The sequence below is a fragment of the Aphelocoma coerulescens genome, unplaced genomic scaffold (genome assembly GCF_041296385.1).
Source record: "Aphelocoma coerulescens isolate FSJ_1873_10779 unplaced genomic scaffold, UR_Acoe_1.0 HiC_scaffold_175, whole genome shotgun sequence".
Taxonomy (NCBI): domain Eukaryota; kingdom Metazoa; phylum Chordata; class Aves; order Passeriformes; family Corvidae; genus Aphelocoma; species Aphelocoma coerulescens.
In genome coordinates, this window is record NW_027183523.1 from 96,116 (window position 1) to 218,011 (window position 121,896).

Below are 121,896 nucleotides of genomic sequence, written 5' to 3' on the forward strand. Positions count from 1 at the left end.
ACTGGTCCCAGTGCCCTGGACTGAACTGGTCCCAGTGCTTGGGGGTAACTGGTCCCGGAGCCCTGGGCTGAACTGGTCCCAGTGCCTGGAGCTGGTGGGTTCCAGTGCCCAGTGCTGAACTGGTCCCAGTGCTCCAGGCCTGACTGGTCCCATTATCTGGAGGCAACTGGTCCCAGTGCCTGGGGGTGACTGGTCCCAGCACCCAGGGCTGAACTGGTCCCAGTGCTTGGGGGTAACTGGTCCCAGTGCTGAATTGGTCCCATTATCTGGAGGCGACTGGTCCCAGTGGCTGGGGGTAACTGGTCCCAGTGCCCGGGGGTGACTGGTCCCAGTACCCAGGGCTGAACTGGTCCCAGTACCCAGGGCTGAACTGGTCCCAGTGCCTGGGGGTAACTGGTCCCAGTGCCCAGCGCTGACTGGTCCCAGTGCCTGGGGGTGACTGGTCCCAGTGCCCAGCCCTCCCCGTCTGTCCCCTCAGTGCCACCTGCCTGTGCCAGCCCCCCGGGGCCTCGCGGGGCTTTTTGGGGTGAGGCACCGCGGGTTTCGGGGCTCCATGGCCCCGCCAGGGCCGGGCCCTTCCCAGTCCCTTCCCAGTCCCTTCCCAGTCCCTTCCCAGTTCCCTCCCAGCGGCTTCTGGACCTTTCCAGGAGCGGCTGTGCCAGAGCGGGGCGGGCCTTGCCCGTGGCCGTGCCCGGCGGAGCCCTCGGGACCGGGCAAAATAATCCCGGGAGCGGCTCCTGCGGGCCCTTGGGCACCGGGGCTGTGCCCTGCCCGCCCCCCGCCAGCCCCGGAGCCCCCCACGGCACTGCCGGGCACGGGCAGGGGCTGCCCCGACCCCCGCCCCCCGCACTGGCACCCCTGGAGGAGCCCTCACCCCCCGCCTCGGTGACCCAGCGGCCACCACGAGCGGCTGCTGGCCACCAGCGAGGGGCTGCTGGCCACCAGCGAGGGGCTGCTGGCCACGGGGCCGGCCTGTGCCTCGTTCGGGGGGGGGGGGGGCTGGGGAGATCCGGACCCTCCTGTGCCCACCCCCCCGCCCCCTCCTCCTTCCTGGCAACCCCCGGCCGTCGCCCACCCCCGTCGCCCCCTCGCCACCGCCGGCGCCACCGGGGCGGTGCCAGCGGGGCGAGTGGCACCCAGCCTGGCACGAGGGGCCCCTTAAGTGCTGCGGCGCCAGGAGGGGGGGGGCCGGGGGGCTTCTCCTCGTCCTCGTAAGCGCTTCGGGGCTCCGCGGAAGCTGTCGCGGAGCCGGCGACAAGTGCTAAACATCCCGAGCGTCCCCGGCCGCCCGGCGCCGGCCCTTAAGTGCTACGCGGGTGCGGGGCCGCTCCCCCGCCCGGAGCCCCCCGGGCCGGGGCCGCGTCCCCCTCCGGCACCCTGGGGATAAGTGCTGGGGCCGGGGGCCGCGGGGGCTTCTCCCCCTCCTGGAGCCGCCGTTCCCAGCCCGGGTGGGGGCAGCGGCCGCTCCGGCGCCGGGGTCGGGCCCCTCTTGCATCACTCGGGGCCGAGAGGGAACCGCAGGAGCCGCGGCGGAGCCTCGGGAACGCGGGGAGGGGGGGTGGGGGGGGGGGTTCGTTCTCACGTGAAACAAATAATAATAAAAAAAAAACAAAACAAAACAAAACAAAAACAAAACCCCTCCGAGGGCAGCGGGAGGCGAATGTGCGGCGTAAGCGGAATTTCAGCCCCAGCCGGAGCCTCCCAACAATTCTGGTGTCGCCTCCGGGTGACCCCCGGGCCGCCGGACCGCCCTCACCCCCCGGCGGAGCGCCGGGGCCCCGGGGCCGGTGCCAGGGCTGGATCCAAAGCCCGGGCGGAGGCTCCGTCCCCTCCAGCCGTCCTTGTCTGGGGGTCCCGGGGGGGGGGGGGGGGGGTCTCCGGGCTGGAGCGGCCCCTCCGGAGCCGGCCCCGGGTGCGAGGGGAGGGAGCGGGGGCGAGCGCCGGCCGGGAGGGTGATTAATAAATAAATAAATTAAAGAAGGGAGGCGATTTCCTCCCGGGCCGGAACCGCCCCGGGCGCGCCCGTGCCGGGGGTGCCGCTGGCGGAGCTCGCTGCGGCCGCGGGGACGGGGTCACCCCCCTCGGGTGTCACCAGCGGTGTCCCCAGCGCTGCTCCAGGAGCACGGGGAGACGCGGGGTGCGCTCGCTCTTCCTCCTCCTCCTCCTCCTCCTCCTCCTCCTCCTCCTCCTCCTCCTCGTCCTGCTCTCCCCGCTGAGCTGGGCCGGGGGAGCCCCACCCGGGGCCGTGTCCCCCGCGGTGTCCCCGCGTCGCCACCGTGGTGCGGGGGTCCCGGCCGCCCCCCCCCCCCCCCTTCCCTTCTCCGTCCGGTCGCTTTTATTGCACAATGCGTGTGGGATCGCGGGGTTCGCTGCTCCGTGGGATTCTCCTTCTCTCTCCTCTCCGCCATCCAAACCAATTCCAACGCTTGGCCTTTGTCACTTTTCGCTTCCCGCCCCGCCCCGAACCAACAAAACAAAAATTAAAAAAAAAAAAAAAAAACAAAAATACCAAAAAAAAGCCAAAAAAAAAACCCCAAAAAAACAAAACAGAAAAAAGCCAAAAAAAACCCAAAAAAAACCAGAAAAAAAGCCAAAAAAAAGCAAAAAAAAAGCCAAAAACAGCGGGGAAAAAAAAAAAAAACAAAAACGAGGAGTTCGTGGCGGCGGCGGCGGCGGCGCGGGGGGCGGCGGGGGAGGGGTGGGGTGGGCGGGGGTCGTTCTGAGGGGCACCCCCGGCGCTGGTGAAGGGGGGGGGGGGGGGAAAGGAGGGCGTCTCTAGGAGCATCCGCACCGGTCGACCACCATGCCGGGGATCTTGCCGTAGATGATCTGCTGCTTGTCGTTGAAGTAGAGCATGTTGATGGGGGACATCTTGGTGGGCGTGCAGCAGGGCCCGGCCGAGCCGCGCGGGTTCGCCTGCTGCACCAGGTGCGTGTGCGGGTACTTCTGCATGAACATGTACTCGCACTGGCCCGAGCAGTAGTTGGCCTTGTAGCGCTTGGGGGCGATGATCCAGTCCCAGCCGAACGCCTCGAAGTCCACGGTCAGGGGGTAGCGGCAGCAGCGCGACTCCGTCGAGTGCTCGTCGCAGTCCAGCCCCAGGTTCCGCCGCGAGCGCTTGTTGTTCTCCAGGACGCGCAGCTCCATGAAGGGGTGCTGGAAAGGGGGGGACACGGTGGGGGGGTGGGGGGACAGCGGTGAGGAGAGGTGGGGACACACGGCCCGGCCGGCTTGGGGTCTGGGCGGGGGGCTGGTGGTGCTGCGGAGGGGACGCTGGCACCGCGGAGGGGACAATGGCACCGTGGAGGTGACAATGGCACCGTGGAGGGGACGCTGGCACCGCGGAGGGGACAATGGCACCGTGGAGGGGACGCTGGCACCGTGGAGGTGACAATGGCACCGCGGAGGGGACGCTGGCACCGCGGAGGGGACAATGGCACCGTGGAGGTGACAATGGCACCGCGGAGGGGACGCTGGCACCGCGGAGGGGACGCTGGCACCGCAGAGGGGACAATGGCACCGTGGAGGTGACAATGGCACCGCGGAGGGGACGCTGGCACCGCGGAGGGGACGCTGGCACCGCGGAGGGGACAATGGCACCGCGAAGGGGACGCTGGCACCGTGGAGGTGACAATGGCACCGCGGAGGTGACAATGGCACCGCGGAGGGGACGCTGGCACCGCGGAGGTGCCGGGAGCGCTGTTGAGGTGGCGTTGGTGCCGCGGAACTGCCACCAGCCCCACGGAACTGCCACCAGCCCCACGGAGGTGTCGCCAGCCCCACGGAGGTGTCGCCAGCCCCACGGAGGTGCCTCAAGCCTCACAGAACTGCTGCCAGCCCCACGGAGGTGTCACCAACCCCACGGAGGTGCCACCAGCCCCACGGAGGTGTTGCCAGCCCCACGGAGGTGTCACCAGCCTCACAGAACTGCTGCCAGCCCCACGGAACTACCACCAAGCCCCACGGAGGTGCCACCAGACTACTGAGGTGTCACCAGCCCCACAGAGGTGTCGGTGGCACCATGGAGGTGTCACCATCCCCACAGAACTGCCACCAACCCCACAGAACTGCCGTCAGCCCCACGGAGGTGCTGCCAGCCCCATGGAACTGCCATCAGACTATTGAGGTGCCACCAGCCCCACAGAACTGCCACCAACCCCAACAGAACTGCCACCAGCCCCATGGAGGTGCTGCCAGCCCCACGGAGGTGTCCGTGGCACCATGGAGGTGGCATTGGCCCTATTGAGGTGTCACCAGCCCCACAGAACTGCCACCAGCCCCACAGAGGTGCCACCAAGCCCCATGGAACTGCCATCAGACTATTGAGGTGTCACCAGCCCCACGGAGGTGTCACCAGCCCCAGGAAGTGTCACCAGCCCCACAGAGCTGCCACCACCCCTCTTAAGGTGTCACCAGCCCCGTGGAGCTGCCATCAGTCCTGTCCAGGTGTCACCAGCCCCACGGAGGTGTCACTGTCCCCACGACCTGTGACTGTCCCCACAGAGCTGTCACCCACCCCACAACAGTGTCACCATCCCCATGGAGATGGGACTGTTGCCATAAAGCTCTGAAAAGCCCCGTGGAGTGGTCACTGTCCCCCAGCCCTGTGACCACCCCCGAACTCTCACCAGCCCCATGGAGCTCCCAGTGTCCCCCAGACCTGTGACCACCCCCAAACTCTCCCCAGCCCCACGGAGCTGCCCCTGTCCCCTAAATCTGTGACCACCCCCAAACTCTCACCAGCCCCACAGAGCTGCCCCTGTCCCCTAAATCTGTGACAACCCCCGAACTCTCACCAGCCCCACGGAGCTGCCCCTGACCCCAGCCCTGTCACCCCCTAAGCTGCCACCAGCCCCATGGAGCTGCTCCTGTCCCCTAAATCTGTGACCACCCCCGAACTCTCACCAGCCCCACAGAGCTGCCCCTGTCCCCTAAATCCATGACCACCCCCAAACTCTCACCAGCCCCACGGAGCTCCCAGTGTCCTCCAGCCCTGTCACCCCCAAACTCTCCCCAGCCCCGTCACCCCCAAACTCTCCCCAGCCCCACGGAACTGCCCCTGTCCCCTAAATCTGTGACCACCCCCAAACTCTCCCCAGCCCCACGGAGCTGCCCCTGTCCCCAAGACCTGCCACCAGCCCCATGGAGCTGCCAGTGTCCCCCAGCCCTGTCACCCCCTAAGCTGCCACCAGCCCATCACAACGGCCCCACCGCCCACCCCACCGCCCCCCTGGGGCCACCCCCACTCCCCAGGGGAGGTGACACCCACCAGCCCCTCAGCGCCGGGCCCCAGCGAGGTGACAGCCAGGTCGTTGCCGTTGGGGTCGAAGGCGTTGATCTCGATGCCCCAATTGTTGTGCGGCTGCTTGAACCAGTTCTGCAGGACGTGCTTGAAGTCGATGCTCTGCCAGTGCCCCGCTCGCGAGTTGAGCTCGATCTTGAGCGAGCGGATGCGGATGTGGCGGCTGCCCTCGTCCGTGACGGGCTTGAGGCGCAGGATCTGCAGGTACACGGTGGAGGTGTGCTGCACCGGCCGCAGGTACACCCAGAGCTGCGCCTTCACCACCTTGGTGAACATGATCTTGGGGCTGAAGTTGAAGAAGCAGCAGTGCGGGTTGCCCTCGATCTGCACCACCGGGTCCGCTGCGGGATGGAGGAGGAGGAGGAGTCAGGGGGGTGATGGTGGGACCCCCCGAACCGCGCGCTGAGACCCCTGAGAGCCGTGATGGGAGCTGAGCCCCTCTTTGGGATCCCCCCAGCCCCGAGCCGGGAGCTGAGCCCCTCTTTGGGATCCCCCCAGCCCCGAGCCGGGAGCTGAGCCTCTCTTTGGGATCCCCCCAGCCTCACGCTGAGACCCCCGAGAGTCGTGCCGGGAGCCGAGCCCCTCTTTGGGATCCCCCCAGCCCTGAGCCGGGAGCTGAGCCCCTCTTTGGGATCCCCCCAGCCCCGTGCCGGGATCCCCGAGCCCCGTGCCGAGAACCGAACCCCTCTCTGGGATCCCCCCAGCCTCACGCCGAGACCCCCGAGCCCCGCGTGCCGAGAGCCGAACCCCTGTCTGGGATCCCCTCAGCCTCACGCTGAGACCCCCGAGAGTCGTGCCGGGAGCCGAGCCCCTGTTTGGGATCCCCCCAGCCTCGTGCTGGGACCTCCCCTCACCACACTCTGGGACCCCCGAGCCCCGTGCCAGGAGCCGAATCCCTCTTTGAGATCCCCCCAGCCCCGTGCTGGGACCCCCGAGCCCCCTGCCGAGAGCCGAACCCCTCTTTGAGGTCCCCCCAGCCCCGTGCCGGGACCCCCCCCCGCCCCCCACCACACTCTGGGCCCCCCGAGCCGGAAGCCGAGCCCCTCTCTGGGATCCCCCCAGCCTCACACCGAGACCCCCGAGCCCCACGTAGGGACCCTCACGCCGCACTCCGGGACCCCCAAGCCCCACCCAAGGACACGAGACCCTCTCTGGGACCCCCCATCCCCAATCCAAGACCCTCTCGCTCCTCTCCAAGACGCCCCCATCCCCACGCCGGGAGCTCCGGGCCGCACGCCGAGACCCCCAAGCCTCACTCTGAGACCCCTCGACCCACGCAGGGGACCCCTGAGCCGCCTTCTGAGACCCCTCGACCCTCTCCAGGACCCCCCTGGGACCCCCGAGCCCCACTCCGGGACCCCCGAGCCGCGCGGGGTCGGGGCAGCCCCTCCTCGGTCGTTAGGAGGTGAAGGTCGGGTCAGAGGCCGCCCCGGGGGTCGCCCGCGAGGAGGTCCCCGGTTGCCCCCTGACCCGCGGCCCCGGGGGCTCGGGATCGCCCCGGAGCGAGCCCCCCGCGGGGGGGTCCCGGGCTGTGTGGGGCGGGGGGCTCCGGGCCCGCAGCACCTGCTCGGGGCCGCCCCTTCCCGGGGACGCGCCGGGTCCCGGTCCCACCGCCCCCCATCTCCCACCCACCCCCCCCCCTCCTTTGGGGGCAGCCCCACAACCTCGCGGTGAGGGAGGGGGCGATCCCCCAGCCCCCCCCCCAACCCGAGCCATACCCTGCGAGGCGACCAAACCGGCGACACCCGGCTGCCACCCCCGAGCATCCCCCCGACTCCGGGGGTCCCCCCGCCGCTCTCCCCCGGCCCCGCGCGGCCCTCCCGGCCCGGCCCCACATCTGTGTCGAATTGAGCTGGGAATTTGCCCCCCCCCCCCCGGCGCCGCCCCCGCCCCCTGCCCGCACCGGTCAGGTTTAATAGCGCCCAGCTGCAGCGCGGGGCCATTTGCTGCGCCGCGGCCTCGCCGGCCCCGCGGGGGTCACGACACCGGGCGCAGCCCCCGGAATGTCGCCTCCCCCCCCAGTGCGTCCCCGCCGCTCGGGAATGGGGCTGGAAGCCGCGGAACCCCCTCCCCAAACCCCCCCCCGGGCTCTCAAAGCCACCGGTGACCCCCCCGCCCCCCGCCCCAGCACCTCGGCGGGGCCTTTGTGGTGACAGCGCCGCACGGGGGGGTCCGGGGGGGGGGGCTCTGGGTGGGAGATGAGGCGGGGGCGAGTCCTGGCGAGCGGCCACCAAACCCCCTCCTTGGGGACACCGCTGTCCCCCTGCCAGCCCGGCGTGGCACCCCCGGGGGACACCGGGGCCGCGCTGGACATCCCGGGGGACACCGGGCCCGGTGACGAGAGCGGGGGGGTGGGGTGGGGTGGGGTGGGGTGGGTGGGGGGGGGGGCCGTGCCCCGCTGGCCGCGGTGCCAGGATGCTCGTCCCGTCGCTGTGGCAACGGGGGATAAAGGTTACCGGGACACCGGTCACAGCTGGGCCTGTGCCGGGCGGGGGGCGGCCCCCGGACCCCCCCCCTCCCCCCCCCAGCTCTTTGTTCCCGCATTCGGGGCCCCCCGAGCGCGGCCCCCCCAGCCCCGAGGGTCGCGCTGTCCCCACGTCCCCGTGTCCCCGTGTCCCGCTGACCTTGAGCGGCCCCCCCCGGGCCCCCTCCAGCCGCTCGCCGCGGCCCCCCCGGAGCCCCCCCCGGGCCTCATTAAGCTCCCCACCCCCCCCCGCGGGTCGCGGGGGTCACGGGTAGCCCCTCAATGGGTTTAGGACCCAATTAACCTTCCCGGGTTCCTCCCGCAGTTAAACCCCCCCCCCCCCGGGGATGGGGCGCGGGTTGGGGTGGGGTGGGGTGGGGGGGGGGTCCGGGGGTGGTGGCCGGGGATTAGCGGGGGCGGGGGGCGGCCGGGGGGAACCCGAGAGCTTTATGGCTCTGCTGCGCCCATAAAGCCCTTTCCCCTCCTTCTGTTCAGGAACCATAAAAACCCCACAATTGCCCCCGGGGGGGGGGGGGCGAGCGCGCACGGGGGGGGGAAAAAATCAAAATAATAACGGAGCCGAGCCCCCCGCCCCCCGAGCCCCTCCCGGGGGCGCATCCGGCCGGGGGTCCGGGCCCGCGGGACCCCCGGAGCGAGGGGATGGGCTCTGCCCTTTATTTTGGGGGGCCCCCGAGCCGCGAAGGGGCGGGGAGTGGGGGGGGGGGGGGGGGCCCGAGGCGCGGGGAGGAAAACCCCAGCGTGTCGTCAATTTTATGGGTAATAAAATTTCAAAGCCGCCCGAGCGCATTTAATGCCTGGGAAGGAAATTCGGGGGGTGGACGGGGGGTGGGGGGGGGGCAGCGCCTCACACCTCCCTCCCTTCCGCTCGCCCTTCGCCCCCGGCCCCTCGCCCCCCATTCCGCCCCCCTCGCCCCCTCCGGGGGTCGCCCCGGGGGTCCCGCGCCGGGAGCAGGTGGAGAAATCCCGGGGGAAACTGAGGCAGGGGAGGGGGCGGGGGCGGGGGGCGGAGCCGCGGCCAAGGGCCGGTGTCCCCTCCCCGCTGTCCCCCGGGCTGCGCCGGCCTGTCCCCACCCAGCACGGCCCGCTGTCACCCCGCTGTCACCCTGCTGTCACCCTGCTGTCACCCCGCTGTCACTCTGCTGTCACCCTCTTGTCGCCGTCACCCTGCTGTCACCCTGCTGTCACCCCGCTGTCACCCTGTTTGTCACCCTGTTTGTCACCCCGCTGTCACCCCGCTGTCACCCCGTTTGTCACCCTGTTTGTCACCCTGTTTGTCACCCCGCTGTCACCCCGCTGTCACCCTGCTGTCACCCTGGTTGTCACCCCGCTGTCACCCTGTTTGTCACCCCGCTGTCACCCTGCTGTCACCCCGTTTGTCACCCTGTTTGTCACCCCGCTGTCACCCCGCTGTCACCCTGCTGTCACCCTGCTGTCACCCCGCTGTCACCCTGCTGTCACCCCGCTGTCACCCCGCTGTCACCCCGCTGTCACCCTGTTTGTCACCCCGCTGTCACCCTGTTGTCACCCTGTTTGTCACCCCCGCTGTCGCTTTGCCACGTGCCCTGGGGACCGCGAGGTCACCGTGCCACCCGCCCTGTGCCCCCAGCCCGCTCCCAGTGCCCAGTGCCAGCTCCCAGTGCCGCTGCTGACCGGTGCCAGCGCCTGGTGACCGTCCCCAGTCCCCGCGTCCCCAGCCACCAGCCCCAGCGCCCAGTGCCAGCTCCCAGCATGTGGTGACCGGTCACGGTCCCTGCTGCCAACTTCCAGTCCCCAGTGCCAATCCCAGTCCCCAGTCCCAGTGCCGTGTCTCAGCCCCAGTCCCCAGTCCCAGTGCCGTGTCTCAGCCCCAGTGCCAGTCCCAGTCCCAGTGCCAATCCCAGTCCCAGTCCCAGTGCCGTGTCTCAGTCCCAGTCCCCAGTCCCAGTGCCGTGTCTCAGCCCCAGTGACAATCCCAGTCCCCAGTGCCAATCCCTGTCCCAGTCCCCAGTGCCGTGTCTCAGCCCCAATCCCAGTCCCCAGTGCCAATCCCAGTCCCCAGTCCCAGTGCCAATCCCAGTCCCAGTCCCAGTCCCCAGTGCCATGTCTCAGCCCCAGCGCCAATCCCAGTCCCCAGTCCCAGTGCCAATCCCAGTCCCAGTCCCCAGTGCCGTGTCTCAGCCCCAGTGCCAATCCCAGTCCCCAGTCCCAGTCCCCAGTGCCGTGTCTCAGTCCCAGTTCCCAGTCCCAGTGCCGTGTCTCAGCCCCAGTGCCAATCCCAGTCCCCAGTCCCAGTCCCCAGTGCCGTGTCTCAGTCCCAGTTCCCAGTCCCAGTGCCGTGTCTCAGCCCCAGTGCCAATCCCAGTCCCCAGTGCCACGTCTCAGCCCCAGTGCCAATCCCAGTCCCCAGTCCCCAGTGCCGTGTCTCAGTCCCAGTTCCCAGTCCCAGTGCCGCGTCTCAGCCCCAGTGCCAATCCCAGTCCCAGTCCCAGTCCCCAGTGCCGTGTCTCAGCCCCCGTGCCAATCCCAGTCCCCAGTCCCAGTGCCAATCCCAGTCCCAGTGCCGCATCTCAGCCCCAGTGCCAGTCCCAGTCCCCAGTGCCGTGTCTCAGCCCCAGCGCCAATCCCAGTCCCCAGTCCCAGTGCCAATCCCAGTCTCCAGCGCCACATTCCAGTCCCAGGTCCCAGCACTCAGCACCAGCTCCCAGTGCCAGGTCCTGGCTCCCAGTCCCCACTGTCAGGACCCAGTCCCCAGTCCCAGCTCCCAGTCCCAGCTCCCAGTACCAGGTCTCAGCCCCAGCTTCCAGTCTTCAGTCACAGCCCCCAGTCCCAGCACCCAGTACCCAGTGCCACGTTCCAGTACCAGCTCCCAGTCCCCAGTGTCAGCACCCGGTCCCCAGCTCCTGGTCCCCAGTCCCAGTGCCAGCTCCCAGTAACAACTCTCAGCACTCAGGACCAGCTCCCACACCCGAGCTCCCAGTCCCCAGTGCCAGCTCCCAGTCCCAGCTCCCAGCAGTCAGTCCCAGCTCCTAGCAGTCAGTCCCAGCTCCCAGTATCAACTCCCAGTCCCCAGCACCAGCAGCTCCCAGTCCCTGCTCCCAGTGCCAGATCCCAGCTCCCAGTCCCCAGTGTCACCACCCGGTTCCCAGTGCCCAGTGCCAGCTCCCAGTCCCCGCACTGGGCCCCTCTCCCAGTACCGTCTCCTGGTCCCCAGCACCAGCAGCTCCCAGTGCCAGATCCCAGCTCCCAGTCCCAGCTCCCAGTCCCAGCTCCCATTGCCAGGTCCCAGCTCCCAGTGCCAGCTCCCAGCTCCCAGTCCCCAGTCACCACCCGGTCCCCAGCGCCCAGCGCCAGCTCCCAGTCCCCGCACCGGGCCCCTCTCCCAGTACCATCTCCTGGTCCCCAGCACCAGCAGCTCCCAGCGCCAGCTCCCAGCTCCCAGTCCCTGCTCCCAGTGCCAGATCCCAGCTCCCAGTCCCAGCTCCCAGTGCCAGCTCCCAGCTCCCAGTCCCCAGTGTCACCACCCGGTCCCCAGCGCCCAGTGCCAGCTCCCAGTCCCCGCACTGGGCCCCTCTCCCAGTACCATCTCCTGGTCCCCAGCACCAGCAGCTTCCAGTGCCAGGTCCCAGCTCCCAGTCCCTGCTCCCAGTGCCAGATCCCAGCTCCCAGTCCCTCCTCCCAGTGCCAGGTCCCAGCTCCCAGTCCCCAGTGTCACCACCCGGTCCCCAGCGCCCAGTGCCAGCTCCCAGTCCCCGCACCGGGCCCCTCTCCCAGTCCCCGGCGGGCAGTCCCAGTCCCCTCTCCCAGTTCCCGGTGCGCTGTCCTGTCCCCTTGTCCCCTTGTCCCCCCGACCCCGCGGGACCCACACGGACCGGGGGGTGACCCACACGGACCGGGCCGAGATCGGGGACCCCCGAGGGGGCCTCGGGGAGCGGCGGGGGGCGGCGGCGGCGGGGGGGGCTCGGCGGAGGATGGGGCGCGCCCGGAGGGACGGTGGCGACGGGCGGGGAGGGGAGCGGGGGGGACCGGGAGGGGACCCGAGGGGGGAGTCCGGGCCGGGGGTTGGGGGGGTTGTGGGGGGGGGGGGAGTCCTCCGGCGAAGTTTGCAGCGGAACAAAGGGCGGCACTGACTTTCCTGGGCCATGCTGATGACGGTCTCGGTGGTGGCGTGGTACTCGTCCTCCTCCAGGTACTCGTCGTGCTGCAGCGAGTCCCCCTGGAAGTCGTGGAGGTCCAGGAGCTGCTGGAGCGGGGGGGCCTTGGGCAGCAGCTGCTTCACCACCTCCCGGGTGATGTTGGGCGCTTCCTTCAGCCGCAGCTTGCTCAGGATCTGCGACTTGATGCTCTCCAGCCGCAGCTCTTTGCTCTGCCGCCGCCACAGGCACACGGGGCAGGCGGGCTCGGAGGCGGGGGGCTGCTCTACCGACCCCCCCCCAGCCACCGCGGCCACCAGCGAGCCCAGCAGCCACCACAGCGGGGCCATGCCGGGGGGGGACAGCAAAAAATACATCGGGAGAAGGAGGAAGGGGGAGGAAAAAAAAGAAAGAAGAGGGAGGGCAAAAAAAAAAAAAAAAAAAGAAAAGAAAGGAGAAAAAAAAACAAAAACAGAAAAAGAAAAAGAAAAAAAAAAGGAAAAGAAAAAAAAAAGGAAAAGAAAAAAAAAAGGTAAGGAAAAAAAAGGAAAGGAGAAAAAAAAGGAAAAGAAAAAAAAAAAAGAAGGAAAAAAAAAAAAAAAAAGGAAAAGCAAACCCTTCCCCACCGGGCCGCCCCCCCGCCCCGCTTCCACCGCAGCGCGCAAGGGGGGGAAGGCGGTAACGGCGGCGGGGGCGGGGAAGCGGGGACCCCGGGGGGGGCCGAAGGGGGGGGGGGGATGAAAAAAAAGCGGCGGTAGCGGCGGCCCCGGGGTTTTATACCCCAAGAGAAGTGTGTCGTCAGCGGCCTTGATTGGCTGCGGGCGCACAAAAGAGGTTCTGGCAGGGGCTTGGCACCAGCCGCCGCCGGCCCCCCGAGCCCCGGGAACGGCCCCGCCGCCGCCCGGTGCGCTCGGGCACCCCCCGCCCGCCTCCGCCTCGGGGGAGGGGGGCTCGGGGGGGCGGCGCGGCCCCGGCCCCGGCTCCCGGCAAGTGCGGCGGGACGGACGCGCGTCCCGGCAAGTGCGCCCGCCCCCCGGGCTGCGCGTCCCGGACCCCCCCACCCCCCCCCGGCAGCCCCGGAGACCCCCCCCTCACCACCACCACCACCACCACCCACCCACCCACCCACCTCCCCCCGGCCCGGCCCCGCTCGGTGCCGGCCCCGGCAGAACCGGGCACGGGCAGGTTCCGCCGGAGGGAGGCTCCAGGAGGGAGCGGGAGCGGCGGATCCCGGCCCAGGGATGCCCAGGAGGGAGTTTTGGGGGGGGGGGAAGAGGGGGAGGGGGGTGGGGCTCAGGGACCCCCGGGTTGGGGGGCGGGGGGAATGAAACTCGGGGCCGGCGTGTGAATCTTCCCGGTCCGGGAGCATCCTGGGCACCGGGAAGAGCTGCAGGAGCACCGGGAGGGTCCAGGAGGGACAAGGACCGGCCCGGAGATGCCCGGCCAGGACTTGGGGGGCTCGGGGAGCGCTGGGGGGGGGGCTCCAGGGGGGGGGCTGGGGGGGTGAAGGTGCCCGCTCTGCGAGCACCCTGGCACCGGGAAGCGCTGCAGGAGCACCGGGAGGCTCCAGGAGGAATCAGGACCGGCGGATCCCGGCCCAGAGAAGCCCAGCCTGGAGTTGGGGGGCTCGGGGACCCCCGGGGGGGGGGCGGCTGAAACTCCGGGATGAGGTGGGGGGGGGGGGGGGGTGAAGCTGCCCAATTTGGGAGCATCCTGGCACTGGGAAGTGCTGCAGGAGCATCGTTCCAGGAGGGACAAGGACATCCCAGCACGGCTGACGGAAGCCCGGCCACGACTTGGGGGGACACGGGGACCCCCGGGGGGTCACGGGGGGGGGGGGGAAAGGGGGGTCCTGCACCCAACGCGGGGCGGGGGGGGGAGCACAGGGGGCAGGCTGCCCCCTCCGCACCGGCACCGGGCAGCGGATCCAGGAGGAGCCAGGGCAGTAACGAGGGGACCCCTGCCCTGAGCTCAACGTGGGGACCCCCCCGGCTGACCGGAGACCCCCCCCCCCACCCCTTTTTCCCGGTGCCCGCCCCATCAGAACCATGGAGAGGGGAAGCCCCACCGGGGAGGCACCGGCGGGCGGGGGGGGGCCTGGCCAGGGAGGGGGCACGGCCCTGGTGGGGGGGGGGGGGTCCCGGTGGGTTTGGGGAGGGGGGGGGGGCGGCCCCGTTGCCCCCCCCGGTCCCGGGGTGGGGGGGATGGGGGGGGGGGGGGCGGTGCCGGTAACGCAGCGCCGGGGGCAGCGCTCCCCCGCGCGGCGAGGGGGCGGAACTGCAGCGGGGGCGCTTCGGGGACACGGCGACACGCGACACGCGACACGCGACCCCCCCGGGACCCCCCCCGGGACCCCCCCGGGACCCCCCCGGGACCGCCACGGAGCTCCCCCCGCCGCCCCGGTGTCACCGGTGTCACAATCCCGGGGAGCGGCGCGCACGGCGGGGAGGGGGAGAGAGGGGGGGAGGGGTCCCGCTTTGTCCCCTCCCCGCCGGTGTCGCGACGCCCCCCGGTGTCCCCGCACTCCGGTGCGACCCCGCGCACGCGGCGCCGCGGCAGCGAGGGGGTTAAGGCGGCGGTGACGCGGCCCCGGCCCCGCCCCACGGGCTGCCCGCAGGAGCTGTCAGCGGCCCCGGTAACGGCGGCGCGGGCGGGGGGCGGCCCCACGGCCCACGAGGGTCCCCGGGGTGTCCCCAGCGGCGGCTCGGAGTGGGGGGGGACCCTCTCTGGGGAAGGGAAGGGGGGGGTCCCCGCGCGGGGGTGGCGGGGGGGGGGGGGAGGTTTGGGGCCGTTACGGGACCGACACGGGGGGGACCGCATCGCCCCGCGCCTTCCGGGGGGGACAGCGGGGCCCCCCCCGCCCCGAGCGCGTCGTGGGCCCCGGGACAGAGCCACCCCCCCCCCCGCCACGCGTGGGTGTCACTGGGGACAGCCCCGTGTCCCCGCGGGACAGAGCCACCCCCTCCCCGCCACGCGTGGGTGTCACTGGGGACAGCCCCGTGTCCGGGCGGGACAGAGCCACCCCCCCCCCCCCCCGCCACGCGTGGGTGTCACTGGGGACAGCCCCGTGTCACCGCGGGACAGAGCCACCCCCCCTCTCCCCGCCACGCGTGGGTGTCACTGGGGACAGCCCCGTGTCCCCGCGGGACAGAGCCACCCCCCCTCTCCCCGCCACGCGTGGGTGTCACTGGGGACAGCCCCGTGTCCCCGCGGGACAGAGCCACCCTCTCCCCGCCACGCGTGGGTGTCACTGGGGACAGCCCCGTGTCCCCGCGGGACAGAGCCACCCCCTCCCCGCCACGCGTGGGTGTCACTGGGGACAGCCCCGTGTCCCCGCGGGACAGAGCCACCCCCCCCCCTCCCCGCCACGCGTGGGTGTCACTGGGGACAGCCCCGTGTCACCGCGGGACAGAGCCACCCCCTCCCCACGCGTGGGTGTCACTGGGGACAGCCCCGTGTCACCGCGGGACAGAGCCACCCCCCCCTCCCCACGCGCGTGGGTGTCACTGGGGACAGCCCCGTGTCCCCGCGGGACAGAGCCACCCCCTCCCCGCCACGCGTGGGTGTCACTGGGGACAGCCCCGTGTCCCCGCGGGACAGAGCCACCCCTCCCCCGGCCACGCGTGGGTGTCACTGGGGGACAGCCCCGTGTCACCGCGGGACAGAGCCACCCCCTCCCCACGCGTGGGTGTCACTGGGGACAGCCCCGTGTCACCGCGGGACAGAGCCACCCCCCCTCCCCACGCGCGTGGGTGTCACTGGGGGCAGCCCCGTGTCACCGCGGGACAGAGCCACCCCTCCCCCGGCCACGCGTGGGTGTCACTGGGGGCAGCCCCGTGTCCCCGCGTCCCCACAGCGCCCTGGCCCCCGGGGCCGTGTGGCCGCGGCTTTGCGTGCCCGTGCCCCCTCGTGCCCACAGCCACGTCCCCCACGTCCCCCGTGTCCCCACCTGCCCGCGTCCCCACACCCCCGTGTGCCATCCTGTCCCCACGTCGCCCTGTTCCCGTGTCGCCCCCGTCTCCAGATCCGCGTCCCCGTGGCCCTGTGGCACCCTGTCCCCACATCCCAATGTCCCCAAATCCTCATATCCCCACATCCCAATGTCCCCAAATCCTCGCATCCCCCATGTCCCAATGTCCCCAAATCCCTGCATCCCAATGTCCCCAAATCCTCATATACCCACATCCCCATGTCCCCGTCCCCACATCCCAATGTCCCCACATCCCCACGTCCCAATGTCCCCAAATCCTCACATCCCCACGTCCCAATGTCCCCAAATCCTCACATCCCCACATCCCCACATCCCAATGTCCCCAAATCCTCACATCCCCACGTCCCAATGTCCCCAAATCCCCACATCCCCACATCCCAATGTCCCCACATCCCCACATCCCCACATCCCAATGTCCCCAAATCCTCACATCCCCACGTCCCAATGTCCCCAAATCCCCACATCCCAATGTCCCCAAATCCTCACATCCCCACATCCCAATGTCCCCACATCCCCACATCCCCACATCCCAATGTCCCCAAATCCCCACATCCCCACATCCCAACGTCCCCACATCCCCACATCCCCCGTCCACGTTCGGGATCATTCCCGAGCCTTTCGGAGCGCGTCCCTGACCCCCGCCCCTGCCCCTCGCAGGTATCTCCGGTATCTCCGGTGTCTATCTCCGGTGTCTCCGGTATCTCCGGTGTCTATCTCCGGTATCTCCGGTATCTCCGCTGTCTCCGCTGTCCCGGCCATGGCGGGGCTGCTGCAGGCGCTGGTGGCGGTGTCCGAGAAGGCGGCGGAGGTGGCGCGGCGGTGCCGGGCGGAGGAGCCGCTCTTCCGGCTCCTGGTGGCCGAGAAAACGGGACCCGAGCGGAACCGGCGCTTCCTGCAGGACTTCAAGACGCTGGCGGATGTGCTGATCCAGGAGGTCATCAAGCACGACCTGGGGACACAGGTGGGGACAGCGCCCGGGGGGTGTCCCAGGGCTCCGGCACCCTCCGAGCTCCCCTCCCCGAGCCCCTCCCGGTGTCCCCCCAGTTCCCCGAGCTCCGGGAGCACATCCACGGGGAGGAGTCCAACGAGTTCAGGGACGTGGAGGGTGAGTGGGGACGGTGTGGGCCACGGGTGGAGACAGCGGGGTGGGGACACGTGTGGGGGATGTGGGGCCGAGGCTGAGGAGGGGGGCCCCGTGCCCCATGTCCCGATGTCGTCCTGTCCCCACATCCCCGTGTCCCCACATCCCGATGCCACCGTGCCCCATGGTCACCCTGTCCCCACATCCCCGTGTCCCTGTGTCCCCGTGTCCCCACATCCCGATGCCACCGTGACCCATGGTCACCCTGTCCCCACATCCCGGTGTCCCCGTGTCCCGATGCCACCGTGCCCCGTGGTCACCCTGTCCCCACATCTCCGTGTCCCCGTGTCCCGATGCCACCGTGCCCCATGTCCCGATGTCACCCTGTCCCCACATCCCCGTGTCCCCACATCCCGATGCCACCGTGCCCCATGGTCACCCTGTCCCCACATCCCCGTGTCCCCACATCCCGATGCCACCGTGCCCCATGGTCACCCTGTCCCCACATCCCCGTGTCCCTGTGTCCCCGTGTCCCCACATCCCGATGCCACCGTGACCCATGGTCACCCTGTCCCCACATCCCGGTGTCCCCGTGTCCCGATGCCACCGTGCCCTGTGGTCACCCTGTCCCCACATCTCCGTGTCCCCGTGTCCCGATGCCACCGTGCCCCATGTCCCGATGTCACCCTGTCCCCACATCCCCGTGTCCCCACATCCCGATGCCACCGTGACCCATGGTCACCCTGTCCCCACATCCCGGTGTCCCCGTGTCCCGATGCCACCGTGCCCCATGGTCACCCTGTCCCCACATCCCCGTGTCCACACATCCCGATGCCACCGTGCCCCATGGTCACCCTGTCCCCACATCCCCGTGTCCACACATCCCGATGCCACCGTGCCCCATGGTCACCCTGTCCCCACATCCCTGTGTCCCCACATCACGATGCCACCGTGCCCCATATCCCAATGTCACCCTGTCCCCACATCCCCGTGTCCCCACATCCCGATGCCACCGTGCCCCATGTCCCCACATTCCCATGGCTGAGTTGGGGGTCCCTGTGCCATGTCCCATCTGATTTGGGGTCCTGGCAGGTGGCACGGTGACGGTGCGGGTCTGTGCCACGTCTGTGACTGATTTGGGGTCCTGGCAGGTGGCACGGTGACGGTGCGGGTCTGTGCCACCCCTGTGACTGATTTGGGGTCCTGGCAGGTGGCACGGTGACGGTGCGGGTCTGTGCCACGTCTGTGACTGATTTGGGGTCCTGGCAGGTGGCACGGTGACGGTGCGGGTCTGTGCCACCCCTGTGACTGACCCGGGGTCCTGGCAGGTGGCACGGTGACGGTGCGGGTCTGTGCCACCCCTGTGACTGATTTGGGGTCCTGGCAGGTGGCACGGTGACGGTGCGGGTCTGTGCCACCCCCTGTGACTGATTTGGGGTTCTGGCAGGTGGCACGGTGACGGTGCGGGTCTGTGCCACCCCTGTGACTGATTTGGGGTCCTGGCAGGTGGCACGGTGACGGTGCGGGTCTGTGCCACCCCTGTGACTGATTTGGGGTCCTGGCAGGTGGCACGGTGACGGTGCGGGTCGGTGCCACCCCTGTGACTGATTTGGGGTCCTGGCAGGTGGCACGGTGACGGTGCGGGTCTGTGCCACGCCTGTGACTGATTTGGGGTCCTGGCAGGTGGCACGGTGACGGTGCGGGTCTGTGCCACCCCTGTGACTGATTTGGGGTCCTGGCAGGTGGCACGGTGACGGTGCGGGTCTGTGCCACCCCTGTGACTGATTTGGGGTCCTGGCAGGTGGCACGGTGACGGTGCGGGTCTGTGCCACCCCTGTGACTGATTTGGGGTCCTGGCAGGTGGCACGGTGACGGTGCGGGTCTGTGCCATGCCTGTGACTGATTTGGGGTCCTGGCAGGTGGCACGGTGACGGTGCGGGTCTGTGCCATGTCTGTGACTGATTTGGGGTCCTGGCAGGTGGCACGGTGACGGTGCGGGTCTGTGCCATGCCTGTGACTGATTTGGGGTCCTGGCAGGTGGCACGGTGACGGTGCGGGTCTGTGCCACGTCTGTGACTGATTTGGGGTCCTGGCAGGTGGCACGGTGACGGTGCGGGTCTGTGCCACCCCTGTGACTGATTTGGGGTCCTGGCAGGTGGCACGGTGACGGTGCGGGTCTGTGCCACCCCTGTGACTGATTTGGGGTCCTAGCAGGTGGCACGGTGACGGTGCGGGTCTGTGCCATGTCTGTGACTGATTTGGGGTCCTGGCAGGTGGCACGGTGACGGTGCGGGTCTGTGCCACGCCTGTGACTGATTTGGGGTCCTGGCAGGTGGCACGGTGACGGTGCGGGTCTGTGCCACCCCTGTGACTGATTTGGGGTCCTGGCAGGTGGCACGGTGACGGTGCGGGTCTGTGCCACGTCTGTGACTGATTTGGGGTCCTGGCAGGTGGCACGGTGACGGTGCGGGTCTGTGCCATGTCTGTGACTGATTTGGGGTCCTGGCAGGTGGCACGGTGACGGTGCGGGTCTGTGCCACCCCGGAGGACACGGCGGCCCTGCTGCTGTCGGTGCTGGGCCCCGAGCAGACGCGGGCGGCCGAGCTGCTGGCAGAGGCCGTGCACCGGGAGGTGACACTCGGGGACACGGAGCTGGCTGGCATCGACCCCGGAGTGGCCCCGGGGGACCTGGGAATCTGGATAGACCCCATTGGTGAGAGGCTGTGGGGTGGGGACAGGGATGGGATGGGATGGGGTGGGGACAGGGATGGGGACTGGAACAGGAACAGGGATGGGGACGGGAACAGGGATGGGGATGGGAACAGGAACAGGAACAGGGATGGGGTGGGATGGGAACAGGAACAGGGATGGGAACAGGAACAGGGATGGGGACAGGAACAGGGATGGGGATGGGGACAGGAACAGGAACAGGGATGGGAACAGGAACAGGGATGGGGACAGGAACAGGGATGGGGATGGGGACAGGAACAGGAACGGGGATGGGGACAGGAACAGGAACAGGGATGGGAACAGGAACAGGGATGGGGACAGGAACAGGGATGGGGTGGGATGGGGACAGGAACAGGGATGGGGATGGGGACAGGAACAGGGATGGGGATGGGAACAGGAACAGGGATGGGGTGGGATGGGAACAGGAACAGGAACAGGAACAGGGATGGGAACAGGAACAGGGATGGGGTGGGATGGGAACAGGAACAGGAACAGGAACACGGATGGGGTTGGGAACAGGAACAGGGATGGGGACAGGAACAGGAATGGGGGTGGGAACAGGAACAGGGATGGGGTGGGATGGGAACAGGGACAGGAACAGGAACAGGGATGGGGATGAGGACAGGGATGGGATGGGATGGGATGGGAACGGGAACAGGGATGGGGTGGGATGAGGACAGGGATGGGATGGGATGGGGTGGGATGGGATGGGATGGGATGGGATGGGATGGGATGGGATGGGATGGGATGGGATGGGATGAGGACAGGGATGGGATGGGATGGGAACGGGAACAGGGATGGGGTGGGATGAGGACAGGAACAGGAACAGGGATGGGATGGGAACAGGAACAGGAGCAGGGATGGGGTGGGACGAGGACAGAGATGGGAACAGGAACAGGGATGGGGACAGGAACAGGAACAGGGATGGGGTGGGATGGGAACAGGAACAGGGATGGGGACAGGAACAGGAACAGGGATGGGGTGGGACGAGGACAGAGATGGGAACAGGAACAGGGATGGGAAGAGGAACAGGAACAGGGATGGGGTGGGATGAGGACAGAGATGGGAACAACAACAGGGATGGGGACGGGGATAGGGACAGGGATGGGATGGGATGGGATGGGATGGGATGGGATGGTGACAGGACAGGACAGGGATGGGACAGGGATGGGATGGTGACAGGACAGGGACTGTGGGGTGGGATGGGGACAGGGCCAAGGACAGGGCCCCGCAGAGCCCCTGGCAAACCCCGCAGACTCCACCAACGAGTTCATCGGGGGGCGCGAGGACGTGGCCGCCATCGATGGCATCGCCCCCGGGGGGCTGCGCTCGGCCCTGGTGCTCGTGGGGGCCTTCGACCGCCACAGCGGGGTCCCCGTCCTGGGGGTCATCAACGAGCCCTTCTTCCAGCGGGACCCCCAGACACACAGGTACCCCCAGACCCCGCACCCCGGGGTTCCTGGCACCCCTGACCGCACACCCGGGGGTCCCTGTCACCCTGTACCCTTCACCCCTGGGTCCCTGTCACCCCCATACCCCTCACCCTGGGTGTCCCAGCACCCCCATACCCCCCACCCCGGGTGTCCCAGTGCCCCCTGACCTGACACCCCAGTGTCCCTGTCACCCCCATACCCCTCACCCTGGGTGTCCCAGCACCCCCATACCCCCCACCCCGGGGTCCCTGTCACCCCCCATACCCCCCACCCTGGGTGTCCCTGTCACCCCCATACCCCCCACCCCAGTGTCCCTGTCACCCCCATATCCCCCACCCCGGTATCCCAACACCCCCATACCCCCCACCCCAGTATCCCAGCACCCCCATAACCCACCCCCCAGGGTCCCAGCCCCCCCATACCCCCCACCCTGGAGTCCCTGTCACCCCCATACCCCCACCCCAGTATCCCAGCACCCCCATACCCCACCCCCCAGGGTCCCAGTCACCCCATACCCCACCCCCCGGTATCCCAGCCCCCCCATACCCCTCACCCCCAGTGTCCCAACCCCCCATACCCCCACCCTGGGTGTCCCAGCACCCCCATAACCCACCCCCAGTATCCCAGCACCCCCATACCCCCCACCCCAGGGTCCCTGTCACCCCCATACCCCCACCCCGGTATCCCAGCACCCCCATACCCCACCCCCCAGGGTCCCAGTCACCCCCATACCCCACCCCCCGGTATCCCAGCCCCCCCATACCCCTCACCCCCAGTGTCCCAACCCCCCATACCCCCACCCTGGGTGTCCCAGCACCCCCATACCCACCCCCCGGTGTCCCAGCACCCCCCTACCCCCCACCCTGGTATCCCAACACCCCCATACCCCCACCCCCAGTATCCCAGCACCCCCATAACCCACCCCCAGTATCCCAGCACCCCCATACCCCCACCCCCAGGGTCCCAGCACCCCCATACCCCCCACCCCAGGGTCCCTGTCACCCCCATATCCCCCACCCCGGTATCCCAGCACCCCCATAACCCACCCCCCAGGGTCCCAGCCCCCCCATACCCCCCACCCTGGAGTCCCTGTCACCCCCATACCCCTCACCCCGGGTATCCCAGCACCCCCATACCCCCCACCCTGGTATCCCAACACCTCCATACCCCCCACCCCCAGTATCCCAACACCCCCATACCCCCACCCCCCGCGGTCCCCCCACCCCCCCCAACCCCCACCTCCGGCACCCCCCGACCCCTGCCGTCCCCCCCGCAGGTGGCAAGGCCGCTTCCACTGGGGGGTTGCCCACGGGGACACCCGGCTGTGCTCGCTGTCCCCGCCCGCCGCCCACGCGTGTCCCCCCCGCGTGGTGCTGAGCCGGGCCGAGGGGGCGGCGGTGCGGGGGGCTCTGGGCTCCTTGGGCGGGGGTCCCCCGCATTTCGCCGCCGGAGCCGGCTACAAACTGCTCTGCGTGGCTCTGGGGCTGGCGGACGCCTTCGTGCTGTCGCAAGCCACCACCTTCGCCTGGGACTCGTGTGCCCCCCACGCCATCCTGCGGGCCCTGGGCGGGGGGGTGGTGGCCTTGGCGGCGGCGCTGCGGGCGGGGGGCACCGGGGACCCCCCCCGAGCTCGTCTATCACCGGCCGCACCCGGGAGAGGCGGGGGGCGAGCGCTGGGCGAACCGGGACGGGCTCGTGGCCTTCGTGCACCGCCAGCACCTGCGGGCAGTGCTGGACGCGCTGGGCGACCTGCCCGGCTTGTGACACCGGGGATGGGGCGGGGGGCAAACTGGGGAGGGGCTGGGAGCCCGGGGTGGGGGGGTTTGGGGGGCTGGGAGCCCGGGGTGGGGGAGTTTGGGGGGCTGGGAGCCCGGGGTGGGGGGGTTTGGGGGGCTGGGAGCTCGGGGTGGGGGGGTTTGGGGGGCTTGGAGCCCGGGGTGGGGGAGTTTGGGGGCCTGGGAGCTCGGGGTGGGGGGGAGTTGGGGGGCTGGGAGGCCGGGGTGGGGGAGTTTGGGGGGCTGGGAGCCCGGGGTGTGGGGGGTTTGGGGGGCTGGGAGCCCGGGGTGGGGGAGTTTGGGGGGCTGGGAGCCCGGGGTGGGGGAGTTTGGGGGACTGGGAGCTCGGGGTGGGGGGGTTTGGGGGGCTGGGAGCCCGGGGTGGGGGAGTTTGGGGGGCTGGGAGCCCGGGGTGGGGGGGAGTTGGGGGTCCGGGACCCCGGGGTGCGGGTTCAGGGGGATGTGGGACCCCCGGGGTGCGGGGTCAGGGGGGTCTGGGACCCCCGGGGTGCGGGGTCAGGGGGGTCTGGGACCCCCGGGTGTGGGATCGGTAGCGACAGTGACCCCGGGGTGCAAGGTCAGGGGGGTCTGGGACCCCCGGGGTGCGGGGTCAGGGGGGGTCCGGGACCCCCGGGGTGTGGGGTCGGGGGGGTCTGGGACCCCCGGGGTGCGGGGTCGGGGGGGTCCGGGACCCCCGGGTGTGGGGTCAGGGGGGTCTGGGACCCCGGCTGTGGAGTCAGGGGGCTCTGGGACCCCCGGCTGTGGGGTCGGTGGCGACAGGGACGCCGGGGCGGGGGTCCCCCGGAGCTGGGATGCCCGGGACCCCCTGCGGCCGTCCCGGGGCGCGGAACGCGGAGGGGGCTCCGAGCCGCGGGTCCCCTCGGTGTCCCCAAATGTCCCCCCCAATAAATCGTCCCCCGCACCCGTTTGTGTTTGGCCGGGCCGGGAGGGCGGTGCCGGTCCCGGGGCGGTCCCGGGGCGGTCCCGGTGTCCTCTTGACTCGCCCTCATCACATGATCCGGAGCCCGCGGGGAGCGGTACCGGGAACGGGGAGGGGTACCGGGAACGGGGAGGGGTACCGGGAGCGGGGAGCGGTACCGGGAACGGGGAGGGGTACCGGGAACGGGGAGGGGTACCGGGAGTGGGGAGGAGTACCGGGAGTGGGGAGGGGTACCGGGAACGGGGAGGGGTACCGGGAACGGGGAGGGGTACCGGCAGTGGGGAGCGGTACCGGGAGCGGGGCGGGGAGCGGTACCGGGAGCGGGAAGGGGTACCGGGAGCGGGGCGGGGAGCGGTACCGGCAGCGGTACCGGCAGCGGGGAGGGGTACCGACAGTGGGGAGGGGTACCGGGAGCGGGGCGGGGAGCGGTACCGGGAGCGGGGAGCGGTACCGGGAGCGGCACGGGGACGTCAGGCCCGGGTGGAGCGGTACCGGGAGCGGTACCGGGAGCGGGGAGCGGTACCGGGAGCGGGGAGGGGTACCAGGAGCGGTACCGGGAGCGGGGAGGGGTACCGGGAGCGGTACCGGGAGCGGGGAGCGGTACCGGGAGCGGGGAGGGGTACCAGGAGCGGTACCGGGAGCGGGGAGCGGTACCGGGAGCGGTACCGGGAGCGGCACGGGGACGTCAGGCCCGGGTGGAGCGGTACCGGGAGCGGTACCGGCAGCGGCACGGGGACGTCAGGCCCGGGTGGAGCGGTACCGGGAGCGGGGAGGGGTACCGGGAGCGGTACCGGGAGCGGGGAGCGGTACCGGGAGCGGGGAGGGGTACCAGGAGCGGTACCGGGAGCGGTACCGGCAGCGGTACCGGCAGCGGCACGGGGACGTCAGGCCCGCGTGGAGCGGTACCGGTAGCGGGGCGGGGCCCGGGCCGGCGGTTCGTGGGCGGCGGGGAGCGGTACCGGGCCCGGTGCCGGTGCTGAGCGGCGCTCCCGCAGGACGGACGGGCCATGGCGCTCGAGGGGGGCATGAAATGCGTGAAGTTCTTGGTTTTCTTCTTCAACTTCATCTTCTGGGTGAGTCCGGCCCCCGGGCGGGGGTCCCGGGAGCGGCGGAACCGGGCGGATCCACGCGGCCGCCCCCTCCCCACCTCCCGCAGCCCCGGGTTTGGGTACGGGGGGAGGGGGGGGGGGGTCCCCGGTGCTGGGGGAGTTTGGGTGGGGGAGGGGGGGGGTGGGTGGGTGTCACTTTGGGTGAAGCCACATCCTGCCTTCAGCGTGGGAGGGGGGGGATGGGGGACCCCAAGCCGAGGGGGGGGACCGGGGGGACCGGGGGGGACCGGGGGGACCGGGGGGGACCCCGGTGAGCGGCGGGAGGCGGCTTTGGGGAAGTCGGGGTGAGGAAAGAACCGCGAGAGCCAACGGCCGGAGCGGGGCGGGGGGGACACAGGGGGGCATGGGGGGGCACGGGGGGTGGGGAGGGGGACATGGGGGGGTATAGGGGGGACACGGGGGGTGGGGAGGGGGACACGGGAGATGGGGAGGGGGACAGGGGGAATGGGGGGACACGGGGGGCATGGGGGGACACGGGGAATGGGGGGACACGGGGGGGGATAGGGGGGACACGGGGCGTGGGGAGGGGGACACGGGGGGAATGGGGAGGGGGACACGGGGGGGGATAGGGGGGACACGGGGAGAATGGGGGGGGGACACGGGGGGGATGGGGGGGACACAGGGGGCATGGGGGGCACACGGGAGATGGGGAGGGGGACACGGGGGGGAGATGGGGGGACACGGGGGGCATGGGGGGGACAGACGGGGGGCATGGGGGGGACACGGGGGGAATGGGGGGGACAGACGGGGGGCATGGGGGGGACACGGGGGGGATGGGGAGGGGGACACACGGGGGATGGGGGGACACACACGGGGGGGATGGGGGGACACACGGGGGATGGGGAGGGGGACACACACGGGGGGCATGGGGGGCACACGGGGGGCATGGGGAGGGGGACAGACGGGGGTCATGGGGGGACAGACGGGGGTCATGGGGAGGGGGACACACACCGAAATCCCCCCCCCCACGCCTTGCTGAGTGACCCCTCGAGGGCCGGGGGACGCGGGGGGGGGGGGTGGGGGTGGGTGCCACGGTGCCACGGTGCCAGCCCCCCCCCCACCCCGCGCCCCCTCCCCCGCGCGCTGTTTGTGCGGCCCGGCCCCCGCCCCGCCCCCCGCGGGGGTCTCCCCGCCTTGGGGAGGGGTCCGGAGATGAGGGACACACCTTGGGGAGGGGGCTGCCGGTGGGATCAACCTCACACCCCCCCCCCCACCCCTCTCCCGGGGTCCGCCGGGACCCCCGAGCGGGGTTGGTGCCAGCCCCCCCCCCCCCGCCGTGGCCGGAAGGCCGGACTTCCTGGACTTCCCGGCGCTGCCGCTGTGGCCACTGACCCCTCCCCGTGGCCCGCTGTGGCCACTGACCCCTCCCCCTGGCCCCCCCCCCCCCGTGTCCCCCCTCCCCCGGAATGGGGGGGGGGGGGGGGGATATCCCCTCTGTGCCCCCCAAACCCCCCCCCCCCCCCCCCCCCCCAGTTTGTCCCCCACATTGGAGCGGAACGCGGCGCTGCGGGGTGGGGGGGGGTCCTATGGGGGGCTTCGGGGGGGGTTCAGGGGGGTCCTACGGGGGGATTCAGGGGGGTCCTATGGGGGATTCATGGGGGTCTTACGGGGGGATTCAGGGGTCCTAGGGGGGAATCCTACGGGGGGATTCAGGGGGGTTCAGGGGGTCCCACGGGGGATTTCAGGGGGGATCCTACGGCGGGATTCGGGGGGGGGGGGGTCCTTCAGGGGAGGATCCTACGGAGGGATTCGGGGGGGTCCTACAGGGGGGGATCCTACGGAGGGATTCGGGGGGGTCCTACAGGGGGGGATCCTACGGAGGGATTCGGGGCGGTCCTACGGGGGGGGATCCTACGGAGGGATTCGGGGGGGTCCTACAGGGGGGGGATCCTACAGGGGGATTCGGGGGGGGTCCTACGGGGGGGGATCCTACGGAGGGATTCGGGGGGGTCCTACAGGGGGGGGTCCCGGCTGTCCCCGACGCTCTGTGCTCCCCCCCCATGCTCCAGGTGTGCGGCGTGGCCCTGATCGCCATCGGTGTCTACGCGCTGGGGGCCGTGGGCAAGGTGCCGGTGGCCCTGGTGGCCGGCTCGGGCGGGAGCCCCGCGGCCATCGTGGTGCTGGGGGTCATCATCTTCTTCATCTCCTTCTTCGGCTGCTGCGGCGCCTGGAAGGAGAGCTACTGCATGGTCACCACGGTGAGGGGGGGGCAGCACCCCGGGACCCCCCCCTCGGGACCCCCCACCCCCACCCCGGGAGGCCCCCGGGACCCCCCGGCCCGGCCCTTCACTGGGACACCACAACCGGTGCCCCCCCATTGTGACCCTGACCCCCACCCTGACCCCTGCCCCACCCCCCCCTGGAATGCCCAGCCCGACCCCCCCATAATCCCCGCTGTGACCCCCCCACGATCGTCCTGGACCCCCGCCATGACCCCCACACCCCACCCATCCTAAATCCCCCCAAAACCCCACTGTGACCCCCCCCAAAACCCCCCGAAAACCCCACTGTGACCCCCCCACGATCCTCCCGGGACCCCACCCACCCTGACCTCCCTAAAAACCCCCCCAAAACCCCTCTGTGACTGCCCCCAAAACCCCCCGAAAACCCCACTGTGACCCCCCCACGATCCTCCCAGGCCCCCACCCACCCTGACCTCCCTAAAAACCCCCCGAAAACCCCACTGTGACCCCCCCACGATCCTCCCGGGACCCCATCCACCCTGACCACCCCCAAAAAAAACCCCAAAACCCCCCTGTGACCCCCAAAACCCCCCCCAGAACCCCACTGTGACCCCCCCACGATCCTCCCGGGCCCCTTTTTACCCTGACCCCCCCCAAGCCCCCCAGAACCTCCCCAGAACCCCCCTGTGACCCCCCAAAACCCCCCTGTGACCCCCAAAACCCCCCCCAGAACCCCGTGACCTCCCCCACAATCCTCCCGAACCCCCACCCACCCTGACCCCCCCAAAACCCCCCCCAGAACCCCACTGTGATCCCCCCAAAACCCCACTGTGACCCCCCCCAAAACCCCCCTATGACCCCCCCACCATCCTCCCGGGCCCCCATCCACCCTGACCCCCCTGTGACCCCCCAAAACCCCCCTGTGACCCCCCAAACCCCCCCTGTGACCCCCCCAAAATCCCCCTATGACCCCCCCCACCTCAACCTCTCCTCTGACCCCCCACCCAACCCTGACCCTCTACCGTAACCCCCCAGCCCCCCAACTCCCCCAGCCCCCCTTGGCCCCCCAACCCCCCCTCTGTGCCCCCTCCCCAGACCCCCCCAGACCCCCTTAGACCCCCCCAAACCCCCTGACCCCCCCCCCCCCCCCCCCCCCCAGTTCGCCGTCCTGCTCAGCCTCATCTGCCTGGTGGAGATCGCCGCCGCCATCGCCGGCTACGTCTTCAAGGACAAGGTGGGGGTCCCTGACCACCCCCCCCTGACCCCGGGGGTCCCGTCACCCCCTCCAGGGGGGTCCCACCACCCCCTGTGACCCCCCCCCGACCCACTTTTCCCCCCCCCCTCAAGGTGCACGGGCTGGTGGAGAAGGGGATGTCGGAGCTCATGAGAGGCTACGACAAGGACCCGGTGCTGGCCACCGCCATGGACGGCTTCCAGCGCGAGGTGAGCTTTGGGGTCACCCCCCTCTAATTTGGGGAGGGGGCTTGTGCTGCTCCTGGACCCCCCTCCCCGCAATTCCTGACCCTTTTTCCGGGCAGTTTTCCTGCTGTGGGGTCAATAACTACACGGACTGGGCGAGCCTGGAGCCCTTCAAGACCAACGACACCGTGCCCAGGTCCTGCTGCCGCACGGACACCCCCACCTGCAACGTCCGGCCCACTCCGGCCACCGTGTTCGTGAAGGTGAGACCCCCCCCCCCCACCCACTCCTGAAGCCCCTTTTGGGGGGGTCCCTGAGCCCCCTGAGGGCCCCCCCGCTCCCCTGTGCCTCCCCCCTGCCCAGGGCTGCCTGCCCAGCGTGGAGGCGTGGGTGAAGAACAGCATCGTGCTGCTGGCTGCCGTGGCGCTGGGCATCGCCTTCTTCGAGGTGAGAGACCCCCCAAAATGGGGGGTGGGATACTCTGAATGGGGGGTGAGACCCTCCCCAAAATGGGGGTGAGAGCCTCTGAATGGGGGGTGAGACCCTCCCCAAAATGGGGGCTGAGAGTCTCCCCAAAATGGGGGTGAGATCCTCTGAATGTGGGGTGAGAGCCTCTGAATGTGGGCTGAGACCCCCCCCAAAATGGGGGGTGAGAGCCTCTGAATGTGGGCTGAGACCCTCCCCAAAATGGGGGTGAGATCCTCTGAATGTGGGCTGAGACCCTCTGAATGTGGGGCTGAGAGTCCCCCAAAATGGGGGCTGAGACCCTCTGAATGTGGGCTGAGACCCCCCCCAAAATGGGGGTGAGACCCCCCCAAGTGGGGGGTGAGAGCTCCTGAATGTGGGGTGAGACCCTCCCCAAAATGGGGGCTGAGACTCCCCCCAAAATGGGGGTGGGAGCCTCTGAATGGGGGGTGAGACTCCGCCCAAATGGGGGTGAGATCCTCTGAATGTGGGGCTGAGACCCCCCCAAAATGGGGGCTGAGACCCTCTGAATGTGGGGCTGAGACCCCCCCAAAATGGGGGCTGAGACCCTCTGAATGTGGGGTGAGACCCCCCCCAAAATGGGGGCTGAGACCCCCCCAAAATGGGGGTGAGATCCTCTGAATGTGGGGCTGAGACCCCCCCCAAATGGGGGCTGAGACCCCCCTGAGTATGGGATGAACCCTCTCCAGTGTGGGGCTGAGACCCCCCCGGAAATGGGGGCTGAGACCCCCCTGAGTATGGGGATGACCCCTCCTCAGTGTGGGGCTGAGACCCCCTCAAATGGGGGCTGAGACCCCCCTGAGTATGGGAATGACCCCCCCAAAGGTAGGGCTGAGACCCCCCCCAAATGGGGGCTGAGACCCCCCTGAGTATGGGAATGACCCCTCCTCAGTGTGGGGCTGAGACCCCCCCCCCAAATGGGGGCTGAGACCCCCCCCCAAATGGGGGCTGAGAACCCCCTGAGTATGGGGATGACCCCTCCTCAGTGTGGGGCTGAGACCCCCCCCAAATGGGGGCTGAGACCCCCCTGAGTATGGGGATGACCCCTCCTCAGTGTGGGGCTGAGACCCCCCCCCCAAATGGGGGCTGAGACCCCCCTGAATATGGGAATGACCCCTCCTCAGTGTAGGGCTGAGACCCCCCCCAAATGGGGGCTGAGACCCCCCCCGGAAATGGGGGCTGAGACCCCCCTGAGTATGGGAATGAACCCCCCCAAAGGTAGGGCTGAGACCCCCCCCAAATGGGGGCTGAGACCCCCCTGAGTATGGGGATGACCCCTCCTCAGTGTGGGGCTGAGACCCCCCCCAAATGGGGGCTGAGACCCCCCCCGGAAATGGGGGCTGAGACCCCCCTGAGTATGGGAATGACCCCTCCTCAGTGTGGGGCTGAGACCCCCCCCAAATGGGGGCTGAGACCCCCCTATGGGAATGACCCCTCCTCAGTGTGGGGCTGAGACCCTCCCAATGTGGGGCTGACTGACCCCCCCCCCCAAGTGTCACCCACCCCCCCAAAATGTCCCTGACCCCCCCCCCCCCCCCCCTTTCTCCCCCCAGGTCCTGGGCATCGTCTTCGCCTGCTGCCTCATGCGGGGGATCCGCAGCGGCTACGAGGTCATGTAGCCCCCCCCCCAAATTCCTGCCCCCCCCCTTGGGGGTCCTGGGGGGGGCCTCGGGGGGTGTCCTGGCAGGGCCCACGTGCCAACCCCCCCCCCCCCCCCCCTTTCCGGGGGTCCTGGGGGGGCCCCCCGGGTTTGGAATAAAGAGGAAAAGCTTCTGGAGAGCCGAGTGTGATGGGTGGGGGTCCCTGGGGGTCTCTGGGGTGGGGGAGGCCCTGGTGGGGTTGGGGGGACCCTGAGGGGTGGATTTGGTGGGGGGGGGGGGGGAGTTCTTTGGGGTGGGGGGCGTTAACTTGTGGATGAAGGGGTCTTTTATGGGGTGGGGGTTGGGGGGATCCCTCCTGGGTTTGGGGGGTGGGGATGGTGGGGGGGGTCCCTCTTGGAGTTGAGGAGGTTTTAGGGGGTCCGGGGGGGGTCCCTGATGGAGTTGAGGGGGTTTTAGGGGGTCCGGGGGGGGTCCCTGATGGAGTTGAGGGGGTTTTAGGGGGTCTGAGGGGGCCTCACTTGGAGTTGAGGGGGTTTTAGGGGGTCCGGGGGGGGTCCCTGATGGAGTTGAGGGGGTTTTAGGGGGTCCGGGGGGTCCCTCTTGGAGTTGAGGGGGTTTTAGGGGGTCCGGGGGGGTCCCTGATGGAGTTGAGGGGGTTTTAGGGGGTCTGAGGGGGCCTCACTTGGAGTTGAGGGGGTTTTAGGGGGTCCATGCTGGGGTTTTGGGGTCTCTGTGTGTCCCCTCAACGTCCCCAAATCTTCACGTGCCACCACAACTTCCCCGAGCTGGGCAGTGAGGGGTGAGTTTGGGGGGGCTTTATTTGGGTCTGGGGGCTCTCAGTGGGTGCTTTGATCAGGGCCAGGTCCATGGGGCTCCAGGTGCCACCTCAGTGTCCCCAAATCCACACGTGGCACCTCAGTGTCCCCAAATCCCTGTTCCACCCATGACCCCGAGCAAGAACAAGGCCGGACGAGTTCGGGGTGTTCATCCCCCATCCTGGGGGGCTTTATTTGGGTCTGGGGGCTCTCAATGGGTGCTGTGGGCCGGCTTGGGCAGGATGAGGGCCAGGGCCAGGTCCATGGGGCTCCAGGTGCCACCTCAATGTCCCCAAATCCACACGTGGCACCTCAGTGTCCCCAAATCCCTGTTCCACCCATGACCCCGAGCAAGAACAAGGCCGGACAGGTTTGGGGTGTTCATCCCCATCCTGGGGGGCTTTATGTGGGTCTGGGGGCTCTCAATGGGTGCTGTGGACAGGGTGAAAGCCACAGCCAGGTCCATGGGGCTCCAGGTGCCACCTCAATGTCCCCAAATCCACACGTGGCACCTCAATGTCCCCAAATCCCTGTTCCACCCATGACCCCGAGCAAGAACAAGGCCAGGCGAGTTCAGGCTGTTTCTCCCCCAGCCTGGGGGGCTTTATTTGGGTCTGGGGGCTCTCAGTGGGTGCTTTGATCAGGGCCAGGTCCATGGGGCTCCAGGTGCCACCTCAGTATCCCCAAATCCACACGTGGCACCTCAATGTCCCCAAATCCCTGTTCCACCCATGACCCCGAGCAAGAACAAGGCCGGACAAGTTTGGGGTGTTCATCCCCACCCTGGGGGGCTTTATTTGGGTCTGGGGGCTCTCAGTGGATGCTTTGATCAGGGCCAGGTCCATGGGGCTCCAGGTGCCACCTCAATGTCCCCAAATCCACACGTGGCACCTCAGTGTCCCCAAATCCCTGTTCCACCCATGACCCCGAGCAAGAACAAGGCCGGACGAGTTCGGGGTGTTCATCCCCATCCTGGGGGGCTTTATTTGGGTCTGGGGGCTCTCAGTGGACGCTGTGGGCCGGCTTGGGCAGGATGAGGGCCAGGGCCAGGTCCATGGGGCTCCAGGTGCCACCTCAATGTCCCCAAATCCACACGTGGCACCTCAGTGTCCCCAAATCCCTCTTCCACCCATGACCCCGAGCAAGAACAAGGCCGGACAGGTTTGGGGTGTTCATCCCCATCCTGGGGGGCTTTATTTGGGTCTGGGGGCTCTCAATGGGTGCTGTGGACAGGGTGAAAGCCACAGCCAGGTCCATGGGGCTCCAGGTGCCACCTCAATGTCCCCAAATCCCTGTTCCACCCATGACCCCGAGCAAGAACAAGGCCGGACAAGTTTGGGGTGTTCATCCCCCATCCTGGGGGGCTTTATTTGGGTCTGGGGGCTCTCAGTGGGTGCTTTGATCAGGGCCAGGTCCATGGGGCTCCAGGTGCCACCTCAGTATCCCCAAATCCACACGTGGCACCTCAATGTCCCCAAATCCCTGTTCCACCCATGACCCCGAGCAAGAACAAGGCCGGACGAGTTCGGGGTGTTCATCCCCACCTTGGGGGGCTTTATTTGGGTCTGGGGGCTCTCAGTGGACGCTGTGGGCCGGCTTGGGCAGGATGAGGGCCAGGGCCAGGTCCATGGGGCTCCAGGTGCCACCTCAATGTCCCCAAATCCCTGTTCCACCCATGACCCCGAGCAAGAACAAGGCCGGACAAGTTTGGGGTGTTCATCCCCCACCCTGGGGGGCTTTATTTGGGTCTGGGGGCTCCCAGCGGATGCCTTGGGCTGGGCCAGGTCCATGGGGCTCCAGGTGCCACCTCAATGTCCCCAAATCCACACGTGGCACCTCAATGTCCCCAAATCCCTGTTCCACCCATGACCCCGAGCAAGAACAAGGCCGGACGAGTTCGGGCTGTTTCTCCCCCACCTTGGGGGGCTTTATTTGGGTCTGGGGGCTCTCAGTGGACGCTGTGGGCCGGCTTGGGCAGGATGAGGGCCAGGGCCAGGTCCACGAGGGCCGAGGGCAGGTAGGAGGCCGGCAGCCAGAGCAGCTTGGCGTCCCAGCCGGCGCTGTAGCGGCTGCGCGGGTGCTGCGCCCGCAGCGCGTGCTCGATGCAGTCGGTGACCTTGGCCAGGTCCTGGTCGCACAGCAGCGACAGCAGCAGGCGCTGCACCCGCAGGTCTGGGCAGGGGAAAGCGCCCGGAGAGGGAAACTGAGGCAGCGGCGGGAGGATGGGGAGTGGGGGAGGTGGGAAAGAGTCAGGAAAAGGGAAACTGAGGCAGGGGTGGGAGGATGGGGATTGGGGGAGGTGGGAAAAGGGAAACTGAGGCAGCGGCAGGAGGATGGGGAGTGGGGGAGGTGGGAAAAGGGAAACTGAGGCAGGGGTGGGAGGATGGGGATTGGGGGAGGTGGGAAAGGGAAACTGAGGCAGGGCTGGGGTTTGGGGTCTGGGGGAGTTGGGAAAGGGTCAGGAAAAGGGAAACTGAAGCAGTGGTGGGAGGATGGGGTTTGGGGTTTGGGGGAGGTGGGAAAGGGAAACTGAGGCAGGGGTGGGAGGATTGGGAGAGGTGGGAGGTGGGAAAAGGGTCAGGAAAGGGGAAACTGAGGCAGGGCCGGGGTTTGGGGTCTGGGGGAGTTGGGAAAGGGTCAGGAAAAGGGAAACTGAGGCAGGGGTGGGATGCTGGGGTTTGGGGGAGTTGGGAGGTGGGAAAAGGGTCAGGAAAGGAGAAACTGAGGCAGGGCTGGGATGCTGGAATTTGGGGGATGCAGTAAAAGGGGAAACTGAGGCAGGGTGGGACGCTGGAATTTGGGGTCTGGGGGATGCAGGAAAGGGGGAAACTGAGGCAGGGGTGGGATGCTGGAATTTGGGGTCTGGGGGATGCAGGAAAGGGGGAAACTGAGGCAGGGGTGGGATGCCGGAATTTGGGGTCTGGGGGATGCAGGAAAGGGGGAAACTGAGGCAGGGTGGGACGCTGGAATTTGGGGTCCGGGGGGGAGCCCCAGGGGTTCGGGGCCGTGCCCCACAGCCCCCGCCCCACTCACACTGGGGGAGGAAGTGCTCCCCGTAGCTGCTGCGGGTCTCGGGCTCCAGGCGCTCCCAGCAGCGCCGCAGCGACACCTCCAGCGCGGCCAGGTCGGTCACGTTGGTCTTGAAAAAACCCGGCTCCACCATGCTCACCTTGACCCCAAAGTGCCGCATGTCCCGCCTGAGAGGGGTCAGGGGGTGGTCAGAGGGGTCAGGGGGTGGTCAGGGGGTGGCCAGGGGGGTCAGGGGGTGGCCAGAGGGCTCAGGGGGTGGCCAGAGGGCTCAGGGCCACTCAGGTCCGTCACGTTGGTCTTGAAAAAACCCGGCTCCACCATGCTCACCTTGACCCCAAAGTGCCGCATGTCCCGCCTGAGAGGGGTCAGGGGGTGGTCAGGGGGTCAGGGGGTGGTCAGGGGGGTCAGGGGGTGGTCAGGGGGGTCAGGGGGTGGCCAGAGGGGTCAGGGCCACCCAGGTCCGTCACGTTGGTCTTGAAGAACCCCGGTTCCACCATGCTCACCTTGACCCCAAAGTGCCGCATGTCCCGCCTGAGAGGGGTCAGGGGGTGGTCAGGGGGTGGTCAGAGGGGTCAGGGAATGGCCAGAGGGGTCAGGGGGTGGCCAGAGGGGTCAGGGAATGGCCAGGGGGGTCAGGGAATGGCCAGAGGGCTCAGGGGGTGGCCAGAGGGGTCAGGGGGTGGTCAGGGGGTGGTCAGGGGGTGGTCAGGGGGTGGCCAGAGGGCTCAGGACCACCCAGGTCCGTCACGTTGGTCTTGAAAAAACCCGGCTCCACCATGTTCACCTTGACCCCAAAGTGCCGCATGTCCCGCCTGAGAGGGGTCAGGGGGTGGTCAGGGGGTGGTCAGAGGGTCAGGGGGTGGTCAGGGGGGTCAGGGGGTGGCCAGAGGGTCAGGGAGTGGCCAGAGGGCTCAGGACCACCCAGGTCCGTCACGTTGGTCTTGAAGAACCCAGGCTCCACCATGCTGACCTTGACCCCAAAGTGCCGCATGTCCCGCCTGAGAGGGGTCAGGGGGTGGTCAGGGGGTGGTCAGAGGGGTCAGGGGGTGGCCAGAGGGGTCAGGGGGTGGCCAGAGGGGTCAGGGCCACCCAGGTCCGTCACGTTGGTCTTGAAGAACCCCGGTTCCACCATGCTGACCTTGACCCCAAAGTGCCGCATGTCCCGCCTGAGAGGGGTCAGGGGGTGGTCAGGGGGTGGTCAGAGGGTGGCCAGGGGGTGGTCAGAGGGTCAGGGGGTGGCCAGGGGGTGGTCAGAGGGTCAGGGGGTGGCCAGAGGGCTCAGGGGGTGGCCAGAGGGGTCAGGACCACCCAGGTTGGTCATGCCAATCTTGAAGAACCCTGGTTCCACCATGCTCACCTTGACCCCAAAGTGCCGCATGTCCCGCCTGAGAGGGGTCAGGGGGGTCAGGGGGTGGCCAGAGGGTCAGGGGGTGGCCAGGGGGTGGTCAGGGGGGTCAGGGGGTGGTCAGGGGGGTCAGGGGGTGGCCAGAGGGGTCAGGACCACCCAGGTCCGTCACGTTGGTCTTGAAGAACCCCAGCTCCACCATGCTCACCTTGACCCCAAAGTGCCGCATGTCCCGCCTGAGAGGGGTCAGGGGGGTCAGGGGGTGGCCAGAGGGTCAGGGGGTGGCCAGGGGGTGGTCAGGGGGGTCAGGGGGTGGTCAGGGGCTCAGGGGGTGGCCAGAGGGCTCAGGACCACCCAGGTCCGTCACGTTGGTCTTGAAGAACCCTGGCTCCACCATGCTGACCTTGACCCCAAAGTGCCGCCTGAGAGTGGGTCAGGGGGTGGCAGGAGGGGTCAGGAGGTAGCCAGAGGGGTTAGGAGGTAGCCAGAAGTGTCAGTAGGTAGCCAGAAGTGTCAGGAGGTAGCCAGAAGGGTCAGGAGGTAGCCAGAGGGGTCAGGAGGTAGCCAGAAGTGTCAGTAGGTAGCCAGAAGTGTCAGGAGGTAGCCAGAAGGGTCAGGAGGTAGCCAGAGGGGTCAGGAGGTAGCCAGAAGGGTCAGGAGGTAGCCAGAGGGGTCAGGAGGTAGCCAGAAGGGTCAGGAGGTAGCCAGAGGGGTCAGGAGGTAACCAGAAGTGTCAGGAGGTAGCCAGAAGGGTCAGGAGGTAGCCAGAGGGGTCAGGAGGTAGCCAGAAGGGTCAGGAGGTAGCCAGAGGGGTCAGGAGGTAACCAGAAGTGTCAGGAGGTAGCCAGAAGGGTCAGGAGGTAGCCAGAGGGGTCAGGAGGTAACCAGAAGTGTCAGGAGGTAGCCAGAAGGGTCAGGAGGTAGCCAGAAGGGTCAGGAGGTAGCCAGAGGGGTCAGGAGGTAGCCAGAGGTGTCAGGAGGTAGCCAGAAGTGTCAGGAGGTAGCCAGAGGGGTCAGGAGGTAACCAGAAGGGTCAGGAGGTAGCCAGAAGTGTCAGGAGGTAGCCAGAGGGGTCAGGAGGTAGCCAGAGGTGTCAGGAGGTAGCCAGAGGGGTCAGGAGGTAGCCAGAGGGGTCAGGAGGTAACCAGAAGGGTCAGGAGGTAGCCAGAGGGGTCAGGAGGTAACCAGAAGGGTCAGGAGGTAGCCAGAAGGGTCAGGAGGTAGCCAGAAGTGTCAGGAGGTAGCCAGAGGGGTCACGGCATGGCCAGACAGGTCCGGCTGTGTCCTGGGGGTCAGGGTGTGGCCGGAGGGCTCCTGGCACGTCCAGGGTGCAGCACCCACCTGAGGCTGTCCGAGAAGGCCTCGACGCAGAACTTGGACACGCAGTAGCCGCCGCCGTTGGCCGAGACGCGCCCCAGGACACTGGACATGTTGACCACTCGGCCCCGCGCCCGTTTCAGCAGCGGCAGCAGCTGCAGGGTGACCTCGATGGCCCCGAAGGCGTTGACGGCCATGATGCGGCGGAAGTCCTCGATGTCCATCCACTCCGTGGGGCCGATGGGGCTGGCCACGCCCGCGTTGTTCACTAGCCCAAACAGCCCTGGGGGGCACACGGAGGGCGGGACCCCCAAAATGGCACCCCCAGAGCCCCCTGAGACCCCCAGACTGTCCCCATTGTCCCCTGGGGGGCACACAGAGGGTGGGACCCCCGCAATGGCACCCCCAGAGCCCCCTGGGACCCCCAGACTGTCCCCATTGTCCCCTGGTGGGCACACAGAGGGTGGGACCCCTGCAATGGCACCCTCAGTGTCCCCTGGGACCCCCCAGATTATCCCCATGTGCCCTGGGGGGACACAGAGGGTGGGACCCCCACAATGGCACCCCCAGAGTCCCTGGGACCCCCCAGACTGTCCCCATTGTCCCATGGGACCCCTGCAATGGCACCCCAAGTGTCCCCTGGGACCCCCAGACTGTCCCCATTGTCCCCTGGTGGGCACACGGAGGGTGGGACCCCCGCAATGGCACCCCAAGTGTCCCCTGGGACCCCCAGACTGTCCCCATTGTCCCCTGGTGGGGACACAGAGGGTGGGACCCCCACAATGGCACCCCCATTGTCCCCTGGGACCCCCCCCTCCATGTCCCCCCTTGCCCCACAGCCCCTCTTTGGGGCACCCCATGCCCCCCCCTGCCCCACAGCCCCTCTTTGGGGCACCCCATGCCCCCCCCCCGCCCCACAGCCCCTCTTTGGGGCACCCCATGTCCCCCCCCCTGCCCCACAGCCCCTCTTTGGGGCACCCCATGCCCCCCCCCTGCCCCACAGCCCCTCTTTGGGGCACCCCATGCCCCCCCCTGCCCCACAGCCCCTCTTTGGGGCACCCCATGCCCCCCCCCTGCCCCACAGCCCCTCTTTGGGGCACCCCATGCCCCCCCCCCGCCCCACAGCCCCTCTTTGGGGCACCCCATGTCCCCCCCCCTGCCCCACAGCCCCTCTTTGGGGCACCCCATGTCCCCCCCCCTGCCCCACAGCCCCTCTTTGGGGCACCCCATGTCCCCCCTGCCCCACAACCCCCACAATGGCACCCCATGTCCCCCCCCCCGCCCCACAACCCCTCTTTGGGGCACCCCATGTCCCCCCCCGCCCCACAGCCCCTCTTTGGGGCACCCCATGCCCCCCCCCTGCCCCACAGCCCCTCTTTGGGGCACCCCATGCCCCCCCCCTGCCCCACAACCCCTCTTTGGGGCACCCCATGTCCCCCCCCGCCCCACAACCCCTCTTTGGGGCACCCCATGTCCCCCCCCCCGCCCCACAACCCCTCTTTGGGGCACCCCATGTCCCCCCCTGCCCCACAGCCCCTCTTTGGGCCACCCCATATCCCCCTTGCCCCCCATCCCCTCCTTTTCCCCCCACGTGTCCCTCGTGCCCGCCCTCCCCCACATCCCCTCTCTTGGTCCTTTTCCCCCCGTGTCCCCCCGTGCCCCCCGTGCCCCCCATCCCCTCCCCAAGCCCCCAGACCCCCTTTTTTCCCCCCCTTGCCCCTCACCTTTCTCCCCCACCTCCTGCCGCACCCACTCGGCGGCCCGGCGGATGCTGTCGGAGCGGGTGACATCGAGCAGGGTGGTCCTCAGGTGCCCCCCGCCGCTGTCCCCCCGCAGGCTCTCGGCTCCCTGCGGGGTCAGGCAGGCGGCCAGCACTCGGTAGCCACGCCGGGCCAGCCGCCGGGCCAGCAGGTTGCCAAAGCCGCTGTCGCAGCCCGTGATGAACACGTGCTTGTCGGTCACCGTGGGCAGCGTCCGGCGGTCCCGCACCAGCCAGCCCAGAGCCCAGGCCAGTGCCACCAGTGCCACGTAGAGCCACATGGCCTGCGGGGGGGGGGGGGACAGGGGGAACAACGCCGGGGTCACCCCTGTGCCCCCCGAGGGAGGGACCCCCACCCTGTGTGACTGCCCCAGTGCCAGGGACGGGGACCTGCGGGGGGACAGGGGACGCGTGGGACCCCCGCCAGGGTCACCCCTGCGCCCCCCGAGGGAGGGACCCCCACCCTGTGTGACTGCCCCAGTGCCACCAGTGCCACCCCACATGGCCTGCGGGGGGGGGACAGCGGGGACCACCGCCGGGGTCACCCCTGTGCCCCCCGAGGGAGGGACCCCCACCCTGGAAGGAGGGACCCCCACCCTGTGTGACTGCCCCAGTGCCACCAGTGCCACCCCACATGGCCTGCGGGGGGGACAGCGGGGACCCCCGCCGGGGTCACCCCTGTGCCCCCCGAGGAGCCCGGAGGGAGGGACCCCCACCCTGGAAGGAGAGACCCCCACCCTGCCCAGACCCCCACCCTGTGTGACTCCCCCAGTGCCACCAGTGCCAGGGACGGGGACCTGCGGGGGGACAGGGGACGCGTGGGACCCCCACCAGGGTCACCCCTGTGCCCCCCGAGGGAGGGACCCCCACCCTGTGTGACTGCCCCAGTGCCACCAGTGCCACCCCACATGGCCTGCGGGGGGGGGGACAGCGGGGACCCCCGCCAGGGTCACCCCTGTGCCCCCCGAGGGAGGGACCCCCACCCTGTGTGACTCCCCCAGTGCCAGGGACGGGGACCTGCGGGCGGACAGGGGACGCGTGGGACCCCCGCCAGGGTCACCCCTGTGCCCCCCGAGGGAGGGACCCCCACCCTGCACAGACCCCCACCCTGTGTGACTGCCCCAGTGCCACCAGTGCCAGGGATGGGGACCTGCGGGGGGGACAGGGGACGCGTGGGACCCCCGCCAGGGTCACCCCTGTGCCCCCCGAGGGAGGGACCCCCACCCTGTGTGACTGCCCCAGTGCCACCAGTGCCACCCCACATGGCCTGCGGGGGGACAGCGGGGACCCCCGCCAGGGTCACCCCTGTGCCCCCCGAGGGAGGGACCCCCACCCTGGAGGGAAGAACCCCCACCCTGTGTGACTGCCCCAGTGCCACCAGTGCCACGTAGAGCCACATGGCCTGCGGGGGGGGCACAGCGGGGACCACTGCCGGGGTCACCCCTGTGCCCCCCGAGGGAGGGACCCCCCACCCTGTGTGACTCCCCCAGTGCCAGGGACGGGGACCTGCGGGCGGACAGGGGACGCGTGGGACCCTGCCAGGGTCACCCCTGTGCCCCCCGAGGGAGGGACCCCCACCCTGCACAGACCCCCACCCTGTGTGACTGCCCCAGTGCCACCAGTGCCACCCCACATGGCCTGCGGGGGGGGGACAGCGGGGACCACCGCCGGGGTCACCCCTGTGCCCCCCGAGGGAGGGACCCCCACCCTGGAAGGAGGGACCCCCACCCTGTGTGACTGCCCCAGTGCCACCAGTGCCACCCCACATGGCCTGCGGGGGGGACAGCGGGGACCCCCGCCGGGGTCACCCCTGTGCCCCCCGAGGAGCCCGGAGGGAGGGACCCCCACCCTGGAGGGAGAGACCCCCACCCTGCCCAGACCCCCACCCTGTGTGACTCCCCCAGTGCCACCAGTGCCAGGGACGGGGACCTGCGGGGGGACAGGGGACGCGTGGGACCCCGCCAGGGTCACCCCTGTGCCCCCCGAGGGAGGGACCCCCACCCTGTGTGCCTCCCCCAGTGCCACCAGTGCCACCCCACATGGCCTGCGGGGGGGGGACAGCGGGGACCACCGCCGGGGTCACCCCTGTGCCCCCCGAGGGAGGGACCCCCACCCTGGTGGGAAGAACCCCCCACCCTGTGTGACTCCCCCAGTGCCACCAGTGCCAGGGACGGGGACCTGCGGGGGGACAGGGGACGCGTGGGACCCCCCGCCAGGGTCACCCCTGTGCCCCCCGAGGGAGAGCCCCCCACCCTGCCCAGACCCCCACCCTGTGTGACTCCCCCAGTGCCACCAGTGCCACCCCACACGGCTTGGGGGGGGGGACAGGGGACGCGTGGAACCCCCCCCCCCCCCAAGGTCACCCTGCACCCCGAAGAGGGACCCCCACCCTGCCCACAGCACGGGGGTCTCACCTCTCACCCCCCAGCGCCCCCCACACGGTTGGGGAGGGGGGGTCTGTGGGAGGCAGGAGACACTTGGGACCCCCCACCAGGACCCCTCCCCCGTACCCCGAGTGGGGTTTGGAGAGACCCCCACCCTGCCCGGACCCCGACCCTGACCCTACAGAGTCCTCACGTCCCCAGTGCCACCAGGTACGGCCACACCGGGGGGGGGGGGCGGGGGGACACCTACAGGGGACAAGGGACACGCGTGACCCCCCCAGGAGCCCGGAGGGACCCCCAGCCCACGGGGGTCTCACCCCGTTTCCCCCCCACCCCCAGGTGTGGGGTGGACAGAGCGGTCACTCAGCACTGACCCCGGCCGGGCTCCGCCTCCTCTGTCCCACCCGGGGGGGGTTCGGGGGGGTGCGGGGGGGGGGTCCCTGCCCTGCCCCGGGACCCCAAAACCTCTCCTGAGAGTTGGGGGCGGGGGGAGGGGGGGTGGGAACCGCGAGCCCCCCGAGGGACCCCAGACCCACCTTGGCCGGCCTGGCCGGGGCCGGGTGGCCGAGCCCGGATTAACGGGGCCGTGCGGGGGGGGGGGGGCCGTGCGTCACCGGCCGGGCACCGGGGGGGGGCTCCGGGGGGGTCCCCTCCGGACCCCTCCCACCCTCCCGGGCCAGCGGCGACCCCCGGGACCCCCGGGCCTGGCCCCGCCGTGTGCGGGACCCCCCAACCCACCTGATCCCCCCCCCCCTCCCCACCACCTGCCTCGCATGGGGAGGGGACCCGAAGGGACCGTGCCCCCCCCCCCCACCTCCAGGGACCCCGTGCCCCCCTCCGGGACCCCTATCTGGGGGGGTTTGGGTGATAGGACCCCCACCCATTGCAGGTTTGGGGGGTTGGACACCCCCAAAGGGGGGGCAGGGACCCCCCTTCCCACCCTCGGATTTGGGGGGACACGAGGGGTCTGTCCTGTGCCCCCCCCCCCCCCCACTCCGGGACCCCCATCTGGGGGGTTTGGGGGTCTCCGGGACCCCCATCTGGGGTGGGGTTTGGGTGATAGGACCCCCACCCATTGCAGGTTTTGGGGGGTTGGACCCCCCCCAAAAGGGTGGCGGGGACCCCCTTCCCCACCCTCGGATTTGGGGGGACACGAGGGGTCTGTCCTGAGCCCCCCCACTCCGGGACCCCCATCTGGGGGGTTTGGGGGTCTCTGGGACCCCCACCTGGGGGGTTTGGGGTGATAGGACCCCCCCCATTGCAGGTTTGTGGGGTTGGACTCCCCCAAAAGGGTGGCGGGGACCCCCTTCCCCACCCTCGGATTTGGGGGGACACGAGGGGTCTGTCCTGTGCCCCCACCCCCCCACTCCGGGACCCCCATCTGGGGGGGTTTTTGGGGTGATAGGACCCCCACCCATTGCAGGTTTGGGGGGTTGGACACCCCCAAAAGGGGGGGCAGGGACCCCCTTCCCCACCCTCGGATTTGGGGGGACACGAGGGGTCTGTCCTGAGCCCCCCCCCCTCCGGGACCCCCATCTGGGGGGTTTGGGGGTCTCCGGAGCCCCCCCCGTTGTTGGTTTGGGGGTTTCACACCGCGGGGGTGTGAGGGACCCCCCCCAAAATGAGGGGAGGGACCCCCAAAAGGGTGGCAGGGACCCCCCTCCCCACCCTCAGATTTGGGGGGGGCACACCGGGGTCTGTCCTGTGTCCCCAGAACCAATTTGGGGAGGGGGGGGGGTCGGGGTCGCGACCCCCTCCAGCAGCCCCGTTTTTGGGGGGATTTGGGGGTGACCCCGGGGGTCTGCCCCATGTCCCCAGAGCTCCCCCCACAACAGGAGACCCCCAGAGCAGGTGGGGGGGGGGTCCCCAAATCCCTCGGGGGGGGGGGGCAGAGGGGGGGTCCTTGGGCAGAGGGGGGGTCCCCAAGTCCCTCGGGGGGGCAGAGGGGGGGTCCCTGGGCAGAGGGGGGACCCCAAGTCCCTCTGGGGGGGTCTCTGGGCAGATGGGGGGTCCCCATGTACCTCGGGGGGCAGAGGGGGGTCCCCAAGTCCCCCTGGGGGACAGAGGGGGGGTCCCCAAATCCCTCGGGGGGGCAGAGGAGGGGTCCCCAAGTCCCTCGGCGGGGGGCAGGAGGGGGTCCCCAAATCCCTCGGGGGGGCAGAGGGGGGGTCCCCAAATCCCTCGGGGGGGCAGAGTGGGGGTCCCTGGGCAGAGGGGGGTCCCCAAGTCCCTCGGGGGGCAGAGGGGGGGTCCCTGGGCAGAGGGGGGGTCCCCAAGTCCCTCGGGGGGCAGAGGGGGGGGTCCCTGGGCAGAGGGGGGTCCCCAAGTCCCTCGGGGGGCAGAGGGGGGGTCCCCACGTACCTCGGGGGGGGCAGAGGGGGGGTCCCTGGGCAGAGTGGGGGTCCCCAAGTCCCTCGGGGGGGGCAGAGTGGGGGTCCCCAAGTCCCTCGGGGGGGGGCAGGAGGGGGTCCCCAAGTCCCTCGGGGGGGGGCAGGAGGGGGGCCCCAAGTCCCTCGGGGGGGCAGAGGGGGGGTCCCTGGGCAGAGGGGGGTCCCCAAGTCCCTCAGGAGTGCAGAGTGGGGGTCTCCAAGTCCCTCGGGGGGGGGCAGGAGGGGGGCCCCAAGTCCCTCGGAGGGGGGCAGAGGGGGGTCCCTGGGCAGAGGGGGGGTCCCCAAGTCCCTCGGGGGGGCAGAGGGGGGGGGTCCCTGGGCAGAGGGGGGACCCCAAGTCCCTCTGGGGGGGTCTCTGGGCAGAGTGGGGGCCCCAAGTCCCTCGGGGGGGCAGAGGGGGGGTCTCTGGGCAGAGTGGGGGTCCCCAAGTCCCTCGGGGGGGCAGAGGGGGGGTCCCTGGGCAGAGGGGGGTCCCCAAGTCCCTCAGGAGTGCAGAGTGGGGGTCCCCAAGTCCCTCGGGGGGGCAGGGGGGGTCCCCAAGTCCCTCGGGGGGGCAGAGGGGGGTCCCTGGGCAGAGGGGGGACCCCAAGTCCCTCTGGGGGGGTCTCTGGGCAGAGTGGGGGTCCCCAAGTCCCTCGGGGGGGCAGAGGGGGGGTCCCCACGTACCTCGGGGGGGGCAGAGGGGCTGCGGGCGCTGCTCCGGCCGCGGGCTCGGGGCCGTGTGAGCCTCGGGGGTGGCGGGGGGGGGGGCGTGGGAATAGGGGAGGGGTCCGTAGGATTTGGGGCAAGGCGGGGGGGGGGGCCACAGCCGCTCCTCCCCGTGCCCGGCACTGCCAAAGCTCCCGGGGGGAGTTCAGGCCCCTCCCCTCCCCCCAGTGCTCCGAGGGGGGGAGGGGGGGTTCGGGCATCTTTTGGGGGGGGGCTGGGATACCCCTGGCCTTGTGGGGGACCCTCACCCTGAAGGAGACCCCCCCCCCCCCCAGGACTGAGAGATGGGGGGGCATTGCCTGGAATTGGGGGGCTGAGACACCCCCCCCCCCCATCCCCCAGGGAATTGGAGCCCCCCCAGTGCTGGGAGAGGGGGGGGGAACCACCCCAAAACTGGGGGGGGGGGAGGGGGTGAGGTCCCCTCGGGACCCCCTTCCAGGGCTGGGATGGGGGGGGCTGATCCCAACCGCCCCCCCCAGGGGATTAAAGCCCTCCCAGCCATGGGAAATGGGGGGCACCACCCCAAAAAGGGGCCCTGAGCCCCTCACCCCAAAAAGGGGCCCTGAAACCCCCCCAAGGGGATTAAAGCCCTCCCAGCCCGGGGATCTGGGGGGGCACAGCCCAAAAAGGTGCCCTGAGCCCCCCCCCCCCCCAGGGGATTAAAGCCCTCCCAGCCATGGGAAATGGGGGGGCATCACCCCAAAAAAGTGCCCTGAGACCCCCCCCACAAGGAATTAAAGCCCTCCCAGCCATGGGAGATGGGGGGGCACCACCCCAAAAAGGTGCCCTGAGACCCCCCCAAGGAATTAAAGCCCTCCCAGCCCGGGGATCTGGGGGGGCATCACCCCAAAAAGGGGCCCTGAGCCCCCCCCAAGGGAATTAAAGCCCTCCCAGCCATGGGAGATGGGGGGGCATCACCCCAAAAAGGGGCCCTGAGCCCCCCCAAGGAATCAAAGCCCTCCCACCCCGGGGATCTGGGGGGGCATCACCCCAAAAAGGGGCCCTGAGACCCCCTCCAAGGAATTAAAGCCCTCCCAGCCATGGGAAATGGGGGGGCACCACCCCAAAAAGGGGCCCTGAGCCCCCCCCAAGGGAATTAAAGCCCTCCCACCCCGGGGATCTGGGGGGGCACCACCCCAAAAAGGGGCCCTGAGACCCCCCCAAGGGAATTAAAGCCCTCCCAGCCATGGGAAATGGGGGGGCATCACCCCAAAAGGGGCCCTGAACCCCCCCCAAGGGAATTAAAGCCCTCCCACCCCGGGGATCTGGGGGGGCCGAGCCCCAAAAAGGGGCCCTGAGCCCCCCCCCCCAAGGAATTAAAGCCCTCCTACCCCGGGGATCTGGGGGGCACCACCCCAAAAAGGTGCCCTGAGCCCCCCCCAAGAAATTAAAGCCCTCCCAGCCCGGGGATCTGGGGGGGCACCACCCCAAAAAGGTGCCCTGAGACCCCCCCAAGGGAATTAAAGCCCTCCCAGCCCGGGAATCTGGGGGGGCCGAGCCCCCCCCGGGGGAATTAGGGCCCAGAACGGGGCCCTTTGTCCCGAATAAAGGAGCCTCAGAGCCTCGTTAAGCACTAAAGAGGATGAGGGGGCTTAGGGGGGGGCTCGGGGGGGGGCTGTGCCAGGGTCCTGCGGCCTGGCCTGACCCCCCCACACCCCCCCGGGTGCCCCCCCCCCCCTGCTTTATTCCATTGATCCCAGTGCCTGGGAGGAGGGGGGAGGGACACGGTGGGGAGACCCTCCCCCCCCTCCCCTCAATCTCCATGACGTGCTGGGAGCAGCGGGCGGTGCTGGGGGGGGGGTCTCGGGGGGGTTCCCAGGGGTCCCGGGAGGGGTCTGGGGGGGTCCATCAGGAGCAGGAGGGCTGCAGCTGCCCCTTGTAGACGTACTCGAGGGCGGTGGCGATGGTCCTCATGTCCAGCTCGATGCTGCGGGCCCAGTTCTCCACGTCCCCGATTTCCTGCGGGATTTGGGGAGGGGGCTCTCGCAGGGGGGGGTTTGGGGATGGGGGGGGAAAGGGGGTCTGTCCCAGCCTGCCACGTTTCTCGCAGGGATTTACCGGGGGTGGGGTCTCACCTGAGGGAGGGGGGGTGCCACCAATCCCATCCCATCCCATCCCACCCCATCCCATCCCATCCCACCCCATCCCATCCCATCCCATCCCATCCCATCCCATCCCACCCCATCCCATCCCATCCCACCCCATCCCATCCCATCCCACCCCATCCCATCCCATCCCATCCCATCCCCATCCCCATCCCATCCCATCCCACCCCATCCCATCCCATCCCCATCCCATCCCATCCATCCCACCCCATCCCATCCCCATCCCATCCCATCCCACCCCATCCCATCCCACCCCATCCCATCCCCATCCCACCCCATCCATCCCATCCCATCCCATCCCATCCCCATCCCATCCCATCCCATCCCACCCCATCCCATCCCCATCCCATCCCATCCCACCCCATCCCATCCCATCCCATCCCCATCCCACCCCATCCATCCCATCCCATCCCATCCCATCCCCATCCCATCCCATCCCATCCCACCCCATCCCATCCCCATCCCATCCCATCCCATCCCATCCCATCCCCATCCCATCCCACCCCATCCCATCCCATCCCATCCCACCCCACCCACCCGAGACCCTCTGGGTATTCCCTGGGACCCCCTGGGTGTTGCCCGAGACCCCCTCGATGTTCCCCAAGATGCCCTGGATGCTCCCCGAGACCCCTGGATATTGCCTGGGACCCTCTGGGTGCTCCCCAAGACCCCCTGGATGTTCCCTGGGACCCCCTGGGTGCTGCCCAGCACAAACCCAAGGGTATGGGGGCTTCATCCCCCTCCCTTCCATGAGTCTGGGGGCTTCATCTCCTCCCCCTCCATGAGTCTGGGGGCTTCATCTCCTCTCTCCATGAGTCTGGGGGCTTCATCTCCTCTCTCCATGAGTCTGGGGGCTTCATTCCCCCCTCTCAATGAGTCTGGGGGCTTCATTCCCCCCTCTCCATGAGTCTGGGGGCTTCATGTCCTCTCCAAGAGTCTGGGGGCTTCATCTCCTCTCTCCATGAGTTTGGGGGCTTCATTCCCCCCACCCTCAATGAGTCTGGGGGCTTCATCCCCTCCACCTTCCATGAGTCTGGGGGCTTCACATTCCCCCCCTCCATGAGTCTGGGGGCTTCATCTCCTCTCTCCATGAGTTTGGGGGCTTCATTCCCCCCACCCTCAATGAGTCTGGGGGCTTCATCCCCTCCACCTTCCATGAGTCTGGGGGCTTCACATTCCCCCCCTCCATGAGTCTGGGGGCTTCATCTCCTCTCCGTGAGTCTGGGGTCTGCATTCCCCTCACCTCCTGTGAGTCTGGGGGCTTCATTCCCCCCTCTCCATGAGTCTGGGGACTTCATCTCCTCTCCATGAGTCTGGGGTCCACATTACCCCCTTCCATGAGTCTGGGGGCTTCATTCCCCCTGCCCTCAATGAGTCTGGGGGCTTCATCCCCTCTCTCCATGAGTCTGGAGGCTTCATCTCCTCTCCAAGAGTCTGGGGTCCACATTCCCCCCTCTCCATGAGTCTGGGGGCTTCATTCCCCCCTTCCATGAGTCTGGGGGCTTCATTCCCCCTGCCCTCAATGAGTCTGGGGGCTTCATCCCCTCTCTCCATGAGTCTGGAGGCTTCATCTCCTCTCCAAGAGTCTGGGGTCCACATTCCCCCCTCTCCATGAGTCTGGGGGCTTCATTCCCCCCTTCCATGAGTCTGGGGGCTTCATCCCCCCTCTCCATGAGTCTGGGGGCTTCATCTCCTCTCCATGCGTCTGAGGTCCACATTCCCCCCTTCCATGAGTCTGGGGGCTTCATCTCCTTTCTCCATGAGTCTGGGGTCCACGTTACCCCCTTCCATGAGTCTGGGGGCTTCATGTCCCCTGCCCTCAATGAGTCTGGGGGCTTCATCTCCTCTCTCCATGAGTCTGGGGGCTTCATTTACTCCTCTTCCCTGAATCTGGGAGCTTCATCCCCCCTTCCATGAGTCTGGGGGCTTCATCCCCCCTTCCATGAGTCTGGGGTCCACATTCCCCCCTCTCCATGAGTCTGGGGGCTTCATTTACCCCCCTTCCATGAGTCTGGGGTCCACATTCCCCCCTCTCCATGAGTCTGGGGGCTTCATCCCCCCTTCCATGAGTCTGGGGTCCACATTCCCCCCTCTCCATGAGTCTGGGGGCTTCATCCCCCCTTCCTCCATGAGTCTGGGGGCTTCATCCCCCCTCCCAGCGCCCCCAGCACCCCAACTGCCCCTCACCCCCCTTCTCCTCCCCACAACCCCGGCCTGGGCTGGGGGGCAATTCCCGAGCACCCCCCTCCCCAACAGCAAGTTCAGGAAGGGTGAGACCCCCTCCCCAAATCCTCGGGGTGTGTTTTGGGGGTGAGGGGGTGGCGAGGGACCCCCACCTTGAGGGCCTGGTTGAAGTTCTCCACCATGGCGATCCAGTGGCCGGTCTGGCGAGCGAACTGGGCCGCCTGCACCTGCAGGGTCTTCACCTCCTGGTCCAGCTTGCGCTGGTTCACGTAGGCCTGGGCCACCCTGAGGGGGGAGTGGGCAAGTGTGGGTGGGGGGGGTGGGGAGGGGTCCACCGACACCCCCCGAGTGAGGGGAGAGCCCAGCAAAAGGGGGGGAAGGAGGTGGGGAGGGGGTTTGGAGGGGGAAGGGTCTTCAGGAATGGGGGGATTTGGGGGGGGGGGTGGGGGAGGAATCAGGAAGGGGAGGGGGATGTGGGGGGCTGGGGGGGGTTGAGGAAGGGGGGGATTTGTGGGGCTGGGGGGGATTTGTGGGGTTGGGGGGTTCAGGAAGGGGAGGGGAGGATTTGTGGGGCTGGGGGGGTTCAGGAAATGGGGGGGATTTGTGGGGTTGGGGGGGTTCAGGAAGGGGGGGATTTGGGGGGCTGGGGGGGATTTGTGGGGTTGGGGGGTTCAGGAAGGGGAGGGGAGGATTTGTGGGGCTGGGGGGGTTCAGGAAGGGGGGGATTTGTGGGGTTGGGGGGTTCAGGAAGGGGGGAGGGGGATTTGTGGGGCTGGGGCGGTTTAGGAAGGGGGAGATTTGTGGGGCTGAGGGGGTTCTATGGGCTTGGGGGGGATTTGTGGGGTTGGGGGGTTCAGGAAGGGGAGGGGAGGATTTGTGGGGCTGGGGGGAGTTCGGGAAATGGGGGGGATTTGGGGGGCTGGGGGGGTTCAGGAAGGGGGGGATTTGTGGGGCTGGGGGGGTTCAGGAAGGGGGGGATTTGTGGGGTTGGGGGGTTCAGGAAGGGGGGAGGGGGATTTGTGGGGCTGGGGCGGTTTAGAAAGGGGGAGATTTATGGGGCTGGGGGGGTTCTATGGGGTTGGGGGGAGATTTGTGGGGCTGGGGGGGTTCAGGAAGGGGAGGGGAGGATTTGTGGGGCTGGGGGGGAATCAGGAAATGGGGGGGGATTTGTGGGGTTGGGGGGTTCAGAAAGGGGGGAGGGGGATTTGTGGGGCTGGGGGGGTTCAGGAAATGGGGGGGAATTTGGGGGGCTGGGGGGGTTCAGGAAGGGGGGGATTTGTGGGGTTGGGGGGAGTTCAGGAAATGGGGGGGGATTTGTGGGGCTGGGGGGGTTCAGGAAGGGGGGGATTTGGGGGTGTTCAGGAATTGGGGGGGATTTGGGGGGCTGGGGGGGGATTTGTGGGGTTGGGGCGTTCAGGAAGGGGGGAGGGGGATTTGTGGGGCTGGGGCGGTTTAGGAAGGGGGAGATTTGTGGGGCTGAGGGGGTTCTATGGGGTTGGGGGGGATTTGTGGGGTTGGGGGGTTCAGGAAGGGGAGGGGAGGATTTGTGGGGCTGGGGGGAGTTCGGGAAATGGGGGGGATTTGGGGGGCTGGGGGGGTTCAGGAAGGGGGGGATTTGTGGGGTTGGGGGGTTCAGAAAGGGGGGAGGGGGATTTGTGGGGCTGGGGCGGTTTAGGAAGGGGGAGATTTGTGGGGCTGAGGGGGTTCTATGGGGTTGGGGGGAGATTTGTGGGGTTGGGGGGGTTCAGGAAGGGGAGGGGAGGATTTGTGGGGCTGGGGGGAGTTCGGGAGTTCGGGAAATGGGGGGGATTTGGGGGGCTGGGGGGGTTCAGGAAGGGGGGGATTTGTGGGGTTGGGGGGTTCAGAAAGGGGGGAGGGGGATTTGTGGGGCTGGGGCGGTTTAGGAAGGGGGAGATTTGTGGGGTTGGGGGGGTTCAGGAAGGGGAGGGGAGGATTTGTGGGGCTGGGGGGGAATCAGGAAATGGGGGGGGATTTGTGGGGTTGGGGGGAGTTCAGGAAATGGGGGGGGTTTGTGGGGCTGGGGGGGTCAAGAAGGTGGGGGGGGATTTGTGGGGCTGGGGGTCCTCAGGAAGGGGAGGGGATTTGTGGGGCTGGGGGGGTTCTATGGGGTTGGGGGGGGATGGGGGTGTCTGAGGGGGTTGGGGGTCCCCTGGGAAGGGGGGGGTCTGTGGCAATGGGGGGGTTCTGTGGGGCCGGGGGTCTTACGGGGGGGGGGGCAAGCTGGGAGGTTCTGCAAGGTTTGGGGGTCCCCGGGAGAGGTTTTGGGGTCCCCAGACGGTCTTTGGGGGCCCTGGGGGGCGGTTGAGGGTTCCCAGAGGGATTTTGGGGGGTGGGAGCTCCCAGGCGGGGTTTGGGGTCTCCAGGAGGGGTTTGGGGGTTTTGGGGGGGGGGGGGTGTCCCAGAAGGAATTTGGGGTCGCTGGGGGTGGGGTCCGGAGGTGGCGGGCTCACCCCACGTTGAGGTGATCGACCAGAGCCTCGGTGAGGCGGGTGGCGGCCGCGATGGCGTCCCTGCGCCGCCGCTCTGGGGGGGGACGCACCGGGACAGGGCCGTGAGGGGCGGCGAGACCCCCGCCCGCCCCGCCGCTGCCCGTGACGTCAGCAGGGCCTCGCTTGACGTCAGCAAGGCCCCTCCTGACGTCACCGTGACATCACAGTCCGTCCGTCCGTCCATCCATCCCCCCCATCCCCCTCAGGGCCCCTCAGGGCCCCTCAGGCTTCCCGCCCTTTTCCCCACTCCTTGACGGACAGCCCCGCCAGCCAATAGGATGCAGCGCCGCGGGAAGCGGCAGCTGCGGCAGCCAATGGGATTCAGCGCTGCGGGAAGCGGCAGCTCCGGCAGCCAATGGGAGGCGGCGGGCGGGGCTTTGTCGCCATGGGGACGGGGGGGAGGGCGGGGCTCACCCTGCAGCTCGCGCCGCTCGCTCTGGCGGGCCTGGTGCTCCTTCAGCAGCCGGGACAGCATGGCGGCCGCCGCGTCACGTGACCGCCGCGCCGCGCCACACGTGACCCACCGACACGTGACCAAGGCCCCCCCCGCGTCACCGGGCACGTGACCGAGCCCGGGGAGGAGCCACGTGACTGAGGGGGGGCCTATAGGGGGGTGGGGGGGTGGGGGGGGGCTATAGGGGATGAGGGGGGCTACAGGGGCCTGTAGGGGTCTATAGAGGATGGGAGGGGCTACAGGGGCCTGTAGGGGTCTATAGGGGATGGGGGGGGCTACAGGGGCCTGTAGGGGTCTATAGGGGATGGGGGGGGCTACAGGGGATGGGGGGGGGCTATAGGGGATGAAGGGGGGCTACAGGGGCCTGTAGGGGTCTATAGGGGACTGTAGGGGTCTATAGGGGATGGGGGGGGCTACAGGGGCCTGTAGGGGTCTATAGGGGATGAGGGGGGGTCTATAGGGGATGAGGGGGGGCTACAGGGGCCTGTAGGGGTCTATAGGGGATGAGGGGGGGCTACAGGGGATGGGGGGGGGCTATAGGGGATGAAGGGGGGCTACAGGGGCCTGTAGGGGTCTATAGGGGATGGGGGGGCTATAGGGGCCTGTAGGGGTCTATAGGGGATGAGGGGGGGTCTATAGGGGCCTGTAGGGGTCTATAGGGGATGGGGGGGCTATAGGGGAGTCTATAGGGGCCTGTAGGGGTCTATAGGGGATGGGGGTCTATAGGGGTGGGGAGTCTATAGGGGGCTGTAGGGGTCTATAGGGGACTGTAGGGGTCTATAGGGGCCCGTAGGGATCTATAGGGGATGAGGAGGGGTCTATAGGGGATGAGGGGGGGGTCTGTAGGGGTCTATAGGGGATGGGGGTCTATAGGGGACCGTAGGGGTCTGTAGGGAACTGTAGGTTTCTATAGGGGATGGGGGTCTATAGGGGACTGTAGGTTTCTATAGGGGATGGGGGGTCTATAGGGGACTGTAGGTTTCTATAGGGGATGGGGGGTCTATAGGGGACTGTAGGTTTCTATAGGGGACTGTAGGTGTCTATAGGGGATGGGGGTCTATAGGGGACTGTAGGGGTCTATAGGGGATGGGGGTCTATAGGGGTGGGGAGTCTATAGGGGGCTGTAGGGGTCTATAGGGGACTGTAGGGGTCTAACGGGGCCCGTAGGGATCTATAGGGGATGAGGAGGGGTCTATAGGGGATGAGGGGGGGTCTGTAGGGGTCTATAGGGGATGGGGGTCTATAGGGGACTGTAGGGGTCTGTAGGGAACTGTAGGTTTCTATAGGGGATGGGGGTCTATAGGGGACTGTAGGTTTCTATAGGGGACTGTAGGTGTCTATAGGGGAGAGCGGATCTATAGGTGACAGAGGCGCTATAGGGGAACGGGATGCGGGAGGGGCTGTAGGAACCTGGGGGCTCCATAGGGGATTGGGGCTCCATAGGGGATTGGGGATCCTTAGGGGATTGGGGCTCCTTAGGGGATTGGGGACTCCATAGGGAATTGGGGGCTCTATAGGGAATTGGGGGCTCCATAGGGGATTGGGGCTCTATAGGGGATTGGGGCTCCATAGGGAATTGGGGCTCCATAGGGAATTGGGGGCTCCATAGGGAATTGGGGCTCTATAGGGGATTGGGGCTCCATAGGGGATTGGGGCTCCATAGGGGATTGGGGGCTCCATAGGGAATTGGGGGCTCCGTAGGGGATTGGGGCTCTATAGGGGATTGGGGGCTCCATAGGGGATTGGGGGCTCCATAGGGGATTGGGGCTCTATAGGGGATTGGGGCTCCATAGGGGATTGGGGCTCTATAGGGGATTGGGGGCTCTATAGGGGATTGGGGCTCCATAGGGAATTGGGGGCTCCATAGGGGATTGGGGGCTCCATAGGGAATTGGGGGGTCCATAGGGGATTGGGGCTCCATAGGGAATTGGGGGCTCCATAGGGAATTGGGGGCTCCATAGGGGATTGGGGCTCCTTAGGGAATTGGGGCTCTGTAGGGAATTGGGGGCTCTATAGGGGATTGGGGGCTCCATAGGGAATTGGGGGCTCCATAGGGGATTGGGGGCTCCATAGGGAATTGGGGGCTCCGTAGGGGATTGGGGGCTCCATAGGGGATTGGGGCTCTATAGGGGATTGGGGCTCCATAGGGGATTGGGGCTCTATAGGGGATTGGGGGCTCCATAGGGGATTGGGGCTCCTTAGGGAATTGGGGCTCTATAGGGAATTGGGGGCTCCATAGGGGATTGGGGGCTCCATAGGGAATTGGGGCTCCATAGGGGATTGGGGCTCCATAGGGGATTGGGGGCTCCATAGGGGATTGGGGGCTCCATAGGGAATTGGGGCTCCATAGGGGATTGGGGCTCCTTAGGGAATTGGGGCTCTGTAGGGGATTGGGGGCTCCATAGGGGATTGGGGCTCCATAGGGAATTGGGGGCTCCATAGGGGATTGGGGCTCCTTAGGGAATTGGGGCTCTGTAGGGGATTGGGGGCTCCATAGGGAATTGGGGGCTCTATAGGGGATTGGGGGCTCCATAGGGAATTGGGGGCTCCATAGGGGATTGGGGGCTCCGTAGGGGATTGGGGCTCTGTAGGGGATTGGGGGCTCCATAGGGAATTGGGGCTCCATAGGGGATTGGGGGCTCCATAGGGAATTGGGGCTCCATAGGGAATTGGGGGCTCCATAGGGGATTGGGGGCTCCATAGGGAATTGGGGGCTCCATAGGGGATTGGGGGCTCCATAGGGAATTGGGGCTCCTTAGGGAATTGGGGGCTCCATAGGGAATTGGGGGCTCCATAGGGGATTGGGGGCTCCATAGGGAATTGGGGGCTCCATAGGGGATTGGGGGCTCCATAGGGAATTGGGGGCTCCATAGGGGATTGGGGGCTCCATAGGGAATTGGGGGCTCCATAGGGGATTGGGGCTCCATAGGGGATTGGGGCTCTATAGGGGATTGGGGCTCCTTAGGGAATTGGGGGCTCCATAGGGGATTGGGGGCTCCATAGGGGATTGGGGGCTCCATAGGGGATTGGGGGCTCTATAGGGGATTGGGGGGTCAGGAATGGGGGCAGGGAGCAAAAGTCCCCCTGGGAGAGAAACCGGGATCGGGAACGGGAATGGGAACAGGAGCGGGAACGGGAACAGGGATGGAAGCGGGAACGGGGACGAGATCGGGAGCAGGAACGGGAATGGGAACGGGAGCAGGAACGGGAGTGGGAACAGGATCGGGGCGGGAACACGGGAACAGGATCGGGAGCGGGAACGGGAGCGGGAGTGGGAACGGGAACGGGATCAGGAACAGGAGTGGGAACGGGAACAGGAATGGGAACAGGAGCGGGAGCGGGAGCGGGAGCGGGAGCGGGAATGGGAACGGGATCGGGAACAGGATCGGGAACGGGAATGGGAACGGGAACGGGATCGGGATCGGGAACAGGATCGGGAACGGGATCGGGAACGGGAACGGGAACAGGATCGGGAACGGGAATGGGAACAGGAGCGGGAGTGGGAGCGGGAGCGGGAACGGGAACGGGATCGGGATCGGGAACAGGATCGGGAACGGGATCGGGAACGGGAACGGGAATGGGAACAGGAGCGGGAACGGGATCGGGAACACGGGAGCAGGAACGGGATCGGGAATGGGAACGGGAGCGGGAGTGGGATCAGGAGCGGGAACATGGGATCGGGAACGGGAGTGGGAATGGGAACGGGAACAGGAATGGGAGCGGGAACGGGAGTGGGAATGGGAACGGGAACACGGGAGCGGGAACAAGAGCGGGAGCGGGAATGGGAACGGGAACACGGGATCGGGAACGGGAGTGGGAACGGGCACGGGAGTGGGAGCGGGAACACGGGAACGGGAGTGGGAGCGGGAACGGGAGTGGGAGCGGGAATGGGATCGGGAGCGGGAATGGGAACGGGAACAGGAATGGGAGCGGGAACGGGAGTGGGAACGGGAGCGGGAACGAGAATGGGAACGGGAGTGGGATCGGGAACACGGGATCGGGAACAGGAGCGGGAGCAGGAACACAGGATCGGGAGCGGGAGTGGGAATGGGATCAGGAGCGGGAATGGGATCAGGAGCAGGAATGGGATCGGGAGCGGGAATGGGAACGGGAACAGGAGTGGGAACGGGATCGGGAGCGGGAACGGGAACACGGCCCTGGTCCGGGGCAGCTCAGGAAGGGAATCCCAGCGGGATCGGGGCGAGCTGGGGCAGCCGGGATCTCGGGGATTTCATGGATTTCATGGATTTCATGGATTTCATGGATTTCGGGGATTTGATTTCTTGGCAGTTCGCGGCTTTCGTTTGTTGGACTCTCGGGGGAGTTTCCCTCCCTCTTTCCATGGATTCCGTCCCTCCCTCTTTCCAAGGATTCCAGGGAGAGATCTCCCCTCCCTCTTTCCATGGATTCCGTCCTTCCCTCCCAGTTTCCCTCCCTCTTTCCACGGATTCCATCCCTCCCTCGGAGTTTCCCTCCCTCTTTCCAAGGATTCCAGGGAGAGATTTCCCCTCCCTCTTTCCCTGTGTTCCGTCCTTCCCTTGGATTCCAGGAAGAATTTCCCTCCCTCTTCCCTTGGATTCCAGGGAGAGTTTCCCTCCCTTTTTCCATGGATTCCATCCTTGGAGATTCCCTCCCTCTTTCCATGGATTCCATCCTTCCCTCGGAGTTTCCCTCCCTCTTTCCCTGGATTCCAGGGAGAGATTTCCCCTCCTTCTTTCCCTGTGTTCCGTCCTTCCCTTGGATTCCAGGAAGAATTTCCCTCCCTCTTTCCCTGGATTCCAGGGAGAGTTTCCCTCCCTTTTTCCCTGGATTCCGTCCTTCCCTCGGAGTTTCCCTCCCTCTTTCCCTGGATTCCGTCCTTCCCTCGGAGTTTCCCTCCCTCTTTCCCTGGATTCCATCCTTCCCTCCCTCTTTCCCCGGATTCCCTCCCTCTCCCGGATCCCGAGGAGATTTCCCCTCCCTCTTTCCCTCGGAATTCAGGGAAGCGTTTCCCTCTTTTCCTTCCCTGGATCCCTCCCTGCCCTTCCCCCTCGCCGGGAATCGCTTCCCGCTCTTCCCACGGAGTTCCCGATCCCAGAAAATCCCGGGATGAGGCTCTTCCCGCTTCCCCTCTCCGTCCTGGGGGAGGGGGCTCAGCCCCCGGGACCCCCCCCCCCCCAATCCTTCGATGGGATCAGGGAATTTTCTCCTCCTGATTCCCGGGGGCCACGGGAACCTTTGGGATGCTCATCCCAGAAATAAACCCCAAAACAGAGCCCGAAAATGAATCCCCCAAAAATAAACCCCGGAATAAACCCCAAAAAATAAACCCCCCAAAAAACCGCCCCAAAATAAATCCCCCGAAAAACCCGAAATAAACCCCAAAATAAATCCCCGAAGAAACCCCCCCAAAAAAAAAACCCAAAAATAAATCCCCCCAAAAAACCCGAAATAAACCCCGAAATAAGCCCCGAAGTAAACCCCCACAAACCCCCCAAATAAACCCCCCAAATAAACCCCCCCCGTCCCTGGGCACCCCGCTGATGGGGACCCCCGTCCCTGGGGACCCCCCCTTGATGGGGACCCCCCCCTTCCTAGGGCCCCCCCCTTGATGGGGATCCCCCCTTGAGACCCCCCCCTTGATGGGGACCCCCCTTTTCCTAGGGACCCCCCCGTTCCTGGGGACCCCCTTGATGGGGACCCCCCCTTGAGACCCCCCCCCCTTGTGGGGACCCCCCCTTGATGGGGCCCCCCCCTTGATGGGGCCCCCCGTCCCTGGGGACCCCCTTGATGGGGCCCCCCCCTTGATGGGGACCCCCCCTTCCTAGGGACCCCCCCCTTGATGGGGACCCCCCCTTGAGACCCTCCCCCTTGATGGGGGCCCCCCCCCTTCTTAGGGACCCCCCCCTTGATGGGCCCCCCCCCTTCCTAGGGCCCCCCCCCTTGATGGGGACCCCCCCTTGAGACCCCCCCCTTGATGGGGACCCCCTTCCTAGGGACCCCCCCTCCCTGGGGACCCCCCCCTTGATGGGGACCCCCCCTTGAGACCCCCCCCTTGATGGGGACCCCCTTGATGGGGCCCCCCCCCTCCCTGGGGACCCCCCCTGGATGGGGGCCCCCCCTTGATGGAGCCCCCCCCCTTTTCTAGGGACCCCCCCCGTCCCTGGGGACCGCCTTGATGGGGACCCCCTCTTGAGACCTCCCCCCCTTGATGGGGACCCCCCTTCCTAGGGACCCCCCCCTTGATGGGGACCCCCCCCTTTCTAAGGACCCCCCCCTTGATGGGGCCCCCCCTTGATGGGGCCCCCCCCCTTGACACCCCCCCTTGATGGGGACCCCCTTCCTAGGGCCCCCCCCTTGATGGGGACCCCCTTCCTAGGGACCCCCCCCTCCCTGGGGACCCCCCCTTGATGGGGACCCCCCCTTGAGACCCCCCCCCTTGATGGGGCCCCCCCCTTTCCTAGGGACCCCCCCCGTCCCTGGGGACCGCCTTGATGGGGACCCCCTCTTGAGACCCCCCCCCCTTGATGGGCCCCCCCCCTTCCTAGGGACCCCCCCCCTTGATGAGGACCCCCCTTTCTAAGGACCCCCCCTTGATGGGGCCTCCCCCTTGATGGGGCCCCCCCTTGATGGGGACCCCCCTTCCTAGGGACCCCCCCCTTGATGGGGACCCCCTCTTGAGACCGCCCCTTGATGGGGGCCCCCCCCCTTCTTAGGGACCCCCCCCCTTGATGGGCCCCCCCCTTCCTAGGGACCCCCCCTTGATGGGGACCCCCCTTCCTAGGGACCCCCCCCTTGATGGGGACCCCCCCTTTCTAGGGACCCCCCCTTGATGGGGACCCCCGTCCCTGGGGACCCCCTTGATGGGGACCCCCTCTTGAGACCCCCCCCCCTTGATGGGCCCCCCCCCTTCCTAGGGACCCCCCCCCTTGATGGGGCCCCCCCCTTGAGACCCCCCCTTGATGGGGACCCCCTTTCTAGGGACCCCCCCTTGATGGGGATCCCCCCTTGAGACCCCCCCTTGATGGGGACCCCCTTCCTAAGGACCCCCCCCTTGATGGGGACCCCTCCTTGATGGGGCCCCCCTTTCCTAGGGACCCCCCCGTCCCTGGGGACCGCCTTGATGGGGACCCCCTCTTGAGACCCCCCCCCTTGATGGGGACCCCCTTCCTAGGGACCCCCCCCTTGATGGGGACCCCCCTTCCTAGGGACCCCCCCCCTTGATGGGGCCCCCCCCTTTCTAAGACCCCCCCTTGATGGGGCCTCCCCCTTGAGACCCCCCCTTGATGGGGACCCCCCTTCCTAGGGACCCCCCCTTGATGGGGACCCCCCCTCCCTGGGGACCCCCCCTTGATGGGCCCCCCCCCTTCCTAGGGACCCCCCCCTCCCTGGGGACCCCCCTCGATGGGGGCGGGGTGTGGTGGGGGGGGGGGTGCAGGAGGTCGAGGACCCCCCCTCCCCCCGCCCCCCCCGGGCCGGGCTGGGTTCCCACAGAGCGGGAATTTGGGCGGGAATTCGGGCGGGAAAATGAGGGGAAAAAACGTGGAAAGGGCGAGAATTTGGGGGGGGGGGGGGGGGGGGAGGGGGGGGTTTGGACCTTCCTGATCCCGTTCTGGGACCGACCCCCCCCCCCCCCCCCCAAAAAAATAAAATCCCCGGGGGGGGAGGGGAGGGGAGGGGAGGGGGGGGAGGAGCCGGAGCTCGTTCACACGGCCCTGGCCGCTCCCAAAAAATCCCCCGGGGCCTTTGGAGCCGGGATAAAAATAGCCCGGGCAGCTGGAAAATGTGACAAAGCCCCTTTTCCCCCCCAAAAATACCTCCCGGGAAGGGGGGAGGGAAGGTTGGGGGAGGGGAGGGGGGGGGTCTCGGGGGTCGCGACACCGCTGACCCCTCCCCGTGTGTTCCCCCCCCCCCCCAGGATCCCCCAAGGGCGTCGCCCCTTTTGGATTTGGGGTTGATTTGGGGTTCCCCCCCCATATTTTGGGGTTCGGGGGGGGTCCCCAAGAAGGGTCCCCCCTAGAGGACCCCCCAAAACCACCCAGGACCCCTCGGAGGGGTCGCTCAGCACGAACTGGGGACCCCAAAACACCCTCAGGACACCCCAAAAATCCCCCGAAGCTGCCCAGGGGCGGCAGCTGGGTGATGATGCTCGGCTGGGTGCGATGTGGGGTGCGATGTCGGCGATAGGGGGTTCAATATTGGCGATATTGGTTCAATATTGGCGATAGGGGGTTCAATATTGGCGATATTGGGTGCGGTATCGGCGATATTTGGTGCAGTATCGGCGATAGGGGGTTCAATATCGGCGATATTGGTTCAATATTGGCGATATTGGTTCAATATTGGCGATATTGGGTGTGGTATCGGCGATAGGGGGTTCAATATTGGTGATATTGGTTCAATATTGGCGATATTGGGTGCGCTATCGGCGATAGGGGGTTCAATATCGGCGATATTGGTTCAATATTGGCGATAGGGGGTTCAATATTGGTGATATTGGTTCAATATTGGCGATATTGGTTCAATATTGGCGATAGGGGGTTCAATATTGGCGATATTGGGTGCGGTATCGGCGATATTGGGTGCGGTATCGGCGATAGGGGGTTCAATATTGGCGATATTGGTTCAATATTGGCGATATTGGTTCAATATTGGCGATAGGGGGTTCAATATTGGCGATATTGGGTGCGGTATCGGCGATATTGGGTGCGCTATCGGCGATAGGGGGTTCAATATCGGCGATATTGGTTCAATATTGGCGATATTGGTTCAATATTGGCAATATTGGTTCAATATCAGCGATATGGGGTGCGGTGTCGGCGATAGGGGGTTCGTTCCCTCCGATATGGGGTGCAGTCCCTGGGATTTGGGGTTCAGTGCCTGCGATGTGGGGTTCGGCCTGTCCTATATCGGGGCTCCGTCCCCTCCGATATTGGGGTTCAATCTCCTCGATATCGGGGTCACTCCCTGGGATTTGGGGTCAGTCCCCCCGAAATTTGGGTTCAATCTCCCCGGTTCTGGGTCATTCCCTGGGATTTGGGGTCACTCCCTGGGATTTGGGGTCACTCCCTGCGCTATGGGGTCACTCTCTCCGCTATGGGGTCACTCCCTGGGATTTGGGGTCACTCTCTCCTCTATGGGGTCACTCCCCGGTCCCGGGGTCACTCCCTGGGATTTGGGGTCACTCCCTGCGCTATGGGGTCACTCCCCGCCCTCCCGGGGTCACTCCCTGGGATTTGGGGTCACTCTCTCCTCTATGGGGTCACTCCCCGGTCCCGGGGTCACTCCCTGGGATTTGGGGTCACTCCCTGCGCTATGGGGTCACTCCCTGCGCTATGGGGTCACTCCCCGCCCTCCCGGGGTCACTCCCTGGGATTTGGGGTCACTCCCTCCGCTATGGGGTCACTCCCTGGGATTTGGGGTCACTCCCTCCTCTATGGGGTCACTCCCTCCGCTATGGGGTCACTCCCTGGGATTTGGGGTCACTCCCTGCGCTATGGGGTCACTCCCCGCCTTCCCGGGGTCACTCCCTGGGATTTGGGGTCACCCTCTCCGCTATGGGGTCACTCTCTCCGCTATGGGGTCACTCCCTGGGATTTGGGGTCACTCTCTCCTCTATGGGGTCACTCCCCGGTCCCGGGGTCACTCCCTGGGATTTGGGGTCACTCCCTGCGCTATGGGGTCACTCCCTGCGCTATGGGGTCACTCCCTGGGATTTGGGGTCACTCTCTCCTCTATGGGGTCACTCCCCGGTCCCGGGGTCACTCCCTGGGATTTGGGGTCACTCCCCAGTCCCGGGGTCACTCCCTGGGATTTGGGGTCACTCCCTGGGATTTGGGGTCACTCTGTCCGCTATGGGGTCACTCCCCGCCCTCCCGGGGTCACTCCCTGGGATTTGGGGTCACTCCCTGGGATTTGGGGTCGCTCCCTCCGCTATGGGGTCACTCCCCGCCCTCCCGGGGTCACTCCCTGGGATTTGGGGTCGCTCCCTCCGCTATGGGGTCACTCCCCGCCCTCCCGGGCCCGCCCCCGCCCAGCCCCACCCCGGGGTGGGGTCTCCGGGGGTTTCCCCGGTTCTGCGGGCGGGGCCGGGGCCGGGCCCCCCCCCCCGGGAGCTCCGGGGCTCCTCCCGCGGGCGGCGGCGGCGCCGGGAGCGCGGGGATGGCGGGGTCCGGGTGCCGCTGCCGGTGGCTACCGCGGCTGGCCCTGTGGCTACCGCGGCTGGCCCTGTGGCTACCGTGGCTCGCCCTGTGGCTACCGGCGGCCGCCGCCTTCAACCTGGACGGGAGCAGCCCCGTGCTGAAGGACGGGGAGCGGGGCAGCCTCTTCGGGGCGGCCGTGGCGCTGCACCGGCAGCTCAGCCCCGAACCCGCCGGGTGGTGAGTGCGGGGTCCCGGGGGGTCGCGGGGGACCCCCGGGAATGGGGGGGGAGAGGGGAGCGGAGCTGGGAGCGCCGGGGCTGGGGGGATCCTATTGCCGGGATTTGGGGGGGATCGGGATCGCCGGGAATGGGGGATCCTATTGCCGGGATTTGGGGGAGATCCTATTGCCGGGATTTGGGGGAGATCCTATTGCCGGGATTTGGGGGGGATCGGGACCACCGGGGCTGGGGGGATCCTATTGCCGGGATTTGGGGGAGATCCTATTGCCGGGATTTGGGGGGGATCGGGACCGCCGGGAATGGGGGATCCTATTGCCGGGATTTGGGGGGGGATCGGGACCGCCGGGAATGGGGGAGATCCTATTGCCGGGATTTGGGGGGGATCGGGATCGCCGGGAATGGGGGGATCCTATTGCCGGGATTTGGGGGGGGATCGGGACCGCCGGGAATGGGGGGATCCTATTGTCGGGATTTGGGGGGGATCGGGACCCCTGAGGTTGAGGGGATCCTATTACCGGGATTTGGGGGGGATCGGGACCCCCGGGAATGGGGGGAATCCTATTACCGGGATTTGGGGGATCGGGACCCCCAGGGTTGGGGGATCCTTTTGCCGTGATTTGGGGGGGATCAGGACCCCCGGGGTTGGGGGGATCCTATTACCGGGATTTAGGGGGATCGGGACCCCCGGGGCTGGGGGCACGCGACCCCCGGGAATGGATCTGGGGTCGCCGGGAGCCGCGGGGATGGGGAGAGCAGGAGCGCCGGGAATTTGGGCTTGGGGAGAGACCGGGATGCTCCCCCGGGATTTGGGGGGTTCGGGATCGCCGGGAGCCGCGGGGAGGGGGGCGACCGGGACCCCCAGAACCGACCGCAGCGCGCTGCAGACCTAGGGGACGGTGACAGAAGGGACAGCGACGGGAGGGCCAGTGCCAGGACGGACAGGGCCAGTGCCAGCACGGACAGGGCCAGTGCCAGGCCGCCTGCGCGGCCCGGGATTATTCAGCATTAGCGGGGGAGGGGGGTTTTGGGGGGGGGCTCGGGGGGCGAGCGCTGCCCTGGGCGCAGCCTCGGGGTGCTCGGCTGGAGGGACCCCCCCCCGGCCGGGCCCCCCCCGGGCCGTGCCCGCCGCCTCCCCTGCGCCCGCCGGTCCCTGCGGCGAACGCCCACCCGCGACTGCTGGCCACGGCCCCGTGTCCTCTGTCCCCGTGTCCCCCAGTCCCCCGTGTCCCTCTGTCCCCGTGTCGCCCGTGTCCCTCTGTCCCCGTGTCGCCCGTGTCCCCCTTTCCCCGTGTCCCCCTGTCCCCCCTGTCCCCCGTGTCCCCCGTGTCCCCCGTGTCCCCCGTGCCCCCCTGTCCCCGTGTCCCCCAGTCCCCCGTGTCCCTCTGTCCCCGTGTCCCCCAGTCCCCCGTGTCCCTCTGTCCCCCAGTCCCCCGTGTCCCCCTGTGTCCCCCCGTGTCCCCCTGTCCCCCTGTCCCCGTGTCCCCGTGTCCCCGTGTCCCCCTGTCCCCGTGCCCCCGTCCCCCTGTCCCCCGTGTCCCCCGTGTCCCCGTGCCCCCCTGTCCCCCGTGTCCCCTGTGCCCCTCTGTCCCCGTGTCCCCCTGTCCCCCTGTCCCCCTGTCCCCCGTGTCCCCTGTGCCCCTCTGTCCCCGTGTCCCCGTGTCCCCGTGTCCCCCAGTCCCCGTGTCCCCGTGCCCCCTGTCCCCGTGTCCCCGTGTCCCCCTATCCCCGTGTCCCCCCTGTCCCCATGTCCCCCCCGACATCCCCCGGGGCTCTCGGGCCACTGCCGGGGGTCTCAGCCATGGGGACCCCCGGGGCGGGCAGGTCAGAGCGCGCTGTCACCCGCGTGTCCCCACCCCTCGCCGCCGCCCCGGTGCCCTCCGGCCCCCCCCCCCGCCAGCCCGGTGTCGCCGCTGTCGCCGCTCTGTCGCAGCGCTCCCGCCCGCGCCGCGTTCTTGGCACCGAGGGCGGCTTTGGCCGCCGGTGCCCGGTGCAGGTGTTGGCGCTGGGCTCGGCTCCACCGACGCGGCCCCGGTGTCCCCTGCCTGTCCCCTGCCTGTCCCCTGCCTGTCCCCGGCGAGGCTCGGGCCGGCCTTGTCCCCCTGTCCCCTCGCAGGGTGCCCTGGCCCGGCTCCGTGGGGCACCCGCTGCCTCCGTGTCCTCCCTCCTTTTTTGGACATGTTGCTGCGGGGTTATTTTGAGTGAATTCCAGTTTATTTTTACCGGCTCTGCCTCCCTGCCACCCCCCGGGGCTCCGCCGTGTCCCCTGGCCACCGTCACCCCGGGCAGAGGGGCCGGGGGTGGCCGCGAGCTCCCCGTGGCCACCGAAGAGCCGCGGGTGGCACCGCGCCGGTCCCACGGGGGGAACTCCCCGCGTCCCTTCCTGAGGCTCTGGGTGGGGGCCAGGGGGTGTTTGAGGGGGGGGGTCCCGGCTGTGTCACCTCCCTGTCCCCACGCGTGTCGCGAGCTGCGGCTGAGACCGGCAGCGGCGCCGGGGCAGCAGCTGCTCGCCCGGGCTGGCACCGCGCTGGGCACAGCTGCGCGGGGGTGGCACAGCTGCGCGGGGGTCCCGGGGTGAGACGGGGGTGTTGGGGGCGTTCTGTGAAGCCGCCCCCCCCCCCCCTCCCCCAGACCCTGACGGGGGTCCCTGCCCTGTGCCAGGCTGCTCGTGGGAGCCCCCCAAGCGCTGGCACTGCCCGGCCAAGGCGCCAACCGCACCGGGGGTCTCTTCGCCTGCCCGCTGACCGCCGAGCTCTCCGACTGCTGGCGGGTGCCCATCGATGAGGGAGGTGAGCTGTGACCCGGGGACGGGGACGGGGGGGGGGTCCCGGCGCGGTTTCCCGGCGGGGCTGACCCGTCCCCGTGCCCACCAGTGGACCCAGAACGGGAGAGCAAAGAGAACCAGTGGCTGGGGGTCAGCGTGAAGAGCCAAGGGCCCGGCGGCAAGATCGTGGTGAGCGCGTGGTGGGGGGGGTGGGACCGGCGGCCTCGAGGAGGGGGCTCCCGGCTCGCTGTGACCCCCTCGGGTGCCCCCCCAGACCTGCGCCCACCGGTACGAGGTGCGGCACCGCGTGCGGCAGCCGCTGGAGACGCGCGACGTGATCGGGCGCTGCTTCGTGCTGAGCCAGGACCTGCGCGTCCGCGACGAGCTGGACGGCGGCGAGTGGAAGTTCTGCGAGGGGCGACCGCAGGGCCACGAACGCTTCGGCACCTGCCAGCAGGGCCTGGCGGCCGCCTTCAGCCCCAACCGCCGCTACGTCCTGCTCGGGGCGCCCGGCACCTACAACTGGAAGGGTGAGGGGCGCTGGGACCCCTGCCACGGTGGGGGTTTGGGGGTGTGAGGAGGGTGGCACCTAGAGCTGGAAGGGTGAGGGGCGCTGGGACCCCTGCCACGGTGGGGGTTTGGGGGTGTGAGGAGGGTGGCACCTAGAGCTGGAAGGGTGAGGGGCGCTGGGACCCCTGCCACGGTGGGGGTTTGGGGGTGTGAGGGGTGAAGCAACTACAGGTGGAAGGGTGAGGGGCGCTGAGACCCCTCCCAGTGAGGGTTTGGGGGTGTGAGGGGTGAAGCACCCATAATTGGGAGGGTGAGGGGCGCTGGGACCCCTGCCAGTGCGGGTTTGGGGGTGTGAGGGGGGTGGCACCTACAGCTGGAAGGGTGAGGGGCGCTGAGACCCCTCCCACGGTGGGGGTTTGGGGGTGTGAGGGGTGAAGCAACTACAGGTGGAAGGGTGAGGGGCGCTGGGACCCCTCCCACGGTGGGGGTTTGGGGGTGTGAGGGGTGAAGCAACTACAGGTGGAAGGGTGAGGGGCGCTGAGACCCCTCCCAGTGCGGGTTTGGGGGTGTGAGGGGTGAAGCACCCATAATTGGGAGGGTGAGGGGCGCTGAGACCCCTCCCAGTGAGGGTTTGGGGGTGTGAGGGGTGAAGCACCCATAATTGGGAAGGGTGAGGGGCTGCTGAGACCCCTCCCACGGTGGGGGTTTGGGGGTGTGAGGGGTGAAGCACCCATAATTGGGAAGGGTGAGGGGCGCTGGGACCCCTCCCAGTGCGGGTTTGGGGGTGTGAGGGGTGAAGCACCCATAATTGGGAGGGTGAGGGGCGCTGGGACCCCTCCCAGTGAGGGTTTGGGGGTCTGGGTGGGTGTTGCTGCTCCGAGACCCCCAGCACCTACAGCTGGAAGGGTGAGGGGCGCTGGGACCCCTCCCAGTGCGGGTTTGGGGGTGTGAGGGGGTGGCACCTAGAGCTGGAAGGGTGAGGGGCGCTGGGACCCCTCCCACGGTGGGGGTTTGGGGGTGTGAGGGGGGTGGCACCCATAATTGGGAAGGGTGAGGGGCGCTGGGACCCCTCCCAGTGCGGGTTTGGGGGTGTGAGGGGTGAAGCACCCATAATTGGGAAGGGTGAGGGGCGCTGGGACCCCTCCCAGTGAGGGTTTGGGGGTGTGAGGGGTGAAGTACCCATAATTGGGAAGGATGAGGGGCGCTGGGACCCCTCCCAGTGAGGGTTTGGGGGTGTGAGGGGTGAAGCAACTACAGGTGGAAGGGTGAGGGGCGCTGAGACCCCTCCCAGTGAGGGTTTGGGGGTGTGAGGGGGTGGCACCTACAGCTGGAAGGGTGAGGGGCGCTGGGACCCCTCCCAGTGAGGGTTTGGGGGTGTGAGGGGGGTGGTACCCACAGCTGGAAGGGTGAGGGGCGCTGGGACCCCTCCCAGTGCGGGTTTGGGGGTCTGGGTGGGTGTTGCTGCTCCGAGACCCTCAGCACCTAGAGCTGGGAGGGTGAGGGGCGCTGGGACCCCTCCCAGTGCGGGTTTGGGGGTGTGAGGGGGGTGGCACCTAGAGCTGGAAGGGTGAGGGGCGCTGGGACCCCTGCCAGTGCGGGTTTGGGGGTGTGAGGGGTGAAGCACCCATAATTGGGAGGGTGAGGGGCTGCTGAGACCCCTCCCACGATGGGGTAAAGAGGGTGCTCAGGGCTGCCCCGGGGAGGGGGCGTGTGGGGCGCACCTGCCCGGGTTTGGGGGGGGGGGCCAGGTGTGTGCAGATGTGGAGGTGCTCAAGCAGAGCTCCCTGGAGCACGAGGGGTCCCCTCAGTGTCCCTGGGGGTCCCCATGTCCCCCTCACCCTGGGGAAGGGGTCCCGGCTCAAGCAGAGCTCCCTGGAGCTCTCGGTGTCCCCACGCCCCCTCCCCCCTTCACCTGGGGAGGGGTCCCTGCCCATGGATCTGCTCAGTCCGAGCTCCCCGGAGCTCGAGGGTCTCTGGAGGGTCCCCACGGTGTCCCCGCTGTCCCCCCCGGGCCCCGCAGGGACCCTGCGCGTGGAGCAGCTCAACCAGAGCTCCCTGGACCTGCTGCGCCTCGACGCCGGCCCCTTCGAAGCGGGGGGGGAGAAGGACCAGGACCCCTCGCTCATCCCCGTGCCCGCCAACAGCTACTTCGGTACGGGGGGGGGGGGGGGGGGGCCCGGCCCGGGGGACCCCCCCTACCCCCCCACGGCAGCCGCGGCCCCTCCCCGAGCCCCCGAGCCCTCCCCCCCCCCCTGACGCCCCCTCCCCCTGTCTCTGTCGCGGTGGCAGGGCTGCTCTTTGTGACAAACATTGAGAGCGCGACCCCCGACCAGAGGGTCTTCCGGACCCCCCAGCCCGGCGAGAGGGTCCCCGGCGCGGCCGCGGACGTGGCGCACAATTCCTACCTGGGTTCGTGCGTGCCACGCGCGTGCCACGCGTGTGCCGCACCTGCGTGCCGCACCTGCGTGCCACCTGTGTGCCACCTGTGTGACCCTCCTCCCCGTGCCGTGTCCCCCGCGGGCGTGGCGGGGACCCCACGGGGGTCCTGCGGGCACACGCGTGTGGCGCGCCGTGTCCTGGCACGCGTGTCCTCTCGGCGGGGGTGTCCCCCACGGCCCTCTCTCACCTGTGGACACGGGGGTCACCTGTACGGACACGCTCACCTGTGTCACCTGTACACTCGTGTGTCCCTCCCCCGGACGCACGTCCCCAGCCCAGGGTGGCACATTGGTGTCGCCAAACACGCCCCTGGCTCTCCACTCGTGTCCCCTCCCGGACACAGGTCGCCCCCCTGCCTCCCGTGTCCCCAGACACGCCCCTGTCCCCACGCGTGTCAGCCCCGCGCACACGCAGCCCCGCACGCGTGTGGCCGCAACGCCCCCCGCCCCTCTTGTGGCTGTGAGCCCCCGGCCCCTGTCCCCGGCCCTGTGTCACCGGCCCCTGTCCCCCCCGTCCTTGTCCCCCTCATCCCTGTGCCCCCATCCCTGTCCCCCTTCCCTGTCCCCCATCCCTGTCCCCCCTTCCCAGTCCCCCCATCCCTGTCCCCCACTCCTGTCCGCCCCTTCCCTGTCCCCCATCCCTGTCCCCCATCCCTGTCCCCCATCCCTGTCTCCCCCTTCCCTGTCCCCCATCCCGGTCCCCCCATCCCTGTCCCCCTTCCCTGTCCCCCATCCCTGTCCCCCATCCCTGTCCCCCCCGTCCCTGTCCACCCCTTCCCTGTCCCCCCAACTCCTGTCCCCCATCCCTGTCTCCCCCTTCCCTGTCCCCCACTCCTGTCCCCCCATCCCTGTCCCCCCATCCCTGTCCCCTCATCCCGGTCCCCCCATCCCTGTCCCCCATCCCTGTCCCCCATCCCTGTCCCCCTTCCCTGTCCCCCGTCCCTGCACCCCTTCCATGTCCCCCCTTCCCTGTCCCCACCACTCCTGTCCCCCCCATCCCAGTCCCCCCATCCCGGTCCCCCCCATCCCTGTCCCCTCATCCCGGTCCCCCCATCCCTGTCCCCCATCCCTGTCCCCCCATCCCTGTCCCCCCTTCCCTGTCCCCCACTCCTGTCCCCCCATCCCTGTCCCCCCTTCTCTGTCCCCCCCATCCCAGTCCCCCCATCCCAGTCCCCCCATTCCTGTCCCCCCATCCCTGTCCCCCCTTCCCTGTCCCCCACTCCTGTCCCCCCCATCCCAGTCCCCCATCCCTGTCCCCCATCCCTGTCCCCATCCCTGTCCCCCCACTCCTGTCCCTCATCCCTGTCCCCTCATCCCTGTCCCCCATCCCTGTCCCCCCCACTCCAGTCCCCCCATCCCTGTCCCCCATCCCTGTCCCGTGTCCCGTCGCTGTGCCAGGGCTGTGTTGGGGACACCGCCAAGCTTGGGGGGGGGGGCTCACAGAGCTTTTGGAGGGGCTCACAGAGCTTTGGGGGGGGTCACAAAGCTTGGAGGGGGCTCACAAAGCTTGGGGGGGCTCACAGAGCTTTGGGGGAGGGGGGATCCCAAAGCCTGGCGTGTCCCCACACCCCCCGTGTCCCCGCTTGTCCCCCCCGGTGATGTGTTTGCATGGGGGGTGGGGGGGGGAGGTGTGCATGGATTGAGGGGGGGGGCTGGAGCCTGGCTGGGGGGGCTTGGGGGGGGCTCGGGGGGCTGCTCACGACAACCACTGCACGTGGGGAGGGGGCTCTGCTCTGGATTTTGCTGCTTTGGCCCCCAAATTCTGCCCTTTTCCCTCCCAATTCTGCCCTTCCGGCAATGCTGGGGGGAGGGGAGGGGGGCTGCACCTCGCCCCCCATTCCCGCAAGGCGAATTCCTCCCATTCCTTCATTCCCGCAAGAATTCCCTCATTCCCCCTCCATTCCCACGGGGACAATTCCCCCCCTTCCCTGGCAGAGAATTCCCCCATTCCCACTCTTCCCACCAGAAGAATTCCCCCATTCCCCCTCCTCAATATCCGCGGGGATATTCCCTCATTTCCTCCCGTCTCACCCAGTTTTCCTCCGTTCCCAGAGAGAATTCCCCCATTTCCCCCCAGTTCCCACCCAGACAGAGGGGCCTGGGGGGTGACCCCAACCCTGCGGTGTCCCCGTGTCCCCGCAGGTCCAGGACTGGGGGTGACCCCAACCCCGTGGTGACCCCAACCCCTCGGTGTCCCCGTGTCCCCGCACGGTTCTGGGTCCCCTCCGGGCCTGGGGGTGACCCCAACCTCGCGGTGTCCCCGCAGGTCCCGGACTGGGGGTGACCCCGACCCCGCGGTGTCCCCGTAGGGTCCTGGGTCCCCTCCGGGCCTGGGGGTGACCCCAACCCCGCGGTGTCCCCGCAGGGTTCCCGGTGGACTCCAGGGATGGGGGTGACCCCATCCTCGCGGTGTCCCCGTGTCCCCGCAGGTCCCGGACTGGGGGTGACCCCAACCCCGTGGTGTCCCCGTAGGGTCCTGGGTCCCCTCCGGGCCTGGGGGTGACCCCAACCCCGTGGTGTCCCCAACCCCGCGGTGTCCCCGCAGGGTTCTCGGTGGACTCTGGGATGGGGGGGTGACCCCAACCCCTCGGTGTCCCCGCAGGGTTCTGGGTCCCCTCCGGGCCTGGGGGTGACCCCAACCCCGCGGTGTCCCCGTGTCCCCGTAGGGTCCTGGGTCCCCTCCGGGCCTGGGGTGACCCCAACCCCGCGGTGTCCCCGCAGGTCCCGGACTGGGGGTGACCCCGACCCCGCGATGTCCCCGCAGGTTCTGGGTCCCCTCCGGGCCTGGGGGATGACCCCAACCCCTCGGTGTCCCCGCAGGGTCCTGGGTGCACTCCAGGACTGGGGGGGTGACCCCAACCCCTCGGTGTCCCCGTAGGGTCCTGGGTCCCCTCCGGGCCTGGGGGTGACCCCGACCCCGTGGTGTCCCCAACCCCTCGGTGTCCCCGCAGGTTCTGGGTCCCCTCCGGGCCTGGGGGGTGACCCCGACCCCTCGGTGTCCCCGCAGGGTCCTGGGTGCACTCTGAGATGGGGGTGACCCCAACCCCGCGGTGTCCCCGTGTCCCCGTAGGGTCCTGGGTCCCCTCCGGACCTGGGGGTGACCCCGACCCCTCGGTGACCCCAACCCCTCGGTGTCCCCGCAGGTTCTGGGTCCCCTCCGGGACTGGGGGATGACCCCAACCCCTCGGTGTCCCCGTAGGGTCCTGGGTCCCCTCCAGGACTGGGGGTGACCCCAACCCCGTGGTGACCCCAACCCCGCGGTGTCCCCGTGTCCCCGCAGGTCCCGGACTGGGGGTGACCCCAACCCCGCGGTGTCCCCGTGTCCCCGTAGGGTCCTGGGTCCCCTCCGGACCTGGGGGTGACCCCGACCCCTCGGTGACCCCAACCCCTCGGTGTCCCCGCAGGTTCTGGGTCCCCTCCGGGCCTGGGGGTGACCCCGACCCCTCGGTGTCCCCGCAGGGTTCTGGGTCCCCTCCGGGCCTGGGGGTGACCCCGACCCCTCGGTGTCCCCGCAGGGTTCTCGGTGGACTCCGGCGCGGGGCTGACGAGGCCACAGCAGCTGAGCTTTGTCACCGGCGCCCCCCGCGCCAACCACACGGGCGCCGTGGTCATCCTGCGTCGCGACAGCGCCAATCGCCTGGTGGCCGAGGCCGTGCTGGCCGGCCACCAACTGACCTCGGCCTTCGGCCACGCTGTGGCCGTCCTGGACCTCAACAGCGACGGGTGGGTTTTGGGGGGGGGGGGAAGGGGGGGTGTGGGACACGTTGGTGTCACCTTTGTCACCGTGGGACGCGTCCGCGGTCACTGTCACCGTGTCTGTGTCCCCCGCGGGGCTGCGGACCCCCCGAAATCACGGCGAGACCCCCGAGAGTAGAGCACTGCCCCCCCCCTTCCCTCCCCCCCGGCACGCCCAGTTCTCGAGGGTTCTCCAGTCCCTGAGTCCCCCCCCCCCCAATCGCAGGGACCCCCCCCTCCCCAAAATGCCGGGGAGACCCCACGGGCAGAGCCCACCCTGGGATCCCCCCAATCCCCGAGGACCCCGCCCAAACCGGAGACTCCCCCCAAAATCCCGGGGAGACCCCACGGGCAGAGCCCACTCTGGGATCCCCCCAATCCCCGAGGACCCCGCCCAACCCCTGGGACACCCCGAAATCCCGGGGAGACCCCACGGGCAGAGCCCACCCTGGGACCCCCCCCAATCCCCGAGGACCCCGCCCAAACCTGAGACTCCCCCCAAAATCCCGGGGAGACCCCACGGGCAGAGCCCACCCTTGGAATCCTCCATCCCCACAACCCCTGGGACCCCCCAAAATCCCGATGAGACCCCCCTGGGCCCCACCCACCCCAGAACCCCCCATCCCCGAGGATCCCTCCCCAACCCCTGGGACCCCCCAAAATCCCGATGAGATCCCACGGGCAGAGCCCACCCCAGAACCCCCCATCCCCGAGGATCCCCCCAAAATCCCGATGAGACCCCCCTGGGCCCCACCCACCCCAGAACCCCCCATCCCCGAGGATCCCTCCCCAACCCCTGGGACCCCCAAAAATCCCGATGAGACCCCCCTGGGCCCATCCCACCCCTGGGACCCCCCCTCCCTCAGGATCCCCCCAACCCCTGGGACCCCCCAAAATCCCGATGAGACCCCACGGGCAGAGCCCACCCTTGGAATCCCCCACTGCCAGGACCCCCCCCAACCCCTGGGACCCCCAAAATCCCGATGAGACCCCCACGGGCAGAGCCCACCCCAGAACCCCCCATCCCCGAGGATCCCCCCAAAATCCCGATGAGATCCCACGGGCAGAGCCCACCCTTGGAATCCCCCACTGCCAGGACCCCCCCCAACCCCTGGGACCCCCCAAAATCCCGATGAGACCCCCCTGGGCCACCCACCCCAGAACCCCCCATCCCCGAGGATCCCTCCCCAACCCCTGGGACCCCCAAAATCCCGATGAGACCCCCCTGGGCCCATCCCACCCCTGGGACCCCCCCTCCCCCAGGATCCCCCCAACCCCTGGGACCCCCCAAAATCCCGATGAGATCCCACGGGCAGAGCCCACCCCAGAACCCCCCATCCCCAAGGATCCCCCCAACCCCTGGGACCCCCCAAAATCCCGATGAGACCCCCCTGGGCCACACCCACCCCAGAACCCCCCATCCCCGAGGATCCCTCCCCAACCCCTGGGACCCCCCAAAATCCCGATGAGACCCCCCTGGGCCCATCCCACCCCTGGGACCCCCCATCCCCGAGGATCCCCCCAACCCCTGGGACCCCCCAAAATCCCGATGAGACCCCCACGGGCAGAGCCCACCCCAGAACCCCCCATCCCCGAGGATCCCCCCAAAATCCCGATGAGACCCCCCCATGGCCCCATCTCACCCCAGAACCCCCCATCCCCGAGGATCCCCCCCAACCCCTGGGACCCCCCAAAATCCCGATGAGACCCCCCTGGGCCCATCCCACCCCTGGGACCCCCCTCCCTCAGGATCCCCCCAACCCCTGGGACCCCCCAAAATCCCGATGAGACCCCCACGGGCAGAGCCCACCCCAGAACCCCCCATCCCCGAGGATCCCCCCAAAATCCCGATGAGACCCCCCTGGGCCCCACCCACCCCAGAACCCCCCATCCCCGAGGATCCCTCCCCAACCCCTGGGACCCCCCAAAATCCCGATGAGATCCCACGGGCAGAGCCCACCCCAGAACCCCCCATCCCCGAGGATCCCCCCAAAATCCCGATGAGATCCCACGGGCAGAGCCCACCCTTGGAATCCCCCACTGCCAGGACCCCCCCCAACCCCTGGGACCCCCAAAATCCCGATGAGACCCCCCTGGCCCCATCCCACCCCAGAACCCCCCATCCCCGAGCATCCCTCCCCAACCCCTGGGACCCCCCAAATCCCGATGAGACCCCCTGGGCCCATCCCACCCCTGGGACCCCCCCTCCCCCAGGATCCCCCCAACCCCTGGGACCCCCCAAAATCCCGATGAGATCCCACGGGCAGAGCCCACCCCAGAACCCCCCATCCCCGAGGATCCCCCAAAATCCCGATGAGACCCCCCTGGGCCCCACCCACCCCAGAACCCCCCATCCCCGAGGACCCCCCCCAACCCCTGGGACCCCCAAAATCCCGATGAGACCCCCCCTGGCCCCATCCCACCCCTGGGACCCCCGAGGTGGGTGTGGGGGTGTGTGTGTGGGGGGGGGTGACAGATCCGTGTTCCCCCCCCGCCCCCCAAAGCTGGATGGACCTGGCCGTGGGGGCCCCCCACTTTTTCGAGCGGCAGGAGGAGATCGGGGGGGCCGTGTACGTCTACATCAACCCGGGGGGGCTGTGGGGCAGCGCGACCCCCCTGCGCCTCAACGGCACCCGCGGCTCCATGTTCGGGGCGGCCCTGAGCTCCGCCGGGGACCTCAACCGCGATGGGTTCGAGGGTGAGGGGCTTTGGGGGGGGTTTAGGGGGGATTTGGGGTCTGGGGATGGACGCCAGCCACGATGGGTTGGAGGGTGAGGGGATTTGGGGGGGATTTTGGGGGGATTTGGGGTCTGGGGATGGACGCCAGCCACGATGGGTTGGAGGGTGAGGGGATTTGGGGGGTGTTTGGGGGGGGTTTAGGGGGGATTTGGGGTCTGGGGATGGACCCCAGCCACGATGGGTAGGAGGGTGAGGGGATTTGGGGGGGATTTGGAGGGTTTGGGGGGGATTTAAGGGGGATTTGGGGTCCTTGAGGGTTGGGGATGGACCTCAAGTGCGATGGGTTGAAGGGTGAGGGGCTTTGGTGGGGGTTTAGGGGGGATTTGGGGTCTGGGGATGGACCCCAGCCACGATGGGTTGGAGGGTGAGGGGATTTTGGGGGGGATTTAGGGGGGATTTGGGGTCTGGGGATGGACCTCAGCCATGATGGGTTGGAGGGTGAGGGGCTTTGGGGGGGATTTAGGGGGGATTTGGGGTCTGGGGATGGACCTCAGCCATGATGGGTTGGAGGGTGAGGAGATTTGGGGGTGTTTGGGGGGGATTTGGGGGGGATTTGGGGTCCTTGAGGGTTGGGGATGGACGCCAGCCACGATGGGTTGGAGGGTGAGGGGATTTGGGGGTGTTTGGGGGGGTTTTAGGGGGGATTTGGGGTCTGGGGATGGACCCCAGCCACGATGGGTTGGAGGGTGAGGGGATTTGGGGGGGATTTAGGGGGGATTTGGGGTCTGGGATGGACCTCAGCCACAATGGGTTGGAGGGTGAGGGGATTTGGGGGGCTTTGGGGGGGATTTAAGGGGGATTTGGGGTCTGGGGATGGACCTCAAGTGTGATGGGTTGGAGGGTGAGGGGCTTTGGGGGGGGTTTAGGGGGGATTTGGGGTCTGGGGATGGACCCCAGCCACGATGGGTTGGAGGGTGAGGGGATTTGGGGGGGGTTTAGGGGGGATTTGGGGTCTGGGGATGGACCTCAGCCACGATGGGTTTAAGGGTGAGGGGCTTTGGGGGGCTTTGGGGGGGATTTAGGGGGGATTTGGGGTCTGGGATGGACCTCAGCCACGATGGGTTGGAGGGTGAGGGGATTTGGGGGGGTTTAGGGGGGATTTGGGGTCTGGGGATGGACCTCAGCCACGATGGGTTGGAGGGTGAGGGGATTTGGGGGTGTTTGGGGGGGATTTAGGGGGGATTTGGGGTCTGGGGATGGACCTCAAGTGCGATGGGTTGGAGGGTGAGGGGCTTTGGGGGCTTTGGGGGGGATTTAGGGGGGATTTGGGGTCTGGGGATGGACCCCAGCCACGATGGGTTGGAGGGTGAGGGGATTTGGGGGGGATTTAGGGGGGATTTGGGGTCTGGGATGGACGCCAGCCACGATGGGTTGGAAGGTGAGGGGATTTGGGGGGGATTTAGGGGGGATTTGGGGTCTGGGGATGGACCTCAGCCATGATGGGTTGGAGGGTGAGGAGATTTGGGGGGGGTTTAGGGGGGATTTGGGGTCTGGGGATGGACCTCAAGTGTCATGGGTTGGAGGGTGAGGGGATTTGGGGGGGGTTTAGGGGGGATTTGGGGTCTGGGGATGGACCTCAGCCACGATGGGTTTAAGGGTGAGGGGCTTTGGGGGGCTTTGGGGGGGATTTAGGGGGGATTTGGGGTCTGGGGATGGACCTCAGCCATGATGGGTTGGAGGGTGAGGGGATTTGGGGGGGATTTAGGGGGGATTTGGGGTCTGAGGATGGACCTCAGCCATGATGGGTTGGAGGGTGAGGGGATTTGGGGGTGTTTGGGGGGGATTTGGGGGGGATTTGGGGTCCTTGAGGGTTGGGGATGGACCCCAGCCACGATGGGTTGGAGGGTGAGGGGCTTTGGGGGGGATTTAGGGGGGATTTGGGGTCTGGGGATGGACCTCAAGTGTGATGGGTTGGAGGGTGAGGGGCTTTGGGGGGGATTTAGGGGGGATTTGGAGGGGGGATTTGGGGTCTGGGGATGGACCTCAGCCACGATGGGTTGGAGGGTGAGGGGATTTGGGGGTGTTTGGGGGGGATTTGGGGGGGATTTGGGGTCCTTGAGGGCTGGGGATGGACCTCAAGTGCGATGGGTTGAAGGGTGAGGGGCTTTGGTGGGGGTTTAGGGGGGATTTGGGGTCTGGGGATGGACCCCAGCCACGATGGGTTGGAGGGTGAGGGGATTTGGGGGGGTGTTTGGGGGGGATTTGGGGGGATTTGGGGTCCTTGAGGGTTGGGGATGGACCTCAAGTGCGATGGGTTGAAGGGTGAGGGGCTTTGGGGGGGGGTTAAGGGGGGATTTGGGGTCTGGGGATGGACCTCAGCCACGATGGGTTGGAGGGTGAGGGGATTTGGGGTGTTTGGGGGGGATTTGGGGTCTGGGGATGGACCTCAAGTGTGATGGGTTGGAGGGTGAGGGGATTTGGGGGGGATTTAGGGGGGATTTGGGGTCTGGGGATGGACCCCAGCCACGATGGGTTGGAGGGTGAGGGGATTTGGGGGTGTTTGGGGGGATTTAAGGGGGATTTGGGGTCCTTGAGGGTTGGGGATGGACCTCAAGTGCGATGGGTTGGAGGGTGAGGGGCTTTGGTGGGGGTTTAGGGGGGATTTGGGGTCTGGGGATGGACCTCAGCCACGATGGGTTGGAGGGTGAGGGGATTTGGGGGAATTTGGAGGGTTTGGGGGGGATTTAAGGGGGATTTGGGGTCTCTGAGGGCTGGGGATGGACCTCAAGTGTGATGGGTTGGAGGGTGAGGGGCTTTGGGGGCTTTGGGGGGATTTAAGGGGGATTTAAGGGGGATTTAGGGGGAATTTGGGGTCTGGGGATGGACCTCAACCACAATGGGTTTGAGGGTCAGGGGCTTTGGGGGATTTGGGGTCTGGGGATGGACCTCAAGTGTGATGGGTTGGAGAGTGAGGGGCTTTTGGGCGGCTTTGAGGGATATTTGGGGGGGATTTAGGGGGATTTGGGATCCTTGAGGGCTGGGGATGGACCTCAAGTGTGATGGGTTGGAGGGTAAGGGGTTTTGGTGGGTCGTTGGGGGGTTTGGGGGATTTGGGGGGGATTTGGGGTCTAGGGATGGACCTCAAGTGTGATGGGTTGGAGGGTGAGGGGCTTTGGAGGGTTTGGGGGGGATTTGGGGGAGTTTTGGGGGGGCTTTGGGGGCTTTTGGGGCGGATTTGGGCTCTCCAAGACCTGCGCGTGCTGCAACCGCAGCCCCTCGACCGTGACAGAATTGAGGGCGTTTCGGGCCTTTTTGGGGTACCCTTATCCTGCCGAGGAGGGGGTGCCGGTGCCACTTGGGGGGGGGGGTCTGACCCCCAAAACCCCCCCCTTTTCCCCCCCAGACCTGGCTGTGGGGCCCCTTTTGACGGAGCGGGCAAAGTTTTCATTTACCACGGCAGCGCCCTGGGCATCGTCACCAGCCCGGCGCAGGTGAGGGGGTCCCGGGGGTGTCCCTGGGGGGGGGGTCCCGGGGGGGTCCCGGGGGGGGGGGTCCCGGCTCACCCAGAGCCTCCCCCCACCCCTGCCCAGGTGCTGGACGGGGAGGCCGTGGGGGTCTCGGCCTTTGGGTACGCGCTGTCGGGGGGCTGGACGTGGATGGGAACCTGTACCCCGACCTGCTCGTGGGGTCCCTGTCGGACACCGTGGTGCTCTACAGGTGAGACCCCCACCCCAAAAAATCCCGATCCTGGGAGCCCCCAATTCCTGACAATCCCCAGACCTCAGGGTGTCGTCGTCGTCCCCCCTCCCCCCCAGAGATGGGACCCCCATTCCAGACGACCCCCCCCAAATCCCTGAGTACTTCCCACCCCTGGACATCCCTCAAATCCCTGAGACCCCCCCAAATCCCTCAGGACGCCCCCATCTCAGAGTCTCCCCAAATCCCTCAGGACCCCCCCCCCAAATCCCGAGTCCCTCCAAACCCGAGTCCCCCCCAAATCCCTGAGACCCCCCCAAATCCCGATCCTGGGGAGCCCCCAATTCCTGACAATCCCAGACCTCAGGGTGTCCCCCCCCCTCCCCCCAGAGTTGGGACCCCCCAGGAGCCCCAATTCCTGACAATCCCCAGACCTCAGGGTGTCGTCGTCGTCCCCCCTCCCCCCCAGAGATGGGACCCCCATTCCGGAGGACCCCCCCCAAATTCCTGAGTACTTTCCACCCCTGGACATCCCTCAAATCCCTGAGACCCCCCCCCCCCAAATCCCTCAGGACTCCCCCCTCCCCGAGTTCCCCCAAATCCCCGAGTTCCCCCAAACCCGAGTCCCCCCAAATCCCTGAGACCCCCCCCCAAATCCCTCAGGACTCCCCCATCCCCGAGTTCCCCCAAATCCCCGAATCCCCCCAAACCCGAGTCCCCCCAAATCCCTCCGGACCCCCCCAAATCCCTGAGACCCTCCCAAATCCCTCAGGACTCCCCCATCTCGGAGTCCCCCCAAATCCCTGAGTCCCCTCTCAAATCCCTGAGTCCCCCCAAACTCGACTCCCCCAAATCCCTCAGGGACCCCCCAAATCCCTGAGACCCTCCCAAATCCCTCAGGACCCCCCCCAAATCCCCGAGTCCCCCCAAATCCCTGAGACCCCCCCAAATCCCCGAGTCCCCCCAAATCCCTGACACCCCCCCAAACCCAAATCCCCCAAACCCCCGAGTCCCCCCAAATCCCGAATCCCCCCAAACCCGACTCCCCCCAAACCCAAATCCCCCCCACCTCGCCTCTCCCTCCACCCCTCCAGCGCTTCCCGTGCACTGCCGGGGGTCCCTCCCAGGGCTGGGGGTGCTCTCCGAAGTTGGGGGGCTCCCCCGGGGGACCCCCATTTCCCTCCCTCCCACCCCCCCAGAGCTCGGCCGGTGGTCCACGTGTCCCGGAACGTGTCCGTGCTGCCGCCCCACATCGACCTGGAGCAGAGCAGCTGCCGCCACCGGGACGGCGTCTGGTGGGTGCCACCCTGTCCCCCCCCCCCCACCCCGGGTCCCCTCCCCCCTCGACCCGACCCTCTACGGGGGCGGCGGGACCCCCCCAGTGACCCCCAGTGACCCCCCCCCCAGTGTGGAGGTGCGAGCGTGTTTCAGCTACACGGCCAGTCCGGCCACCTACAGCCCCCGGCTCGGTGAGTGGGGGGCGTGGGCACCCCCGGGGGACCCCCCCCCTGAGCCCTGAGGGTCCCCCCGACCACCCCCCATTCCTGGGGATCCCCCCCCGCCCCGCCCCCTGTCCTTGAGGATGCCGAAATCCCTGAGTGTGTCGCCCATTCCTGGGGTTCCCCCATTCCCTGGGGGGTTCCTCCCACGTTGTTATTTCGGGGAGTTCCCGGTCCCTGAAGAGCCCCGCCCCTCCCCCCCTCCATTATTTGGGGTCTTCGCCATCCTTTGGGATCCCCCCCAATCCCAGAGTTCCCCCCCCATCCTTTGGGATCCCCCCCCAATCCCAGAGTTCCCCCCCCACCCTTCAGGACCCCCCCCAATCCCAGAGTCCCCCCCCATCCTTTGGGATCCCCCCCAATCCCAGAGTCCCCCCCCATCCTTTGGGATCCCCCCTAATCCCAGAGTCCCCCCCCATCCTTTGGGATCCCCCACCCTTCAGGATTCCCCCCATCCTTTGGGATCCCCCCTCCTTTGGGATCCCCCACCCCTCAGGATTCCCCCCATCCTTTGGGATCCCCCCCAACCCCAGAGTCCCCCCCCCATCCTTTGGGATCCCCCCCACCCCTCAGGATTCCCCCCATCCTTTGGGATCCCCCCCACCCCTCAGGATCCCCCCCCCATCCTTTGGGATCCCCCCCAACCCCAGAGTCCCCCCCCATCCTTTGGGATCCCCCCCACCCCTCAGGATCCCCCCCATCCTTTGGGATCCCCCCCAATCCCAGAGTCCCCCCCCATCCTTTGGGATCCCCCCCATCCTTTGGGATCCCCCCCCCCATCCCAGAGTCCCCCCCCCATCCTTTGGGATCCCCCATCCTCTGGGATCCCCCACCCCTCAGGTTCCCCCCCACCCCTCAGGATCCCCCCCCCATCCTTTGGGGATCCTGCACCCCTCAGGACCCCCCCCAATCCCAGAGTTCCCCCCATCCTTTGGGATCCCCCACCCCTCAGGATCCCCCCCCATCCTTTGGGATCCCCCACCCTTCAGGACCCCCCCCAATCCCAGAGTTCCCCCCATCCTTTGGGGATCCCGCACCCCTCAGGATCCCCCTCCCCATCCTTTGGGGATCCCCCACCCCTCAGGTTCCCCCCCACCCCTCAGGATCCCCCCCCCCCCATCCTTTGGGATCCCCCACCCCTCAGGACCCCCCTCCCCAACCCCGGTGCCCCCCCCAGAGCTGCAGTTCGTGCTGGAGGCGGACGCGGAGCGGCGCCGGCGGGGGCAAGCGCCCCGGGTGGCCTTCCTGGCCCGGGGGCCCGCGGACCCCGAGCACCGAATCTCGGGGACCCTGGAGCTGCCCCGGCAGCGCGAGCGCGGCTGCGTCACCGCCACCTTCCGGCTGCACGTGCGTGCTTCGGCCTCCTCGGCCTCCTCTTCCTCACCCTCGCCCTCAGCATCCTCGTCCTCGCTGCGCTCACCTTCCTCAGGCTCGCCCTGCTCAGCTTCTTCTTCTTCTTCCTCACCGTCGGCCTCAGCCTCATCTTCCTCAGCCTCATCTTCCTCAGCCTCATTCTCCTCATCCTCATCCCCATCTTCATCCTCATTCTCCATCCTTCTCATCCTCATCCCCATTTTCATCCCCATCCTCCTCATCCCCATCCCCATCCCCATCCTCCTCATCCTCATCCCCATCCTCCTCATCCCCGTCCCCATCCCTATCTTCATCTCCATCTTCATCCTCGTCCTCCTCATCCTCATCCCTGTCTCCATTTTCATCCCCATCCTCCTCATCCCCATCTTCATCCCCATCTTCCTCATCCCCATCCTCCTCATCCTCATCCCCGTCCCCATCTTCATCCCCATCCTTGTCATCCCCATCCCCATCCTCCTCCTCCCCGTCCCCATCTTCATCCCCATCCTCCTCATCCTCATCCTTCTCCTCCCCATCCCCATCCTCATCGTCCTCATCCCCATCCTCATCCCCATCTTCATCCCCATCCCCATCTTCATCCCCATCCTCCTCATCCTCATCCTCCTCATCCTCATCCTCATCTCCACCTCCATCTTCATCTTCATCCTCCTCATCCTCATCCCTGTCTCCATTTTCATCCCCATCCTCCTCATCCTCATCCTCATCCCCATCCTCTCCATCCCCATCTTCATCCTCCTCATCCTCCTCCCCATCTCCATCCCCATCCTCGTCTTCATCCCCATCCCCATCCTCATCTCCATCTTCATCCTCGTTCTCCTCATCCTCATCCCTGTCTCCATTTTCATCCCCATCCTCCTCATCCTCATCCCCATCCCCATCCTCTCCATCCCCATCCCTATCCCCATCCTCCCCATCCTCATCTTCATCCCCATCCTCCTCATCTTCATCTTCATCCCCATCCCCATCCCCATCCCCATCCCCATCCCCATCCCCATCCTCCCCATAATCATCTTCATCCCCATCCTCCTCATCCCCATCCTCCTCATCCCCATCCTCCCCATCCTCATCCTCATCCTCCTCATCCTCATCTTCATCCTCATCCTCCTCATCCTCATCTTCATCCCCATCCTCCTCATCTTCATCCTCATTCCCATCCCCATCCCCATCCCCATCCCCATCCTCATCCTCCCCATCCTCATCTTCATCCCCATCCTCCTCATCTTCATCCTCATCTCCATCTCCATCTTCATCCTCATCCTCCCCATCCTCATCTTCATCCCCATCCTCATCTTCATCCCCATCCTCCCCCTCCCCCTCCCCCTCCCCATCCCCATCCCCATCCCCCCGTTCCCCCCAGGTGTGCCAGCACCTCCCGGCTCCCCGAGTGCCCCCCTGACCTTCCTCCTCCTCCTCCTCCTCCTCCCCCTGTGCCGCAGGACGACATCCGGGACAAGCTGCGCCCCATCGCTGTCACCCTCGCCTACGCCATCGGGGGCCCGCGGGGGTGGCACCGGGGGGGCCGGGGGCCGCCGCTGCCCCCGCTGTCCCCTGCGCTCAGCCCCCGCCAGCCCAGCACGCACCGCGCCGAGGTGGGCACCGGCCACGCCCGAGTGGCACCTGAGGGTCACCTGTGTGTCCCCCCCCCAATCCCAGTGTCCCCCAATCCCAGTTTGGGACACCCGGAGTGGCACCTGTGTCCCCCCCCAATCCCAGTGTCCCCCAATCCCAGTTTGGGACACCCGGAGTGGCACCTGTGTCCCCCCCCAATCCCAGTGTCCCCCAATCCCAGTTTGGGACACCCGGAGTGTCACCTGTGTCCCCCAATCCCAGTTTGGGACACCCGGAGTGTCACCTGTGTCCCCCCCCCCCAATCCCAGTGTCCTCCAATCCCAGTTTGGGACACCCGGAGTGTCACCTGTGTCCCCCAATCCCAGTTTGGGACACCCAGAGTGTCACCTGTGTCCCCCCAGTGTCCCCCACAGTGTCCCCCCCAGTGTCCTCCAATCTCAGTTTGGGACACCCAGAGTGTCACCTGTGTCCCCCCCACCCAGTGTCCCCCCCACCCAGTGTCCCCCAATCCCAGTTTGGGACACCCGGAGTGGCACCCGTGTCCCCTAATCCCAGTTTGGGACACCCGGAGTGTCACCTGTGTCCCCCCCCAATCCCAGTGTCCCCCAATCCCAGTTTGGGACACCCGGAGTGTCACCTGTGTCCCCCCCATTGTCGCCGTGTCCCCCCCTTGGCACCGTGTCCCCCCCATTGTCGCCGTGCCCCCCCCTTGGCACCGTGTCCCCCCATTGTCACCGTGTCCCCACATTGGCACCGTGTCCCCCTATTGGCACCGTGTCCCCCCATTGGCACCGTGTCCCCCCCATTGGCACCATGTCCCCCCATTGTCGCCATGTCCCCCCCTTGGCACCGTGTCCCCCCCATTGTCGCCATGTCCCCCCATTGTCGCCGTGTCCCCCCTTGGCACCGTGTCCCCCCCTTGTCGCCGTGTCCCCCCTTTGCACCGTGTCCCCCCCATTGTCGCCGTGTCCCCCCATTGGCACCGTGTCCCCACATTGGCACCGTGTCCCCCCTTGGCACCGTGTCCCCCCCTTGGCACCGTGTCCCCCCATTGTCACCGTGTCCCCCCCTTGTCGCCGTGTCCCCCCATTGTCACCGTGTCCCCCCCATTGTCGCCGTGTCCCCCCTTGGCACCGTGTCCCCCCATTGGCACCGTGCCCCCCCTGCCCCCCCAGGTGCATTTCCTGCGCCAGGGCTGCGGCGATGACAAAATCTGCCAGAGCCACCTGGAGCTGCGGCCGCGCTTCTGCGCCCGCCGGGGCGACAGCGACTTCCAGCCCCTGCCCAGGTGAGGGGACAGCGGCCACCCCGGGCTGTCCCCAACAAGCCCCGGGGGCCGCTCTGCCCGCTGGCACTGCCACCTGAGCCCTGAGGGAGCGGGGGTGTTCCCAAGGGGGTGTCACGGGGTGAGGATGGCACTGCCACCTGAGCCCTGAGGGAGCGGGGGTGTCCCCAAGGGGGTGTCACGGGGTGAGGATGGCACTGCCACCTGAGCCCTGAGGGAGCGGGGGTGTCCCCAAGGGGGTGTCACGGGGTGAGGATGGCACTGCCACCTGAGCCCTGAGGGTCTGGGGGTGTCCCCAAGGGGGTGTCACGGGATGAGGATGGCACTGCCACCTGAGCCCTGAGGGAGCGGGGGTGTCCCCAAGGGGGTGTCACGGGGTGAGGATGGCACTGCCACCTGAGCCCTGAGGGGGTGTCCCCAAGGGGGTGTCACGGGGTGAGGATGGCACTGCCACCTGAGCCCTGAGGGAGCGGGGGTGTCCCCAAGGGGGTGTCACAGGGTGAGGATGGCACTGCCACCTCGCTGTCACTGACCGGGGGTGTCCCCAAGGGGTGTCACAGGGTGAGGATGGCACTGCCACCTTCTCGCTGTCAGCGGTGTCCCCAAGGGGGTGTCACAGGGTGAGGATGGCACTGCCACCTCGCTGTCAGTGGTGTCCCCAAGGGGGTGTCACAGGGTGAGGATGGCACTGCCACCTGAGCCCTGAGGGGCCGGGGGTGTCCCCAAGGGGGTGTCACGGGGTGAGGATGGCACTGCCACCTCACTGTCAGCGGTGTCCCCAAGGGGGTGTCACGGGGTGAGGATGGCACTGCCACCTCGCTGTCAGTGGTGTCCCCAAGGGGGTGTCACAGGGTGAGGATGGCACTGCCACCTCGCTGTCAGTGGTGTCCCCAAGGGGGTGTCACAGGGTGAGGATGGCACTGCCACCTGAGCCCTGAGGGGCCGGGGGTGTCCCCAAGGGGGTGTCACAGGGTGAGGATGGCACTGCCACCTGAGCCCTGAGGGAGCGGGGGTGTCCCCAAGGGGGTGTCACGGGGTGAGGATGGCACTGCCACCTTCTCGCTGTCAGTGGTGTCCCCAAGGGGGTGTCACGGGGTGAGGATGGCACTGCCACCTGAGCCCTGAGGGAGCGGGGGTGTCCCCAAGGGGGTGTCACGGGGTGAGGATGGCACTGCCACCTGAGCCCTGAGGGGGTGTCCCCAAGGGGGTGTCACGGGGTGAGGATGGCACTGCCACCTGAGCCCTGAGGGGGTGTCCCCAAGGGGGTGTCACGGGGTGAGGATGGCACTGCCACCTCGCTGTCAGCGGTGTCCCCAAGGGGGTGTCACGGGGTGAGGATGGCACTGCCACCTGAGCCCTGAGGGGGTGTCCCCAAGGGGGTGTCACGGGGTGAGGATGGCACTGCCACCTCTCTGTCAGGGGTGTCCCCAAGGGGGTGTCACGGGGTGAGGATGGCACTGCCACCTGAGCCCTGAGGGTCTGGGGGTGTCCCCAAGGGGGTGTCACGGGGTGAGGATGGCACTGCCACCTTCGTCCCGAGGGACCAGGGTGTCCCCAAGGGGGTCTCACAGTGGCTCTGCCCGCAGGGACGAGAATGGCACTGCCACCTTCTCGCTGAGTGACCAGAAGGACGTGGCCCTGGAGGTGCTGGTGACCAACGAGCCCTCGGACCCTTCGGAGCCGCAGAGGGACGGGGACGATGCCCACCAGGCCCTGCTGGTGGCCACCTTCCCCCCGGAGCTGCCCTACGCTGCCATGCGCCCCGACGAGGCCGGGGGGCTCGGGGTGCGGGGGCAGGGGGACCTGGGGTGGGGGGGACAGGAGGGGTGGGGGGGGGAGGGGGATGGGATGGGGATGTAGGGTGGGGTCAGAGCTGGAGGTCTGGGATGGTCCTGGGGGGTGGGATGGGGTCGGTCCTGGGGGGTGGGATGGTCCTGGGGTGGGGGTTTGGGTCAGTGCTGGGGGTCTGGGGTGGTCCTGGGGGGTGGGTTTGGGTCAGTGCTGGGGGTCTGGGATGGTCCTGGGGGTCCTGGGGGTGTGGGATGGTCCTGGGGGTGGGATGGGGTCGGTCCTGGGGGTGGGATGGGGTCAGTCCTGGGGGTGTGGGATGGTCCTGGGGGTCCTGGGGGTCTGGGATGGTCCTGGGGTGGGGGTTTGGGTCAGTGCTGGGGGTCTGGGGTGGTCCTGGGGGGTGGGTTTGGGTCAGTGCTGGGGGTCTGGGATGGTCCTGGGGGTCCTGGGAGTCTGGGATGGTCCTGGGGGTGGAATGGGGTCGGTCCTGGGGGTCTGGGATGGTCCTGGGGGTCCTGGGGGTGTGGGATGGTCCTGGGGGTGGGATGGGGTCGGTCCTGGGGGTGGGATGGGGTCGGTCCTGGGGGTGTGGGATGGTCCTGGGGTGGGGGTTTGGGTCAGTGCTGGGGGTCTGGGGTGGTCCTGGGGGGTGGGTTTGGGTCAGTGCTGGGGGTCTGGGATGGTCCTGGGGGTCCTGGGGGTGTGGGATGGTCCTGGGGTGGGGGTTTGGGTCAGTGCTGGGGGTCTGGGGTGGTCCTGGGGGGTGGGTTTGGGTCAGTGCTGGGGGTCTGGGATGGTCCTGGGGGTCCTGGGGGTGTGGGATGGTCCTGGGGTGGGGGTTTGGGTCAGTCCTGGGGGTGTGGGATGGGGTCAGTCCTGGGGGTGTGGGATGGTCCTGGGGTGGGGGTTTGGGTCAGTCCTGGGGGTCTGGGATGGTCCTGGGGTGGGGGTTTGGGTCAGTGCTGGGGGTCTGGGATGGTCCTGGGGGTCCTGGGGGTGTGGGATGGTCCTGGGGGGTGGGTTTGGGTCAGTGCTGGGGGTCTGGGATGGTCCTGGGGGGTGGGTTTGGGTCAGTGCTGGGGGTCTGGGATGGTCCTGGGGGTGGGTTTGGGTCAGTCCTGGGGGTCTGGGATGGTCCTGGGGGGTGGGATGGGGGTCCTGGGGGTCTGGGATGGTCCTGGGGGGTGGGGGTTTGGGTCAGTGCTGGGGGTCTGGGATGGTCCTGGGGGTCCTGGGAGTCTGGGATGGTCCTGGGGGGTGGGATGGGGTCAGTTCTGGGGGTCTGGGATGGTCCTGGGGGTCTGGGATAGGGTCGGTCCTGGGGGTCTGGGATGGTTCTGGGGGTCTGGGATGGTCCTGGGGGTCCTGGGGGGTGGGTTTGGGTCAGTGCTGGGGCTGTAGAGGGATGGGGAAGGTCCTGGGGGGTGGTCCTGGGGGGTGATGGGGGTGTGGGATGGGGTCAGACCTGAGGGCTCAGGGTGGGGCTGACCCCGGGGTGCTGGGGGTCCCAGGGGGTGTGGGCTGGGGTCAGTGCTGGGGGTCTGGGATGGTTCTGGGGGGTGGGATGGGGTCAGTGCTGGGGGTCTGGGATGGTCCTGGAGGTCCTGGGGGGTGGGCTGGGGTCAGTTCTGGGGGTCTGGGATGGTCCTGCGGGGTGGGATGGGGTCAGTTCTGGGGGTCTGGGATGTCCCTGGGCTCTGGGATGGGGTCGGTCCTGGGGGTCTGGGACGGTCCTGGGGGGTGGGCTGGGGTCAGTGCTGGGGGTCTGGGATGGTCCTGGGGGTCCTGGGGGGTGGGCTGGGGTCAGTTCTGGGGGTCTGGGATGGTCCTGGGGGGTGGGATGGGGTCGGTCCTGGGGGTGTGGGATGGTCCTGGGGGGTGGGCTGGGGTCAATTCTGGGGGTCTGGGATGGTCCTGGGGGGTGGGATGGGGTCAGTGCTGGGGGTCTGGGATGGTTCTGGGGGGTGGGATGGGGTCGGTCCTGGGGGTCTGGGATGGTCCTGGGGGGTGGGCTGGGGTCAGTGCTGGGGGTCTGTGACGGTCCTGGGGGGTGGGCTGGGGTCACTCCTGGGGGTCTGTGACGGTCCTGGGGGGTGGGCTGGGGTCAGTGCTGGGGGTCTGGGACGGTCCTGGGGGGTGGGCTGGGGGGTGGGCTGGGGTCACTCCTGTGGCTTCAGCCTGGGGGGTGACCCCGGGGGGTGCCCGCGGTGGGGGGGGGGGGATGCTCAGCCGTGTCCCCAAATCCCCTTAGGACAAAGTGCTGTGCTTGGCCAACCAGAACGGCTCCAGGGTGGAGTGCGAGCTGGGGAACCCCCTCAAACGCGGGGCGCAGGTGGGCGCAGCCCCCTCCCCAAATTCCCCCCAGCCCCCCCCCCCTCCCCCGGCCCCTCTCCCCTCCCCAGCGCTCACCTGTGCGCTCGCAGGTGCGGTTCTTCCTCATCCTCAGCACCTCGGGCATCTCCATCCACACCACGGAGCTGGCGGTGCAGCTGGAGCTGTCCACGTGAGCCGGGCGGGGGGCTGGAGACCCCCGGGGATGGGGGTTGGAGATTGGAGACCCCCGGGGATGGGGATTGGAGACCCCCGGGATTGGGGATTGGAGATTGGAGACCCCCGGGGATGGGGATTGGAGATTGGAGACCCCTGGGGATGGGGATTGGAGACCCCCGGGATTGGGGATTGGAGATTGGAGACCCCCGGGGATGGGGGCTGGAGACCCCCGAGGATGGGGGTTGGAGATTGGAGACCCCTGGGGATGGGGATTGGAGACCCCCGGGGATGGGGATTGGAGATTGGAGACCCCTGGGGATGGGGATTGGAGACCCCCGGGGATGGGGACCCCCGAGGTTTGGGAGTCAGAATCTGAGGGGGTTGGGGGGTCAGAGCTCAGGGGTTTTAGGGGCTGTGGACCCCCGGGATTGGGGATTGGAGACCCCCGGGGTGGCGGATGGAGACCCCCGGGGTTGGGGATTGGAGATTGGAGACCCCTGGGGATGGGGATTGGAGACCCCCGGGGATGGGGATTGGAGATTGGAGACCCCTGGGGATGGAGACCCCCGAGGTTTGGGAGTCAGAATCTGAGGGGGTTGGGGGGTCAGAGCTCAGGGGTTTTAGGGGCTGTGGACCCCCGGGATTGGGGATTGGACACCCCCGGGATTGGGGATTGGAGACCCCCGGGCATGGGGATCCCTGAGATTTGGGGGGCTGGAGACCCCCGGGGTTTGGGAGTCAGAATCTGAGGGGGTTGGGGGGTCAGAGCTCAGGGGTTTTAGGGGCTGTGGACCCCCGGGATTGGGGATTGGAGACCCCCGGGGTGGCGGATGGAGACCCCCGGGGATGGGATTGGAGATTGGAGACCCCTGGGGATGGGGATTGGAGACCCCCGGGGATGGAGACCCCCGAGGTTTGGGAGTCAGAATCTGAGGGGGTTGGGGGTCAGAGCTCAGGGGTTTTAGGGGCTGTGGACCCCCGGGGATGGGGATTGGAGACCCCCGGGGTGGCGGATGGAGACCCCCGGGCATGGGGACCCCCGAGATTTGGGGGGCTGGAGACCCCCGGGGTTTGGGAGTCAGAATCTGGGGGGGTTTTAGGGTCAGAGCTCAGGGGTTTTAGGGGCTGTGGACCCCCGGGATTGGGGATTGGAGACCCCCGGGATTGGGGATTGGAGACCCCCGGGCATGGGGACCCCCGAGATTTGGGGGGATGGAGACCCCCGGGATTGGGGATTGGAGACCCCTGGGGATGGGGATTGGAGACCCCCGGGGTGGCGGATGGAGACCCCCGGGGTTGGGGATTGGAGACCCCCGGGCATGGGGACCCCCGAGATTTGGGGGGCTGGAGACCCCCGGGGTTTGGGAGTCAGAATCTGAGGGGGTTGGGGGTCAGAGCTCAGGGGTTTTAGGGGCTGCGGACCCCCGGGATTGGGGATTGGACACCCCCGGGGTGGCGGATGGAGACCCCCGGGGATGGGGATTGGAGACCCCCGGGCATGGGGACCCACAAGATTTGGGGGGCTGGAGACCCCCGGGGTTTGGGAGTCAGAATCTGAGGGGGTTGGGGGGTCAGAGCTCAGGGGTTTTAGGGGCTGTGGACCCCCGGGATTGGGGATTGGAGACCCCCGGGGTGGCGGATGGAGACCCCCGGGGTTGGGGATTGGAGATTGGAGACCCCTGGGGATGGGGATTGGAGACCCCCGGGGATGGGGACCCACAAGATTTGGGGGGCTGGAGACCCCCGGGGTTTGGGAGTCAGAATCTGGGGGGTTGGGGGCTGGTTGGGGTCAGAGCTCAGGGGTTTTAGGGGTTGCAGACCCCCAGGATTGGGGGCTGAAACCCCCAGGGTTTAGGGACTGGAGACCCCCATAGTTGGGGGCCAGAATCTGGGAGAATTTGGGGTCAAAACCCCGGCGGATTTGGGGTTTGGACCCCCCCCCCCCCCCCCCAGGATTTGGGGTTCGGAGCCCTGCAGGATCTGGGGACAAAACCCAGCTGGTTTTAGAGTCCAACCCCCCAAAATTTAGGGTCGGGGGGCTGCAAGGAGGGGGTCAAACCCCCCCGCATGGTCCTCGGGGTGGGGTTTTTTTTTGGGGTTTCACCCCTCCGGACCCCCCCAAACGCCCCCCAATCCCCCCCCCAGCACCAGCGAGCAGCCGGGCCTGGAGCCGGTGGTCGCCCGCGCCCGCATGGTCATCGAGCTGCCCCTGGCCGTGACGGGGTGAGTGGGGAGGGGGCTTTTGGGGTGACTTGGGGGGAGGTTTTTGGGGTCGGGACCCCCCTCCCCTCAAAGCAGAGCTGTCCCCACAGCGTGGCCGTGCCCCCCCGGCTGTTTTTTGGGGGGCAGGTGGTGGGGGAGAGCGCGGTGAGGACCGAGAGCCAGGTGGGCAGCGCCGTCCGCTTCGAGGTCACGGTGAGACCCCCGCCCCAAAACACAGCCCACCTCCCCTCCCCCCCCCTCCCCGGGACCCCAAAATGGGGAAGGGGCTGTGGGACCCCCGGGGGGGCTCGGTCTGGCTGAGCCCCGCCCCATCCCGTACGCTTTGGGGGGGGTGGGATTTGGGGTAGGGGGGAAATGGGGGGTGGGGTGTTTTGGGGGTGGGGGTGCACGTAGAGGAGTGGTTTTGGGGTGGGCGGTGTTTTTGGGGTGGGGGTTCATTGAAGGGGGTGGTTTGGGGTGGGGGTCCTTGTGAGGGAGTTGGTGGGGTGGGGGGGGCTCATGGGGGCTGGTTTTGGGGCGGGGGGCCCCATGCTGGGGCTATTTTTGGGGTGGGGGCTGTTTTTGGGGTGGGGGTTCATTGAGGGGATGTTTTTGGGGTCGGGGCTCCCTGCCGGGGCTATTTTTGAGGTGGGGGCTGGTTTTGGGGTCGGGGCTCCATGCCGGGGCTGTTTTTGGGGTGGGGGCTGTTTTTGAGGTTGGGGCTCTGTGCCGGGGCTGTTTTGGGGGGTCGGGGGCTGTTTTTGGGGTCGCGGCTCCGTGCCCGGGCTATTTTTGGGGTGGGGGTTCATTGAGGGGCTGTTTTTGGGGTGGGGGCTCCATGCCGAGGCTATTTTTGAGGTGGGGGCTATTTTGGGGGCAGACGCTATTTTTAGGGTCTCTACTCCACACAGCTGTTTTTGGGGTCGGGGCTCTGTGCCGGGGCTGTTTTTGGGGTGGGGGCTGTTTTTGGGGTCGGGGCTCCCTGCCGGGTCTGTTTTTGGGGTGGGGGCTGTTTTTGGGGTCGGGGCTCTGTGCCGGGGCTGTTTTTGGGGTGGGGGCTGTTTTTGGGGTCGGGGCTCTGTGCCGGGGCTGTTTTTGGGGTGGGGGCTGTTTTTGGGGTCGGGGCTCTGTGCCGGGGCTGTTTTTGGGGTGGGGGCTGTTTTTGGGGGTCGGGGCTGCATGCCGGGGCTGTTTTTGGGCTCGGGGCTCCATGCCGGGGCTGTTTTTGGGGTGGGGGCTGTTTTTGGGGGTCGGGGGCTGTTTTTGGGGTGGGGGCTGTTTTGGGGGGTCGGGGCTCCATGCCGGGGCTGTTTTTGGGCTCGGGGCTCCATGCCGGGGCTGTTTTTGGGGTGGGGGCTGTTTTTGGGGTCGGGGCTCTGTGCCGGGGCTGTTTTTGGGGTGGGGGCTCCATTGCTCCATTCCAGGGCTGGTTTTGGGGTGGGGGCCCCATGCCAGGGCTGTTTTTGGGGATCGGGGCCTGTTTTTGGGGATGGGGGCTCCATGCCGAGGCTATTTTTGAGGTGGGGGCTATTTTGGGGGGGGCAGACGCTGTTTTTAGGGTCTCTACTGCACACCAGAGCTGTTTTTGGGGGGCGGGGGTCCCGTTTGTGCTCCCCCCCGCAGGTGTCGCAGCGGGGTCCGGTGCTGAAGACCCCCGGCTCGGCCGCGCTGACCGTGCAGTGGCCACTGGAGTTGCCCAACGGGAAGTGGCTCCTGTACCCCCTGAGCCTGGAGCTGGGCACCCCCCCCGTGCCCTGCAGCCCCCCCGCCAACCCCCTGCGCCTGGCGCTGGTGCGGAACCGGGGGGGGGGCCGGGGGTCCTGGGGGTGGCCAGAGGGGTCTGGGGGTGTCCTGGGGGTGTCCAAAGGTGTCCCTGGGGTGTCCCGAGGTGTCCCAAGGTGTCCCTGGGGTGTCCTGGGGTGTCCAAAGGTGTCCCTGGGGTGTCCCAAGGTGTCCCAAGGTGTCCCTGGGGTGTCCTGGGGTGTCCAGGAGGGGGGACAGGAGGTGGCCAGGGGTGTCCAAAGGTGTCCCTGGGGTGTCCTGGGGTGTCCTGGGGTGTCCCAGGGGTGTCCTGGGGGTGTCCAAAGGTGTCCCTGAGGTGTCCTGGGGTGTCCAAAGGTGTCCCAGGGGTGTCCTGGGGTGTCCTGAGGTGGCCAGGAGGGGACAGGAGGTTTCTAGGAGGTGGCCAGGGGTGTCCTGAGGTGTCCCAAGGTGTCCCTGGGGTGTCCCAAGGTGTCCCAAGGTGTCCCAGGGGTGTCCTTGGGTGTCCAAAGGTGTCCCAGGGGTGTCCTGAGGTGTCCAGGAGGGGGGACAGGAGGTGGCCAGGGGTGTCCAAAGGTGTCCCTGGGGTGTCCTGAGATGTCCCTGGGGTGTCCTGAGATGTCCCAAGGTGTCCCAGGGGTGTCCTGGGGTGTCCAAAGGTGTCCCTGGGGTGTCCTGGGGTGTCCTGAGGTGTCCAAAGGTGTCCCAGGGGTGGCCAGAGATGCCCAGGGTGCCTGGAGGGGAGGACAGTGGGTGTCCAGGGGTGTCCAGGGGTTGCTCAGGGGTGTCCAGTTGTGGCCAGGGGGTGGCCAGGGATGTCCTTGGGTGTCCAGAGAGTGTCCAGAGGGTGTCCAGGGGTACCCCAGGAGTGTCCAGGGGTTACCCAGGGGTGTCCAGTTGTGGCCAGGGGGTGGCCAGGGATGTCCTTGGGTGTCCAGAGGGGTGTCCAGAGGGGTGTCCAGAAACCAGGGGGTGCACAAGGAGCGTCCAGGGATGTCCAGGGGTGTCCGGGGGTCCCTGTCCACCCCCCTCACGCCAGTCCTTCCCCCCCCAGGAGCCGCCGGGCCGGGGGGACCCCCCCGAGGAGCCCCCGCCCCGCTCGTGGTGGGTGCCCACGGGGAGGAAGAGGAGGAACGTGACCCTGGTGAGCGGCGCTGGGGGGATTTGGGGGGGTCCCTGCCCGTGGGGGGCACCCGCTGTGGGGTGTCCCCGCTCTCGGGGTGTCACCAGGCCTGGGCTTTGGGGTCCTCCTGCTTTTGGGGTGTCCCTGTCCCCGGGATCCCCCCGTTCCTGGGGCGTTCCGGGGTGCCCCTTCTGCGGCACTGTCCCCTTTTGGGGTGTCCCCATTGTCGGGGTGTCCCCTTTTGGGGTGCCCCCGCTCTGGCATTGCCCCATTTGGGGCTGTCCCCATTCCCGGGCTGTTCCCATTGCCGAGGTCACTCCATTCTGGGGGTGTCCCCTCTGTCACCCCCGTGTGGCTGTCCCCCCCCAATCCCGGGGTGTCCCCTCTCTCTGTCACCCCCGTGTCGCTGTCCCCCCCCAATCCCGGGGTGTCCCCCCTCTCTGTCACCTCCGTGTCACCGTCCCCCCATCCTGGAATGTCCCCTCTCTCTGTCCCCTCTCTCTGTCACCCCCATCCTGGGTGTCCCCTCATCCCGGGGTGTCCCCTCTCTCTGTCACCCCCCCGTGTCGCTGTCCCCAGGACTGTCCCCTCTCTCTGTCCCCTCTCTCTGTCACCCCCTGTGTCACCGTCCCCCAATCCTGGGGTGTCCCCTCTCTCTGTCACCCCCGTTTCAGTGTCCCCCCATCCCAGGTGTCCCCTCTTTCTGTCACCCCCCTGTGTCGCTGTCCCCAGGACTGTCCCCTCTCTGTCACCCCCCAGGACCATCCCCTCTCTCTGTCACCCCCCAGGACTGTCCCCTTCTCTCTGTCCCCTCTCTCTGTCACCCCCATGTCGCTGTCCCCCCCATCCTGGGGTGTCCCCTCTCTCTGTCACCCCCATGTCGCTGTCCCCTCTCTCTGTCACCCCCCAGGACCGTCCCCTCTCTCTGTCACCCCCCAGGACTGTCCCCTTCTCGCTGTCCCCTCTCTCTGTCACCCCCCGGGACCGTCCCCTCTCTCTGTCACCCCCCAGGACTGTGCCCTTCTCTCTGTCCCCTCTCTCTGTCACCCCCATGTCGCTGTCCCCTCTCTCTGTCCCCTCTCTCTGTCACCCCCGTGTCGCTGTCCCCCCCATCCTGGGGTGTCCCCTCTCTCTGTCACCCCCATGTCGCTGTCCCCCCCATCCTGGGGTGTCCCCTCTCTCTGTCACCCCCCTTCTCGCTGTCCCCTCTCTCTGTCACCCCCCGGGACCGTCCCCTCTCTCTGTCACCCCCCAGGACTGTGCCCAGGGCACGGCGCGCTGCCGCCCGTTCCGGTGCCCGCTGCCCACCCTGGAGCGCTCGGAGCTGCGGGCGCGGGGCCGCCTCTGGAACGGGACCTTCCTGGAGGTGAGAGACCCCCGGCGAGGGGAGGGGGCTGGGGGAGGGTCCCGAGGCGGTGGGGAGGGGGCTCAGCCCGGCCTGGACCCCTCCCCGAATTCCCAGGAGTTCCTGGATGTGGAGAACCTGGAGCTGATCGTGCGCGCCGCCGTCTCGGTCACCTCCCCCCGCGGCAATGTCGTCATCAAGGATGCGGTGGCGCAGGTGGGACCCCCTTGGGGACATCCCTGGGATACCCTTGGGGACACCCTGGGGACACCCTGGGGACACCCCTTGGATACCCTTGGGATACCCTTGGGGACACCCCCGGCACCCCCTTGGGGACACCCCTGGGGACACCCTTGGGGACACCCTGGGGACACCCTTGGGGACATCCCTGGGATACCCTTGGGGACACCCCCGGCACCCCCTTGGGGACACCCCTGGGACACCCTTGGGGACACCTTGGGGACACCCCTGGGACCCCCTTGGGGACACCCTGGGGACACCCTTGGGGACACCCCCGGGACCCGTTGGGGACACCCCCAGCACCCCCTTGGGGACACCCCCTCAGGACACCCCTGGGGAGACCCCTGGGACCCCCCTTGGGGACACCCCCGGGACACCCTTGGGGACACCCTTGGGGACACCCCCAAGACCCCCTTGGGGACACCCCCGGGACCCAAATGACCCCACAATGACCCCGATGACCCCAATGACCCCAATGACCCCATTGACCCCACTGACCCCTCAATGACCCCACTGACCCCCCAATGACCCCACTGACCCCACTGACCCCTCAATGACCCCAATGACCCCAATGACCCCCCAATGACCTCACTGACCCCTCAATGACCCCACTGACCCCCCAATGACCCCACTGACCCCACTGACCCCTCAATGACCCCAATGACCCCACTGACCCCTCAATGACCCCACTGACCCTCAATGACCCCACTGACCCCCCAATGACCCCACTGACCCCACTGACCCCTCAATGACCCCAATGACCCCAATGACCCCCCAATGACCCCACTGACCCCTCAATGACCCCACTGACCCCCCAATGACCCCACTGACCCCACTGACCCCTCAATGACCCCAATGACCCCAATGACCCCCCAATGACCCCACTGACCCCTCAATGACCCCACTGCCCCCTCAATGACCCCAATGACTCCCTGATGACTCCAATGACCCCAATGACCCCTCAATGACCCCACTGACCCCAATGACCCCCAATGACCCCACTGACCCCCTCAATGACCCCAATGACCCCCCGATGACCCCATTGACCCCTCAATGACCCCACTGACCCCTCGATGACCCCACTGACCCCAATGACCCCCAATGACCCCACTGACCCCCTCAATGACCCCAATGACCCCCCGATGACCCCATTGACCCCTCAATGACCCCACTGACCCCTCGATGACCCCACTGCCCCCTCACTGTCCCCCCCAGATGGCCGTGTCCCTGCACCTGGACCCGGGCGTGGCCGTGGCCGCTGTGCCCTGGTGGGTGCTGCTGCTGGCGGCGCTGCTGGGGCTGCTGCTGCTGGCGCTGCTCGTGCTGGGGCTCTGGAAGGTGAGGGACCCCCCCCCCAGGACGTGTCACGACATATCGCGACGTATCGCGACGTATCGTGCCACGTCGTGCCTGCTGTGTCACCCCAGCTGTGTCGTGTCGTGTCATATCGCGACATATCGCGACATATCGCGACATATCGTGATATATCATGCCACGTCGTGCCTGCTGTGCCACCCCAGCTGTGTTGTGTCGTGTCATATCGCGACATATCGCGACATATCGCGACATATCGCGACGTAGCGCGACAGATCACGTCATATCATGCCACGCCGTGCCACGTCGTGCCACCCCAGCTGTGTCGTGTCGTGCCTTATTGTCTCATATCGCGACATATCGCGACATATCGTGATATATCATGCCACGTCATGCCTGCTGTGCCACCCCAACGGTGTTGTGTCGTGTCATATCGCGACATATCGTGATATATCGTGCCACGTCATGCCTGCTGTGCCACCCCAGCTGTGTCGTGTCGTGTCATATCGCGACATATCGCGACAGATCACGTCATATCATGCCACGCCGTGCCTGCCGTGTCACCCCAGCTGTGCCACGTCGTGTCATGTCGCGACATGTCGTGCCATATCGTGCCATGTCGTGCCACCCCAGCTGTGTCGTGTCCTGTCTTGTTGTCTCGTATCGTGACATATCGCGACAGATCACGTCATATCATGCCACGTCGTGCCTGCTGTGCCACCCCAGCTGTGTCGTGTCGTGTCATATCGTGACATATCGCGACATATCGCAACATATCGTGCCATTTTGGGACACATCGTGCCTGCTGTGCCACCCCAGCTGCGTCGTGTCGTGTCATATCGCGACATATCACGACATATCGCGACATATCGCGACATATCGCGACGTAGCGCGACAGATCACGTCATATCATGCCACGCCGTGCCACGTCGTGCCACCCCAGCTGTGTCGTGTCGTGTCATACCGCGACATACCGCGACATATCGTGATATATCATGCCACGTCGTGCCTGCTGTGCCACCCCAGCTGTGTTGTGTCGTGTCATATCGCGACATATCGCGACGTATCGCGACGTATCGTGCCACGTCGTGCCTGCTGTGCCGCCCCAGCTGTGTCGTGTCGTGTCATATCGCGACATATCGCGACGTATCGCGACGTATCGTGCCACGTCGTGCCTGCTGTGCCACCCCAACGGTGTTGTGTTGTGTCATATCGCGACATATCGCGACATATCGTGATATATCGTGCCACATCGTGCCTGCTGTGCCACCCCAGCTGTGTCGTGTCGTGCCATATCGCGATATATCACGACATATTGCGACATATCACGACAGATCACGTCATATCATGCCACGTCGTGCCTGCTGTGCCACCCCAGCTGTGTCGTGTCGTGTCATATCGTGACATATCGCGACGTATCGCGACATATCGCGACGTAGCGCGACGTAGCGCGACAGATCACGTCATATCATGCCACGCCGTGCCACGTCGTGCCACCCCAGCTGTGTCGTGTCGTGTCATACCGCGACATACCGCGACATATCGCGACATACCGCGACATACCGCGACATATCGCGACATATCGCGACATATCGCGACATATCGCGATATATCGCGCTATATCGTGACACGCGGTGCCTTCTCTCGCCCCCCTGTCCGCAGCTGGGGTTCTTCCGGCGGGCGCGGGCGCCGCCCCCGGCCGTGCCGCAGTTCCGGGCCGTGCGGATCCCACGGGAGCAGCGGCCGCACGTCCACGAGGGCCGGACCGGGACCATCCAGCGGCGGGAATGGGCGGCCAGCCCCGGCGGGAAGGGGGACGCGGACAGGGACGGGGACGGGCCTCGGACCCCCGGATCCGCCTGAGGGACCCCCCGGATCCGCCTGAGGGACCCCCCTGGATCCGCCTGAGGGACCCCCCGGATCCGCCTGAGGGACCCCCCGGATCCGCCTCAGGGACCCCCGGATCCGCCTGAGGGATCCCCCGGATCCGCCTGAGGGACCCCCCGGATCCGCCTGAGGGACCCCCCTGGATCCGCCTGAGGGACCCCCCGGATCCGCCTCAGGGACCCCCGGATCTGCCTGAGGGACCCCCTGGATCCGCCTGAGGGACCCCCGGATCCGCCTCAGGGACCCCCGGATCCGCCTCAGGGACCCCCAAGATCCGCCTCAGGGACCCCCCGGATCCGCCTGAGGGACCCCCGGATCCGCCTGAGGGCCCCCAGATCTGCCTGAGGGACCCCCAGATCCGCCTGAGGGACCCCCAGATCCGCCTGAGGGGCCCCCGGATCCGCCTGAGGGACCCCCCCGGATCCGCCTGAGGGACCCCCGGATCCGCCTGAGGGACCCCCCGGATCCGCCTGAGGGACCCCCGGATCTGCCTGAGGGCCCCCAGATCTGCCTGAGGGACCCCCAGATCCGCCTGAGGGACCCCCAGATCCGCCTGAGGGGCCCCCGGATCCGCCTGAGGGGCCCCCAGATCCGCCTGAGGGACCCCCCCGGATCCGCCTCAGGGATCCCCCGGATCCGCCTGAGGGACCCCCCGGATCTGCCTGAGGGGCCCCCGGATCCGCCTGAGGGACCCCCCGGATCTGCCTGAGGGACCCCCCGGATCCGCCTGAGGGACCCCCGGATCCGCCTGAGGGACCCCCGGATCCACCTGAGGGACCCCCCGGATCCGCCTCAGGGACCCCCCGGATCCGCCTGAGGGACCCCCCTGGATCCGCCTCAGGGACCCCCCCGGATCCGCCTGAGGGACCCCCCGGATCCGCCTCAGGGACCCCCCGGATCCGCCTGAGGGACCCCCCAGATCCGCCTCAGGGACCCCCTGGATCCGCCTGAGGGACCCCCGGGGCGTGGGGTGGGGTGGGCACGGGGTGGACACGGGACGGGGATGGGGATGGACATGGGATGGACTCGGGATGTGGGATAATGGACACGGGACATGGACACGGGACAGGACATGGACAGGGGACACGGACACAGGACAGGGGACACAGGACAGGACACGGACATAGGACAGGACATGGACACAGGACAGGGGACACGGACACAGGACAGACAGGGGACACAGGACAGGACACGGACATTGGGACAGGGGACAGGGGACACAGGACAGGACATGGAAATTGGGACATGGGACAGGGGACACGGACACAGGACAGGACACGGACAGGGGACACAGGACAGGACACGAACACAGGACAGGGGACACGGACAGGGGACATGGGACAGGACATGGACACAGGACAGGGGACACGGACAGGACACAGACAGGGGACACAGGACAGGACACGGACATTGGGACAGAGGACATGGGACAGGGGACACGGACACAGGACAGGGGACAGGACATGGACAGGGGACAGAGGACATGGGACAGGGGACACGGACAGGACAGGACAGGACAGGACAGGACAGAGGACACGGGACAGGACACAGACAGGGGACACGGACACAGGGCAGGACATGGACAGGGGACAGGACACGGACAGGGGACACGGGACAGGGGACATGGGACAGGGGACACAGGACAGGACAGGGGACACGGACAGGGGACATGGGACAGGACACGGACACAGGACAGGGGACAGGACATGGACAGGGGACAGAGGACATGGGACAGGGGACACGGACAGGACACGGACAGGGGACACAGGACAGGGGACATGGGACAGGGGACACAGGACAGGACAGGGGACACAGGAAAGGACACAGGACAGGACAGGGGATACAGGACAGGGGACACGGGACAGGACATGGATAGGGGACAAGGGACACAGGACACGGACACAGGACAGGGCAGGACAGGGGACACAGGACAGGACACAGACAGGGGACACGGACACAGGACAGGACACGGACACAGGACAGGACACGGACAGGGAACAGGGGACACGGACACAGGACAGGACCCAGACATTGGGACATTGGACAGGACACACGGACACAGGACAGGACACGGACACAGGACACACGGACACAGGACAGGACACAGGACACAAGACACAGGACCCGGACATTGGGACAGGGACAGGCCCAGGAAAGGCCCCACGGAGGCCCCACAATGTCCTGGAGCACCCGGGATGGGCAGTGGCCGGACAGAGCCATCGGCCCAGGGGCCACTTGGGCCCCAGGGGTCACTTGGGTCCTGGGGGTCACTTGGGTCCCAGGGGTCACTTGGGCCCTGGGGGGTCACTTCGGTCCCGGGGGTCACTTGGGTCCTGGGGGTCACTTTGGTCCCGGGGGTCACTTGGGTCCCGGGGGGTCACTTGGGTCCTGGGGGGTCACTTGGGTCCCGGGGGTCACTTGGGTCCTGGGGGTCACTTGGGTCCCAGGGGTCACTTGGGCCCCAGGGGTCACTTGGATCCTGGGGGGTCACTTGGGTCCTGGGGGTCACTTTTTGTCCCCAATAAAAAGCGCTGACCCCACACAGAGCCCGAGTCCTCCTTCAGCGTCCAGGAGTGGGCGCCATGATGGGTGTGGTGGCCGCCATGATGGGTGTGGCGGCCGCCATGATGGGTGTGGCGGCCGCCATGATGGCTGTGACCGTGATGCCGCCATGATAAATGTGGCAGCCCCCGTAATGGGAATTGCCGCTTCGCCACCAGGCCAAGCCGTGTCTCCCGGACTAACGGGACACGTCCCCGCCCCACCTCTCGGTCCGGCCGCCGCGGACCCGCCACAAACCCGGCAACGGCGCCTGAAGCGCGGCGAGCGCAGCTTTGTCCACACTCAAGATGGCGCCGCGCCGAGACACTCAATATGGCGGCCGCGCCGTGGCGTAATGACGTCATTCTCCTTCCGGCACGGGCCGGAAGAGGCGCGGCCATGGCGGCGCGGAGCTGCCGGGGCTGGTGAGGCCGGGGAGACCTTGGGGACACCGGGGGGACTTTGGGGACACCGGGAGGACCTTGGGGACACCGGGGGGACTTTGGGGACACCGGGGGTGCTGTTTGGAACCCCCCCCAAAAGCAACCCCTCTTTCCCGCAGCTCTTGAGCCACGATCCCCCCGCTTTTTTTTTTTTTTTTTGAATAAAAACCACCACTCGATTTTCTTTAAAAAAAACCAAAAAAAAAAAAAAAAAAGAAAAATAGATTTTTTTTTATTCCAAGCCCTTTTTTTTTTTTGGGGGGGGGAGGGGGTGGGGGGATATCGGGGTCTCCTCAGCGCGGGAGCGGCCGCCGCCCCTTCTTCCTCCTCTTGTGCTTCGTGTCCCCCCTTGGGGGAACCCCCTCGGCCCGGGGGGGTCCCTGCGGGGGTCCCGCGGCACCGGGGGGGGTCGGGAAAACCCCCCCGAATTCCCCCGGTGCCGAAGTTCCCTGGAAAACGCGGGCCAGGAAATCCTGGAGGTCGGCGGGGGTGGGGGGGCTGCCCTTGGGGGGGGCCCTGGGGGAACAAAGGGGGGGTTGGGAGGGGGTGGGGACACACCTGGAGACCCCCGGATACCCCCTGGATATCCCCGGACACGCCCTGGACACTCCCTGGACACCCCCCGGTCACTCCTGGACACCCCCTGGACACCCCCGGCCACCCCTGGCCACTTCTGGACACCCCCTGGACACCCCTGGCCCTCCCTGGTCACTCCTGGACAGCCCCTGGCCATCCCTGGACACCCTCAACCATCCCTGGTCACTCCTGGACACCTCCCTGGCCATCCCTGGACACCCCCTGGTCACTCCTGGACACCCCCTGGACACCCCTGGCCATCCCTGGACACCCCCTGGTCACTCCTGGACACCCTCAACCATCCCTGGCCACCCCCTGGCCATTCCTAGACACCCCTGGCCACTTCTGGACACCCCCTGGTCATTCCTGGACACCCCCTGGTCACTCCTGGCCACTCCCCAGTCACTCCTAGACACCCCTGGCCATCCCTGGACACCCCCTGGTCACTCCTGGACACCTCCCTGGCCATCCCTGGCCACCCCTGGACACCCCCTGGTCACTCCTGGTCACCCCCTGGCCATCCCTGGTCACTCCTGGACACCCCCTGGCCATCTCTGGACACCCCCGGCCATCCTGGACACCCCCTGGTCACTCCTGGTCACCCCCTGGTCACTTCTGGACACCCCCTGGTCACTCCTAGACACCCCTGGCCATTCCTGGTCACCCCCTGGTCACTCCTGGTCATCCCCTGGCCAACCCTGGACACCCCCTGGCCATCCCTGGACACCCTCAACCATCCCTGGTCACTCTGGACACCTCCCTGGCCATCTCTGGACACCCCTTGGTCACTCCTGGATACCCCCTGGACACCCCTGGTCACTCCTGGACACCCCCTGGTCACTCCCTGGCCATCCCTGGTCACTCCTGGACACCTCCCTGGCCATCCCTGGTCACTCCTGGACAGCCCCTGGTCACTCCTGGTCACCCTCTGGCCATCCCTGGTCACCCTCTGGCCATCCCTGGTCACTCCTGGCCATCCCTGGTCACTCCTGGACAGCCCCTGGCCATCCCTGGACACCCCCTGGACACTCCCTGGACACCCCTGGCCCTCCCTGGTCACTCCTGGTCACCCCCTGGCCATCCCTGGACACCTCCCTGGTCACTCCTGGACACCCCTGGCCACCCCCTGGTCACTCCTGGACACCCCCTGGTCACTCCTGGACACCCCCTGGTCACTCCTGGACACCCTCAACCATCCCTGGCCACCCCCTGGCCATTCCTAGACACCCCTGGCCACTTCTGGACACCCCCTGGTCACTCCTGGCCACTCCCCGGTCACTCCTAGACACCCCTGGCCATCCCTGGACACCCCCTGGTCACTCCTGGACACCCCTGGTCACTCCTGGTCACTCCTTGGCCATCCCTGGTCATTCCTGGACACCCCCTGGCCATCCCTGGACCCCCCCCGGTCACTCCTGGTCACCTCCCTGGCCATCCCTGGCCATCCCTGGTCACTCCTGGTCACCCTCTGGCCATCCCTGGTCACTCCTGGCCACCCCTGGTCACTCCTGGACACCCCCTGGCCATCCCTGGACCCCCCCCGGTCACTCCTGGACCCCCCCCGGTCACTCCTGGCCACCCCCTCCTCCCCCCCCAGGACTGACCGCTGGCGTCCGGCCGCCGTGGCCGTCCTGGCGCTGAAGGACAGGTGGTAGGGGGCTCGGTGGCTGTCCGGGGAGATGGCCACACGCTGGCAGCCGGCCCACTCTGGGGGGACAGAGATGGGGGGACAGCCGGTCACGGGGACCCCAGAGACCCCCGGGGCTGGGGGGTGGCACCACCTGGGGCTGGGGGCTGTGTCACCCCCCTGGGTGGGGTCTGGGGGCTCTGTCACCCCCTGGGTTGGGGCTGGGGGCTCTGTCACCCCCCCTGGGTGGGGTTTGGGGGCTCTGTCACCCCCTGGGTTGGGTCTGGGGGGTTCTGTCACCTCCTGGGTTGGGGCTGGGGGCTCTGTCACCCCCCAGGGGTCTGGGGGCTCTGTCATCTCCCTGGGTTGGGTCTGGGGGCTCTGTCACCCCCTGGGTTGGGGCTGGGGGCTCTGTCACCCCTGGTCTGGGGGTTCTGTCAGCCCCCAGGTTGGGTTTGGGGGCTGTCACCCCCCTGGGGTCTGGGGACTCTGTCACCCCTGGGTCTGGGGTCTCTGTCACCCCCCCAGGTTGCCCTGGGCTCTCTGTCACCCCCCAGGTTGCCCTGGGCTCTCTGTCACCCCCCCAGGTTGCCCTGGTGTCTGTGTCACCCCCAGGTTGCCCTGGGGTCTGTGTCACCCGCAGGTCTGGGGTCTCTGTCACCCCCCAGGTCTGGGGGCTCTGTCACCCCCAGGTTGCCCTGGGCTCTCTGTCACCCCCCAGGTGGCTCTGGGCTCTCTGTCACCCCTCCAGGTTGCCCTGGTGTCTTTGTCACCCCCCAGGTTGCCCTGGGGTCTGTGCCACCCGCAGGTCTGGGGTCTCTGTCACCCCCCAGGTCTGGGGGCTCTGTCACCCCCAGGTGGCCCTGGGCTCTCTGTCACCTCCCAGGTGGCCCTGGGCTCTCTGTCACCCCCCAGGTTGCCCTGGTGTCTGTGTCACCCCCAGGTGGCCCTGGGCTCTCTGTCACCCCCAGGTTGCCCTGGTGTCTGTGTCACCCCCAGGTGGCCCTGGGCTCTCTGTCACCCCCCAGGTTGCCCTGGTGTCTGTGCCACCCGCAGGTGTGTCTGTGCCACCCGCAGGTGTGTCTGTGCCACCCGCAGGTGTGTCTGTGCTCCGTGTGCCCGCTGCCCTCTCACCGGTGACATCGTAGACGTGCCCGTCCATGCGGGCCAGGTAGGTGACCTTGAGGCCGAGCAGGCTGGACTCTGCCCACAGGTCACCCTCGTCGGCCGCGTGCCACCCCCCGCACTCGGCGCAGTAGCGGGCACTGCGGGGGTCCCTGTCCAGCTGGAAGCGCCTGTGGGGACATTGGGGACACCGTGAGACCCTCACACGGGGACACCGTGGCACCCCTGGGACATGGGGACACCGTGGCACCCTCAGGGACATGGGGACACCGTGGCACCCTCACACAGGGACACCGTGGCACCCCTGGGACATGGGGACACCGTGACACCCTCAGGGACATGGGGACACCGTGGCACCCCAGGGACATGGGGACACCGTGGCACCCTCACACAGGGACACCGTGGCACCCCTGGGACATGGGGACACCGTGGCACCCCAGGGACATGGGGACACCGTGGCACCCTCACACAGGGACACCGTGGCACCCCTGGGACATGGGGACACCGTGACACCCTCAGGGACATGGGGACACCCCCAGGACATGGGGACACCATGACACCCTCAGGGACATGGGGACACCCCCAGGACATGGGGACACCCCCAGGACATGGGGACACCATGACACCCTCAGGGACATGGGGACACCCTGGGACATGGGGACACCCCCAGGACATGGGGACAACCCCAGGACATGGGGACACTGTGACACCCTGGGACATGGGGACACCCCCAGGACATGGGGACACTGTGACACCCTGGGACATGGGGACCCTGTGACACCCTCAGGGACACTGTGACACCCTCACACAGGGACACTGTGACACCCTGGGACATGGGGACACCGTGGCACCCTCAGGGACATGGGGACACCGTGGCACCCTCACACAGGGACACCGTGGCACCCCTGGGACATTGGGGACACCGTTGCACCCTCACACAGGGACACCGTGGCACCCTGGGACATGGGGACACCGTGGCACCCTCAGGGACATGGGGACACCGTGGCACCCTCACACAGGGACACCGTGGCACCCTCAGGGACATGGGGACACTGTGACACCCCAGGACACGATGGCAGCAGGGGACACCGTGTCCCCCCAGTGCTGTCCCCGAGCCCCCCTCACCCTTTGGGGACACTGACACCCTGGGACATGGGGACCCTGTGACACCCCTGGGACATGGGGACACCCCCAGGACATGGGGACACCATGACACCCTCAGGGACATGGGGACACCCTGGGACATGGGGACACCCCCAGGACATGGGGACAACCCCAGGACATGGGGACACTGTGACACCCTGGGACATGGGGACACCCCCAGGACATGGGGACACTGTGACACCCCCAGGACATGGGGACACCCTCAGGGACATGGGGACACCGTGACACCCCTGGGACATGGGGACACCCCCAGGACACGGGGACACCCCCAGGACATGGGGACACCGTGACACCCTGGGACATGGGGACACCCCCAGGACATGGGGACACCATGACACCCTCAGGGACATGGGGACACCCCCAGGACATGGGGACACCGTGGCACCCTGGAACATGGGGACACCCCCAGGACACGGGGACACCCCCAGGACACGGGGACACTGTGACACCCTCAGGGACATGGGGACACCGTGACACCCTGGGACATGGGGACACCCCCAGGACATGGGGACACCCCCAGGACATGGGGACACCGTGACACCCTCAGACAGGGACACCGTGTCCCCCCAGTGCTGTCCCCGAGCCCCCCTGGCCCCTGTCCCCGCTGTCCCCACCTGTGGCGTCCCCCGCAGCGGGTGCAGCCCATGGCATCCATGGCATCCCTGAACTCCTCCTGCAGCCGGCCCAGGAACGCGCCCAGCGCCCGCGCCAGCTCCCCCTGCGCCAGCTGCTTCCTGGCACCCAAAAATGGGGAGTTTTAACCCAAAATATGGCATTGACACCCCAAAAAATGGGAATTACAGCCCTAAAAACACCCTCACAGCGCCCGCGCCAGCTCCCCCTGCGCCAGCTGCTTCCTGGCACCCAAAAATGGGGAGTTTTAACCCAAAATATGGGAATTATAGCCCAAAATACGGGATTCTGACCCCAAAAATGGGAATTATAGCCCAAAAATGGGAATTACAGCCCTAAAAACACCCCCACAGCGCCCGCGCCAGCTCCCCCTGCGCCAGCTGCTTCCTGGCACCCAAAAATGGGGAGTTCTAACCCAAAATATGGCATTGACACCCCAAAAAATGGGAATTATAGCCCAAAAATTGGGAATTACAGCCCTAAAAACACCCCCACAGCGCCCGCGCCAGCTCCCCCTGCGCCAGCTGCTTCCTGGCACCCAAAAATGGGGAGTTTTAACCCAAAATAAGGGATCCCACCTCCCAAAACCACCATCCCCACCCGAAAATGGGGGTCCTACCCCCTAAACCCCCCCAAAACGGGGCCCTACCCCTCCCAAACCACCATCCCCACCCCAAAATGGGGGTCCCACCTCCTAAACCCCCCCAAAATGGGGTCCTACTGCCCCAAAACCACCATCCCCACCCCAAAATGGGGGTCCTACCCCCCCAACCCCCCCCCAAAACGGGGTCCCACCCCCGAAACCCCCCCAAAACGGGGTCCCACCCCCCTAAACCCTCCCCAAAACGGGGTCCCACCTCCCAACCACCCCCCAAATGGGGTCCTACCCCCCTAAACCCCCCCCCAAACGGGGTCCTACCGCTCCCAAACCACCATCCCCACCCCAAAAGGGGTCCCACCTCCCATTCCCACCCCCCAAACGGGGTCCTACCCCCCTAACCCCCCCCCCCAAAACGGGGTCTTACCCCTCCCAAACACCCCAAAAGATAGGGGTCCTACCCCTCCCAAAGCACCATCCCCACCCCAAAATGGGGGTCCCGCCTCCTAAACCCCCCCAAACCGGGGTCCTAAACCCCCCAAACCGGGGTCCTACCCCCCTGAACCCCCCCCAAAACAGGGTCCTACCCCCCTAAACCCCCCCCAAAACGGGGGTCCCACCTGCGAAACCGCCCCCCAAAACGGGGTCCTACTGCCCCAAAATCACCATCCCCACCCCAAAACGGGGGTCCCACCTCCCATCCCCACCCCAAACCGGGGTCCCACCCCGTAAACCCCCCCAAAACGGGGTCCTACCCCCCCAAAGCCACCATCCCCACCCCAAAATGGGGTCCTACCCCCCTAAACCCCCCCAAACCGGGGTCCCACCCCCCCAAACCCCTCCAAACCGGGGTCCCACCCCCTCAAACCCCCCCAAAACGGGGTCCCACCCCCTTAAACTCCCCCAAACCGGGGCCCTACCCCCCTAAACCCCCCCCAAAACGGGGTCCTACCGCTCCCAAACCACGATCCCTACCCCAAAATGGGGGTCCCACCTCCTAAACCACCCCCAAAACTGAGGTCCCACCTCCCATCCCCACCCCAAACCGGGGTCCTACCCCCCCAAACCGGGGACCCCCCTATCCCCCTAAACCCTCCCCAAAACGGGGTCCCACCCCCTTAAACTCCCCCCAAACCGGGGTCCTACCCCCTTAAACCCCCTCAAAACGGGGTCCCACCCCCCTAAACCTCCCCAAAACGGGGTCCCACCTCCCAAACCCCTCCAAACCGGGCTCCTACCCCCCCAACCCCCCCCAAACCGGGGTCCTACCCCCCCAAACCCCTCCAAACGGGGTCCTACCCCCCTAAACCCCCCCCCCAAACGGGGCCCTACCCCCCCAACCCCCCCCCAAACGGGGCCCTACCCCCCCAACCCCCCCCCCCCAAACCAGGGTCCTACCCCCCCAACCTCCCCCCAAACCGGGGTCCTACCCCCTCAAACCCCCCCAAACCGGGGTCCTACCCCCTCAAACCCCTCCAAAACGGGATCCTACCCCCCTAAACCCCCTCAAAACGGGGTCCTACCCCCCAACCCCCCCCCAAACCGGGGTCCCACCCCCCCAAACCCTCCAAACCGGGGTCCTACCCCCCCAAACCCCCCCAAAACGGGGTCCTACCCCCCTAAACCCTCCCCAAAACGGGGTCCCACCCCCTTAAACTCCCCCCAAACCGGGGTCCTACCCCCTTAAACCCCCTCAAAACGGGGTCCCACCCCCCTAAACCTCCCCAAAACGGGGTCCCACCTCCCAAACCCCTCCAAACCGGGCTCCTACCCCCCCAACCCCCCCCAAACTGGGGTCCTACCCCCCCAAACCCCTCCAAACCGGGGTCCTACCCCCTCAAACCCCCCCAAAACGGGGTCCTACCCCCCCAACCCCTCCAAACCGGGGTCCTACCCCCCCAAACCCCTCCAAACCGGGCTCCTACCCCCTCAAACCCCCCCAAAACGGGGTCCTACCCCCCCCAACCCCTCCAAACCGGGGTCCTACCTCCCCCAACCCCCCCCCAAACCGGGGTCCTGCCCCCCCAACCCCCCCCCAAACCGGGGTCCTACCCCCCCAACCCCCCCCCAAACCGGGGTCCCACCCCCCCAAACCCTCCAAACCGGGGTCCTACCCCCCCAAACCCCCCCAAAACGGGGTCCTACCCCCCTAAACCCTCCCCAAAACGGGGTCCCACCCCCTTAAACTCCCCCCAAACCGGGGTCCTACCCCCTTAAACCCCCTCAAAACGGGGTCCCACCCCCCCTAAACCTCCCAAAACGGGGTCCCACCTCCCAAACACCCCAAAACGGGGTCCTACCCCCTCAAACCCCCCCAAACCGGGGTCCTACCCCCCCAAACCCCCCCAAAACGGGGTCCTACCTCCCAACCCCCCCCCAAACGGGGTCCTACCCCCCTAAACCCCCCCCCAAACGGGGCCCTACCCCCCCAACCCCCCCCCCCCCAAACCAGGGTCCTACCCCCCCAACCTCCCCCCAAACCGGGGTCCTACCCCCTCAAACCCCCCCAAACCGGGGTCCTACCCCCTCAAACCCCTCCAAAACGGGATCCTACCCCCCTAAACCCCCTCAAAACGGGGTCCTACCCCCCAACCCCCCCCCCAAACCGGGGTCCCACCCCCCCAAACCCTCCAAACCGGGGTCCTACCCCCCCAAACCCCCCCAAAACGGGGTCCTACCCCCCTAAACCCTCCCCAAAACGGGGTCCCACCCCCTTAAACTCCCCCCAAACCGGGGTCCTACCCCCTTAAACCCCCTCAAAACGGGGTCCTACCCCCCTAAACCTCCCCAAAACGGGGTCCCACCTCCCAAACCCCTCCAAACCGGGCTCCTACCCCCCCAACCCCCCCCAAACCGGGGTCCTACCCCCCCAAACCCCTCCAAACCGGGGTCCTACCCCCTCAAACCCCCCCAAAACGGGGTCCTACCCCCCCCAACCCCTCCAAAACGGGGTCCTACCCCCCTAAACCCTCCCCAAAACGGGGTCCTACCCCCCTAAACCCTCCCCAAAACGGGGTCCCACCTCCCAAACCCCCCCAAAACGGGGTCCTACCCCTCCCAAACCCCCCCCAAAACGGGGTCCTACTCCCCCAGACCGGGGTCCTACCCCCCTAAACCCCCCCCCAAACGGGGCCCTACCCCCCCAACCCCCCCCCCCAAACCGGGGTCCTACCCCCTCAAACCCCTCCAAAACGGGATCCTACCCCCCTAAACCCCCTCAAATCAGGGTCCTACCCCTCCCAAACCCCCCCAAAACGGGGTCCTACTCCCCCAAACCCCTCCAAACCAGGGTCCAACCCCCCCAAACCCCTCCAAACCGGGGTCCTACCCCCCCAACCCCCCCCCAAACCGGGGTCCTACCCCCCCAAACCCCTCCAAACCGGGGTCCTACACCCCAACCCCCCCCAAACCGGGGTCCTACCCCCCCAAACCCCCCCCCCAAACTCACGTCTCGTACTCGCGGCGCCTCTCGGGGCTGCTCACCCGCTCCCAGCCCGCCCGCAGCACCTTGAACGCCGCCTCCGCCCGGGGGTCGCGGCTCTTATCGGGGTGCACCTGGCAAGGGGGGACAACCCTCAGGGGTCCCTCGGGGTTGTCCCCACACCAGGCCCCCCCCCCCCCGGATGTCCCCAACCCGGGTTTGACCCCCACCAGCACGGCCAGCCGCCGGTACGCCCGCCGCAGCTCCGTGTCACTCGCCGTGGGCTCCACGCCGAGCACCAGGAACGGGTCCAGCTCTTCTTCGGCCACTTCGGCCATGGCTACCAAACGGGCCACCTCCTCCTCGCCACCCGAGGGGACACCGGCGAGGCTCCTCCGCCGCTGTAGCCACTCCCGGAGCAGCTCCCGGCAGCGGCGGAGCCCCGCGGAAGCTCCGCGGAGGAAGAAGCGGAGCCCGCCGAGGAGGAGGAGGAGGAGCAGCAGCAGCAGCGCCAGCAGCGCCCCGAGAAGCCGCAGGCACAGCGCGACCCCCCGCCCGGCCACCCGGAGGGACCCCCGGTGGCCTTTCCCGGTGGTCCCTTGGTCCTCCTCGTGCTGTTGTCGCGCTCGCCGCCGCGTCCTCCGGGTGTTGGTGTTGTGGTCACCCTCCGGGATTCCCCGGTGCCGACAGCCGAGGCCACACGCGATGGCCCGGGAGGGGCTCGGGGGAGCGGCTGGGGGGCCCCGGCAACCGCAGCGACCCCCGGGGTTGGGGACACTGCCGGGGTTGGGGACACCACCGGGGTTGGGGACACTCCCCGGGACCGGCGACGCCACCGGGGCTGGGACACCACCGGGGTTGGGGACACTCCCGGGACTGGGGACACCACCGGGGTTGGGGACACTGCCGGGGCTGGGGACACTCCTGGGGTTGGGGACACTCCCGGGACTGGGGACGCCACCGGGGCTGGGGACACCGCCGGGGTTGGGGACACCACCGGGACTGGGGACACTCCCGGGGCTGGGGACACCCTCAGGGCTGGGGACACCACCGGGGTTGGGGACGCCACCGGGGCTGGGGACACTCCTGGGGTTGGGGACACTCCTGGGACCGGCGACGCCACCGGGGCTGGGGACACCGCCGGGGTTGGGGACACCGCCGGGGTTGGGGACACTCCCGGGACTGGGGACACCCTCAGGGCTGGGGACACCCACCGGGGTTGGGGACGCCACCGGGGCTGGGGACACTGCCGGTGTTGGGGACACTGCCGGGGCTGGGGACACTGCCGGTGTTGGGGACACCCTCAGGGCTGGGGACGCCACCGGTGTTGGGGACACGCCCGGGACCGGCGACTCCCCCGGGGCTGGGGACACGCCCGGGGCTGGGGGACACCCTCAGGGCTGGGGACTCCCGGGACCGGCGACTCCACCGGGACTGGCGACGCCACCGGGACGGGGGACACTGCCGGGGTTGGGGACAGGAGGGTCGCGCTCGCCACTTTCGTCGCCGTCGTCGCCCGCCGGGCCGGGGCCGGTGGCGGGGGAGGGGCGGTGGCCGCAGATCCCGTTCCAAGCCCCCCCGGGGCCGCCAGCTCCGGTAGCCGCGTCCCGGTGCCGGGGCTGCTCCATGGTTAAGTCACGGCCATGCCGGGCCTAGGGAGGCGACAGCGGGGTCAGCACCCCCCGGGTGGGCACGGGACAGCCCCGGAGGGACCCCCCCGAACCGGGACCCCCCGACCGGACCTCGGGACCCCCCCCGAGCGTCACCGGGACCCCCTTAAATGGACCCCGGGACCCCCTAACAGACGCCGGGAGCCCTCAAATGACCACCGGGAGCCCTCAAATGGCCACCGGGAGCCGCCGGATGCCCGGACCCGCTCTCGGATCGCCGGTACCGGGAGGCGATCGGGGGGGTTCAGGACTCACCACGCCGGTACCGGGGGGTACCGGGGGGGGGTTCGGGACTCACCCGCGGGGATATCGAGGGGGGGGTTCGAGACTCACCACGCCGGTACCGGCGGGGGGGGGGTGGGGGGGGGGGGGTCGCCGTCGCCGCCCCCCCCGGGTCCCCTCACGGCCGCACTTCCGCTTTCCGCCCGCCGCCGCGCTGGCCACGCCCACTTCCGGGGTGGGGCGGCGCGCGAGAGCGCCACGCGCTCGCGCCTTAAATGGCGATGGCCACGCCCCTCAATGGAGGTGGCCCCGCCCCTCAATGGGTGTGGCCATGCCCATAAATGGATGTGGCCACGCCCCTCAATGGGTGTGACCATGCCCATAAATGGACGTGGCCACGCCCCCTCAAAACTGCCGGGCACGCTCTTTGAAATTTACATAGCCACGCCCACTAACTGCCCATGGCCACGCCTCTTAAAGGGGCAACGCTTCTTAAAGGGGCAACAGAGCGGGAAAGGGGCGGGAAGAGGAGGATGAGGATGGGAAGGGGCTCATCCACCCCCCCCCCCCCCCCCAAAGACCCCAGACCCCCCAAATCCCCCTGGGGGTCCCCAAATCCCCCTGGGGGACCCCAAATTTCTCCTGGGGAGGGGGTGTCCCTGGGACCCTCCAAAATCCCCCTTGGAGAGGGTCTCGCCTCAACCCGGGGGTCTCCTGGGACCCCCCAAATCCCCCCCAAATCCCCCTGGGGGACCTCCTGGGACCCCCAAAACCCCCTGAGACCCCCAAATCCCCCCCAACTGCCCCTGGGGGTTTCCCGGGACCCCCAAATCCCCCTGGGGGCCCTCCTGGGACCCCCAAATCCCCCTGGGGGGTTTCCTGGGACCCCTAAATCCCCCTGGGACCCCCAAATCCCCCCGGGACCCTCACATCCCCCCCCAGTCCCCCTGGGGGGCCTCCTGGGACCCCCAAATCCCCCCCAAATGCCCCTGGGACCCCCAAATTCTCCCCAAATCCCCCTGAGGGGTTTCCTGGGACCCCCAAATCCCCCCCCAATCCCCCTGGGGGGCCTCTTGGGACCCCCAAATCCCCCCCCAAATCCCCCTGGGGGGCCTCCTGGGACCCCCAAATCCCCCCCCGAATCCCTCCGAGACCCCCAAATCCCCCCCAAATCCCCCTGGGGGCCCTCCTGGGACCCCCAAATGCCCCCCAAATCCCCCCCGGGGGTCTCCTTGGACCCCCCAAATCCCCCTGGGACCCCCAAATCCCCCTGGGGGGCCTCCTGGGACCCCCAAATCCCCCCCAAATCCCCCTGGGGGCCCTCCTGGGACCCCCAAATCCCCCCCCAAAGCCCCCTGGGACCCCCAAATTCCCCCCAAATCCCCCTGAGGGGTTTCCTGGGACCCCCAAATCCCCCCCCAATTCCTCCGGGGGCCCTCCTGGGACCCCCAAATCCCCCCCCCAATGCCCCTGGGACCCCCAAATTCTCCCCAAATCCCCCTGAGGGGTTTCCTGGGACCCCCAAATCCCCCCCCAATTCCTCCGGGGGCCCTCCTGGGACCCCCAAATCCCCCCCAAAGCCCCCTGGGACCCCCAAATCCCCCCCAAGTGCCCCTGGGGGGCCTCCTGGGACCCCCAAATTCCCCCCAAGTGCCCCTGGGGGGCCTCCTGGGACCCCCAAATCCCCCCCCAAATCCCCCCGAGACCCCCAAATCCCCCTGGGGGCCCTCCTGGGACCCCCAAATGCCCCCCAAATCCCCCCCGGGGGTCTCCTTGGACCCCCCAAATCCCCCTGGGACCCCCAAATCCCCCTGGGGGGCCTCCTGGGACCCCCAAATCCCCCCCCAAATCCCCCCGAGACCCCCAAATCCCCCCCCAATCCCCCTGGGGGCCCTCCTGGGACCCCCAAATCCCCCCCCAAATCCCCCTGGGACCCCCAAATTCCCCCCAAATCCCCCTGAGGGGTTTCCTGGGACCCCCAAAACCCCCTGAGACCCCCAAATTCCCCTTGGGGAGGGGTCTCCCCTTATCCTCAGCCCCTCCCAACCCCCCCCGCCCCCCCCTCTCCAAGCCCTTCCTGCCCCCTCCCCAAATCGGCTCCCGGTGGGGGGAGGGGGAGGGGGAGGGGACAGGGACAATCCCGACCCCCCCTCTTGGGTCAGTGCTGTTTTATTCCTTCACCGGTTTTAAAAAGGGGAAAAACCCCCCCAAAATAAAGACAAAAAAGAGCAAAATTGGGGTTGGGGGGAGGGGTTGTGACACAAAGAGGGGAGGGGGGACACGGGGAGGGGTTGGGGGGAGGGGCACGGCCCCTTTTTTTTTTTCCCCTCCCCCCTCCCCCCCTTTCCTCGATTTTTAAATCCGGTTAAAAACTGGGAGAGATGTGGGGAAGGAGGAGCCTACCCCTCCCCCACCCTACCTGCCCCCCCCAAAAAAAAAATCAATTGAGCCCCAAAAAGAAGGAGAAAATGGGAAAAAAGGGGGAAAAAAGAAATAAGAAAGGAGGATTTAAAAAGAAAGAAAAATTGGGAAAAAAAGAAAAAAAAAATTCAAAAATAAAGAAAAAATGGGCAAAAAAGAAAAATATTTCAAAAATAAAGAAAAAATGGGCAAAAAAGAAAAGAAATTTTAAAAAATAAAGAAAAAAATAGGAAAAAAAGCAAAAAGGAAAGAAATTTAAAAAATAAAGAAAAAATGGGGAAAAAAAGAAAAAAAAGAAGTTTAAAAATAAAAGACGGGAAAAAAAAGAATAAAATTTTAAAGAATAAAGAAAAAAAATGGGAAAAAAGAAAAAAAAGAAATTTAAAAAATAAAGAAAAAATGGGAAAAAAAGAAAAAAAGAATTTTTAAAAATAAAGAAAATATGGGGAAAAAAATTTAAAGAATAAAGAAAAAAGTTGGGAAAAAAAGAAAAAAGAAAAGAAAAGAATTTTAAAGATTAAAGAAAAAGATGGGAAAAAAATCGGAAAAAAATCAGCGAAATGAAAGAAAAACAAAACAAAAATGAAATTTAAAATTTAAATAATAAGAAAACAAATTAAATTAAAGAAATCAAAAAGTAAAGTAAAATCAAATTTAAAGAAACCAAAAAATAAAACAAAATAAAATAAAACAAAACAAACGAATAAAATAAACTAACCCAATAAAACGAAACTGAAAAAAACCAATAAAATAAAATAAATGGAAATAAAAGAAAAAAATTTAAAAAAATTTAAAGAAACCCAAAAATAAACTAAAAAAAAAAAAATCAAAGAAAAAAAAATCCAAAAAATTCAAAGAAACAAAAAACCAAAAAAAATCAAAGAAAAAAAATCCAAAAAAATCAAAGAAAAAAAATCCTAAAAAAAGAAAGACAAAAAATCAAAGAAAAAACGAAACAAAATCAAAGAAAAAAAAAAATCCAAAAGAACTCAAAGGAAAAAAAAAATCAAAGAAAAAAAAACCAAAAAAGAAACAAAAATGAAAAAAATCAAAGAAAAAAAATCCAAAAAAAAATCAAAGAAAAAAAAAACAAAAAATGAAACAAAAATGAAAAAAATCAAAGAAAAAAAATCCAAAAAAATCAAAGAAAAAAATCCAAAAAAATGAAACAAAAATCCAAAAAAATAACCAAAAATCCAAAAAAAATCAACCAAAAATCAAAAAAAATCAAAGAAAAAAATCCAAAAAAAATCAACCAAAAATCCAAAAAAAATCAACCAAAAATCCAAAAAAAATCAAAGAAAAAAATCCAAAAAAATAACCAAAAATCCAAAAAAAATCAACCAAAAATCCAAAAAAAATCAAAGAAAAAAATCCAAAAAAATGAAACAAAAATCCAAAAAAAAATCAAAGAAAAAAATCCAAAAAAAATCAACCAAAAAAAATCCAAAAAAACCCAACCAAACCCCTCAAAACCCAACCAAAACCCCCCCAAAAAAACCCAACCAAAACCCCCCCAAGAAAAAAACCCCCTAAAAAAAAAATCCCCCCACCCCCCCACCCCCAAACCCCCCCCTCCCCAAATTACGAGTCCAGCTCGTTCCTCCTCCAGCGCTCTCCTCCGGGCCAGCTTCTCCAGCTGCTCCTTGGTGGGCTGCGGGATCGCTCCTCCCTCCAGCCGCTGCCGCAGCTCCTCCACCTGCCGCAGCTTCTTCCTCAGGCTCTTGATGCGCCGGCTCCTCTCGGAATTCCCGGCATTTTCCAGGCTTTTCTCCCCTCCCTTTTCCCCCTCGGTTCCACCTCCTCCTCCTCCTCCTTCTCCTCCTCCTCCTCCTCCGTTGTCACCGCCTTTGTTGTTGTCCCCTCCTCCTGTTCCTGCTCCTCCTGCTCCTCCTCCTCCTCCTGTTCCTCCTGCTCCTGCTCCTCCTCCTGTTCCTGCTCCTCCTGCTCCTCCTCCTCCTCCTGTTCCTGCTCCTCCTCCTCCTCCTCCTGTTCCTCCTCCTCCTCCTCCTCCCAAGGCGATTTTTTCCAGCGCCGCGCTCAGTCCGTCGCCGTCGCTTTCCCGATCCTTTTCCTGCTGCTGTTTCCTTTTTTCCTTGCGTTTCAAGTTCCTCCGAGCCGCCTTGGATAAACCCCCTGAAGGGTCGCAGCCCTCGGCACGGCCGGGGGTCCCGCGGGGGTTTGGGGAAGGGGTTGGGGCAGGGTTTAAACCCGGGGGCAGTTCGGGTTTGCTCCGGAAGAATTTCACGTATTTGTTCTCGTAGCTGTTGGGGGTGGGTGAGGAGGAGAGGAATGGAAAAAAAAAAAAAACCAAAAAATAAAAGAAAAAAAAAAAAAAACAAAAAGAAAAAAAAAAAGGGGTGAGGAGGTTTGAAAGAGGGTCCTGGAGGGGTTTTGGAGGGATCCAGAAGGATCCGGGAGGGGATGTCAGGGGTCTGTGAGGATCCAGGAGGGATGGGAGGGGATCCAGAAGGGGATTTGAAGGGTCTGGGGGGGGCCAGGAGGGGATTTGAGGGGTCTGTGAGGACCCAAGATGGGATTTGAGGGGTCTGTGAGGGTCCAGGAGGGGATGTCAGGGGTCTGTGAGGATCCAGGAGGGGATGTCAGCGGTCTGTGAGGATCCAGGAGAGATCTGGGGGGATCCAGAAGGATCCAGGAGGGGATTTGAGGGGTCTGGGGGGGGGCAGGGGGAGATTTGAGGGGTCTGTGGGGGTTTAGGATGGGATGTCAGGGGTCTGTGAGGGTCCAGGAGGGGATTTGAGGGGTCTGGGGGGGTCCAGGAGGGGATGTCAGGGGTCTGTGAGGATCCAGGAGGGATCTGGGGGGATCCAGAAGGATCCAGGAGGGGATGTCAGGGGTCTGGGGGGGGCCAGGAGAGGATGGGAGGGGTCTGTGGGGGTCCAACAGGGGATTGGAGGGGTCTAGGGGGGTCCAGGAAGAGATGGGAGGGGTCTGTGAGGACCCAAGATGGGATTTGAGGGGTCTTTGAGGGTCCAGGAGGGGATGTCAGGGGTCTGTGAGGATCCAGGAGGGGATGTCAGGGGTCTGTGAGGATCCAGGAGGGATCTGGGGGGATCCAGAAGGATCCAGGAGGGGATGTCAGGGGTCTGTGAGGATCCAGGAGGGATGGGAGGGGATCCAGAAGGATCCAGGAGGGAATTTGAGGGGTCTGTGGGGGGCCAGGAGGGGATTTGAGGGGTCTGTGGGGGTCCAGGAGGGGATGTCAGGGGTCTGGGGGGGACCAGGAGGAGACTTGAGGGGTCTGTGAGGGTCCAAGAGGGGATGGGAGGGGTCTGTGAGGGTCCAAGAGGGGATGGGAGGGGTCTGTGGGAGTCCAGGAGGGGATTTGAGGGGTCTGTGGGGGTCCAGGAAGGGTTGGGAGGGGTCTGGGGGGGATTGGAGGGGATGTCAGGGGTCTGTGGGGGTCCAGGAGGGGATTTGAGGGGTCTGGGGGGGTCCAGGAAGAGATGGGAGGGGTCTGTGGGGGTTTAGGATGGGATGTCAGGGGTCTGGGGGGGACCAGGAGGAGACTTGAGGGGTCTGTGAGGGTCCAAGAGGGGATGGGAGGGGTCTGTGAGGGTCCAAGAGGGGATGGGAGGGGTCTGTGGGAGTCCAGGAGGGGATTTGAGGGGTCTGTGGGGGTCCAGGAAGGGTTGGGAGGGGTCTGGGGGGGATTGGAGGGGATGTCAGGGGTCTGTGGGGGTTTAGGATGGGATGTCAGGGGTCTGTGAGGGTCCAGGAGGGGATGGGAGGGGTCTGTGGGGGTCCAGGAGGGGATGGGAGGGGTCTGTGGGGGTCCAGGAGGGGATTTGAGGGGTCTGGGGGGGTCCAGGAAGGGATGGGAGGGGTCTGTGGGGGTCCAGGGGGGCTCGGGGGGGGTCTGGAGGGATCCAGAAGGATCCAAGAGGGGATGTGAGGGGTCTGTGGGGGTCCAACAGGGGATTGGAGGGGTCTGGGGGGGTCCTGAAGGGGTCTGAGTGGGTCCTGGAGGGGATGAGGGGGATCCTTGAGGGGTCTGGGGGGGTCCTTGAGGGGTCTGGGGGGGTCCTGGAGGGATGTGGGGAGAGCCCAAGAGGATCCCGGAAGGATCAAGGGGGGCTGTGAGGGGTTTTGGGGAGATCCAGAGGGGGATTTGAAGGGCCAGGAAGAGTCTGGGGGACGCAGGGAGGATCCAGGGACATCCCTGGGTGGGACAAGACCCCTCCCCACACCCTGGGACCCCCCCCCAGAGACCCCCACTCACACGGGCACCTCCTCCTGGGGCACGTAGCCCTCCTTGACCCGGCGCTGCTTCCGCCAGGTCCCGTCCGGCCGCTGCGTGGACGGGATGTACCGGCCTGGGGGGACACCAGGGGACACCATGGGGACACCCCGGGGCACCCTGGGGACACCTCGGGGCACCCTGGGGCACCCTGGGGACACCTCGGGGCACCCTGGGGACACGGGGACACCGTGGGCACACCATGGGGACACCTCGGGGCACCCTGGGGACACCACGGGGCACCCTGGGGCACCCTGGGGACACCTCGGGGCACCCTGGGGACACGGGGACACCGTGGGCACACCATGGGGACACCTCGGGGCACCCTGGGGACACCGTGGGGACACCCCGGGGCACCCTGGGGACACCACGGGGCACCCTGGGGACACCCTGGGGCACCCTGGGGACATGGGGACACCGTGGGCACACCATGGGGACACCTCAGGGCACCCTGGGGCACCCTGGGGACACCTTGGGGACACCATGGGGACACCTCGGGGCACCCTGGGGACACCTTGGGACACCCTGGGGACACGGGGACACCGTGGGGACACCATGGGGACACCCCCACAGACACCCTGGGGGATGCGGGGACACCCTGGGGACACGGGGACACCGTGGGGACACCATGGGGACACCCCCACAGACATCCTGGGGACACGGGGACACCGTGGGGACACCGTGGGGACACCTCGGGGCACCCTGGGGACATGGGGACACCATGGGGACACCGTGGGGACATCTTGGGGACACCCTGGGGCACCCTGGGGACAGGGGGACACCGTGGGGACACCGCGGGGCACCCTGGGGACACCCCGGGGCACCACGGGGACACCCCGGGGGACACCCCCACAGACACCCTGGGGACACCTTGGGGACACCCTGGGGACACCGCACGGACACCGTGGGGCACCCTGGGGACACCGCGGGGCACCCTGGGGACACCACGGGGCACCCTGGGGACACCACGGGGACACCTCGGGGCACCCTGGGGACACCCTGGGGCACCCTGGGGACACGGGGACACTGTGGGGACACTGTGGGGACACCCTGGGGACACCCCGGGGCACCCTGGGGCACCCTGGGGCACCCTGGGGACAGGGGGACACCATGGGGACACCATGGGGACACCTCGGGGCACCCTGGGGACATGGGGACACTGTGGGGACACCGTGGGGACATCCTGGGGACACCGTGGGGACATCTTGGGGACACCGTGGGGACACCCTGGGGACACCCTGGGGCACCCTGGGGACAGGGGGACACCGTGGGGACACCGTGGGGACACCTCGGGGCACCCTGGGGACATGGGGACACCGTGGGGACACCGTGGGGACACCTCGGGGCACCCTGGGGACACCACGGGGCACCCTGGGGACACGGGGACACCGTGGGGACACCGTGGGGACACCGCGGGGCACCCTGGGGACACCGCGGGGCACCACGGGGACACCCCGGGGACACCCCCACAGACACCCTGGGGACACCTTGGGGACACCCTGGGGACACGGCACGGACACCGTGGGGCACCCTGGGGACACCCGGGGACACCGCGGGGCACCCTGGGGACACCCCGGGGCACCCTGGGGACACCACGGGGACACCCCCACAGACACCCTGGGGACACCTTGGGGACACCCTGGGGACACAGCACGGACACCGTGGGGCACCCTGGGGACACCCTGGGGCACCCTGGGGACACGGGGACACCGCAGGGACACCGCAGGGACACTGCAGGGACACCGCGGGGCACCCTGGGGACACCATGGGGACACCGCACGGACACCGTGGGGCACCCTGGGGACACCCCAGGGCACCCTGGGGACACGTGGACACCGCAGGGACACCATGGGGCACCCTGGGGACACCCTGGGGACACCCCGGGGCACCCTGGGGCACCCTGGGGACAGGGGGACACCATGGGGACACCCTGAGGACATGGGGACACCCTGGGGACACCCTGGGGACACCATGGGGACACCCTGGGGACATGGGGACACCCTGGGGACACCCCGGGGCACCCTGGGGCACCCTGGGGACAGGGGGACACCATGGGGACACCCTGGGGACATGGGGACACCCCTGGGGACACCCTGGGGACACCCTGAGGGACCCCAGCACACCCCAAAGACCCCTCCAGGACCCCCCCCAGGGACACCAGGGGGGCTCGGGGACATCCTCAGGGACCCCCTCAGTGCCACCCCCACATCCCAGGGGGGGGCTCCGGGACACCCCAAGGGGACCCCCCATGGAATCCCCACCCCCACCCCCCCAACACCCCAAGGGGACCCCAAAATCCTCACAGGTGTCCTCAGGACCCCCCCCGACCCCACAGAGACCCCCGAGCCCCCCCAGGCCCCTCACGGGGGTCCCCGGGCCACCCCCACCCCACAGAGACCCCCGAGCCCCCCCCAGGCCCCTCACGGGGGTCCCTGAGCCACCCCCACCCCACAGAGACCCCCGAGCCCCCCCAGGCCCCTCACGGGGGTCCCTGAGTCCCCCCCCCACCCCACAGAGACCCCCGAGCCCCCCCAGGCCCCTCACGGGGGTCCCTGAGTCCCCCCCCACCCCACAGAGACCCCCGAGCCCCCCCAGGCCCCTCACGGGGGTCCCCGGGCCACCCCCACCCCACAGAGACCCCCGAGCCCACCCCAGGCCCCTCACGGGGGTCCCTGAGTCCCCCCCCCACCCCACAGAGACCCCCCAGTCCCCCCCCAGGCCCCTCACGGGGGTCCCTGAGCCCCCCCACCCCACAGAGACCCCCGAGCCCCCCCCAGGCCCCTCACGGGGGTCCCTGAGCCCCCCCACCCCACAGAGACCCCCGAGCCCCCCCCAGGCCCCTCACGGGGGTCCCCGGGTCCCCCCAAGCCCCTCACGAGCCCATCCCAGCCTCAAGACCCCCACAGAGGGCCCAAAACCCCCCCTCAAAGACCCCAGGACACCGCGAGGGGACCCCAAAGCCCTCACGGGGGTCCCCGAGCCCCCCCCCACACGAGACCCCGGCCAACCCCCAAACCCCTCACGGGGGTCCCAGCGCCCCCCCCCCCCCCACCCCCACGTCTCCCTTAGGCCCTTCCCGACCCCGGGGCTCCCGCGGGGGTCGGGGGCGGTCCCGGGGGGGCTGTGGGGGGGGCGGGGCAGCCCCCGGGGGGGTCCCGGAGCCCCCCCAAGGCCGCGGGGCCCCCCCGCGCTCACCGGTCTCGTCCGTCACATAGGGCGTCGCCATCTTTGCGCGCGCGCCGCGGGCCCGCCCCGGAAGTGACGCAAGGGCGGCGGCGTGGCGCGCGTGAGGGGGCGTGGTCAAAGGGGAGGTGTGGCCATATATGGGATATGGAAATTAGGGGGCGTGGCCAGGAGGGAAACATGAGCTTTATTTTAATATGGAAATTAGAGGGCGTGACCAGAAGAAGAAATGAACTTCAATTGGATATGGAAATTAGGGGGCGTGGCCAGAAGGAAAACACGAGCTTTCATTGCATATGGAAATTGG

The 121,896-nt window shown here is 67.3% G+C and overlaps 8 protein-coding genes across 10 annotated transcripts; 3 read left to right on the top strand and 5 right to left on the bottom strand.

The window, feature by feature from the left end:
• Positions 1-2,775: 2,775 nt before the first annotated feature.
• On the bottom strand, positions 2,776-12,284 carry GDF11 (growth differentiation factor 11). Its single transcript, XM_068998798.1, has 3 exons — positions 11,895-12,284; positions 5,270-5,643; positions 2,776-3,156 (listed from the first exon to the last, which is right to left on the bottom strand). The coding sequence occupies exons 1-3, from the start codon at positions 12,271-12,273 to the stop codon at positions 2,776-2,778; spliced, it is 1,134 nt and encodes a 377-aa protein (XP_068854899.1). The 5' UTR covers positions 12,274-12,284.
• A 4,359-nt stretch (positions 12,285-16,643) lies between these two features.
• INPP1 (inositol polyphosphate-1-phosphatase) lies at positions 16,644-22,897 on the top strand. Its single transcript, XM_068998794.1, is given in 6 exon segments — positions 16,644-16,848; positions 16,932-16,992; positions 19,478-19,681; positions 20,954-21,128; positions 22,408-22,750; positions 22,752-22,897. Coding segments are annotated over 6 exon segments (1,131 nt in total). The 5' UTR covers position 16,644; the 3' UTR covers positions 22,896-22,897.
• A 964-nt stretch (positions 22,898-23,861) lies between these two features.
• Positions 23,862-30,820, top strand: CD63 (CD63 molecule). Of its 3 annotated transcripts, none has more exons than XM_068998815.1 (8): positions 23,862-23,943; positions 24,842-24,919; positions 26,965-27,153; positions 28,298-28,372; positions 28,486-28,581; positions 28,677-28,820; positions 28,921-29,004; positions 30,597-30,820. In XM_068998815.1, the coding sequence occupies exons 1-8, from the start codon at positions 23,920-23,922 to the stop codon at positions 30,660-30,662; spliced, it is 756 nt and encodes a 251-aa protein (XP_068854916.1). In that variant the 5' UTR covers positions 23,862-23,919; the 3' UTR covers positions 30,663-30,820. The 3 variants fall into 3 exon arrangements, with proteins under 3 accessions (XP_068854916.1, XP_068854917.1, XP_068854918.1); XM_068998816.1 differs by lacking the exon at positions 23,862-23,943 and adding an exon at positions 23,998-24,019; XM_068998817.1 differs by lacking the exon at positions 23,862-23,943 and adding an exon at positions 24,094-24,114.
• A 2,568-nt stretch (positions 30,821-33,388) lies between these two features.
• On the bottom strand, positions 33,389-41,862 carry RDH5 (retinol dehydrogenase 5). Its single transcript, XM_068998795.1, has 5 exons — positions 41,831-41,862; positions 38,876-39,194; positions 37,176-37,434; positions 34,493-34,656; positions 33,389-33,631 (listed from the first exon to the last, which is right to left on the bottom strand). Exons 2-5 carry the CDS (start codon positions 39,189-39,191, stop codon positions 33,408-33,410), a joined length of 963 nt encoding a protein of 320 aa, XP_068854896.1. The 5' UTR covers positions 39,192-39,194; positions 41,831-41,862; the 3' UTR covers positions 33,389-33,407.
• A 4,318-nt stretch (positions 41,863-46,180) lies between these two features.
• BLOC1S1 (biogenesis of lysosomal organelles complex 1 subunit 1) lies at positions 46,181-51,722 on the bottom strand. The gene is made up of 4 exons (XM_068998793.1): positions 51,606-51,722; positions 51,153-51,225; positions 48,834-48,966; positions 46,181-46,351 (listed from the first exon to the last, which is right to left on the bottom strand). The coding sequence occupies exons 1-4, from the start codon at positions 51,664-51,666 to the stop codon at positions 46,241-46,243; spliced, it is 378 nt and encodes a 125-aa protein (XP_068854894.1). The 5' UTR covers positions 51,667-51,722; the 3' UTR covers positions 46,181-46,240.
• Positions 51,723-61,785: 10,063 nt separating this feature from the next.
• ITGA7 (integrin subunit alpha 7) lies at positions 61,786-98,052 on the top strand. The gene is given in 27 exon segments (XM_068998802.1): positions 61,786-62,003; positions 64,664-64,791; positions 64,876-64,955; positions 65,041-65,296; positions 67,297-67,428; positions 71,230-71,437; positions 73,954-74,147; positions 74,708-74,717; positions 77,532-77,619; positions 77,719-77,764; positions 77,767-77,845; positions 79,024-79,119; positions 79,232-79,293; positions 80,501-80,670; positions 82,134-82,286; positions 83,442-83,554; positions 85,138-85,336; positions 87,594-87,674; positions 87,766-87,845; positions 89,978-90,055; positions 90,145-90,247; positions 91,658-91,825; positions 92,850-92,939; positions 94,174-94,284; positions 94,381-94,479; positions 95,719-95,841; positions 97,480-98,052. Coding segments are annotated over 27 exon segments (3,366 nt in total). The 3' UTR covers positions 97,681-98,052.
• Positions 98,053-100,957: 2,905 nt separating this feature from the next.
• On the bottom strand, positions 100,958-110,401 carry DNAJC14 (DnaJ heat shock protein family (Hsp40) member C14; the record flags this gene model as incomplete). The annotated part of the gene is made up of 6 exons (XM_068998803.1): positions 100,958-101,204; positions 102,869-102,971; positions 104,026-104,186; positions 105,795-105,914; positions 109,860-109,966; positions 110,063-110,401. Coding segments are annotated over 6 exons (1,053 nt in total), but the record flags the coding sequence as incomplete, so codon positions are not given.
• Positions 110,402-112,158: 1,757 nt separating this feature from the next.
• On the bottom strand, positions 112,159-121,662 carry PYM1 (PYM homolog 1, exon junction complex associated factor). The gene is made up of 5 exons (XM_068998804.1): positions 121,602-121,662; positions 118,389-118,482; positions 116,084-116,409; positions 115,734-115,903; positions 112,159-112,215 (listed from the first exon to the last, which is right to left on the bottom strand). The coding sequence occupies exons 1-5, from the start codon at positions 121,630-121,632 to the stop codon at positions 112,159-112,161; spliced, it is 678 nt and encodes a 225-aa protein (XP_068854905.1). The 5' UTR covers positions 121,633-121,662.
• Positions 121,663-121,896: the final 234 nt, after the last annotated feature.

Bases quoted from the DNA above. Each gene is read 5' to 3' on its own strand.
- GDF11 (XM_068998798.1), bottom strand. From the start codon at position 12,273: ATGTATTTTTTGCTGTCCCCCCCCGGCATGGCCCCGCTGTGGTGGCTG. The intron at 5,644-11,894 runs GTCAGTGCCGCC...TCCATCCCGCAG, and splicing joins CATCAGCATGGCCCAGGAAA to CGGACCCGGTGGTGCAGATC. The intron at 3,157-5,269 runs GTGGGTGTCACC...CCCCCTTTCCAG, and splicing joins GGCCCGGCGCTGAGGGGCTG to CACCCCTTCATGGAGCTGCG.
- RDH5 (XM_068998795.1), bottom strand. From the start codon at position 39,191: ATGTGGCTCTACGTGGCACTGGTGGCACTGGCCTGGGCTCTGGGCTGG. The intron at 37,435-38,875 runs GTGAGGGGCAAG...TGTGCCCCCCAG, and splicing joins GCAGGAGGTGGGGGAGAAAG to GGCTGTTTGGGCTAGTGAAC. The intron at 33,632-34,492 runs GTGAGTGGGGCG...TCCCCTGCCCAG, and splicing joins GGAGCACTTCCTCCCCCAGT to ACCTGCGGGTGCAGCGCCTG.
- PYM1 (XM_068998804.1), bottom strand. From the start codon at position 121,632: ATGGCGACGCCCTATGTGACGGACGAGACCG. The intron at 116,410-118,388 runs GTGAGTGGGGGT...CACCCCCAACAG, and splicing joins CCCCAGGAGGAGGTGCCCGT to CTACGAGAACAAATACGTGA. The intron at 115,904-116,083 runs CAGGAACAGGAG...AAAGCCTGGAAA, and splicing joins AGGAGGAGGAGCAGGAGGAG to ATGCCGGGAATTCCGAGAGG.
- BLOC1S1 (XM_068998793.1), bottom strand. From the start codon at position 51,666: ATGCTGTCCCGGCTGCTGAAGGAGCACCAGGCCCGCCAGAGCGAGCGG. The intron at 51,226-51,605 runs GTGAGCCCCGCC...GTCCCCCCCCAG, and splicing joins CGAGCGGCGCGAGCTGCAGG to AGCGGCGGCGCAGGGACGCC. The intron at 48,967-51,152 runs GTGAGCCCGCCA...CTCCCCCCTCAG, and splicing joins GTCGATCACCTCAACGTGGG to GGTGGCCCAGGCCTACGTGA.
- CD63 (XM_068998815.1), top strand. From the start codon at position 23,920: ATGATCCGGAGCCCGCGGGGAGCG. The intron at 27,154-28,297 runs GTGAGGGGGGGG...CCCCCCCCCCAG, and splicing joins GCTACTGCATGGTCACCACG to TTCGCCGTCCTGCTCAGCCT. The intron at 28,373-28,485 runs GTGGGGGTCCCT...CCCCCCCTCAAG, and splicing joins GCTACGTCTTCAAGGACAAG to GTGCACGGGCTGGTGGAGAA.